Genomic DNA, 104,281 nt, shown 5'->3' on the forward strand with positions numbered 1-104,281 from the left:
GAAATGAGAGAGGGAGTCTGGAGAATTTTATGGAGTGTCTACTTTTCATTTTCTTTCATTGCAAACCAAACAAAAATAAACAAAGTTGCGACAAACGCTCCAACCAATCCAGGGTTGTGAGGAGAGGCTGCAGTTGAGCCCTGCTGTCACTGGAAGACGGGCGGTCAGTATCTAAAAATACAAAATTTGCTCCCAGTTTTTTGAGTTGTGAAATCCAGCTGTCCTGTTTGAGGCACAACTGTAGTTGGCTGCAGCACTCGTGTTGTTGTTGTAGCTGGATCTTCTCTAAACACAGTCTAAGAATATGCCGGTCATCCAGCAACAGCACCCTCACTCACTCAAGCTTATTTCAGTCAACATACTTCAGGCCTGATGGCGCACCCATAAACTGACACCAAGTTACAGACCTGTGTTGATATTTTAAGGCTTGAGGGGAAACTTGTGCGTATGATTCTTGAATAGTAATTATATTTATACCCTTTGAACTGTTTGTATTTGCACATATACAGGATGTTGGGTCTGGATTTACCACCTGTTAAATTATGTCACTACACTCTGATAGCATAGAAACTATTAATTAACCATTAATAGATACAAAAATTAGACTAGCTTTCCAAATCTCATTGTAAGTTCTGGGTTTACTCTAGAATGGTTTAACACATGCAGTCTCTGATTATCCAACACACCCTTGTGAATTCTCTCCACAATATTCTCCTTTTCAGTGTGTCAAATGCAAAGAGCGGAGATGACATCTCCATATATTTTGCCTACGTGCTGTAATGTGTGCACGAAATAAATCTCATTCAGAGGAAGCACTGGAGTGGGAATCCTGGAGGTGGACAGGTATTTTGATCCCGAGAGTATATTGTGGAAATAAGCTTCTGTCAAAATGATATCACAGCTAGAAAGAAGTCGAGCAGATGGCGGGAGTTGGTACGCCTTCAGGGGAGCTCAAAGACTGAGTGGAAGCTGTGGATCTTTGTTGCCACTGTTTTGGCTGTTATGGTCAGTGGTTGACCCCACAGCAGCTCAATGGCCATATAGCCTGGTTTCACAGCTACCAGGCACAGCAGGGATTTAGCACAGCATGGAAGAATGTGGAACTGACTCTGGTGGGAAAAGCAATGTTTCATTACTGCACTAAAGAAATGCTGTTATGAATTAAACAGCATTTAAAGGCACACAATACAAATGCAACTGTGGCATTGAAACTGATAGCAGGTACGGTCAGCATAATAATAAAACACCAGGGGAAGTAGCGGCTAAGTGCTGATAATCAAATACCCTTGGTAAACTGATCATCAGTATGTGTGATCACCTCTATAAAAACAGAGGTTTTGGCATTTTGCTGGTCCGTCACATTCAGGTGTTTATTAACAGAATTTTACAATCTTCCCAGGAGTGAACGTACCTGCAAATTCAACCGTTCAATGCTCACAAAAATGCAAGAAACTCAGCAATAGCTGCACTAGACTCTACAGGCCTCAGTTAGCATGTTGAATGCTAAGATTCATGACAGCACACACCAGGAGAAAGCCTCTTCTCTCTAAAAAGAACATGGCAGCATGCCTCAGGTTTGCAAAGTTGCATCTGGGCAAATCACAAGACTCAACGACAAACAAGATCTAAGTGGAGATGTTTGGTCATATTGCACAGCATGCCATCTGGTGAAAACCAAACACAGCACATCAGCACAAATGCCTCATAGTAACTGTGAAAGTTATGATGGAGGGGTGATGATTTGGGCTTGTTTTACAGCCACAGGACCCCGACCTCTGGCAGTCACTGAGTCAACCATGAACTCCTCTGTATACAAAAGTATTTTCGAGTCAAATGTGAGGCCGTCTGTCCGACAGCTAAAGCTTGGCCGAAAGTGGGTCATGCAACAGGAGAATGATCCAGAGCAGACCCGGTCCGGACCTCAACCAGACTGAGATGCTGTGGTGGGACCTTACAAGAATTCTTTCACAATTATGCGAGAGACTGATAAAGTCATACAGGAAAAAAACAGCTTCAAGTTATTACTTGACTCATGAGGTGTTCACAGGACTGCAGAGAGTCCTGTGAAAGAAATATCTCTGTCACAGGACTGCACGTGAGCATGAGGAAGAAATCGATTTGCAGTGAGAAGTAATTCCTCTACTTTCATGGCAGAAATGGAGAGCAGTAATGGCGGGTATGTAATTTCAGACGCCTTTTCCTTAAAGCATCGGCACATCAGAGGGACACATTTTATGCAGGATGTACCAAACGTAGGTGAGTTTTGGTGATATTCCCCTCAGGATATACATAAATTAAATAAAAGTTGTTTTTAAAAAATAGTTAAATTATTTCTTTGTTGTGGTGTTCAAAATATGGATGAGTTAAAGCAATATGTGAAGAATCTTTGGAAATTAGACACTAAATTAGCAACATTATTGAGTTTTGTGGAAAATTCTATTTTAGCAGATGAAGCAGTGCCTTCAGTCTGATGGGATGAGTGGGAGCATGAAGAGAAAGCCTGACAGAGAATATGATATGATAAGATAGTCCAGCCAACTCAATTTTTTTTATTATTAAGCTTCAAGTACATAATATATAAAACATGACAGATTCATGTGAGATATAGTCTCACACCATGGAAGGAGATTATTCTATACCCTACAGGGGTATAGAGTTACATGAGTTTTCAGCAGGTACTATCTACTAAGAGGGTTAATATGTTTAGGATAACAGTAAGACAGGAGTTCACAGCCATACCGGCAAAGCTGTGAGGCTGTATGCACATCTGCATGTCCAAGACAGCTGTAGGTGAACTAAAAGTGGCAGCCCAGCTCTATCCTTAATTCATGTGCGGTCACGAGCTGTGGGGAGCTCGCGCTTTATCGAGCACTGGAGAAAGTCATGACGAGTAAAACAGATAAAACTGAGACAATTGTGCACCAAAGAAGTTTTGCAGACTCCAAAATGAGCCAGAAGGTTTGTGGAAAGTATGGACTCAAGCCTAAACCTTTTATCCACATGAAGCTGCTTCAGTATTAACTTTAAGAGTAGCTGAGAAATAAAGGTGGTCTGCTTCAAAAAGACTTAAGGAAACCATTGTAAGCGCTGCTTGTTGTTGCTGCAGAAAAGGGAGTCACGTCACATTATTGTTGGATGTGGATGGACCTGTAGTCAGTTTTATGCATCACCAACATAGAACCAAAATAATAAATGTATCATCAGGTATGTAGACTTTTCTGCTTGTCACTGCATTTTGTTCAATTAAACTCGGGCCTATTTTTTGCATATCTTGCACTGCACTGCAACTACCAGCTAAATTTCATTATTTTATGGAGCTGATTGTATTTTCGCTTTCATTTTATTTTACTCTTAAAATAACCCAGCCCTGCCAGTTAGGATGTCTTTTATGTTGGCTCGCATCTCTTTCATCTCGCTGAAAAAGCCTTTGATGTCTCGGGGAAAGCTCGCTTTGAAGAACACAAATAAACCTGCCTTGTATTTTCTTCATAAAAATATGCGTTTCTGTATGTAACAGTCATGCTGCGGACGAGCACAAGAATGATCAAAGTTGTCTTATCAGCAGAGCATCTGATGCAGAAAACCGGTTTCATTTCTCTCCGTGAAGCGAGCATGAGGTGCTGCAAGTAGATGAAACTTGGAGCAAATCTCATCTATTAGTCATGAGGTTTAGGGAGTGTGTATCTGCAGAGCTCTGTGCATGCCCATGAGTGACTGTGCAGTGCTGCATTACTCCACATGTGCCCCTCTTTGCCTGCCTCCCTTTTCTCTGGATACTCTTGGCTTTGCCCAATGTGTTGAGTCACAAGGTAGGAAGGAGCGTCACCTCCCTCGCTCCTGGAGCTGCCACGCTTTCAACTCGCTTTTCGCTTTGAAGATGAAAGTCGGAGCTGATCACATTCATTTGTCCCATAAAATTATATCCTTCCCCCTCAAACGTATGGGGGTGGAGTAATTTTTAGTGCCGGTCAGAGAGTCATGTGGCTTTAAAGTTTCTTACTTTCAATAATGCTGACTTTAAACTCTGGTAAAATTTTCAGAATGCTGTCAGGAGTCCAAGAACCCACTTGGGAAAAGAAAAAGAAGCAGTACTTTTCAATTGCACACCGATCAACCACAAAATTAAAACAACTGACAAGTGAAGCGAATGACATTAATCTTCTCATTGCAATGCAAAGGTCTGCCACTGCTGGGAAAGCTTGCGTCCTTGCCCAAACCTTGCTCCATAATGGCAATGACACTCCCCCACAGCTGCAGTCCAAACTGCTCAAGACATCGATGGAGACCTACCGAGAAGTTCATATCTTCTATAATCAAATCTTATAATTAATTTTTTAGATAGGTTAATAAAAATACTGAAGTCCTGAATGTCATAGGCATTTTTTTTTCTTTTCTTACAGTCGTGTTTACAAATTGATTACAGGCTAGGCAGACAAACTACCCCTACCCTACATTCATCCTCCTAAACTTCTCCCTCCCTCTTCCTTCATTTTACCCCATCCCTAGCATCCTCCTCAGTCACACCAACTCTCTGCATGTCCTCCTTAACTACATCCACAAACCTCCTCTGTGACCTTCCTCTTTTCCTCTTGCCTGGCAGCTCCATAATAAGCATCCTTGGTCCAGTATCCACTGTCCCTCCTCACCTTGCCTCTCTAGCTTTGCCTCCAAATTGCTCAACCTGAGTTTTCCCTCTGATGCGCTCATTTTAATCTCGTCCATTCGGATCTCTCCCAAAGAAAATCTGAGCGTCTTTAGCTCGGCCACGTCCAGCAACACCTCGTCTCTTTCTGTCAGTGTCACCGTCTTCAAACCAAACAGCACAACAGCTCTCACTACCATCTTTAATATGTTCCCTTACTGCTCTCCTTCTTTCACAAATCATCCCTGACACTCATCTCCACCCACTACAACCCGCCCGCACTCTCTTCTTCACCTGTCTGTTACTTTGGGTAGCTGACCCCAGGTATTTAAACTCAACCTGTCCATCAAAGAAGAAGGGACTCAGAGTCAATCCTTGTTGTATTCTTGCTCCCAACTTGAACCCATCTGTCACTCCTGCCGTGCAACTCATCATTGTCTCTCTGTCCTCACATTTGTCCTGCACCACCCTCACACACTTCTCCGCCACTCCTGACCTCCCCATGCAATACCATAGTTCCTCTCTCGGGATGTTATCATCTGTTTCCTCTAGATCCACAAAGACACGGCAGAACTCTTCGATACTTCTGCATCAACACTCTCAAATCAAACATCACATCAGTAGTTCTTTTTCTCTGCATGAAGCCATACTGCTGCTCACTGATCGTCACCTCTCTGCTAGCCTAACCTAACTTCAGCAGCTCTTTCCCTCATCTTCATTTTCTTCTTTCTTGAAACACTGAAATCAGAAGAATCAAACTTAAGTAAAGTTGTGCGTAAGTGGGACTGCAAGCGGGCTTTTGTCCACCAAGACCTTCAAGGTCATCTTCATGATTTATTAGTCAAAAAGTGACACATGCACACCAAACTTCTTAAAGTACGTTTAAAAAGAACAAAGAAAAGGAATATATACAAAACACAGCACTATTCAATTAAAAGTGAATATTCCAGAGAGCGCTTCCTTATAATGCAACAACAGGCGCTGCTTTAAGAAAAACCATCCTTTCAAACTTATTTCATATTTTAAAGAACTTAAATTCACAAGCACTGATGTGACTGCGCATCACACAGTTGAAACGTTTCTTAAACAGCTGTCCGCAGTATATGAACATCATGATAATGAGCGCTGCACACACACACACACACACACACACACACGCAGAGTTGCGTAATGCAATGCGATTGTGCCGGTGGCAGTTATCAGCTGGTTGGCGCACAGATCAGCTGCTGCGCGCCGAGCTCTGGGTCTGATCTGCCTGACATCAGATAAACACAACGTCAGCGCTCACGTGTACAGTGAGAGTGGGAGCTTATGCTGCCGGGGAGAGAAAAGTCCTCTCACATGCTGGCAGATGAGAGTCGGGCACTGATGTTCCCCTGTTTGTCTGAGAGGCTGCGTTAAAAATAACTGATGGACAAAAAATGTTTCCCCATGTGGATATGCATAATTGTTTTTAAAAAAACAAACAAAAAAACCCATGCAAGTTTATTATATGCACACTTTCATCTACACCTTGGTCCAGTTACAGTTAAAAGACATCTACAGCAGCTGGCTTGTTATCCCCAGAGCTGATAAAGGTATGGGAACAGTAAACAGATGTTCATCATTAGCAGAGGGAAAAAAAAAGAGGGAATCCCTTCTTCAACTTGGCGACCAAGTAGCGCCCCCGGTAATTTAAACATCTGCCTCAATGAAAAGCCGACAGGGAATTGCACAGTGCTGTGGTTGGTTATTGCTAGATAATGAGGTAAATGAGAGAGCTTCAAATTTTTCTTTTTTCATCTGGAAAGATGCCAGTGCAAAAGTGTGTCATTTCAAAGGACGGTTGTTAAAAGTTTTTATGGGTAGGGTCATAAATCTAATAATTAAATGAAGGTAAAACTATCTGAAACCTTCTTTTGTGGTTCCATGTTGGTCCCAGAGTGGTTGGGCACAATCGCTGCCACATCAGTCATTTGTGAAACCTCATTGAAGCCTCGTTGGTACCATTTCGGCTGCTGCTGTGTTAATTTCTTAAGCGACCATCATCAGACTAATAACAAACTGGACCAAAACTGGATCACAGATTTCACAGGTGGTTTGTAAGTAGCACTAAGACAATCCCACAAAAACACCACAAACATCATGTGGAGGTTCACTTTAGTTACTTGATTGAAGGAGGTGAGTCCTGGTGGTCACTTCTCAGCTACAGCCGGCATTCACTAGCCAGTCAGTCACATCTCTTCTTTAAGCCTTAAGTTTAAATTGGTGGTTTATACTTTTTCCTACCCTGGCCTTATTGATATGAAGGGGTAAATTAGCTTTAGAGAACAGGTTTTTGTCCCAGGCTAAAAACATGTATTTTAAGCTGCAAAATTTGGCATTTTAACATGTTTGTCTATGCAGGTTTACTTGATGTTGGATCAAGGATTAAGTGGCAATTCAAGGAAATCCATTCTGGCTTCATGTCTTGTTTGCCTGTAGATGGGTTCTGAATCCGGCACTATCACTGTGATGTATGTGGGAAACAGTTACCTGCTTGTTTTGGAGACAATTTAGAAAAAGTAAGCCAACAAAGAAGTGCCAAACACTACAGCCACTACAGGCTGCCTCCAAAAGTGAGTCACTCCCCTTACACCCCAATGTTAAAATGCCAAACTTTAAGGAGTCGTACACTCGAAGCAGTAAGCAGTGACCATGAAAACTCAGTGACATTCAGCAACGACAAGGGAAATAACTGGCAAAGCAAACTGGGCGGGTCAAACTTTTCTGAAATTTGAGGTGAGCAATTGAAACGACTGCCAATGAGGGTGAAGAATATAAACAGCTGCAAATAAATTGCCATCCTGTAGCACCTATGTCACTATTTGTGGAGGAATTTCTGTTTAATGTGAATTTCTGAGTATAGAGCCTGTGATTTATCACAGTTAATTGCTATAAAATCACAAACAGACTGCATGTAATTGTCAGCCTGTACCGATTCAATTGCAAACTGCTAGCAGGCATGTTTCAGTCTCAATGACATTTCAAAGGAACCATTTTGAATGCAGCAGATTGTGAGTTCATTGTACATGGATGCAATAATTATTGGTTGTGTTGTGGTCTCCAACCACTCTTGTCCCTAGTGTATCTGTAGCATAAACAAAGATAAAAATAAAACCTTGACACTTCAAAATTGTAGAGTACAAAACCAGTGGGAGATGTCACAGTAGATATGTCCATTGCTGCAGCTCAAGCTCACAAGCTAAAGCTCCCGCAGTTTTGAGATCAGTGTCTTAAAATTCAGATTTGATCAAACGTGGCCCCTTGGTTTGGTCTACAAACTACATTTTTCACTTATCAACAGGAACAAAAGGTTAATTCTCTTTCTAAGGCAGATAAGCTGAACACAAACAGCTGTGATTTTGCCCTTATTATGACTCCAGAATGCTTTTGTTCCCTGGATCTGGCCTCACCTCAAAGTTTCTTTGAGTTTGATCGACTTTAACGGGAAGAAACGAGAGGAAGACGTTTTCACCGTTTAAAAGTTCTTTAATTGTTCAGTTGGTATAGGATTTGGAAGCATTGAGTCAAGACATGGTCAGCAGCCATACAAAACGAAACCAACTAATTAACATCGACTTGAGAGGGGGAAAAAAAACAAAACAAAGGCAACACACATACATTAAAAAAAGAAGACAATTTAGCCATCGTCAGGTGATCACAGTAAAAAGACGCACAGTCCTAGTCTCAACTCAACAGCATGCTGAAAGTTCAATGATTCGCACAAACTGACATTCACTCACAACTCGAATAAAAGGCTGCAGAACAACCCTGATAGGCAAAAAAGTACAGTAAGACACCTCAGAGAGAACAAAACAAAGAAAACAAATCAATGCATAGACAACAAAAAAAAAAAGTTTCAAAATAAAAGTCAACCTAAAGACAAATTTCTTGTGTTGGCCTTTTACATTGCGATGATTGAGGACATTCAAATAGAAGTTATTGCCAACAGGATATAACACTTGGATAACACTTACCCATAAAAAAGAGATCATCTTTTTAGTTGTTGTTGGTTTTTCTTTCTCCAGAAACATTTTTAAAAGAGCTAGTAGCTTCCACAAACATCAAGAATGTACAAACAATGGTCATTGTGGCAAGGCTTTGAAGATCCTCGGCTGAATGAACATTAAAAGCCACGAGGCAGACATGCTCGGCGTCGAAACATTACAGTTATTTTAAGTTATACAAGTTAACAAACTGTACTTAAACACATTTAATACTGAGCAGTTCACTAGAAAATAAAAGCATGTCCGGTGTTATCCGCTTAGCTATTCCAGTCGTGTCAATTAACAAGATTTATTTATTTATTTTTTTTAAACACTGACAGGATAAAAACGTGTTTACAAAGTTTTTTTTGTTCTCAAATCCACTGAACCAAACAGACTCTCTGTGCTAAATATCAAAATGTATTTTTTTTGCAAATATCCCACTGATAATAGTGCAATAGATACAGTACAGTCAGAAACATACTCCCGAGGATTTAGAAACGCACCGCTTTGCGTTACCTTTCTGAAAGTCGGCTGAAGCAAAAGGAAGCGGAAAGGTTTTTCAATTCTCAGAGTATCGCACGCACTCCTCGTGTTTGGCGCCATGTCTTTAGTTACAGGTAGTTAAAAATTAGAGTTTGTGACTTTAGTGTGAGCAAAGAGCCACTGATGGTTGATGACGTTACAGAGCGACTCGTGGTTCTCCCACCTTTAATGGTGTTTGAAGAGCCGGTTGTCGACTCGGTAAGCAATAAATTACAACTACAGCCTGTTTCCTTCCTAACTCTCAATTTCATCTTACAACTTAAAAAATAAAGAAATAAAAAAGTCAAACAATTGGCACACTTAATTCATGTTTCCTATTTCCCAACTATCTGTACAATTAAAAAAAAATTTTTTTTACATGTCACGTCTGGGGTGAACGTGCACACTTGTGTTTCATGATTGATGTGATTACGTCTGGTAGTGTTTTTAACTCTTCCCTCTCTCTTTTACAGCCTGCGGGTCGAAAACTAAGCGTCAGAAAGAACAAGCGGGGCCTCATTTATAAACCGATCCATGGATTTCACAAAGAAATAAAAGAAAAAGAGAAATGTGTCGATTTTCATTTACATAGACCCCGCTGGTCATGCCGTGAGCCTGCTAACCCATGTAGTCAAAGATGAATGATTAATGACGGGCCTGCTGAGAGTGTTACTACACACATCAATCAGCTGATCGTACTAGTATTCATGCAAGCCACACGGAAAATTCCAGAGATCTCAAGTCATACTTGTTTTTGAAAACATTCTGGGTTAATCTGATGAAGGAGAGCAGAGGTGGGTTAGATATCACTGTGGCTTACTTCTTTTAGCTGATGACATTTCCGTGTGGAGTATTAAGGGGCGAATTTAAAAATCCGCACCTCCAAATCTGGCGTGGTTGTCTGGCAGAAAAGGATGGGGTGCCAACTCTGGGATGGAAATGAGTTGATGTGTCTAGTGGAAGAGTTTCCAAAGGAAGGGAAGAAGGTAGCGGGAGATTAACACACGGGCTGGCGTGGTCTACACTGAATCTATGTTCCCAACTTCATGCACAGTTTTGGGTCATGAATGAGCCCACAGATACAAGCGGCTAAAACGAGCTTCCTGAGAAAGACGAGCAGAGTAACAGATAGTCTGAGGAGCTCAATCGCCCGGGAGGAGTTCACAGTAACCCTGCTATCACCTCCATCTAAAACTAGCTAGCTGAGGTGGTCCAGAGCACTTGGTTTCCTATAGGTGAGATGTTACGGGCATGTCCAGCTAGAAGAGATAACATCATCTCCGCTGGCTCGGCAAAGCCTCAGTGTCCCTGTAGGAGAGTTGGAGGCAGCTGCTATGGGGGAGGGAGGTTTGAGCATCTAAGCACAGAGTGCCTTCCCTTTGAGCTGGACGTGGATAAGTGGCAGAATGGATGGATGTTTACCAAATTACACGGAAACTCCACTAATGGGAATGTTTACGTCTCCGCAGAACTACAAAATAATATATGTCTTTTTTTGTCCTATTGATGGGGTTCAACGCATTTTACTTTATTTCCAGAATGCAGGGTCGAGTTAACATCTGTATCTGTAGGGGAGAGCATTTTGCATTTTTCATGTTTATAAATGAGGCCCCTGGTGGAAAGCAAACAAAAGCCTTTATAACACAACAGCTAAACCAAAAACAACTTTAGCCCAGCGGGGTAAGCAGAAATAATCAAAATCTCTCCTCTAACACTCATCAATCATCGCTCTCGCTGCTTGACCAAAACTATAATTCTCTTTGCTTCGGTCAGCCCGCTGGTCAATTCTACCAGCAACAGCAGATACAACATGTAACACTGCTAAAAAAAAGAAGAAGTCCCAATACAAACAGAACGATACACATCCAAACCCTCCTAAAAAAACAAAAAACCCAATGATAATCATCCACACGATCTGAGTGTTTTCACTGACTGCCTTGGTGCCAAAGCTTCAGCCCGCAGTGACCCACACTTGAGTGCATCTCAGGTAATGGTGCGCCGACTTGTACGAGGAGGAGTCGAGGGGTGGAAAAGGCCGGGTGGAGGGTGAGGCAGCCCCCGCCCCGTCTCTTCCCATCCTCTTCTGTCCCTCTCAGGCATCCTCCCTTCACCTCCTCTCCTGAGCTCAGCAGGGGTCGTGTTTGTGGAGATTAAAGGTGGTGTGGATCACGTGCAGGGAGGGATTGGGGGTGAGGTGGGTGGGACGAGGGGCGCGGGAGCCAGGGTCACTGTCGTCGATCCTCCGTCTCTGACCGTGAGAACGCCATCACCACATCCTCTGCACCTGAGAATCAACGTGAGACACAAATACAGACTTTTAATGTGACATGCTTTTTATCTAACACCAGCATCGATCGATAAAGTACGATAGAAAGGATAAAAAAGAAATAAAAAAACACTACTTGGGCTACTTGTGCGCTTACATTTGACTTATGCCGTGTCTCTACTGTTGCACTGTAACACTGCTGCTGCTGGGCCCTTGTGGCAATAGATACACACTTTGAATGAAGTAGTATGTCATCAGTGACAACAGCACATTGGAAAAGGATGGAAAATGCCCTTCATTTTGTTCGCACTAATAAATGCTGCCGCCTGCACAAGCTGCAAGCATCGATAAAAAGCTATTTAGAGTTTCTTTTTCAGACTGTCAGAAATATCATAATCGTAAATTTCCTTTATTCCGGGACATCGTTTTGAGGCTATATTTCCCACCTCTAGTAGCCACCCGGACAGGACATGATGGAAAACCAAAAAAGGTAAGGATTTTATTATCAACTGGGAAGGAAACTTTACTTCCAGCTTCAGAAGATAAGCTGTTAAAAGAAACTATTTACTTTTCTGACTAACAGGAAACGTGTTGTTGCCTTTTCTTAGAGTCGGTCTAAATATTGGACTAGGCACAGAAGCAGTAAGTGCAAACACAACCATACAGAAATACTAAGGAACTTTTGCGCCAGTCATGAAAGATTTGAGAAGAGGCCTCGGGCAGAGACTTATGAAAGTTACCTGATGCATTTACAACAAAGTCAAGTCTGCGAAACATTTGTTGGGCTGCATGCACAAAAAACAAGGCCGCTCTCTGCCGTGAGGGATCAAATTGCATTCTTCTAGCTACATGCATCTATCCCGGTTAGGGCTGCCACAAACGATTATTTTGATAGTCGACTAGTCACCGATTATTTTTGCGATTAGTCGACTAATCAGATCATCATCCATTGGAGGTACAGCGTACAGCTTATTGCACCAGCAGCATCTGGTCTTATATAACTATCATTAGCTTACAGCTTGAAGTGTTTGTGCTAACTAAAAATAAAGACAAGATGGTAGTTTATTAATTTTTAATGAAATTTGCAGATTGTTTCGGTGAAGTTTAATAAACTCCTTGCTTTCTAAAATATAACAGGACACCGGAGTATATTCTCCAGCTTCTGATAATCAGCTGTCTACTTGACAGTTTTAGCTGTGCAAAAACTATAACTTTAATCTCAGCCAAACCGATTTACTCAGGAACAAATAAAATACTAAAGAAAGCCAAACAATAACATTTTTAAGTTATCTAAGTGACTTATATATATGTTTAACCTGACTAGCGAAAGACGGCGGTGGGTTTGAAAACGATTTGCCGGTGTTGTGCCAAAAAGTGATTGTCTGCCAAAAACTGATTTCCGGTATTTGCCAAAAACTGATTGCTCGTATTTAAACTGCTATAAGTAACTTGTTGGCCTATAATATGTGAAACATATGTCAAATGCATCACTCATGGATGACACAAAGTCATATTGAGCCACAAACAACATTCGTGTAACAAGGTAGAAGCCGCAATCAGTTTTTGGCAGCAACTTTTATAGAACCTTTATTTATGCAGTTAAAAAAAATCTCATTAACATTAAAAATGTCTTTTGTAAGAGTAAGACAGCAGAAATGGCAGCAAATATTACAATAGTTCTGTAAAAATATTGTAAGTGGGGAAAAAGGACCGGATTGGTTATAATGTGAGTACAATAACACAGAGTTATAAAGATACTTGAAAAAACAGATAATCTTTTAATTCTATATATAACCCCTTTGTAAACGCTGTTCACCGAAGTCTATTTACCAACATACATAAAGATATTACACATAAAAAATACACGGAAACATTGGAAATCAGTTTTTGGCAGACAATCACTTTTTGGCACAACACCGGGAGTCCGGTGTTCTCACGGCTCTAGTTAGCCTTGCCCCCGCCTAGCTAACGAGCTAGTGGGTAACAGACGTCTCCGAAAACGTCGGAGCGCTTTTGAAAATATGTGGTGTCTTGATAAACTGAGCAGATATTTGAGGTTTACACAGCTACATTCTCGCCTGAAAATATGTTAAAGGTTTATTTTGTGACCCAGAAAGAATAATAAGAGTAAAGTTAAAACTAACTAGCTGCCGCCATTGTTGACAACTGCGCTGGGCTGCGCTATGAATTCTGGGACACAGCTTCTTCTTCTTCGGGGTTTAATGGCAGCTGGCATCCTTGTACATGCAGTGCTGCCATCTTCTGTTTCAGTCCGTTATTACACTCTTAAATCCTACTACTCATTCCTGCGTCCTTTGTGATCTTACAAAGCTTCAAACGATGCGTCGACTATTAAATTAGTCGTCGACGATTTTAATAGTCGACATAATCGTGACTAGTCGACTAATCGTGGCAGCCCTAATCCCGGTCAGTCTTCCACATGTTTTGTGCTATCGGAAAACCCAAAACACGTTTGAGTTCAAAGTGTGAAGCCAGACAAGTTTTCCACAGGTCCTAGGATCCCGTCGGTATCCTGTAAATCCTGTCAGCTGTGACTATAAAGCCGAAGGGGAATACCCTGCTGTGAAAATCCTTTTGGTGCATGCAGGTAATTTCGTGTATCGCCATATATGTATCACCTACTGTGGGAACCCACCCTCCTCAATCTGAAATCACAGCACTCTGACTGGAGATACTGCAACACCCTGAGTGGCTCACTGACCTCCTACATCCTGCTCTGCAATGATAACACTTAAATCTGAGGCTTCAGCACCAGTCAGTGTCCTCTGCTGTAGTACAAGTGTGTCTGCCAGTAAACTGTGTGAGAATCCAGCAGATTTCCAATTCGTGGAAAAAACTATCAGTGTTTACCATTTCCTTTATTCTTTCTGTGCTCGTTTCATTTTGCCACCTTAATGAGGACCAACCGATAATTACAGCCTCATTTGTGTTGAGTCAACTAATGAATCCTGCCAGCTACACAAAAAGGACTTTCTCAGCTGGCTTCTGCTTAACAAGAAATCATTCATTAGTCTGCTGCCAACTGTGATTTGTCAAGTGATTTGGACACACACCCACCGAGTGTGTTTTTTTACTCTCATAAGTGGATATACATTTTCCACTTCTGTTCACATAACATTAAATAAAATATACAAAGGTAATTCAGTGCCTCATATATTCAGCTGTTCTCTCATATTAAGCACTCCGGCATTCAGAGTTTAAACAAAGAAGAAAATATCTAGTTGTCAAAAAGGAAGTACTCTCCCTCTTTTAATTTTAAGGTTTTACATACAGGACAACACAACTTCTTCACATCATTGCTTCAGTTCATTGATGTGTGTTTGCATTCATTCATGCACAGCCCCCCCACAGCATTTCAATCAGGCTGAGGTCAGGACTTTGACTGCAAGATGTTAATTCTTTTCTTTTTCAGTTATTCTTACAGATGTTTTGCTTTGCTCGATTCATTGTCCTGCTGCATGAGGCAGTGTGGGCTTCAGCTGTCAGACAGCCTCACATTTGACTCTAAATACTTATACAGGCTGCAAAACAAGCGCAAATCATCATCCCCACCACTGCGGTGACAGTTGGTTTGACTTGTTTGTGCTGAAATGATGCGGGCAAATGGTTTTCTGCAAATGTGTTACTGTGTGTTATAACCAAACGTCTCCACTTTGGTCTTGCAACTCTGAAGGTTATTGTTCTCAATGTGCAACTTTGCAAACCCAAGAGAAGCGGTTTTCTCCTGACAAAGCTTCCAGACAAGCTATATTTACATTTAACATGCTAACTCAGGCCTGCAGAAGCTGAGATGAAACTTTATTTATTTTGTTGTTTTGTTTTTCTGACCTTGGGGTGAATTTGCTGGGATGCACACTGGCAATGATTGTTTGGCAATGGCCTCCTAACCCTCCCCAGATTGTTGGACCAGCAACTATTGCTTCTCTAAGATCACGACAGATGGCTTTCCTCCTTGGCATCATGCTAACACACACCTGAATGCTGCAGAAACAGCAAACTTCCAAACCCTCTGCTACTTCTCGAGGTGCAGATACCTGTTTATTCTTATTAGATTTTGTGTTTTTTAAGACGCTGTCTTTTCTTTGTCACATGACTATCAAGTACTTTTGCACCACTGCATAACTGTTGCTGGATAGGATGTCAATGGGCATTTCCTCCACCAGCTCTTCAAGTCAGAGTGATGCCGGAGAGGCTGATTTGCACCCATGTGATAATACAGTGGCTTAGCTAAATCACAACGAGTGACTGGGGGTCATGTGTCCTCCCTTATGCAAGCTCTAAGCAGGCAGCACCCTCATCTAAGCTAAATAGAGTATTTCAAGTCTACTGTTGCGTGTTACATGTGAAAAAGCCTAGCGGAAGATAATGTCCCAACCTGATTCATTTGAGAATGACGTGGGAGACCCCATTAATGTCTCCCAAAACCTTAAATTAAAAAAACTACCTCAACGATGAGAGGAGAAAAACGATAGCAAGGTGCAATAGTCTACATCCACAGTACGCATGAGCATGTGATGACATAAAAACCATCTAATAAGCAACATCTAAGAAATCTCATTAACACCGAGCTCCACACCTTTTCAAATGGTTAAGAAGAATCTCTATCAGCACCTCGTGTGTGCCTGCTATAAAAAGCCTTTCTTCTCTTCAGCCCTGAAGTGCGTGTTAGATTTAATTATTATGGAGATATGAAAGTAGGCCAGGGACTGTGAGCCTTCACATGTATTTGGCACAAAGGGCGGACCCTCCTCATCAGATGGCACAGACCCTCCAAAAAAGCAGAATTTTGTTTTTAATTTGCTATCGCTCTGGGAAAATAATTTGCATCTTTCTATAGCGCATTCAGGTCATCCTGGAGCTTGATGAGATCAAGATTTTTTTGAGGGGGGTGGAGGGTTAATGTGATCTTTCAAGCTCCCCCTCCCATGGGAGCTCCCTGGCTTACCCAAAAGAGACTACCGTACAAGAAAGAAAAAAACAGTATCAGAAACATGGTGCTTGACTTCAGCTCATAACACAAACCTCATCTGCTCTGAGACACCACGTGGGGATAAATGGTGCTTGAAAAAGAGACAATTATGTAATACCACACAATAGGAGAGTCGACCTGAATTACACCTCTGCTGAATAGCACGGATCATGTTTTGGTGCAGCAGCGTGTAATAACAGCCATTCATCAGAATAAACGCCTGCCTGAATTATTTTGTGTGATGGGAGTTCGTTATTGTGTAGCGGGCGGTTCACGCTCTGAGCAACTTGGGCAGAATAAAGCAGCCGATAGTTTCTCCAAATACTTCCACAGATGGATGGAAGGGCTTTATCTGAGCACTTTGCCCTGCCACACACACACACACACACACACACACACGCACACACTCTCGCCAACAAAATGGAAACGTCAGGTCCCTCAACACTGTTGCCTAGCGACAGATAAAAATCACGACTGCATCACTCCCGTTGCGGCCTATGAGCAAAAAGCTTTCGGTCTGTTTCGTTGCAGCTCTGCGTCCAGCCCCCTTTCTCCTTCCTGCTCCCCCACCCACCTCACACTGGCTCCTTCCTCGCCACACGAGAGCGGCACAACACGGGATGGTGGATTATATGAATACAGTGACAGTAAATGTGCTCAGCCCACCAAAAGAAAAAAAATAAGAACATTAATGCGTTCACATGAACATATTCATAAGCAAGCAGCCTTTCTTCGCTTCTCTGAGACTACAAATCAAAATGTGGTTGCCTGGGATTAACTGCAAAACACACAGGCCTGCAGAAAAACCTCAGAGGACAAGAAAACTGTGAATTAACCCAAAAAGAAGTTTGTTTGATGTCAAAGGCGCCAAGCTGCACTCCCGAGGGTGTCTCCAGCCTCTACATGATGACTCTAGTGTAGCAGCGAGGAAGCACCAGCAACACTTCAGGTCACAATCTGTGCAGGGTCAGGCCAGGGGATAAAGGCGTGGGACACCCATCATCCCCCCAAACTCAACAACAGCAGGGGCGAGTTAAGAAGCGTGACACACAGCGGGGAAGTGTGTGTGGTCCAGCTCAAAATATTTACCAAACACAGTGGGTCTGTCGGCTCAGAGCCCTGCACTTCTTCCTGCTTAGTAATTATTACAACAACATAATTTTAAACGGTCTTTTTAAACAAGATAATAAAGCTCAAAAACTTTGTGGTTTAAAAATAAAAAAAGACTATTTTAATGCTATCCTTTATAAACAAGGCTGTACAGATAGATTTGATCTGTTTGTAACAACATTTGTTTTTAGAGAAAAGAACTAAAAATCAGTTTTGGTTAAGGAGATCATAAAGCAGTTCTTTCAGACATACTCTAACACACCTTCTGGCAGATTTGGAATAGAGATATAAGGAGAAACTGAGGCAGACGTGGTACTTAATAAATCTGAGTGCTGGGCAGCAGACTCATGCTGCAGTGAGGAATCGGATAAAGCCAGGATCAATACGGCTATGGCCAAGCCAAGAAGCCAAACAAAGCGGGGGGAGGGGGTTTGCTCAGTGCTCTGACCTGGTCTGAATATATTGATCAAACATGGCTGCGGTGAATGAATGGATGAGACAGACAGAAAGAGACCCGAACATCACAGCCAGGCTGTGCAATTAGCACCCCAGCCTGGCCCTTTCATGACACCTGCTCCACTCCTACCAGTGTAGCACGTCACAACACCACCGAGGCCCAGAAGGGAAGGTCAGCTTTCCTGGGACATCTGAGGTTGCCATGGCAACCCCACTCCTCCTCCACCTCTATTGTTGAGGCCATGCAGCATCCTTCTGGGAGGAATAAACTTCCCTCGTCAAATCAGAAAGGATAACAAGCCCCGAGACTGCTGCCTTTATGAGCGTTTTGACAAACCGTATTGTTTAAAGTGACATGACGCCAATTACAGAAAGCTGTGGATAAAAGAGCTAAAGAGGAGGAATAAAAAGCCCTATTACAAAGACAACCACTGTATTACTGCGCGTCAACTAGTGTGTCAACGAGGTCTCTGCATCATAACGTGTTAATTCGCTTTAAATAGACACAGTTATTGTTCAGTATTAGTCAAAAAGTGGCAATTAACACTCAAAGGGAGTGCCAAAAAACACAATTTCAGGATTTCTCACTTCAATGCCAAACATGGTAACAGCATTTAAGCACAGCTTATTATCCTTCTATGCAGATTAAAAAAAATAACTTCATTAAGGCATTACAGTAAAAAGCTGTGTGGAAAAAAACCCCGTCTCAGCTACGGAGCCTTCGGCAGAGAATTCCTCTTTGGCCTGATTAAAATCGCAAAACAAAATTCTGTATTTGCATGTATGGTAATCAGCCAATTAAAACTATCTGAAATGCAAATCCAGTGACCCCTACTCTTACAAGAAATATGAGTGGCAGAAAGCTGATTTTCTATTGTTTTTTGTTTGGTTGTTTTTTTTCCCCCACAAGGAAGAACCAGTAAAAAAAAATCTGGCAGTTGAGCAGAGTCTGAGAAAATGAGTCTCATGTGAGCTACATTCCCACTCAGTCCACTCGACATGATGAAGACTGAACACTTCTCTGCTGCACATCATTTTTGCACCAGAACGTGCTAAGCAGACGGCAACCCTGATGGATCAGTCACATCAGTAGAGCTACACCTTAGGAGATGTCTTGCAGACAACCTAACCTTGATTTCGAATAACATCAGAGGACATTTTCACTACTCCACTGTGCACGCAGCGCCCTCTAAGCACCCCACCACCTGATCAATGACGCCATGTGTGACACTATCGCTCCATGCTGACACCCCTTGAGGGTGCTGGTATCAGAGCATCCTGCGTCAGCATGGTCAAACTACGCTGCGTTTCACATAATCACAAACCAGTATTGATGACCGTGTCACCCGTTCGCGACGCTGAGAACATGGGCAGACCAATTTTTCCCCAGACAGAAAAACTCAATAAGGAGATTGAAAAAAAAATGAGGCCTATAATTCAACATGATCATGATGCTGGTATTAATAAAACGTTATCAATATCAACCCCTTAAGTACTACGAAGCGAATAATAATTAAAGCTGTAGCTTCAGCATCTGCTGCAGAGATTAACCAGAAGTTTATGGAGATGCAACTGCCAGCTTGACCCACCCTCACTTATGGCAACATTTTAGTAACAGTGTTGACATCCTTGCCAATCTCATTTAGCAACCAAAGAAAACCCCAAACAACTGAAGATAACTCGCTGGTACAGACAGTTCTGCTGGTTCATCCGGCGGGATGGTACAGGTCTCCTGTCATTATAATGAAGTGTGAGCAGTGCAAACTAGATAGAGTACAGCATGAGTCAAACCTCTCGGTACAGGTGTTCAGAATTTGTCTAGCAGCAGAAATACACATTCAAATACATTCTAGTGCAAACGCCCTTTCCTCAAAGTGTATGAATAAAATTAGCATAATTACCTATGTTTATCAGCTTGCTGTGTGACTCACTACCAGGCAACAAATATACTTCCTTTCATCTTTTTTTACTCCCCAATTACCAAGTGTAAATGAGATCAAATACTGGACTTTCTCTTCACACCAACTGAAAAGATCCCATGTGTGCTGATCCCTACAAACCGCTGTCCTTCAGCACAGCGCTCAATATTTAAAACAGATTAACTCTCAGCAATCTGCACGATGCTTAATCACAATACCTCAGACATAGTGCAGACCACAAATTATCCACTGGCACACCGAGGAAGTGGCATGCTGCCAAATGACACTAAATGTGTCCGTTTCTGTGATGTATAATGCAGACTTGGAGCGCCATATTCCTCCATAATTGATGAGACTCTTCCTAGCTTTATTGACAAAGCGAAGACTTTGCATGGAGTGAGAGGCGGCGAGCACAGCAGCATAAACTGACAGCTAGACTGCAGTTAAAAAAAGAAAAATGTACATCATAAATTAATGACTTCAAACCAGTACTGATCTCCCATTCGGGTGCTGTAGTTTGAAATATATGACACGATCATACGTCCTGTCTGCTGCAGTTCTTTATATTCTGCTGCCTGATGAAGGAACGCAGTCTAATAATGAAATACACATCATCAGTGATGCAGTGACCCATATTAAAAATTCAATGTCGCGTCCCACACTGCACAGTGAGGGCGCGATTAACAAAATGTCAATGTACTTCGGCGGCACGGCGCGGCACAGCACGTCGTACCTTTTACCCGCACCTTACTCAACACCTTATATAATCACAGCCTAATCCCTTCGACGCAGAAAATGTGATGTTTCTAAATTCAAACATGATTGTTTCCCCACAGAGCAAGGACGCAGACAAGGACACCTAACACTTCCCTCTGGGTGAAGCATCAAAGCCAATTTTCCAAGCTGGAAGCTCCCCTGGGGAACCCAATATCATAAGGGGCAAAGCAAGACCGGAGCCCCAGCAGGTTCACCACAGGAGGACAGCGGGACTCCGAGCTCGCAGATGTGTTTTTGGACTGAGCTAAAGTCTACTCACAAATAAATAAATAAAATAACAATGCTGCTGCTTTTTTAGGTAACTGCAGTGCCTTTTCACATATAACATTTTGTTAAATATAGCGCCCTCAGGTGGATTAAGCTCAGGAGCACCACAGACAGGTTTAGAAAGCTCAACAGCATCCTCTGCTGTCTTGACAAGGCATGACCAGCATTTGTAAGGTTACATCTGTAATGAAGAGTGATTTACAGAGCAAACATCAAAATATTATCCATTAAGTAAAGCAGAGGAGAAACTAGTGATGTGCTTGAGCTGAGGATGAGTCAGTTGTTTCCAGCCAGTCATGCTGTTTGTGGCGTGAGTAATCTCGCAGCGCTGGTGGGCTGCTGAGTCGGCCTCCTGTGCACAGTCAGCGAACCAGTTCGGCCTGCTGGGGTGCAGACTGTAAAGGATGATGTGTGTTGAGGGATTTTCCCCTTGTTTTTGGTCGGGCATTTTTTCCTCTAAGGGTGGTGTCTGTGGGCTAATGTTTTATAAATGTTTAGCAATAGCACGCTGCCATAAACACCTTTGATTTGTACATATTTACAAAAAACTATGAAAATTAGAACTATACTGATATGCAAAATAGGAGTACAACAGGGTTTTTGAGCCTTTGGGGGTTGAATATGAGGCCTCATCTCATCTCTATGAATTTCGCTGCCATTTGATAAACAAAGATAGTTAAAAATTTGTCTTTTTACAATAACAGTGATTTTCTTTTCACCCTGGATAAAACTTACTGGGGCGTGCCAAAACCATCTTTCTGCAGTCCTATGAAAAACTAAGCACACCACATGGTTCAGTAGCTTGTAGAACCACCTTTAGCATCATTAACTTAAGTCATTATTTTCTGTATGACTTCAACAGTCTCTCACATCATTGTGGAGGGATTTTGGCCCACTCTTCTTTACACAGTTCCTTCAGTTCATTGAAGTTTGCCAGAGATCATTCATGTACAGCTCTCCTAAGGCCCTGGCACTACTTTTCAATGTGGGTGAAGTCTGGACTTCGTCTGGGTCATTGCAACACATTGTCCCGTTGAATGACCCGGTGGGGGCCAAGCTTCAGCTGTCAGGGATATGGCCTCGCATTTGACTCTAGAGTACCAACATCTGCACTTTGGTCTCATCTGTCCAAAGGACATTGTTCCTGAAGTCCTGTGGTTTCTTCAGATGCAGTGTTGCAAGCCTACACCATGCTGCCCAGCTCTTTTTAGAGAGAAGAGGCCTTCTGCTGGCAACCCTTCTAGCCATAATTGTTTAGTGTTATTCTAATTGTATTGCCATGAACATCAACATTTAGCATGCTAACCGAGACCTGCGGAGTCTGATGTGTAGCTCTTGGATATTTTGCAATTTCTCTCTGTATTGAACAGTCTGACCTTGGGGTGAATTTAGTGAGACATTCTTCCAGGGAAGAGTGTGGCAGTGTGTTAAACACCTAATGCTCCAGACCTAAATTAATGCCAACTGACAAACAGATCTGATTTTATAATCAATTAATAAAGTGCTTTTGTTTATCAGCACCTAGTGGCTACTTGCCCTGTTAATTTCTATGGAAGCAGTAAGGGCGTAGTTCATTTTTCACAGAACAGCATGAAGTGCTGAGAAAACTTTTTCACATGAATGTATTTTGCAACTACATGAACAAATATTTCCTAATAAAAAAATGCTTCAGCTAAAATGACTGCACCGTTAAACTGTGTGTGTGTGTGTGTGTGTGTGTGTGTGTCACAGCCTTACCCTGGTCTATGTTGTGCTGCGGTAGCTGGCTCATCTGACTGTGGACCACACCTGCGTAATTTCGGAGAAAAGCCTCTTCACTCGGCGTAAGCTGAAGAGGAGTGAACAAAGTCACTTTAAAAATCACAAAAAAGTAAAAACAAATTGAAATACTGACCTCAAAGACTAAGTCAAATACTTCTGTTCAACATGCTGATTAATGAAACATAGCAATTCTCCCAGAAACAGCCATGAGGCAATTTAGATCCAAAATATTTTGATTTTTAACATTAATTATTTCAAAGAAATTGATCTGTTTTTCTTCTCTCTGCTCCTTTAGCACACATTGCTTGAACAAACAAAATGTGTGCCAAATAAACTGAGGACTATCTTCTGTTGTTGTTTCACTCTAACAACATCATTATTAGGTGATGACCTGTGCAAACTGCATAGATCAGTTGAAGGTTTGGCTAGGGAATGGATTTCAGGTTATTATAATGTGTGTCTTTGCCAACTAAAGCAATAACCACAGTGTGCATGAGTTGTGCGTGCCTAAATCTGAAACTTCAAATGGCAAAGTTTTGCGGTAATCAATGTGTCTCCTTACATTTGATCCCATTTTCTTGAGCATGAGCAGGACCCGCACTTTCTGTTGGATGTACATGTCTTCAGGAGACTTTCCCGGGGCCTCCTCGCGGTTCATCCCCCCTGCTCCTGTGGCTCTGGACACACAAACACATCAGCATTACACAAGATCTGTGAAAATCAGTTACACAAACACAGTATTGATATGAGACAACTGGGTTGTTTCAGTGACACAGTGTGACAAGAGCCAAGCTCAAAGAGTGATTAGGCAATAAAGATTAGACCATTTCAACGAGTATCTTCAGCAGTTGTGTTATTCTGCATATTCAACCTGACCAAACTAAAGACACAAATTGACTGATCTACTGGAATTTCCCCACTTGATCCTCTCTCTTGAGTTTACAGAAAATGGTCAGTGAAAGAGAAAATATCCAGTTAGTGGCAGTTCTCTGGGCCTTTTTGATATCAGGGTTTTGAGGAGAATGGCCAGACTGCTTCAAACTAACAGGAAGACAACAGTAACTCAAACAACCACTTTTCAAAAGCTAAGGTCAAGGTATGTCAAAGGGCATCTTTGTTAGTGTAACACCTCCAATCTTGAAGCAGGTGAGAATAAACAGCAGCAGAAGACCACACCCCGTGTCACTCTTGTGAGCTAAAACAAGAAACTGAAGCTTCATTTCACCAAAATTGGACAACAGAAGGTTGGAAAAATGCTGCTTGATCTGATGAACCTCAATTTCTGCTGCAACATCTGGAAGGTAGAGTCATAAACTGTCACAAACAACACAAAAGCATGGATCCATCCTGCTTTCCAGGCGGGTGGTGCTGTAATGGTGCGGAGAATATTTTTGTGCCACACCTTGGCCTTCATTGTACTTATTGCATTGGTCGGTCTGGTTGGGTACGATTTATGTAAATTTCATCAGCATTGTCCATCAGGATCTTTCTACTGAGCATTTAGATTAAAATTTAGATAAAAAAAATGTACCAAATATATATCCACAACAGGCCGCAGATTTTAAAGTATAACAGGAATGACTACTGGGCAAACATATGTTCAGATGTCCGTGTCGAAACAGAATATAATCAAGGCTCTTAGGCTCAACAGCCTACCTGAGTTTTGTTCATGACAATGTCCAACTCTTAATGACCACAGTTCACAAAGCTTAAATAATTTCAAACTGGTTTCTTGAACGTGACAGTGAGTTCACTGTACTCAAATGGCCTCCACAGTCACCGTCACTGTGTCATCATATCAACATGAACCAAAAATCTTTGAGGAAACTTTCCAGCACCTTGTTTGCTTTGCCACAAAAAAATAAGGCAGTTCTGATATGTAGATATATCGGACAGCCACACCCACAGTCTTCCAGTACTTCCAGACTACTTCATATAGTTAAAGTGCAGGTTTGGCTCTTTGCAGCATCATTAATATTGCATGGCAGTTTTTACACAGAGCTCGCCCCTGCCTGTTTCCATCTCTTATTCTCCATCTAACTAATGACCTATTTTCACTGTCAGTCTGCAGAGATGCGAAAAACAGGCAAAGGGGGGAAAAAAAACCGGGAGCAAAAAGAAGGTGATAAAAGGAGCTGCCAAATCCAATGTGTGTGACAGGAAAAGGTTCTGCTGTGATATGACACACACACACACACGCCAAGGTCGGCTGCTGTCACATTAGATCTCTTTTATGCCGCACCAACCAGACAAGCATACAGCACGTCTTCATATCAACCCTGAATTTAACCGCAAAGGGTAAACACACAAGAGAAACAATTCACACAAAAGAGCAAAATAAATCATTAAAAAGGATAAATTATGTGAGGAAAAAAAGATTTAATAGAGAGAAAATATCAGCATGCATGGCAGGATTTGTTCTTCTGAGAATATTTCATAAGAGCCACAGTGACTATGATAGCACTTGCAATTTATTTTGGCCTCTTATCTATACAAAGGACCACTAATGCATGTTGACAGGCTGTTTGATGTAGGGTTATATTTAATTGAGGAGCTGGCTTGCTGTTCCCCCTTTCCAGAGCCCTGGGGAAAGAGGATGAATGGGGTACCGTAGGCCACTGGCTAGCGTTTGCCACTGTGAGCATGTGGATTCATCCAGATCAGAGCAGCTGGAGACCATGCTTCTGGCACTTTGTAATTATAGCAATCTTTGGTGACTGTTTACTGCAAGTAGCTAGTACTTGACGTCTCCTTGTCAGCTAAAGGAAGTAGCAGGACGCTGAACGAGGAGCAGTTAAATACATTAGTTATTCCCTTCAACCTGAGCATCAGCTGTAGCTTAATTGGAGAGCTGCTCCAGAAGACTCAAAGCAAGAAAGACATGAAAAGACTGAGACGAGCTTGCCAGCATCAGTTCAGTTGCTCAGTAAACCTTCAGGGGATTGGCGGTGATCTTGTGTGAATTTATTTGGATGGGGGTAGTGATGGAGGGAGGATGTTGGCAGAGGGTGCCGGGGAGGTGTCAGTGTCTTTAGATCAGCAGCAGCGACACGTTTGATCACTTCTCCGAGCACCTAACCTCAGACAAACACAAGAGCTAAGACTCCCGGAAAGAGACCTACCAGCACGTAGACGAGCAGCATGAAGAATGAATGAAACTCAGGAGCTCCGATCTGCCTGCACACTGGGAATATGACAGTCATTGAATATGACTAGACAAAGAGTAGAGGATGAGGAGAGCGTCTGAAGTGAAACATTAGACTAATTGCCAAAAAGTGTTGTCTTGAGATCTATGAAGGCTGAAATGATGATGGAACAAAGACCCATCAGTTGTCTGTCATATTTTGAGATGTGACAATGTAACCATTTTCCCCCTCCTGCTGCTGGACCGACATATTCAAAATTCACCATCTGTATAAATAGGCCTACTGCTTTCATGACTGAGGCATTTCAGGTCCTCTGATGTTTCCTTTTGAAGTTTAAAAACTGTCCATATTTAGCACCATGTCTACCCGGCCTCACTACTGTTTAGAGAGTTACAATTTGTATTTTTATCAGCCTGAAATGATTTTATTTTATCTCACATTCACAGCAATATCTGCTGTAAGAAGAACAAACATGCCGCATAGTCCCATAAGGACAATTTCGACAGAAATGAGAAACAATGTGGAAAATGTAAATCAGGACGATCAGAGATATTTTTTACATTATCATAATGTGTTTGAGAGTCACTTAAAAAAGAATCTTCTGTGGATTTCATCCTTGCTTCTCCTGGCTGGTAGAGAGCAGAAGGATTAATTCACAGATGACTATTTTGGGCAGCAGAGCAGCTACAGAGATAAAATAAAATAATTACAGCTGTGGTACAAACTGAACCGGATTACAAAATGTACAATGCTGTAATTAACGCTGTGAAGATGCTTATAGATCGAGTAGTTTCACACATGCAATCCTACTAAACAAACTGATTTTCCAGCCACGTTGATAATTACCCAACAATAATTCACATGTACTCTGTAGATGCTCTCAGTGAAGGCTAAACTAAGCTTAAATAACAAGTGACAGTGGGAGAGCAGAAAACAGAATATGTAGTTCTATATGTATATTGTCTAATTTTAAATTGATAAACACTAAGATATCAATGCCAAATTAATGTTTTTTCCCTTTTAATTTTACTGTGTACAATGTATTTTATTTTATTTACATGTTCAAAATAAAACAGACAACCAACCAAACAACCCACCAGCGTAGGGTAAAGTCCAGTTTGAGATGATTTTCAAACCATATAACAATGTGTGTCCAAACAATCATGTTTATTTCATGCAGGGTTTACTTTTACATATCTGACAAATAAAAAAGCCACATCAAACTTCAGTCAGTGACTTCATGCACAGTGCAAAACTTACATTATTGCTAAGTGAGATGTGACCACCTTATGCCTCTAACAGCATCAATCTTTGAAAGGTCCTTCGCACGAAGGTCATTAGGTGTTTCCTAGAGTGCCTGCTGCAGCTTTTCTGTGGATTTAGTCTGTCTTGCCTCTTTATGTTATCTCAGAATGACTCCTTGATGCTGGGGGCTCCATGGGGGCCATGCCATCTGTTGTTGGCTCTTCTCGTTGCCAAATCTTCACGAATCTGACTACATGCTCAGGATTGCTATCACACTGCACAAATTAATTTGGGGGTCAATAAAACCCATCAATCGTGATAGATAAAAACCTGCAGGTTGTTCTACTCTGGTTTTTCAGAACATGCACAGAAAACCACTAACAATATCATCCAGGAGGCATCTGGATCAGACTTATGAACAGTAGAACTGCATTTGCCACTAATTCTGATCAATTCTTTGCCAAAAAACCCCAGACCCAAACCTTCAAGAATCTATATTCTTCAGCGCTGCCTGTTGTAGTGCTCTTAGCTCTTCTTCTACCATAAATTTACAACCAAATATTTTAAACTTCTGACTCATCTGTCCAGAGTGTCTATCATTATTTTTTCCACATCCTGGTTTTTCTCGCATAGGCTTTGTTTCCAAGTTTCAGCAACGCCTCTTTGACCAGATTTTTCTATACTGTAAATACGTGCACCGGAGTCCAACCATCGCTAGCTGCTAGCTCACCTAAATCTTCTTATTTCGAAAGAAAGTCAACTGCTGTGATCTCAACATTAATTTTGTGATTCATGAGTAGACAACACATCTGGTGTCTACCACTAGATAACATGCCTTCAAAAGTTGATACTTTTAATCAGCACAATAAGGCATAAGATTTAAAACAGAAAACTTCATAATGATTGTATATGTATGTAAAAGATTCAGACATTAAAGATGCAATATAGGAGTAAAACTGTCTCCTGCTCTGCTGAAATGCTCCGAATATAAACATGGTTAGGCATAGTGATATTTGCTGCCTACTAGGATCATGCTAGCAATATTCTGGTGTGCTCTGCTGTGTAACGTCTCAAATCCTTTCAAGGACCACAATAAGGATCCTGTCAGACTCCTTTGTATGTTCCCGAGGTTAGGTTCTAGAGGTGGGCTGGCTCAAAGCTAATCCCTCGAGGGATACTCAGCCAGCCCCAGACACATACGGCTAATATTCCAGACATAATCAAAGGGTTTCTTTTGTGCTGATCTAGCTATAATCTCCCCCCTCTCTGCCTGTGTTGTGCTTTTGTCAGTGTTGTCTTGTTGGGCTGAGCTGAGACATCAGGCTCTCTGAGCCCCTCTAGGCAGTGGAGCTAAACTAAATCATCACTGAAACTAAACTAAAGAGTCTAAAAATGAGAATGCCTGGAATTTTATCGTGTTTTTGTCTCTATTTTATGGATTTTTAAGAGTTGTTTTGTCCATGACTGACCTATAAATGGACTAAAATTTCCAGTTGTACTGAGTGTGTATCCTTACAGTGCTCATTTTAACAATTTCAGTTCAACCCTCTATAATTTATGACTTTTAAACCTTCAAATAACAAGGGCAGTTATGCAGCATGGCGTGGGCATACACAACAGTTAGTCGCAGTCCAAGTTCTTTGATGTCTTTGATTAATGTGGCATTGCATCTGAAATCCCAAGCTATGTGCCATTGTTCAGCCTATCCTGTGAATTACTATTAGCATACATTTCTACGGATGCACTACTTAGTACATTCACATTACTACTTGAGAACTGGCTGGAGATATGTTACCATGGTAACCCAACCTCGTTTAAGATTAACCAAGTAAAGATTAGGAAAATTTTTAAAAGTATATTATGCCTAGCAAAGTGAAACCATATATTTAAACACTTCAAAGGAAGAGCTACTGACTTAGATCTCAGTTGCCTTAATCTCTGTCTAGCAATTTCTTTCATGTACTACTGCATTGCATTGTGGGATATTTATGCTGGTGTAATGATTGGCATACATCTGGCCCATTTATATGATGTACCTAAATGGTCATTAACAGTTAAAGTGCATTGTCCCTTTTCAATAAAATAAACAGATTTAATGGGTACTCCCCATTTACAGGTATCAGGGTGTAACATAAATGAGGTTTAGCTTAAACTGAAGATCGGCCTATACATGAACAAAAGTACTGAGATGCCCTGCCCTGATTGCATGTGGTAAGAGACTAAGTATCTCTGACTTCTGCAGTAAGTCATACTAGGGCTGTGCCACAACATACCATCCATGACAGTACAGGCAGAAAACTGACAAAACAGTGTCATGTTACATCAATCGATAATATATTAAACATGTAAAGTGTTTATGTTATCTAGTGCACGCAACAATCAGACAAGGCCAGATCCTGTTTTTGACAGCAGGAGCTGCACGCCAGCCTCCGATGACTATTTAGTACCCACAAAACTATTCGCGCTAAACGTGGAAACAACAAATTTGTTTCACCACTCACAGCAAAAGAAAAACACAGTCGTGTAAAACCAGGCTACGAAGGTGTGTGAAGAGATGCTAGCAGCTGCTGATGTGCAACCCAAAAGTAAACAAATGACTGAACCGAGCATCGCCGGAGTGCCGGCTAAGTGCACTCCATACAACAGGAAGAGCAAACATTGGAGGGAAATTACTGATGGGGTTGCATTGTGGAAAAGGAGGGCTTTAAGCAGCTGGTCAAACAGAGAAAAATATCAGGTAGGAAATATTTTTAATTTCAGCTTTAATATGTGACTATATTGTCCTTGCTGCCCTACTGGTGCACCATAATGCTACTGCTGGCACATTGTTTCAGCAGATTCGCACTTTGAATTACGTAGTCTGTCTCATTTCAAAAGAACGATTTTGTTTGCACTAATAAATGTTGTTGCCTGCAAGCTGTAAACATCAATAAAACTGTCCTCAGAAATATCATTATTGCAAATTTCCTTGAAAAATTATGATATAACTGTTGGGCTTTATCGCCCACCTCTGAGCTCATATTTGGTTGGATTAGTAAAAGGTCTCTATGAATACTTTTTCAGATTAAAATTTAAATCAAGTTATGATAAACGTGCAGGAAAATAAATCTCACGTTAAACTGTGTAGTTCAACGTGTTATGAAATATGTACTCAAATCATGCATTCCTTCAGTATTTTACACATTTTAAGCTTTTTATCTACCTCGCATCAACATTCAGCTCAGGATCACCAATTAACCTAATAGACATGTCTTTGGACTGTGGGAGGAAAACCTAACAGGCACAGAGTGAACATGCAAACTTGATTCGAGAACCAGAAACCTTCTTGCAGTGAGGCTGCAGTGCACCACTAACATTATATATACACTTTTTAAAAACATGGAGGCAATTATTGTTTCCACTAGTGTCTGCACGTAAAACAACCAGAATGACAGATCACATTGTACTGCTTTTTTCATCAGTGCGTTTTCTCCTGTTATCAGGGTGAAACATGGGACACGCGTGTCATGCTTGCCAAGATGGAAATAACAAGCAAAGGCCTTACTTTAAAATGACTACTGTCACCAATGTTTGCTAAAAGTGCACAGTTAAAGATTGCTCCCACTCCAGCAAATGGGATTATGCTTGATTCAAATGTCATTGCAGTGCCACATCTCTTAAAAGCCACTACACATTCAGTAATGCCACTTTAAAAATAGAGACAGGCCTATTGCTCGCATGCTGAATATTTTGTGTTGAATTGTGATTATGTGTGTGTTGGTACCCATTAGTGTCTCTGAGAAACATAAACTTCTCAAGACCATTTCAGGACTCTGGCCTGGCCTAACAGTGCAATGAGGGTCTGCTGCCAGGGATTACAGGATGCAATGTGATAGGTCTTCACATTTGCTGAGGGTCAAGCAGGGCGGAGGCTGCCACTGTTACTGGCTCTGCAATCAGCTGCTCACATGATGCATGACATCTGATTTACAAATCAAATTCCTCTGGCCAGCAGAACTCAACTGCATAGGGCTCTTGATAGGTCAACAGCTTAAACTGGGGGAGGAAAAGCCGAGACTGTAAAATAACTTGAATGGAGTCACGGGCTGCTGCAACATCCCGAGCAAATGTGTGAGAAACCTAAGTAAGCTTGGTGTGGCTGCCAGCTGAGCTGCCAACAACCTGGCCTGGTTCTGCACAGCAGCTGTGCTGCTGCAGGTACACACATTTACGAACACATGCTCTTTTCTACCAATGGGTCATTGCGTGTATTAAAACTAGCCGACTGGAATTAGGGCGGCACAATGTTGCCATTCAACACTGTAGTTTGGCAAATTTAGCCCAATCTTATCAGTTTTGTGAATTCTATACTAACACAACGGGGATGCAGCATGCACTGAGATGATTAAATATTAAATATCAACATAGTGTAATTTTCATTTTGTGGTTTATTGAGAGTTTTCGGGCCTTGTTAAGTGAAAATTTTAAATTGTCATAGCCAAACATCCCACATAAGGAAGTCTACTTGACACCCAGAGAATTGAATCCCTATTGAACGGGCAGATCGAGGTCCCGACACAACAAGCCGAAAGGCTCCGACTTGAACTTTGTGTCTGTCTGCATGCTGTCACCTCTTCATATGTACAATGTTCCCAACAATGGTGACAGTAAATGGGGGACAATGGCCGTGAACTAGTTTGTGGGAACATGATTGATAAGTAGGTCATGTCTTGTTGTCACCATGTGAGGCATGAACTCAACCCTGCCCAAGTGTTCAAGCTTTAGCAGGGCTTCTCCATGTATTCAACTATTCTTCAGCTAATTCTTTACGTCCATCCCGACTTCACTTTTTCCCCTCCTAGATGGTTCAGAATTTAATTGCAAATTTACATCTGTAATGTCACGGCTTTCCTTTGAATTTTTAAAAAAAAAAGTTTTTTGCAGAAACATTTTACATTAAAATTCACACGACTTGATTCTGCGGTTTTGTCTTCTTACGTCTAATTCGATAAAGCCACTTTTCCCACAGACTGTACCATATTACAAAATAAATAATTTTATTTATTTTTTTACGATCACAGAACTTGTCAAGCTTGTCAAGTTGAAACGGAAGCTGCTGCCTTAAGATGGCCCCTCGAGGGCACTGGCTGCAAGATTTTCAAAAGAACCAACGTTAAAGGCAGGGCACTAAATTCTGATTTATGAGATCTATGTGCTTGGAACAATAGAACAGACAGACATGAGCATCTCTCTTAACTTCCATAAAACAGTGTTTTTAAGTCCAATTCTTTAAAAAAAAATCTAATCTGGTGTTCACTGGGAATGAGATTGGGCGTGTAAGCCACGAGTAGACGCAAGCAGTTCTAGTGTTGCGGTTTCAATCCACAAAAGTCTACTACGTGGCCTGGTTAATGCTGACAGGATGACAAGTGCTGTGCCAAACACAGAGCAAGCAGTCATGAGATAAAACAGCATTGCCTCCCAAACTCTGCTGGCAGGCAGCTGATGAGGTCCCCTCGGGGCTCGAGGAGGCTGAAGAGCAGCGAGCACGAGGAGGCCAGTGGTCCTAATCTCTCTGAGAAATCCAGACAGCTAGGAGAATGTGCAAACTAAGGCAGGCTTTACATTACTGCGGTCCGTGACTGGTATTCGTCAGGAGATTTCAAGTGTGCTTGCCAATGTGGCAGAGCCCCAACACCCACACTCATCAATGCCCTGCTCCCAATAGGGTGCCAGCTTTGCCACTCTAGGAATTGTCAGCTTTCTGACATGTAGGAGGAGGAGGTGGTGGTGGTGTAAGCAGACATGGGTAACTGACGGTGTGGCACAATGCATCCATGGGTGAGACCATCCAAAAATAGAAAAGCAGGCTTGTGGGTTATGTGAAAAGCAAACTTGAACACAAGAAAGTGGCCAAAAACGCTTTGGTGGAGCTTCATGTTTAAATTTTAAACTCCAAGCCCAAGCATTGCCTTTGGGTGGGTGTTTGGGGACTGGGACAAATGTACTGTGCACCGCATGGAATTTCCAGCAGGAAACAGAAGGAGCCGTTATCTGAGACACGTTATGAACAATATTGTGAACATCGTGAGCGTGAGTGCAAGTGATTCAAACAGCTACGATATCGCAGGGTCATTTACAAGTCTTCTTAAATCTTCCCCAAATGTGAATAAAGCAACAGAAATGCCCGGAAACCCAGAGTGAAATAAAAACAGCTGTTTCTCTAAGAGGTGGGCACGCACGACCGTGGACTGGTTCCGTTGTCATGCTGCGGGACGCAGACTGTTCAAACTGTAGCAGCGCTCTCGCTAGCAAGCGGCGAGCCTCAGTCCGTTTTCGATGCGGGTCTTAAGCTATATCCTTCACGGGAAGGAAAAATGTACGGACCACACTCGTTTCTTTAACTTCCGAGTGGCTTTTGTTTTAACGTAAACACCCGCTTCATTTAGTCTCCACCAAAAGGGAAAACAACAACCAGGCGCTACACACTGGCAAAGCGGGCGATGCTAACCAAGCTAGCTCGCTAGCATGCCCCAGACAAAAGCCTGAATGAAGTTCCTATGGGTGCAAACACCATCCAGGTATCGCTGCTCCGCCAGAGGTGCAAACGCTGGGATTCGAGCACACGCATCGTTCCTAAACCCCCTGACAACGTTTCCCTCGTAAGAAAACTGGAGATTTGTGCTTACCCCTCCTGGTCCAGGTTTACTTTCTTCTGTGCTCTGTTTGAATGGTGTGTTGTTGTAGGAGGGCGTCCTGTTCCGGGGTCACATCCCTCCAGTCGGCAGAGCTACGGCGAACTGACTCAACGCAGCGACTCTCCTGCTGGCTCCCCGGTACCCCTGCCGGCCACCAGGGGCGCCACCGGCTCAGCCATCATTGCACACTCATCAGTGGAGTCTGAGCCGGGAAACGTGGTCTGGGTCCGACAGCCGGGTCACCAAAGGGTAAATTCGGATCTCTGTATGGCTGGTCTTTTTAAAGAAATAAATAAGGTGATGCCGGAATTAATACAAAGTAGTGAGAATGTACAGAAGGTATTTCTAGCTCTTCATAAGTTAAAGGAATCATAAATAGTAAAATAATATATTCGTTTAGGTCTATAAACTCAAGTTAAATTACATTCATGTGAGTTTGTGAGCATAAAATTATTTATTTATTGATTATTTCTTTTTAAAATTAGTTTGTTTAATTTTATTTATTTATTTATTTTTATTTTGGAGGTTAACTGTGGTGTAGACTCTTTATGCCTTTTTTTTTTCAATACTACACTAACAAAACAACAGGACAAATTAGGACAAGACAGACAAACTGTGCATTTAAATACAAATAACATACATTCAAATAAAAAAAACAACAACACAGGTTAATGTTGAAGGTGTATTTGATGTGCAGTGCGTAAAAGCTGAACACAGGCATTACTTTTGTTAGTTTTTGGCTCAAGAGAGAGAAGAAAAAATAAATTAAACGTAGTTAATAACAATAATTATAACCATTATAAAATAAAATAATAATACTAATAGCCATCATTATCATCATCATCCTATTTCCATTGTCATCGTCATCTTCTTTTTTGTTAGTATTATCATTCAACATATTATCATCATACATATGGCTATTAAAGTATAAATGAGTCTCTAACTACAAGTTAGAACCTTATAGCTTCATATAGCTATACTTATATCTACACAAGTATAGCTTTTATAGATTGTGATTATAATTAGTTAAAAAGTTAAAAAGAAAAATAATACTAATAAAAATAAAAGTAAAAAAAGGAGTCACTTGGGTCAAACAGGTAGGGATTATGTTGTAATATGTTTTTAAATGAGCCTCACCATCGCACATCTCTGAGCCACTTCCGTGTGTAATAGTTTTTCAATAAGATACCTCAGGCTGTTCATCACCTGTTTTGTGTCTGGATTGTTCATTACATGCAAAGGTTTTCGGCCATATATGCCCTATAAGCAAAACTGAATGTGACACTCCTGATTTAAGAGAAAGCTCACAAAATTCTTTTGCAAAGAACCACTCAGTTAGTTTTGCAGCACTTTTAATTAATGTCCAATGAAAAATATAATTTTCAAATTTTTTTGTTGAAAAAAAAAAACAAAAAAACAACCAACAATTCAGATTCTTACTTTTCAAAAAGACATTCCTGCAAGAAACTTATTAGCCAATTGAATAGAAAAGTTGATACTGCTTTACCACTCTCAAATATTTCGATGAAATATGATCAAGTAAGAGAGAAAAACACAAAAAAGCAGTCATGGTTTTACATAGCTTCCACAACATACTCATACTTAATACAGATAATCAGGCCAGACTGCAATATCTGTGACCAACATCTATACCAAAACAATAAACAGATGCGGACACATTTGTTGGACTTTATCACATCTGCAAAAACCACTGTACATTATCACAAATCACTTTATTGCCACTTCCTCAAATATGGAAGCTAAACTGCGAATGTTTCTAATAAACAAGGGGGCTACTGTGTATAAGGAGGTACTGAAACTAGTAATTTATTTTTGTAGTGGTGTTGCACACCAGACTGATATGACCTAAAGAATAGTTGGAGATAAGCAAGTCCCTCAGACTTGAAATGCTGATGAATATTTAGGGAGAAATGGAACATGGGGGTGACTTTGGTTGATTTGGCCTTTTTCCAATCAATCTGCCTATTTGAAGTTGCAAAAACGAGCGTAACATTCAGTTAACAAATGGCTTGGATTCTAGAAAGTTCTCCCTTTACACTCTGTTTACTGACATCATGTTTACCTCCTCATAACATCTGAAGCACAAGTAAAAACAGGATGCAGAGAAAAGTCTATACTGCATCTCATAATTTTTAGCTGCACGCATGTTAATCAGGGCAGAGCCCGAAACTGATTCAGCAATATACTTTACAATTTGCAAAATAAAAAAAACACACACACAACAAAGAGTAGCCCATTAATTTGTTTTTCCTGACTTAAACATGCAGTGCTTAGTGGAGCCCACATTGAAGGACACTGGCGAGCTGTATTTTAGGTCTGTTCCACAGTGAATCGCTCAGTAGTTTAAGGTACCTTAAATCCTCATGCTGTGTAATCTACACCTACACTTGCTCTAACTGTACAGAGACTTGTACAAAAAGTAGAGACCTTTTAAACCGTTTTGCAAAAATAAAAGAGGCTATAAATAGCACATTATTTTCTTTCATTCAAGTGGACCCTGCACGACTTACGGAATGACATACAGCATGTAAAGTAATGCGAATGCACCACAAAATGAAATGACACAGCATACGAGCTCACTTTAAATAAACGCCATATTTTACAGCATCAGATATGTCAAAGTGTGGTTGTGCTTGACACTGCAAGCATGAAATCGCCCTCATGGCACCTTGTACACCCATTAAAAAAATGCAATGGAGATCACAGTTTAAGTGCATATTTAAATATTAGAGAACACACACAGACACACACACACACACACACTCACAGATGCGTACTGCTCTTTCTAAGATCATAGACCTAGTCCAGGTTTACACTTTCAAAGAAGGCATGACATCAATACTGCATTTTGAGAAAAACATCCACAAGTCTATGGCTTACATGAGTCTACGGATTGTCTTATTCTGGGACCTGCTGAAGCTTTTTTTTTCTGTTCTTTTCACCAAACATATATGAGATCTTTGCCTTGCGCATAAAAAAAAAATCGTATATTTCTCCAGAAAAAGGGAATAGAAAAATAAAATAGAATTGTAACTTCAAAATCTAAAATAAAACTGATTACACTTTCATGGTGTCTTTTAAATATGACGCTGGAGTCAGCAGACAGTCTGCTTAGCTTAGCATAGTTAAAGCAAAACAGCTAGTCTTTCTAAAGGAAACAGTCACTTTTAAAGATCACCAATTAACATGGACTGTGCGCAGTGCTGCAGTGGTGAGCACTGTCATCTCAAAGAAATAAGGCTGGTCTGCAGTGGGGGCTGTGGTGGAGTTGGCATGGTCTCCTGTGCGTATCCCTGTGAGGTTTTTCCTCCCGCGGTCCAAAGATATGCTTGTTTGATTAACCAATCATCCAAAATGGTCCATAGATGTCCATGGATGCGAGGAGGGACATTACCCCGCCCCTTTCTCAATACCACATAATATAAGCTCCACCTTCCCTAGTACCCTAAAATGGATAGGATAAACCTAGTATACTTAAATCTCACTTAAGCTAAAAGGCAAGTAAGTGTATTTCTTAAAATAAGAGTAGTATCAGGGTACCTTTAGCTATAGGTACACACAGCCTGGTACACAGGCATGTTTTCAAAATAAAAGTCCTACATTTTCTTAGACTATACTATAAAATGCTTCATGTGTATTGGCACATATTCTTCTTCAAGGCAACATTAGACAACAATGTTAGAACGACAAAAAGCATCACCTCTTTTTGAAATATTCTTTGCGACCTAACAAGTACATCAGCACTCATTAAGTAGTTACCACAGTTAAATAAAAATACAATAATGATAATATATATATTTTTTAAAAAGACACGTTTTGCAAAGATACAGTTGAAATGAGAGGAAATAACCTCATAACAGCTATCGTGGGTTGTAAACCGTACGAAAGTCTTGAGGTGAAACTGCTGTTCCCTGCCGAACAGAGCCTCAAGTCATCATAAAGTTAGTTTGCAGCTTGCTCCCTGTTGAGTAATGCAGTCGATGAGATGAACTTTCTGTTTCGGTGATTCACGACACTTTGCATGAGCAGGTGGTTTTCAAGTAGCAATTTCAGCAAATCAAAAACAGGTTTATTCTCTGGGTTGAAATGCTCCTCGTGGCAAAGACATTCCACTGATATATGGGAGGAGGATGAGTGCGATGGATTTTCTTCACTGTGAAAATACTTGTGTGTGTGGAAGTGATGCTCCAGGATTATCTCATTATCTTTGGATGCCTCTGCTTAGTTGTTATTTACCACATACAGGCCACTGAGATGTAAACGTTTGCTAAAGAGCTTTTCAGAGTCTTTGAATTCCTTCTGTCAAGTAAAATATTAGACTGTGTTTATGTGTATAAGTTAAAAATCCATGTATTTGGCTGGGCCTCATGTTTCATTGGTTCAGTGTTCTTCATGGTCTATTATCTTTGGCCAGTGAGTGCATCATCCAGTTGACCTTGGTCTTCCAGCTTTCCCGCAAGGCTTCGTTGAACTTTACTTTGAAGTTCTTCAGCGCCTCGTCCTCTGTTTTGCCCAGCGCTAAAGAGTCCTTTTAAAAACAAGAAACCACTAATTATTAACATTGTTGTCATTCTCCTCATAATCATTAACTGCTACATCATAACTGTGGCATACCTTTAGATACTGTATGTCTTTGAAGGACGTGAGTTCAGGTAGCCCCGCTGCCTTCATCATGGCGAAGAGGTTGACAAACAGCGTCCCGTTCCGACACAGGATCTTATAGGCCCGCTCACAGTACTCCCTGAACCTGATGCAAAAGATGCAAAAACAAACACGTTTCATAAGTTAGCAGAACCCCAGAACAATCCATCCATCCTTTACTGCTTATTCAATTCAGGGTCACAAGGTGCCTGGTTCCTATGCCAGGGTACACGGTCTATTACAGGGCCAAGACAGACAACACAGACTCCACACAGAAAGGCTCCAACTGACAGGTGGATTTAAACCCAACTCCTTCTTGCTGTAAGAGGACAGCGCTTGCCACTGCACCACTGTGCCAAAGTCTATAACTATAACTACGTACGTGTGTTAGAGTTACATGTTTTTATTGTACCTCTCAAATTTCTCACTGTTGTTTGTTCGTCCTTGCTGGATCACGTGGACAAAGTCATACGTCAGGATAAAAGGCACGCGCTCCCTGTTGATCCCGAGTTTCCGCTTGAAGTTGCCCAGGAAGTGCCCAAAATCAATGTGGAACAGCTAAAAAGCAAAGTCTCACTTTAGTCACTACGTCTGAGTCTCCCAAACACTGACTGACCTAAACAATTTGACTCCAGCATGTTTCACCAAAAAATTATTAGAATATTACAAAGCACATTTTTTTTACCAACTCCAACCAAAAACATTACACATCAATCAACAACATAATTTTGCTGAGATTCAAACGTGCAGTAAATCTTACCTGTCCAGTTTCCCTGATCATGATGTTGTCATTGTGACGATCTCCGATGCCCAAGACGTAAGTAGCTACACAGTAGCCAGCGCAGGACAGTGTGAACTCCTCTATCGCTTGATCAAGTTTGTCCCTGGTGACATAAAAGGTCACAGAAACGAGGAAGCAGAACGTGAGCGAGTTGTGTTCTTACAGTGCTTTCACACTTCTCTTATATTTCCTATATCAGCCTGCATTACACAAACGCAGCCATGAAGCAGAGTGTCATCGGTGACAGAGCATATGAAATGTTCAAAGAGGAGTTCCTGTGGCTGATTAACGCCTGATCGTCACATCCTTTCGCAGCCTAGACGTGCGGAGGGTTCATTGTGTTTTTTATACTAATTTTCTCACGCTGCAGTGTCCGGGCTAATTATCTTTGTATTCTGTGGGGCCATCAGCCTGGACACACCAACGTGAAGTACAGAGGCTTATTCATTACTTCTTCAAGGAGCTTTTAGAATAGACAAGACCTTCAGACTGTCTGGCATCAAATAAAAATCTACTCTCATTTAATGCTGCTAAAGATGCTGCTCTACTTTGTGCTGCTCTATCCGGTTTTAAAATGCTACAAGGAAAAAAACACTTTTAAGAAAACAATTTAAGTAAAAAAAAGAAAAAGAAACTACAAGATGAAACAGTACTGTTTACTGCTCACAAGAAGTGAAATATTTATATCAAACTATGCAAGTTTTCCTGAATGGGACTGGGAATAGGATGAAGGCTTGTGTGCCTTAAACACCCTTTTTTTCATATTCTTAAATCTTATTTTCTGTCCTTCCCCTCCCCCTTCTTTTCCACATGAACAAAAATGGATAATTGATCGCAAACATATTATTGTTTTACTTAAAAAATATCAATACCCATCAATATACGCGGCTGCTTTGTGCTAAAATCAAGAGGAGTCGATGAAATGATGAGATGCCGCTTTGGAAAATTCACATGATGTTATCGCGAATTTCAAATTGAAAAACTTCTTTCTTGACACTTGACAAGTCAGCGCTGTCCTAGGAGGACTTGGGGAAGTCCCCACAACAACCTGAGGGAGGTTTATGGGGGGAAAAGGGTGCATATGCGGATTAGCTCACCCCACTCCTGCTCTGTGTCTTCTGTGTGGTTTTATGTCATGCTTGGCTGTGTGTATAATGCACCTAATTTGCTTTGCTTTTTGAGGTTAAATAGGGTCATCACCTCTACAGAGTGTCTACACCAAATAAGATGACAATCGGAGAGCTTCTGAGAGTTGCCATTGTGCCAGAGTTCATCGTACTCACTCGGGATTCTTCGATTTGAGCCAGTTAAGCAAGGCGTCCTTGTTGAAGGCAGCGGTAGCGGCGCTGTTGCTGCTGTTACGCTGGATGTTGGCAATTGTGTCAGAGTTCTTCACAACCTCGATGAGCCCCATTTTGTTCCCGGTCGACAGGCAGCCGTACGGGATCATCCTGTGTTTGCCAAGTCGAAAAATGAACAGCGTTAAGGCTGGTGGACAAGATTTCCCCGTGCACAAGAGGCAATTAGTGTAAGAACCAGCTCCTACCTGAGATCCAGACCTTCTTTCTTCCACAGATTCTCCATGAGCTGGATCATCTGCAGGGTCAGCATGTCTTGTCGAAGGTCTAAAGGTGACAAGGAGAAATTGATATATCTAATCCTAACTTTTCTCTCGCATGACTCGTTCCAAACCCACAGTTTTTATCTTCCCAGCAGATTTGAATGTGCAAACCAGCCCTTAAACTAAAACAGGCACCTTGAGAAAGGCATGTTCGACCTTCTTGTCTCTTACCATCTCCATTTTTGAAGATAATGCCCACCATGTCTCCTTCAACTGCGGGATTCTTGAACATCAGCCAGAGTGGCTTCATCTTGGAGTCCATAAATCTGCATCTATCAGTACTGTAACAGCAAAAATGCTCATGTTCATTTTCATCCTTGTACATATATTTTTGCTCAGTAACTGATATCCCTTGTGAGCTGTTGTATAAAAATGATTTTTTTTTGTCCATGACGACACTGACAATGCGCTCATATGTTTGTAGGAGGGAGAAATGAGAGTAAGTTGCTGTGATCCTGAATCAACTGAAGAGTTAATTTCTCCGTGTACCACTTAAATGTATTTTTTTTTATTCAGTAAAGCCAGAAAAGGAGCCAAAGTGGCCTTTGCAAAATCCAATAAGGAGGACAATAATGCATAAAACAATTATGCTCTCTTGTGTGCGTTTGCATTTGTGTGTTTTTCTGGGCCACTAACCAGATCTCAGAGAGGATGATGCTCGGGTTGAGTGGTGACAGAAGGTCTGACAGGGCCTCCAGGTAGGACTCTTGTCTGATACACTGCTTCAGGTCCTCTGCCGTCACCTTCTGGGAGCCCAACTTGACAAAGTCACTCAGAGCCTTCATTTTGCCCAGAGCCTCATTCTGAGTGTGTGAGAGTTAACACAGAGACTGAGAATCAGTTGAAAACACACAAGATCAAAGCGAAGGTGAGTAAGAATCAGGAGGTGATTACCTGTTTGGTTAAGAGCTTGATGTGATGGATATTTCCCCTGCAGTAGGCCTCAAGAATCAGGCCAAAGCGCAAACCCACAGATGCCACATGAGTCTCTGACCTACAATAGACACAAATCTCCAGTCAAACAAAAAGCTGACTCGATCTTGTTTTTCTTTCTGCTCCCTTTTTTCTAACTAGCTTGTATTTTTTAAAGCTAGCCCCTTCTCACTCACCTGAGATGCCAAAACAGAAAATGTCCGATCCTCCTGTTGGACAGTGCCCGTTCTAACAAGAAAGTGGTAAGGTCACAGTCCAGGTAGGACTCGTACTTCAGGACCTGGACCAGCTGGATCAGATAATGAAGCAGCTCATCATCACTGTGTGCAGAGAAATGTGGCTTATGCGGTTAACAGTCACAACACAGCATGCCTGGCACTGTAAGCTTCTGAAACAGATGTGTGTGTACCTGAGCTTTCTGAGGCATCTGATAGTGAAAGAACGAACCGCTGGGTCGGGAAAACTGTAGTCTAAGAGCTCCAAGGCGTGGATGGCAGGGAGGTCTGGCCAGTTCCTCAGTAAATTCACCATCTGAGGAGAATCCAAGAATTATTTTCTAACATGATGAGAAAAATCAAGGAGATTTTGACAATTTGAAGATTAAAGCAGGCTGCTGATGTTAATTCACAACTCGATATTTCTTTCTGCGGCAGTGACATTACTATAATTTTGCATGATTCACTGTTAAAACATTCCTTAGTTTTGAAGCTCCAAAAACCTGTAAAGTCACACATTTTCTTGCTCTTGTTACAACAAAGGTTTACTGCAAGACCTCTGTGGTTGGTAAATATTACCAACATAATATTATAAATAAATATTATATTACATAGATCAGAGCTCATGGTTGCCTGTTTTCTATAGATAGAACTTTATTTTGAAAATGTAAAAGAATGAAGTACAGCTGGCATTCATGGACGTTTGCTAAAACAAAATAAAACACCCAATATAAACTATTAGTTGTCTGTATATAAGAAACTAAGAATACATACTGATATGGATATGTGTAACTGTAAAGAATTATAGACCCTTCACTCACACACACAGATACACACTTATCTACACTACATAGTATTCATCCCAGTTTTAATAATCCTATATAGACTATCATTTCAGATGAAAAATTTGACTTCTTTGAGCTTTTTTCTGATTCGTTCACTCCTTGTTTGAAATTTTGGCCACTTTAACCCTTAAAGCTAAGCTAATCATCTGAAACAAAAGGTTTTACATCTCCAGATCGACTTACAGACATCAGTGAAAAATACAAAGAATAAATAACGCTTTACTCGTACCTGAACTACATCCTCACGCTTATTCCACTTGGTGATGAGGAGGAGCTTGGACAGACTTTCAGGATAATGATCGCGGACTTCGGTGCGGAGCTTCCACAGGAGCTCTTTCTCGTCCTCGAAAAACTCGGTGTAGTTTTTGTTGTCCATGAATTCTTTGAGCTTAAAGTACTACAGAGAGCACATGATCCACACACAAAGTTATTAAATTTTCTGCTTTAAAAACAAAACAAAAATTCTAACTATGTAAAATTTGTCACATGTGAGTCCTACCTCGTCTTTAGTGGCTAAACTTAGATCACCATTCCTCTCCATGTCACATATCTGAAAACACGTGAGGATTATTGCTTGGACTGACTGTCATCAAACAAAGATCCAAATATGTGCTTCAGCCTCAATAAACATGACACAATAATTCTGTGTAAAAATCATAAAATGACTTCATCATTAAGGAAAATGTTTTTTGGTATAAACTGAATGTATACAAATCCTATAAATTTCATTTAACTATATTCCATTAAATTTAATAAAATTTTACACTGTACTTCACGTTAGTTCACCTTTTTTTTTTAAATTGTAACTTTTTTTGTGTAGTCTTTTGGGAGATAGTACCTTTTCAAGTGGAGGGTAGTAGAGGGGGTGTGGCCGGATGTTGGGAAAATGAATGAGAAGTTCAGCGGCGCTGTCCACATTAGGGTTCTTCTCAACAGTTCCCATCGGGTTCAGCAGGTCACTTTTCTCATCTGTGATAAAAATATCATATATGAAATGATGAAATGTTCCATTTGGTGGAATCTTCTTCTCAGTTTTTAGTCTTTCGTCTAAGAAAACCACTCCCCCGCCTGGCAAACAGCTACTTCAGCATCTGCAAACAGGCTATCTTATTGCATCATAAAACACAAAATGTGTCACTATGTGTGATTTGGGCGGCAAGACGTGTCACTCTGGGCATTTCAGAAGCTCTCTGCGTGCTTCAAAGTGTTGTGGAGGAGGTGTTTTTTAAATTTTTTGAAGAGGATGAAAATGTAAGAAGAGGCAAGGCTGAAAAGTACCAGGAACACACGGCCATGTGGATAAGTGGAACTCCCCAGTCTTCAGCTGGTCCTTGTAGTCAAACACCATGGTGTTCACCCAGGCTATTGGACAATCCTGAAAAGACAAAGAGAGAAACTTTATTGTTTCACTTCACACACCATCTTCAAGCTTGAGGATCTTGGAAATGGTTTAAAACTGAGTCAGAGAATGTAAAAGATGTACAGAGGAAAACGAACCTGCATAGCTTGCAGCCTGAGCTGAATTATGTTTCCTCAGTTGTAATAAAATCATGTGCAATACTTGGGCAATACAAATCTTTTATATTTCAAGCTCTTTCCTCTCTGAAGATAAAAACGTTTGACTGAGAAATCTTTTTTTTTTTTTTTGCATCATAAAAAATTAAAATCAAGATTCTCTAAAGGCAAAGCTTTTTTATTCTTTAATCTAAAATGCTTTGAATAATTAACCATCTCCTGCCCAACATGTGCTTTATTTTAAAGGTTCACTTGAATTCAAAACTTTAATATTCTAATTGCAATAAACACTCTGAACCTTGATTGCGGTATATTTAATTTAATTCACCGTTAGACTTAGAACCGCCTCCAAAAACATGACAATAAAACGTTAGGAGAATGATTCGTTTGTATTTCTAACTTCTAAAGTTCTCTATAAAAAGAATTTGGGTTCCAAGAAATCAGTAGAAAAATGACTTCCATTATTTCAGTGTGTTAAAAACAACAAAAACACAGTTAACACATTCAAGTTAAAAAAAAAAAGAAGAAAAAAAGGCAGTGCACATAAACAAGAGCGGCTAAAATAGCTCAACTTCCGCCAGCCTTTCTGCCGTCTGGCTGCAGGACTTCTCTTCCAGGCAAACAAAGAGAGAAGTGGCTCAGAAAGCAGAAGTGGTCTTAATGGCTATAAAACACACCTGGGCTACATGTTTTGGAGGTCTGCACAAACTCGAGCGCACAGCTGCTGCGTCGCTTCAAAACAGAAGATACTGCGACTACAGTAAAAGGGGAATTTGTTGTTCTTGTTCACTGTACCTTTCATTGTATACAGGGGAGGTTTGTTGGGGCTCTTTCAAATGTGGTATTTGAGTGTACTGCCACCACTGTAGCAGCTGTGCACCGTCCTGAACAGGACATATTTTATATTCATTTATATGACATAAAAGGAGCTGCTGCAAGAAGCTGCTGAAGCCAATCAGCATCCAACTGAAACCAACTTGCTTATAGTTAAAGTAACATATTAAATTTTGCATGTATTAATAAAATGAGAGGTCATTTGTTTGCTAGTAACATGCCGAGTGGAGCTTTTTTAACAAACATTTGTCATTTCGACCATAAACAGAAATGTGTATGGCATTGGTGTCAATTAATTAATTTTATCAAAAGTATGTTTTTTCCCCTCAGGTTAAAAGTTTAAAAATCTCTCTATGCTGGAAACTTCTTGTTATATAGAAAAGAAAAGCATAAATTCTCTTAAATTACTAATAATTAGTAGCTGCTCATGAATTTCTGTCAGTTGAATGACTGATTCAGCAGTTAATGTAATAAATGTTTTAAAGATAATTGGTGCATTAATGTCAGATCAGGTGTTATTGTCATTAGTATCTACATTTTGTGCTTTTTTAAACTATATTTTTGGGCCTTCCTTGTGTCAGGACACAGGGGAAGACACACTGTAATTGGATTCTGGGCGGATCTGAACTTTTTGCATTAGCCAAACAAAATACAGGTGTCCTGCTGAACCCAGTCAGCTAAACCAGCGTTCAGTTACTGACTGGATTTTGGCAAACAAATTACTCTTTCTTGGAGTGTTTGCCTCGCAGACCTTCAGGTGTCCTGATCAGCCTTAATTTTTCAGTTTAACAATTACACTGAAGTGTCGCCCTGGTATCACATACTTCTTAGTCAATACTAATTATTTTCAGTGATGGAGCTGTAGCTAAACAATTATGTGCTTATCTTATTGTTAAACCACTAGTTTAAACCACAAATTATTATGATTTTTTTTGTTTAGAAATAAAACTTCATCATAAGCGGTAAAGCTTTGTGCAAACGATTACAATGCTTTTTATATTATCACCATTATTACTATGTGCTCCACTCTTCAAAATGTAATTTCACATCATTTTTGCATGCTTTGCCAGCCATGTATAAATGTATGCAAAGCTATATATAAAAGCTGTCTGTCATGCTTATTGTTGTAGGCGCACGTGTGCCTTTGTGTGCAGTGAGGTTTCTTTGTTTCATATATATACACACACACACACACATATATATATATATATATATACATATATATATATATATATATATATATACATATATATATATATATATATATATATATATATCCTGTGTTGTGTTTGTTTGCCTAAAACATCAGTGAGAAGTAGGTCTTTAATCCTCACTTTGATGTATATCTTTTATAAAAATGTAGCCGTTTGCGTGGCCCATTAGTGCACTCCTTCACTCATTCAATTTTTGTCGTAATGCGATATACTAGCAAAGAGTCAATCAAAGAGAGAGTTTGTCTTCTGCTGCAGCCCTTACAGCAGAATAAACCTTTGAAAATGCAGCTGAACAATTGTTAAAACAGCTAGAAGAGTTGCAGGTGTAAATCCAACTACATGGATTTAATGTGTGCACTTTTCTTGTGCCTTTCTCTTTGTTGGCTTTTCTGAATTCATGCTTGTTAATCAAAAAAATGTTGCAAAGCCCTGCTGTAGATAAAATTGCTTTGTAATGTCTTAATCCCCCTCCCCCTCTAAGCTGTCAGCGAGCATGTAAATTTAGAAGGTTCAGTGTATATATATGTGTGTGTGTGTGTGTGTGTGTGTGTGTGTGTGTGTGTGTGTGTGTGTGAGAGAGAGAGAGATGAGGGCTGTGAAGATGAATTTAGAATTCCTTGAAAATGTTAGCCAATTCCTTCCTTCCTTGGACCGATGTGCAGATAAAAGGGCTGAAGCGGATGAAGTGTTAACCGCAGCCTTGCCACTAAGCACACTTGCACAACCCGACGCAGCAGAAACAACAGACCCACACAGAAGCTACACGCACTACACACAAGAGAGGAAACAGATCTGTTTGTGCTTGCGAACAAATTCACACCACCAGCCCAAAACACTGGCCTACTCAATCGAACGAGTAGTACGCTGAGACCCCAAAAGCACCACGAGTTACTGACACACTCACCGCTTTCTTGTTCTTCTTTTTGGTGCCGCGGGGCTTCTTGGTCTTTTCAATGACGCCGTAGAGCGCGAAACACAGGCGGCTCATGCGGGGCAGGTCGGCCACGTTTATGTCAAACTCCAGCTTCTGATTCCACAGCGGCTCGGAGCTCACTGTCACCTCCGAGCTCGTCACCACCTTACAGAGCAGCTCGCTGCCATGGAACAGACCAGCCTGCACTACAAGCTGCAGGGGAACCACAGATACACAGTAGTGATTAGATGGAGGCAAGACATGTGGTTTGGAAGCCGAAGACTTTAGCACTTTAGTGTGAAGGTGATTGTTTGTGGAAGATTTACAGACTTCACGAGATGATTCAGAGTTTCCTGTGTAATTCGAGCTATGAGTCAAAGAGTTTACACATTCGTAAGCGCAAACAGGTCTCCATGCAGAGTCAGACACAAATGAAAAAACAACCGCCAGAGACGTAATTTAATACTGCACGACCATTAAGCTCCTGCCTTTCGCCAAATCAAGATAGTCCGAATTAACATTTACAAAATATATGAGCTGATTTCCCCCCTTCCCTCCAGGGGTTGTGTTTTCAAACCTCTGCTTGACATCCACAGACATGACTGATAATTATGCAGCAGGAAAAATTAGTCATGAGTCATGATGCTCTAAGGCAGCAGCACCCAGGAGTGCACTTGCACTTAATAACCCATCCAAACAGTAATGTAGTTAGTTATGAAACAGAATTACAAAGACAGACACACATTAACAGAGTTCCCACTCTTTCTTTCACTCTTTCTTCTGACACGGAAGGGTGAGCATGGAGTATCAGCGGATGTTTCCACATCCTTTGGCTGTTCTCGTACGCTCACTGACAGTTGTCAAATTTTGAGATAGGTCAGGAGCCCGTCTGCAATAGTAACATGCAACGCCTTCAAAAAAAGAAGTGCATTTGAAAGCGAAAGAGGGAGAGCATGTAGTCTGTCTTTTTTCTTAGAATCTAGGCCTCAGAATGAGACGTAAAAACCAGATAGACACTCCCCACTTCCTGTTTTGAAGTTTTAACCAACCGCCTTGATGAATTATGGGAAATGTGTGGTCTGTACCATGTGACCCCCCTTGTCATTTACATGTCAGCCCCGCTGTTCCTACAACTGAAATTGAGATATTGGTAAACAAGTGAATGCCACATTTCATTGAGCAGCAAAGTGAGAGAAAACCCACGCAAAACCACACCGACCTTCATTCCCTCGTCTGCGTTGACTCGTTTGCCTTGCACCAGGTGAATGTGGAAAGGCTCATTGATGGACCACAGAGAGGAGGTGTTTTGCTGTAGGAAGAAGTCAGAGGAAAAAAGGGAATTTAATTTCTCACTGCCTTGCATTCACACGGTTGCTCCAATTTCCTGTTTGGCCACAACTCAAAAAAACGAAAAGAGGGTAGACGCAAAGTAACATCTACTTTCAAAAGAAAGTTGGGGGGGGGGGGGACTTTCTAACTGAAGACAACTGCCAAAAGATTTTTAGCTGCTTATCTGACGAGCTTCAGATAAAAGTTTCAAAACATTATAAAACGATATTTTTTATTATGCTAAAGCAGTTCCAACGTATGCTGCATGCGCAACTACAGCAAATGAAAGACAAGCCGTCAGATGTAAATTATCTACACCGAGCTGCGTGGCTTATTTCAAGTGTGCCAAAGTCCGCAGGCTAGTCGAGTAACAACTGCAAGAAAAGAGAAAAGGGGGAAAAAAAGAGCATGTGCTCCTCTTTTAATGAACGACAGCTACCGCCTGACCTCTTACCTTCTTCAGTGGCAGAGGAGGAGGTCTGGATAAGGAGCGACTCTTGTACACCTGGTTGCACATTCTGCCCTGCTCCTCCTGACATTTGGTGACGGTGGAGTAGTGCACCATGGTGAGGTGGGGGTTCTGGCCATTTCTCAAGCACGAGAAGATGTACTGAGGAGAGAGACAACAGAAGATTTACTGGCACAGCCATCAGTCAGTTCACCCACAGATATTTCCCAGTGTTCTGATAGCGCTGGTTAGCTCCTGAAGGCTGTTCATTTGCTGTAGGTTAATGCAGCTCAAATCTCATTATGTGTGGATGGATGCAGTTCCTTTCTGCAGGGCTGCTATACAGATATGAGTCACCCCTGCAGGTAGTTGGAGTTTCAAAATCAACAGTGGAGTCTCCGGCCACCAAAATCTTGACTTAGCCTACTCCTAACCGACAGTCATTTCAGTTATTATGGACCCACCTGCACAGGCTGAACGCAGACAAACGACACTAAACAGAAACTCGCACACATTCACAGAGAAAACAACAGCTTGTCTAGAATATAGAGAATGCAATTCACAGTTTCAACAAAGATCAGCAGAGAAAGTCCAACTTTTCACAGTTCGTTTTTCAGTTTGTGAATAAATAGATAAACCTTCATCTTAAAGGCGCTGTGGGTTAATATGTCAAAGAGCATGTGTATTTTTTTTTAAAGACGGATGCTGATATGAAATCAATTAGGTAGAATAGTTCATACTGAGTCTAGCACATGCCCACAGGAACGAGGAGGATAAAGGCCCCCTAGGTGCCCTCTGAAACACTTCTTTGTGGCAAAACAGAAAGAAAAATGACATCTGTGCTGATTATTTGTTAGCACATTTTTATGTCTCTCTGCAACTCGTCTAGAAGCGAAATACAAAAGCTATCATGGCAGAAAATGAGCCTGAAAGAAAATTGGACTCTTGGGAATTATCATCCAACAAAAACACAAACCCAAAATAAAATTTGACAAACCTACACAGGATTTGCCTCAAAGCCACAATACGAACATCTAAAATTTCTAGTCCAGAATTTGGTTAAAAAACAAAAATGGGACTGAGTCATTAAACCAACAAAACCAACTGTGAAAAAAGAGAAATAATTAAAGTGATAAAGTTAAAAAAAAAATTCTATGCTGCATTTTCACACAATTTTCTGCTCCAAGAGTTTATTTTATTCGATTAACTCACTTTGAACTGACACAGTGGGTGTTTCCCATAGATGAAATCCCACCTCCCGTTGACCTGTAAGGTGTAGTCTTCAGGTTCCTGTCGCATTAAGCGGAAAACGGTAGCCTTCTTCTTCAGAGCGCTCTTCATCAGAACCAAGGGGAGGTCATGAGGGTCCTGCTGTAGCATGAAGCTTTCCTGTAAGAGCAACAGACAACATCATTCAAATAAAGAGTACGGCTTTACAGAAAATCTTAAAATTGCTGCTTGTTCCTGAGTGTTGTTTTGAAGGTAGTGTTTATGGTGTGGGAGGGGGCTTTCCAAAGGTGATCACATTTACTTAAAATCACCTCCACAATGTGTCTGCACAAGGTGGAACCACAGTTTTTCCAATCAAAGCTACTTTGCTTTTTGCGGGTTCCCTGCTGCCCCATCATACCAGAACATTAAATTTGATTAGTTTGAACAAACTGGACTGTATGACTCATGACAACTTAAAAAAACAACAACTGATGAACTCACGTCAGAAGCCTCAAACTTGACATTAATGAAGATCTTCTTGATGTTTTTTGTCTTGAGGCTCTGCGGCAGGGAGCAGCATGGCTCCAGTTCACATGGGAAGCTGTACTCCATCCACTTCTGCCAGGGCAGACTCTGTCGATCTTGAGCCTTTTCTTCGCAAAACGCCCTCATCTTGGTCCGAAACTCATTTACCTCGTCATTCTTCTGAGCTTCAAACTCATGCAGACCTGGAAAGTTGGTTAAAAAGTAAAAGGAGAACTTAGCTTATCATTTAATTAACTGAAACACGAAAAACGTTCAGATGAATAAAGAAAACATAGAAAAGAAATTATGCCATCAGAATAGCAAATTTTCCCTGACTAAATCTATAAGAAACATAGGCTAAAATGTAACAATGCTATTAGCCACGTTTAGCTTTAAGTCTGTATATTTGAAAACTTTATCCCTGAATTTTTCAAAAGTTAATTACACGTAAAATATGAGTGGAATCATATTATAACTATCTAAAGAATAATTATCATTCCACTCATAATATATTCAGAATACATGAGAATATGGGGGGGTTGCTAAACAAATAAATTAGCTTTAGCTAGTTAGCCTAGCCGAGCCCTACTTTTTCAGGTTAGCTACATTAGCTTATAGTATCTTTGGTTAATTCACAGAATCATTATTTTTAATTACTGTGAACCTACTGTAAAAACCAGAAATTCCTACAGCAGTGAAAAAACAAGAAAGCTTCTGTCATTTAATGATTACTTTTGTGTAATATGAACGGCAATGGCTGTAAAACCTATATCTCAAATTTAAACCTTCACATTTTTCAAAGCTGTGAAGCGGGCCAGATTGAAATCTCTGCTGGTCAGATTTTGGCCCCTAGGCTTTATATTTGACATTATTGGCTTATAGCTAGCCAGCAACCTGCTTTACTTGTAAAAAAAAAAAAGACGATTAGCATCGTGGATATACTGTAACTCAGAAAGAAAATGCTTTTTTGTTAATAGTTCCTTCTTTTGAGCAAAGTGTTATTCTGCTAACTTTATAGTCTCCGAAAAATAAGAATACTTTTGTTCCAATTAGCATTTTAACTCTGCCAAACCAAGGCTTCAAAACTACAACCACAGCAACTTTTCATCAGTTCTCATGCTGTAAGTGTGCTGTGGCACTTGTTGCAGGGGTCTGGATCAACAACTGAGCAAAAGAAGACATTTTTGTGGCACTAAGAACATAGCAGAGCCACAGTAATGGTGACAAGTGGATGAGATCAAAGCTGCTGTGCAAACATTAAGACGTTATCAGGATGAGTGTTGCAAGTCAGAAACTCTCATTTCATTTCTCTTTTTTAAATGCATACAGTCACTTGTTCTGTCTGACTCTGAGAAATCTAGTAGACTGGGCAGCAATTCAGGGGACTCGAGCCAGACTGGAATATCTCTATAGCTTAATGACAAGAACTCTTCTCTGTAATCATGACTGATTTAATCTCATAGAACAGTACCACAAACCCTTAAAAGCAAACAACAAAAAAACAAACAAAAAAACCCTCTATAGACACTGCAGAGGCCCACCTTTGCCAATTAACAGGCTGATTTGGGCGTTGGTGAGTTTCTCCACCCGGTCGCCCTCCCTCGCCACCAGCCTCAGAACACACATGAAGGGCCGCACATCACTTATGCGCCTCGATTCTTCCTCCAGCTCTTCCCTTTCCGCCGTCTCGTTGATGCAGGTGAAGACGTATCCATCAGGATCGCCGAGTCCACAGAACAGGGCCTCACTTCTCGCATTTTTCCAAACCATCTGAAATAAGAGACAAGAGGGATAAATGAACACAAGAGCCCCAGTTTTGATGAGCTGCCATGCCCAGTTTTCATGAGAAAAAAAAAACAAGACTGTCCAGTTACTGTTTTCAAAATTAAAACAAAAGCAAATGATCCTCTGATTAATCTAATGAGCTGAAATAAAGCAAGAAAATCATTGTTTCTAAAGCTTTCCTAAAATTCCTAGTGAATTAGCAATGACTGGAGGGCCATTTCATCTATTAATCATCCTAACAGCATCCATGAGTATCATTACCTAACGCAGCTAAATCAAACAGCCCGTAGTGGCAGAAGTGTTGGCCCGTTCAGCAGCACGTTCACATTTTAACAGCAGATCTGCTTCGGCAGAGTGCTGGCTGTGTTTCCCAGGGAGGAAAGCTGCAAGCTCCCTCTCTGTCGGAAGCATCAGAACCGGGGAGCATTGTCTGAGCGGGGGCTGCGTTTTAATTAGTTTAATGTCTGAAGAAAACATTAAGTCAACCAATTTGTTTAAAAGCGTATTATTGTGACTGACAACAAGATTTTGCAGTCTGAGCGTCTGAGCTGTTATGCTGCAGTCAATCAATTACAGTCTCCTGGAAATACAGTGCTCTCTAATAATAGACGCAACGTGTGATTACATTACACATCCACATATCAGTGAGGAGTTGAGGTTTCAGAGACCCTTTTAAAAGCAGATGCCGATGCATGTGAGCGTTGGGTTGGGGTGGGAGGGACACTGTACCTTTTTGATGCTTTTGATGGTGTCGTTTCGAGACACGGGGAATTTGAGGAAGATCCCAGTAGGCAGCAGGAAGTCCATGTTGATCGCCTGGTCCCCCTCCTTCTCCCACTCCTCCTGCATCCCATACTTCCCTGGGGGCATGGTGACGGCCTCTCATTTACTGCCAGCTCCTCTGCTGCTCACCAGAACACGAGCCGGCTGTCCACACACAGAGCAAGCACAGCCGGGGTTAATATGTCCACTATTAACAAGTGTCCCTGCATGAGCTGTCTGCTGTTTGTTCCCAAAACACTGGATAATGCATCTTTAAGAGGTTGTAGTTGAAAAAGGAAGAGGACGTGCAGGTTGTAAATAACGTGAATGAATGGTAGCTTATTGAAGGGCCTGGCCTGCACCTGATCCCCTTCCTCCTGATGGTGATATAAGAGCACACAGATATTTAAAAAAAAAAAAGAAGATTAAGACGACCTGAGTGCTTCTATCACGTTTACTACGTGCAGTTCTGCCTTTAATGATCAAAAGGAAATATTCAAGGGTCAAATCAGGTGAAACGGCGCTTAAAGAAACTTCAGCTTTCTGGTACATCTGCTGAATAAAATGCAAATCAGAAAAATGGAAATGTGCTTCTGCTTCCCGCAAATGTAACGAAGTGTGTGTGCAACGAGAACAAGTAGGGTTTGCAACGTAAAGTAATTCTACACTATTGATTTTCTTTGGTAAGAGGAAACTTGCGCTGTGTGCGCTGCATGTGAATAACAGATGTAGGCTGACTTGTGCCCACAGCCTAAACAATGATAAATAAATAAATGTTAAGCTTTTAAAATGAAGCTCACAGGACCGGATGGATGTCAGATACGCTGTGATATATCTGTATATTTTGAAATGAAAGGCTAGAATGGAAATAAAAAGATACGGCGCATCCAATCCAACACGCAAACGTGACGCTGCGCCGTTGTCAGTAAAACTTGTGTCATGGCGAAAGCCTTGCCAACCTGTTAGCGCACACACTTGCCTGTCAGCTCTACAACCCGGTCATCTCTTCATGGCTTTCCCCCCTTTTCCCCCCGTCTTCTTCTTTTTGTTGTTTTTTATCGCAGTGAAGATGGAAGACGGAACATCACGGAGACGTGGGTCGCTCAGATCCGGCGGCTGCAGGATCTATCCGTAAGGAGGAGATGAGCAGGGTGAGGTGCTGTAAATCCGAGCGCTCGTACGGCTCCTGTGAAGCAGTGGAGTGCCTCCCTGCCTCGGTGCTGTGCGCTGTCAATCAGTGGGGCGCTGATGTTGCGCTGACCCTGACGGATGAGCGGCTGCGCGCTGCCTCACCAGCTCTCTCGCTCTCTCTCTCTCTCTCTCTCTCTGCGCGCGGGCCAAGGGACCGTCCGCCAAAAGTTTGCGCGAAGTGAAAGTACACCGCTCTCTCCACCTCCCGCCCTCCTCCTGTCTTAGGTGATGTATGTAGGAGACTTTAAAAAAATATTTCAAGCTAAAGAATGAAACAATTAACTAAAACCAATTTATAAGAATTTAAGTAGAAGCCGAATTCGTCGCAAGCAGGTATGAGGGCATGTTTGGTGTCTGAAAAGTGAGTCACTTTCTGGAACTTTCACGCTATTAACGCTGATTTAATTTCCGTATACAGGCAGCAGGGGAGCACCTGCGTGAGTAAAAGCCTGTGATGAAAGAGATGTTTAATAATTCTGTCGATGTTAAATAAGAGGAGGACTCAGTGCGTCACCGAGTCGATGGGAAACTATTATTTCTTTCATTTTGGAGAATATATATATATATATATGTGTGTGTGTGTGTGTGTGTGTGTGTGTGTGTTACAACGCGTTGTCACACGTGACTACAAAGGCAACGTGGGATTTGGAAGGTAGCGGTAGTGGTGGAAATCTTTCAAAGTAGCAATACCACAATGTGGATACACAAAATGATCCCCCCCCCCTCCTGAGGGGAAATATTTGAAAATCTTGTGAGGGATGCAACATTTGGCTTGTTTCATTCATGAATGAGTGACATGAACGAGACATATTTTTGAGTAATAGGGACATAGTTTGTAAGCTGATGCTTTAATTTCAATGATGGTATAGAAGTTAAAGAGCAGTCCAATGCAACCTTTTTGGCTTTAAGGAGAAAAAAACAGTCTCACTTATTCTATAGGCAAACTAATTAACCAGTTATTCATGTAATAAATCTTTAGATTAATGAATGAAATCATCATTTTGCCTCTTGATTTGGCAACATCATCAAATTAGGAAAGTTTTGCCAACCTTTCAGTGAGGGTAATAAAACATAAGTAATTTATTAAATGAACAAAGATAAATTTAAGTAGGTTATTTCCTCTTTTGATTTCCTTCCACTTTTGCGAGTTTCACGAGCCAAAATAGATCAGACGAGGCTTTTAGTTTTTGGAATTCACACAGAGTTTAATTCAGTACATTCCCAGTTATTTATGTCTGAATTTATAGCTGCAAATAAATGTAAAGAAGCAGATATTTTGTGGGGGAGGAAAGACAGTAGATTCCAGCTGGCAGCCAGTCAAACATCTTAAATAACAAAATTAATCGTGTTTCTTCAGACAATTTTTTTCTTCTTCTTGAAATGTTGCCGTCTTCTGTCAAAGTGAAAATCTTGCTGGGAAGCCTGCCTTCCTGTTTTCTTATATCTGTTTAAGACTATTTGTACTTAAGCTTTACCACAATCAGTGAACAAAGACACCGCGCTCATCATGGAAGTGGCTCCCGAACCACGGTGGTTGTACTACCATAGAAAGGGGAAATGTAGGGGCCAACAACAACAGCAGCGTGACTTTACAACTGTTCACTAACTAACATTAGCAAACAGACAAAACAGGTTTTTCTTTTCTCTGAATTCTGTGCCAGACTTTTTCTTAGCAAGTCACATAACATGCAAATAAATAGATGATCTCAGTTGTGTTTGTTCAGTTTGGTTTGCAGGTGTTGATATTTCTGAGTTGTGGTCTAGTGCTGCTAGATACGTTAGCTTCCTGTTTAATGAGAGGCTACTGTCTTGAGCACTCAAGAGCTACAAGATTCTGATCAGTATTTAGAGAACACACACAAATATGTGTTTGTGAGTTCACCTCAGACCAGCTGGTAAAAAAACCCCAAAAAACAACAAAAAAAAAAACAGGAAGTGATTGTGCAGAAGAGAAACTGTTTGGCCAGATCGGCAGACTGAAAGCATGAATGCTTCCCACCCTTTGCCCCGAACGGAACTATTTTTCAACTACGAGCCAGAAAAACCCCTCGACAGTAAACAAGCTGCAGAGCTGAATCTCGTAAATGCGCTATTCATCTCGAATCTGATGGCAACTCAAGATTAAACTCAAATTAAGAAAACATTAGAGTTACAGTTTCGATAAAACTGAAAGCATAGCCATTAATCAGGCAGTCCAACACATGGCACAATAAAAAAATTAAAAAAAAAACACCAACAAAGTTTAGACAGGAAACTTTTACAGTCATCATATAAACACATGTAGTTTGATCACGTGATGTTCAGACGTGTGTGCCTTGTTTACCGTCTTTAAGCTTACCCACAGTTCTGTGGTGCATCAGGAAAAGGGTCTTGACTTCCTTTCTGTGCGTTCTTAAGAGCTCGTGCTTCTTTTTTTATTCATATGCTTTTTCTCTTATTGTCCCTCGACTTTCTTTCTTAATGGGTTGTGTAATATACGACAGAGCAAAGTGGCTTGTCAGTACTATCAGGTCCCCATTTCTGTGGTTCAGAGAAAGCCGCTGTTTAACATCGGTTTGGCTCATTTATGCGACAGAAATCCCCACCAGTTTCACATTCAGGTAGAAAATGAAAGTTTTCTTCTTTTTTTTTTCAATCCACTAGAGAAGTCTATCACCTAGATGTGATTAAAATGTAATAAAATGTGCTGAAAAGGAGTCGTGTTTTCCAGCTGGCATAATTTAGCACATTTGGTTTTGAGTTCACCCACGTTAAAGCACGTTGTTCGCCGTCTAGTCACGATACTCAGAGCTTCTTTGCATCACTTTGACTCATAAGATTCCCCAAATGGTTTTACAGTCTGGAGCCAAAACTCTGCTGCTGCCCTTAAAGATCATCTCACGTGAGGTCAGACACAGATGAAAAGAGATTTAAATGCTACCTGTGAGTTTCGTGACTTCTCCAGACACCCAATGTAGTTTTTGTGGAACTAAAATTGAGTAAGAGATGAGAAGAGATTTGAAGATGAGCCCAGTTTGGTTGCAATAGTTGAGTAAAACATTTTAAAAAGAAGCGGAAAGAAGAGGAAACCTTACATTAAGGGTGTTGTATTTTGTATATACATTTTAATTCAATTGATTTATTTAAAGGGAACAGTGCATATTAATGAACAACATGTCACTTTTCACCTGCCAGGTCAGAGCAAAAAAAAAATAAAAAAAATAGGAAAGTTAACACAACATCAGACAGTGTACAGCAGTATGGTTCAGACAGCAATATGTAAAATTACAACATGAAAATTCACAGTACAAGAAGAAAACACATAACAACAAATAAATATAAAAACATACAGCATCAAAGATGACACATAAAATTAATGGTAACAGATCTGATTCCTCTTTAGCCAATTCACTTGTTACAGCAGCACAAGAAGAAAAGGTCAATTAGAGATATATTAAAAAATAGAAGTAGAAAAAAAGACAGAAAAAAAGCCAAAATACTATATTATGTGCACATGGTTACTATAGCTAGTACATTTTTTTTATTACAGCTGGAATTTTATTCCAAATATTATAATAATAAACATTATTTGGGGGTAGGGGATAGAATCAGAATCAGAATCAGAATCAGAATACTTTATTGATCCCTGGGGGAAATTATTAGTTGAGATAGTTGAGAGATACTGATTAGTAAATAACTGGACATGAATACATGTACAAACAAAGGCAGCATAGCTCATGATAGCACTTTTTTTAGTTATCTAGAATAAAACAGGATCCAAATTGGATTGAATTAAATAAAGGTAAGCACAATAGCATCAGGAAACTCATCTTCTTGTTCTTTGGATGCAAACATATCTATTCGGTTTAGTTTAATTTAGTATTTTTCACTTGGTTAGCCCCACCTGCAGTTTCAAGGGGGCTTTTGATGCATGTATTTCACACCCTTTGCCGTGAAATTCATGCGGTGTGTCTGAATGATCTGAAAAAGAGGAAGCGTGCTGTGAAAGGATTGGACCTAAGATTAATCTTTGAGGGAGTGCACAGGGGATTCCAGCAAAGAGGATGAGAAACTGCTCTTGCTGACTGAAAATGTTCTGTCAGGCACTGTAGGGTAGACCCGCAGACCCCTACAGTCCAGTGCTTTGCAATTAATATAAGTCCAGAGAAGTGCTGTGTCACAGGAGAAAAACAGCAGCATTAGTAACTAAAATTAGATTTTAGTAATTTATAGAAGTTTCATTTCCTAAATCTACAAAATGTCTCAATATAATTGCAGTGACTCAAAGAAATGCATTTATTTCTAAAAGTGTCTGATCTAATGCAACCAGTCAGCTTCTACCACACTGCTCTAGATGGAAAAGCTAAACATCTTAGCTCCAAGTGGAAGAACTGGCAATGACACTGTTGTACAGACATTTGAGTCGTCTGTTTCCCAGATTATTAATCTTACTAACCGCAGGGATCACCCGATTCTTCATCTCAGCTGGTGAAAATATTTCACTCTTCCAAAAATATTCAAAAACTGCAAATGTAATGCGATTCTCATCACCTCCACCTTACTTAAACTGCAGTGCTGCTTCTCATTTTAAGCATCATATCTGCAGAATATCAGCACATAATTAGTGATGAAGTCAGCATAACAAACTTCCAGTGTTTCACAGTTTAAATATGTTGACTTGCTTCTGCATGTAGCTTTTGATTGGATTTAAAATGATGAAGTCAGCTCAATGAAAAACTATATTACTTTCATTCATGTTTTCCATGGGATTAAGAAAGCATAACTTACAAATGATGAATTGAAATAACAAAATGTTGTGGGTAGTTTTGTGTTTGTTTAAAAAAAAAGTGAACATAGACAGTGGTGCAGGGAGGTTAAACTCCTTTCATATCACGGGTCATATATGACCCACTTTGAGATATGTTATTTAGAAAATGAAGTGCTATTACAACACAAAGATTTTAAGTAGTAAATGTTTAAAATTACAGAAATCTATAACTTATTTATTTTGGTGTACTATAACTGGTCACTGGCGTCCAGACTGGAGTCTGGTCCCTGCTTAAGAGGTTTCATGTCGATTGCTTTCCTCTCACTCGTTCAGTAAGTAGAGTGAAAATGTACTTGTGAGTGATGCCAACTTCAATGCGAAATGGTTGAAGTTAATCAAAAAATATTGAATTTCTAAAATTCAAAAGGGAGAAAATATCACTTAAAAGATTTGAAACAAGTTTGCACAATTTAATTTGTTTGATTAATTCAGCATTCAGGTTTGTAGAGTCATGGTTGTTACAGAGGGTGCAATGAGCAATCTCGAACACGTTTGCCGTTTACATTTGCTGTATTTCACCATTTATTCTAAACAATGACTCAGTGTTAAGCTTAGGCTCCCTTCCTTAAGATGATAATGCGATTTATGAAGATTAAAGGTGAGATGATGTGCAGAGAGGAAAAAACAAAATAACTTATCTGACGTTAACGCAGAATGGGTCGTCCATTCTCTGGAAAAAGGAAGAACCAAAAATAACATCAAAACTTAACTTGCAATGAAAGTGGAGAAAACAAAAGTGGAGGAGTACAGCTCAGGGCTTAAAGGGAAGGAAATAAAGAATTACACAGATGATGAATAATGAGATATGAAGATGGCTATTTATGAACTTTGGACAAGAAAACAACACATTAAGATCAGAGCGCAAACATAATTCATGTTGTTATTATGTGCAAGTTATTTTAGAAAGAGTCATAAAGTTACCCATGATAGGTCAGAAAGATATAATGGCATGATTTATGGTATTATTTGGTCATAAATAATTATTTTTTATACCTAAAGCCTTTTTAGAACTAATAAAAAGAAAATGTTCTGATGAAAAGAAGTATATAGTGGCTCTATAATGTAAGGGTACACACACATTTACCTTAAAAACAAAAGATCCCAACCCATCATGGTTATAGTGGAGTGAATTTGTGGCTATAAAATCGAAGTTTCCCTCCTACAAGACTCTTTCCTTCACCCTTGACCGCTGCCTGCAGTCCACTTACAGTTAATCTCTCATCAGCTGTGTAAATTCAGCTTTTCATTGCCATAGCAACCCTTAAAGATAATCATATGTTTTAACACTTCAGTGCAAGCTCCAGTTTGCTGAGGCAGGCCAGAGATCAGAATATTTAAAGACTCAGACAATGCCTAACGGTGCCAGAAGGGGGCGAGCTTAAGGTAGGCTAAGGCACAACATTTGGAAGCACACTGAACACAAGTTTCAATCACTTTCATGGCCCCATGTGTATAAAATGGAGCAGCTAGGTATGCAGAATATTTTCTCAAACTGTGGAGAGGTTTGGAGATGCCCCTTCCTGTTCCAACATGACCGCCATCACTGCACAAAGCAAGGTCTATAAAGACACAGATGAGCAAGTCTGGCTTGACTGGCCTGACCCCAACCCGACACAACACCTTTGAGTTGAATTGACGTGAAGGCAGCGAGCCGGGTTTTCTCATCCAACGTCAAAAATCCCTATAACACACTCCTGAACTTTATGGAAAGCTTTTCCTATGGATTGAGAATGGCACTTCACTCAAGTTCATATGTGTGTGTGTGTGTGAAGGCAGATGAGCTAATATCTTTTGGCAATATTTTGTAACATCTGTTTTGATAGAGCAGGTGTAATTACACAGAGGTAATTAGGGAAAGAATTTTATTTATTTAAAAAAAAAAAAAAAAAAAGCACAGGTCCACATGAAACCACTGTTGTTCCACAATTACAGATCAAACGTGTTGCTTAGTACAAGGGAATAACAACTAGACAACCTCTGATTTTAAAAACTGATGACGTAGGCTGCGAAACAAAACAGTTAAGTTCAAATACATGTTCAAACAAACTGACTTTCAAGTGAATAAAAATAATGATAGCTTGTCCATTCCAGAGAAAATTAACTGGGATTTAAGAAAGCATCAAGATTTTAGCACATTTCATACTTTTTCAATGACTGAGTCAATTTAGAGTCAGGAAAAAAAAAAAAAAAAAAGTCAAGCACAAATATCTGCATACAACACTGAATGATTAAAATGAACACTACAAATCATTAGAAAGCCGTCCATTGATAGTTTTCTACAACTATTGCCAGACAAATGTAATAATTTATAACTTTGGTTCAAAGTAACTTTGCATAAACCAATAAGTAAACTTAATATTGCAACAAAGTCAAATTACTCACTTAATAATTCAATAATCACCTGAACAGAACAAAATCTTTCCAAATTTCATACGACTTTTGTTTTGCATCACATGCAAAAGAAACACAAACCTATTTAATTGCAGCTTGCGAGTCTAAAAATGCACAAGTTTTCTGAGAATCGGTTGATTAACATGCACACAAATAACAATCAAACATCCGTGCTCTCAATTTCAAACAATTTTTAAATCACGTAAAGTAGAACACGTCCGCCAATTCAGAAAAACAAGTGCAAAAATATTTCCAATCTGTAATAACGTACATGCTTGGCTATGAGTAATAACAAAAGTAACGTATAAATTAGTTCACAGCTGAGTTGGCAGGAAAACTTCCCTCTCTGCGGCTTGCTTGTGCAGACAGAGAGACAGCAAACATAATTTCTTCCATATACTGGAAATGTTTTATTTTTATTTTTAAACCACACTTGACCTTAGGAGCTGTCACACTTACAAACTTGCTTATGAACAGCTTTACAGTAAGAAAGAACCGAAACTGAATCGCTTTGGTGAGAACCCTTTTTGTAGTGAACTGCTGAGAAATGTTTATGAGATGGAAATGTTAGGAATTATTTTGACCCTAAATAGGCCGACAATAACGGAGCACCACTTTTTACTTTCCTCAGCTGACATGTAATGGCACCAGTACAAATACCAATAAAACAAAACCTAAACCACAAGAAAACATGTCGCTTAACATTTACCAGTTTCTGGCTGCTGTAGAGATCCAGCGATGTTCAGTTGAGGGAGGTAATGCACTCGGTCAGTGTAAGTAGGTAAGACGCGACTTTGTGCCCAAGCAGTGTCGACTGAACAGTACATGTTTATTGCACAATTCACAGCGCAGGTTTTAAAAAGCCATCAGTGCAATTTCATCTTTTTTTTGTTTTTTGCCCCTTCTTATCATTTGCACCTGTCTTTGTGTAAGAGGAGCAGTGATCAAAAGGCAAAAACAAAACCCATTTCACGTTTGAGCACTAATGACTCACAAATATAAGATCTGATTTTACTGCACAGTTCTTCTGACATCTGCAATTTGCATCGGCAAACAGTAGGTAAAGCACCAGAGAGGTGATATTTTCTTGCACTACTGTATGTCCTCTCGTTGCGCAGGAACAACAGGTTAGTCAAGGGGCCAGAGGCACACTTGCTCTGTACGGGGCAGCAGCAGCAGCTCTGTCGACACTCATCTCCAGTTGTTGTACATGTAGAGGCAGCCGAAGAACAGGTTGGCAGTCAGGCTTGCAAACAGAAGCCCCGGCCATATGAGACGCTTCGCAAAATCTGGAGAGAAAAGGCAAACGTGAGCCATGAGCCCTATCATCAAACCACCTCATCTGGTTTTACATTTTGTGTCTGCGTCACAAAATACTTTCCCCCCTCCTTTAAATCAGAACAAATAGAGAAGAAGTTACAGAAACTACAATCAAGTTCATTGAATTGATTTTAATGAAGCAAAGACCCACAGGTAGCTGTGTGGTAGCAGTGTTCTTAATATTCTGTCCCTCATACATGGGATGCTGCATTAGTTCCCGTCACTTAAACTGAAATTGCTTTAAGAGGAAATCTGTTTGCAGTCACTGTAGAGATCTACAGAGATCAAAAGCAGCTTCAAATGATACACACAGACATTCTCATGTATCAGCCCAAGCAGACTGAAGTCTTTTAAAACCCAGTTAGCCAACAGGCATGATACAAATATTAAATTTTCTGACATAGATACATCCATCTCCCTGCAGGGTTGAAATCAAACTGCTTACCTTTTGGAGAACGCCTGCCCTCTGGACACTGAGTTGTAGTACCGACCAGGCAAGCAGAAGAACCTGAGGAGTTGCTTCGCTTCTCTTCCTCTTCAATCACACTATCGTCTCTTAACAAGGAGCTCAAATCTGCAAGGCCAATCAGGTAAAATCATTAAACCACAAACCAAACCATCTAAACATGTTCACAAGTCGATTTGTTTCATTGTGTGGTGGATTTGCCCCCCCCCAAAAAAGTTTATATTGCCACCTGGTGGTAGTTTCAGGAATAACAGACAAACAAAATAAGAAATATTGCCAGAAGTCTTCCTATAACAGTCAGCCTTATGTATACTTGCCATTTTGACTTTGAAAGGGTGACACATCGGGTGAAAAGCAGCCGCTGTAAACCGAAGGGGTCGGCTCAGACAGGAGATGTGATGGAGACGCAGGTGGGAACATGAGCGTGGGTTCTGGCTCTGCTGAGAAAAGCCGGAGTCTCTGGCCACCAATGTTGAGACGAGCAGGGCTGATGAGGGGACGCCGTTGTCTGGCAGAACCTGAACTGGATGTAACAGAACCAGCTACCGAAGGAGCTGGGGAGGGACCCGGGGATGATGGGCGGCTCCCAGACTTGAGCGAAAAGTAGTCTGTGCCAAAAAAGAGAGCGGTGAAAAATGTTTTCACTAAGCAACGTCTTAGTGAAAAAAGCACCGAGCTGTTGCTTACAATGAAAAACTGAACAGAGGTCACAGAATCGCCAGGACTTTCAATACCTGAAGATTGTGAATCTTTGTACTGTGAGGCTGGTCTGCTTCCACTAAACAGGTAACCAGAATCTGAAAATTAAAAAATAAATAAATGAATAAAACTTTTCACCACAAACTGATGTTTTCACTTAAATCTGCATCAGCATTTCTCATAAACGTAAAACTACACAACTTCATGCTGAGACTCAGGTTTTAGTTTATCACATTCAAAGAAAAATTGATAGTCTTCACACTAAAAATCCACAATATTAGTAAATAATTAGTGACAAATCTGTCAGATTAAGCAGCTGCAAATGGGCCGCCTACTGTAGGACCACGACTGCTCCTAAAACATACGCTTTACACTGCAAACACACATTTTTTAATTTTTGCATTTGAAATAAAATAGAGAAATTTAAGCACAGGTGTGCCAGAGATTTCTGAAAAATCCTGTCTCCATTGCATAGTGTCTAAAAAAATAATGTATATTTATGCAAACACTTCAGCATAAATGACCTCTTAGTAAGAAATGCAAATACTGTAGATACGTTTGTGTAAACAGAGGCAATATTTCAGCTGATATTCCATAAAAACTGAGCTACGTAATTAGAAACCTCATGAGCATGCAAAGTGCTACAGTGTAACTGATTGTAAAAACAAACAATTCCAAATACTAAACCCAACCTACACCTGAAGCTACTTGATTAATTTGCACAGATGTGTCGGTTCCCTTTGCTGAAATGTTATTTTTTGAGCCGTTAGACCACAGATAAACGTCAACAAGCCATTAGAAGGATTACACAGAAATATCTGTCAGCACGAGCACAAACTGAAAGGGAAAACATCCCGCGCTACCTGTCCTGGTGAGGGAGGGCATGGTGCCGAGGCACAGGGCTCTGTTGAGACGCCCGGGCAGAGAGGAGGGGGAAGCCTTCCGCTCGTGACGACCGTGGTGGCGGTTGATGAGCTGGGAGAGGTTAGGGGGCGGAGTGGGGATGAAAGTGTCCGCCACATCGGTGGAGCTCAAAGGAGGGACTGTGGAGCTTCCTGCAAGGTATCTGCAACACAAGAGCAACGGAATGGTCTACTACCTGAAATTAAAGTTGTAACACAGCAGCAAAAACATACAAATACTTACATACAGAAAGTCTAACATAATACTTCTGAGGAGAGGAAATTGGGTACTGATAGAGCAAATAGTGTAAACACAATTAAGAATTTTACCTGCTTACCACAATTAAACATATGCTGATTTAAAGACCAAGTGCGAGAAGAAAACTGGGGACACACTTAGAAATGAGTTCTGACAACCCCTTAATGTCAGCACTAATGGAGGCAGGCTACGACAAGGCTGTCGCTGAAACGCTGCAGCAGCTGTGTGACAGCACGCAGCAGCTGACGGGGAGAGACGAGAGAAACGCTTCACACACTCATGGGTCCACACAGAGCAGCGACATAAAGCTTCTTTGTATAATCAGGTCACTTCTGATTATTTCCACTGCCTCCAAAGTTGAGTAATAAAGTTTTACAGACTGGAAAGAGACATGCAGAAGGAGACAGGATGCTGGTGGAAAAACAAGCAGAAGACAATTCCTTTTATCAGTCGTTTATTATATTCCATGTACAGCAAGCATTACCACAAAGCCTCCGAAATGGAGCACATCATTAAAAGCAAGATACCCAAATGAACCATTTAAGCACCCAAAACGCAAAGTGTTTCATCGAGCATGTTGCAGGAAACCTTTGAGCAGGGATGGAGCTCCTTTCTGAGGCTGTTACAGGATATATAAACACATCGTCGGTGATCAAACTGTGATAAACTGTAAAAAAGTATCAAGATTTCGCATAACAACGGGTCCTTTTTTAAAAAAGTACCAAGTGTTTCTCCAACAGACGCTACTAAAATATTTAGATAAACATACTTGGGATAAATAGTAACAGTAGTATAATAATGAAGTACAATAATTTGTCACATATAGTAGCTTAATTCTACAGTTAACACTTTGAACATAGTGCTTCTAGAGCTAGACACTTGACACAAAGAGGTCTACAGTCATACAGCTCATCAGGTAGAAACAGGAGTTCTCTAAAAAAAATAACACGCAGAAATAGAAACACTCAAACCAGACATTATGCAAATATCATTTAAAAAACATGCAAACCAAACGGTAAAAATACTTTCTTTCTTACCCTTAGTACACACAATGGTCCAAATACAGGGTGTAGCAAGACGAATCATTCAGTTTCAAAAGGATTTATTTATTTATCGTTTTAAATATTGGACATAAAAGCTTGTGGTAAATTTTAAACTACATGGCTGAATATAAAATTTTTTACATACAATGTTGTCCTTAATTTGGCCCCCCTCTGGACGCATGGCACATGTCCAAACGATAGTCAAACTCCCATATTTGTATGAGCATGTCTGGGGCCACTGCAGCTGCTGGTGCTACCAGCGACCGCATTAAAACCGACAAGCCCCGTCTTTTTAACGGTATGCGTTTCGGCCGCAGGATTAAAGCGCTTTGAATTCGTGATGGTTCTTTTTGATACACCCTGTACGTCACACAACTAACCAATACAGCTTGTTTTGTTCTGTGATGAACGTTACTTTTGAGTTTAAGATGCAGTTTGTCACATGCGGCAGTTCAAAAAACAAAACAAAAAAAGCCTTCAAGTCGTTAGCAATTAACGTCACAGTATAAACAGCCAGTATGACTTTTTTTTCCTTCTTTTTAAAAACTGCGGCACTATACAGCATTGCATTGTGCTTTTTTGATGTATATCAGGTGTGAAAAGTCACACAAGTTCATAACTTGATCAATCATCTACCATCTTAGACTCAAAGCATGTGAAGTCTACTACACCACAGGCGCTGGTTTGACAACATAAATCTCTCAACAGAACAGCGCAACACAGTTTAAACCCACAGTTACAACACTACAAAACTGATGAGCAATCACAATCTAAGCACCTTGTCTCCCATTATTTTGTAACACCTTCTCACATCAGAGTAAAATAAATACCCCCTACATCCAACACAAGTAAAACATAACTATGAAACTCAAACAAGTTAGATGAAATGTTAGCACGTGCACTTAAAACGGTCATTAGTGTTTATCACATATCAACTTGTTAAAATACTGGCAAAGGTAGCATTAGTTATAATGGAAGCTAATACGGTTGTGAGTGATGTAAGGTCGTCATTTTAGCTGTAAATCGCCTCATTTAGAGCTTGTGCAGGACAATTTAAGATTGATCCTGAGAAAAGACTCCAAGATGTTGCTGAGTGGAGCACCGATTAAAAATGAAAGAGGGGGGGGGGGCACCAGGAACTGATGCTTACACAAGATACCTCAAATGCTGAAACAAGCCAAGTACCTGTCAGGTAGTCACCTACAGGCTATTTTGAACTTGAGTTTTGAGCCCACAGCTAAAAGCATCAAAATATGACACAAAGAAGTACACATAAATACTCTCCAAAACCATTGAACACTTTGCATATGCAGCTCTTTATCATGCTGCACCATCAGAGGCCTCTGATGGGCTCTGATCATTCCTCGATGTCACAATGAGCCCAAACATACAGCCGGATACACACACACACACAAACCTGTTCAACGGTCTGGGTATTTCAGAAACTGCTAATATACTGGGATATTCCAATATAACCATTACAGAGAATGGTGTGAAAAAGAGAAAATGCCCAGTGAGTGCCAGGTCTCTGGGTGAAAAAGCTTTGTTGAACCCCAGAAATCAGAGATCAATGACCATAATTCTTCAAGCTGATAGGAAGGGAGCAGCGACCAAAACAACAATTTGTTAAAACCAAGGTATGTAGAAGAGCATCTCTAAATGCAAAACCCACTGAACCTTGAAGCAGATGGGCTACAGCATCTCTGATCTCCAACAGCTAAGAAACGTAAACTGAGGCTACGATTCGCATGGGCTCACTTTTTTGGTACCTACTTGACCAGTATTCCAAGCGACCAGGGTTCTGAGGCGATCTGAAAATGTGATTTAAACAGACTGCATACCACTGATCAGCTAGTCAGTGGTGTCACATGATGAGTCAGGAGAGAATCTCCTTCACGGAATTGAAAACCGCCATTTTTGTAACCTGGAAACAAGGGAAACGACAGAGAAACAACACCACGGTCCCAGAGCCTGACAAAAAAGCCACAGGCCGAGCAGCAGGTATCACATCGCCTCGACATCCACCTTTGTTATGTCGCATATAAATGATGTCATGGGATGTTCCACCGCGTTGCTATAACGACCTCAACCATATTAGCTGGTACTCTTTAGTAATGAAGAACGAGTCGTGCCAAGTCGAGTAGGAAGTAATGGAAAAAGGCCTAATACTAAATGTATTCATGATCTGCATGTTTGATTTGGCCAAGATTTTATGCTGGATGTCAATCCCTTTATGGCCAGTGTCGCCATCTTAACAGACCACGTCAAAAAGTTCAAATAATCTCAAACTTGTTTCTTGAACATGACGGCGAGTTCACTGCACTCAAATGACTTCCATAGTCACCAGAGCTCAATCCAATAGAGTACCTTTGGGATGAGGTGAAACGGGAGATTGTGTGAGGTTATCATATCAATATGGACCAAAATCTCTGAGGAAAGTTTCCAGCACCTCTTAAATCTGTTTTGAAGAATTAACATGGATCTGAAGGCAAAAGGGGGTCCAACTGGTACTAGCAATCAGTAAGTAACGAAGCGACCAGTAAGAGTATCTAAAACTCAAGACAACGCAAGGAGCCCTGCTGATGAATGAATAACCACCGGAGAGAACCGATTTTAATACTGGACTCAGTGTTAAGTGAGACAAGTAACAAAGGCAATCTACAGAAGAACTGATAAGTTCTCAAAGAAGCTTTAAGAAACAAACAACCGATCTGCCAAGTACACTGAGAAACTTCATGCTACTGTCTCAAGGTGAACTAATGCCACTGCAAGGCCAAATATTGGCCAATTCTGCATGATACAGTTCAAAGAAAATGTGTATTTGCAAAAATTGCTTAAAGTCAAGATCATGCAACTTCAGACGAATACTGAATGTTCTAAAAGTAAATCAAAAGGGTACAAGGTCACAACAATAATGGAGACAGGAGAAAAACTGCAGAATTTGGGAATAACAAACTCGGGCAGCTAAATACTTAAACCATTGTAAAATAAATAAATGAATAAATAAACAAACTACAATAGTAAATGTCGATTAAAATTCGCAGATTTTGCAGGCATGCAAATTTTCTGTCAGCTAACATCACTACACATCATGCTCCACGTCACCTCCTGGTGCTGCCAAAGACATGAGGTAAAAACACCAGAACAGGCTGCATTAGAAAATATCCAACGCCAATAAAAATTGTAGGTGATGTGAAGCGATAGAGAAAGAGTGTGATTACGCAAATACCACATCTTATGTGTGGTATAAAGTGTTTACACAAATTAGTATTTCATGCAGTGAGTTGTAGTTAGAAGCCCCACAGCTTTAACAGTGTTAAACGAGTACATTCAAAACAATCTAGTAAAGTGTAAAGCAGTTAATAGTAGCTAAAACCAAAAATGTTAATAACCCAATATACTGGTTGCAAAAATGAGCTTATTTAAACATCATTTTTTTCACATATATGGTGCAGTAATAATGATGCTAAATACATAATCAGTCATTTGAATAGAGAACACCAATAGGTTGAAATGTCAGAAGGTCCTGTAAAGTTTACTTGTTAACCTTCTTAGGACTTTATAACTGATAATAATTAGAGTAAGCTTATAAATAATACCTTTATGATATTATGATTACTGAAATGTTTCCTCATTGCTTCTCTCAGTGAATAGATAAAAAACAATGACAATAACAATTATTCAAAGCAGAAGGACAAAGCACTACCATGAGGTAACAATATTATCTGATGCAAAATTGTTTTAACTGCCAAAAATTGATGCATCAAGCACCTGCTCAGCACGTGGCTGTGTGGCTGAAGGTGGGATTTGGTAAGGAGAAGGGACTAGCTTCAGGTCGTGTGCCATATCTGGAGATTATCATTCACATGTCAGAACATCACAGTCATTCTCACACAGAGCTGGAAGATTGAAGGTTTAAAAACAGACAGTGACAGAAATGAAAAGAAATGACAACATTAAAAATACACCAATAACACTTGTTAGATTGATGCTTTTTGATCCGATGCTTATGAATGCGAAGCATTCATGGAAAGACGGCATGTTTTTGTATAATCCACGGTTTCAAATACAATGTGAACATTACTGCTCAGGTTCTGACCTTCGGTATCTGGCTCTCCGTGCGCCCAGCGGTTTACGAGTTGCCACGGCAGCAGCAAAGCTGACGAGGCAACAGAGGGAGACGCCAACAAGCTTCGTTGTGTACATCCAGCTCAAGGCATCAGTCATGTAGCTCTCGGCCATGTAGAGGCACAGGATGAAGAACCACAGGACAGAGGCTACAGCATCAATTCTCCTCAACCTGAAATGCAGCAAGATTAGTTTTTTTGTTTTAATTAAACTGGGAACTATGAACAGTCCATCCAAAGGCAAATAAAATGGTGGCTGCTTACCTTGCAGGTCCAGCTAAGAAGATACCAGTGAGACAAGTTAAGAGGCCAACAGAGACTACAGCCAGCTGGTTGTCCTTCCCATGCTGCCACGCAAGCTCGGCATTTTCTATGGCCTTGTCTGGGATCAGCTCCAGGAGACTCTGCCACACAGGCGACACTCTGCTGCTGTTATCAGTGTGGGTAGACTCATTGTGGACTTGAGGCTTTGGAGGAACAACCCCACCACTTAATGTCTGCGAGCCATCAGGTGACGAAGGCTGGTCTGGCAATTCACAGAAAATTGTGGCAGCAAGGAAAGCACATATTAGGAAGGCAAGGGCCCGCAAGAGTACGACTCCCATGGGAGAGGACAGGGACTGGGCACTCTGCAGGAGGACAAAAACAAACCAAACAAAGAAAACAAAAAAAAAAAAAAAAACAGGCTCTTATTGTGACATTTTCACAGCATACTGAAATTAATAGCATACAATGTCAACATAGTGTTAATAAAGTCTACAACAGGGGTCTGAATGCCAATTAAACGAACTGAAAGCACTGTTAGTTATAGTTCAGTGCTTTACCAAGAAACGGGTAACAGGACTGCACCACATTAATGAATCACTAGTGTGAATAAGAAAGTCAAAGTTTAATGCACTCCATTAAAGCCACAGCAGTGGTTAAATATCGTTCACTCGTATCCTCACACAACCTGAAATTAGACATGACGCCTAACGTCACAGATCACACTGGAGCAGAAGCGGTAACAATTGATTAATCACTTTAAACGCTGAAAAGCAGGACTTGACTGTGTCAAAGCGCTAATCCTTATCAGCAGACCCATGAAAACAAGAAACCTGTTGATCGCTTCACTGTTTGAACACTTGCCTATTTTGTTTGAGTAGGTCAAAGAGGATCCGAATGCACACTAAATAGCTACTGATAAGGCATTATGTCATTAGGTGTAACAACAAAGAGCAAAAGGATGAAAGTTTCCCTCTTACATTTCAAGATGAACAAATTATGTTAAACATGAAAAAGCAACAAGATGGTATCACAGAAAAAAAAAGTTAAAATTAAGGCAGTTTCCTGCTCGTCTCAGCTAAAATAATCATGTTATTTAGTATCTGGCTAAAGGTCAAACACCCTGCATGCTACAGCATTTGGTCATTTAGTGTCTTTTATGTGTGATTTTTTTTTTATTAAATAATTCACAATATTGCCTGATTGGGTGAGATTGGGTTGCACTGACCTTTACAAAGCCCATGTCTGACTCCCGGGTGCGCCGCAGCTGATTATTAAGAAGCACCGTACGAAGCTGGCGGTTCTGATATTTAATGTAGTACTCCACTGCTGTCTGACATGGCCTGCATAACTTATAAGTCTGCTCCAGGTGATGCTTGTAGGCTTCAATTTCCTCATCGTAGTTCTCCTACGGGAGAAAGAAACGGCATTTGGTGTTATTCTTCAGAACAGCATGTTGGGCAATACTATGATGTGACAGAAACAAAGTGCATACATCATCCCTCGGGATATATGAGGCCAACTGTTTGATCTTTGCAGACTGGTTGTTATTACACTTCCGACAAAGCAGCATCTGACAGTTGACCCACTGCAGAGTCTTAGGTGTCTCCGATGAAGGAAGGCTTCCAGATATGCCATGATTTAGATGCTCCATGTACTGAGCAGGAATGGGCTTGTTGTAGTCCCCATTCTGAAAACACAGACAGTTTTAAAAAAATGTATATGCGTTAGAGAAAAAGAATTACCACACTTAAGAAACAAGTTACATAGTGTATAACACTTACCTCCTGGAAGCCATTGTACTGGTCACAATTGGGGCAATCCCAGCAGTTCCTGTTCCCATAGGGCACAACTGTGTTCTGATTACAGAACCAGCAGTTAACACTTGCATGGGTGGGCTTCTTTCTGTAAGCAACAAGGTAAATCCAGCGTGTTATTCAGTGGCAACCGCTGCTGTTCAGTTATGCAAAAATACTTAACCTAGCCTGAGACATCTGAATATGCCCATTGTATTGATGTCACGTGACATAAATACTAACTGTAAACATCAAACGGGGTTAGCTAAAGTTGGACTCACAAAACTGCAAAGCATCAAGTTAGTTAGCGGCACAGCTGCTCTTAAAGTGAGCGCCCGGGCTAGCGTAAATACACAGATCTCTCCAGAGGAGCAATAGGAGCAGGACAGGAAGCACTATTTCTTTAATGTCACAATTAAAAAAAATCAACTGGTGTGTTTCTTTTATTCCACACACATTAACTTGTGCTAGCGTGAATGTAGCGTTAGCTACAAACACACCGCCGCGGTGCCAGAAGTCGGAGAAGTTACCTGGTGGCAATTTTATATATGAGCGCTCCGCCGGCGACAAACGCCGTAGCTCCGACTCCGCTGTACATTAATTCGGGGTATTCCAGCAGAAGCTTGCTAAGCGTCTCCATCTTTTTTCGCAAAAACATTACACGTAGTGTTTTAAGATTGCAAAACACGGCGCGAGCGCGCACGCGGCAAACGATTCCTTTTGTTCACGCCCCTGTAACGGAAACGGAAAGTACGTCAATACCTGGACGCATTCCAATAGGGTTCATTAAATCCTTGCTGTCCACTCTAACGCTTACGATGCTGCTTTTCATTTGCGCCCAATAACACATTTTGGTGGCGGTGTTTATTAAAGTAAAACAAATTAAAAATGAAAGAAACTAAGCATGTTTTTCCTCGACGGTAAGTAAATAGCTGTGCAGAGGATACATGCTATGATCTTGTTGGAATGCGGGACAGGGTATTAACCCAGATTAAAAAGCGTGTTCGGGACAAAAAACTTTATTAACTGTTATTGTTATTGGCTTCCGAACTTTTCTTAGAAATATCAGGTTTTCCTATATTTCCTCAGTATCAAAGTACTTCCGCTTGAAAAAGTTTCCATCACTTTACACAAGTAAAAACCTTCAATACTTAGAAACAGTTTAAACAAAGCATACAGGTCTGTGAAATATTACAGCTAATATCCATTTTAAAACCTGCATTTTCAGGTAGCCTCGCTTAAAATGTATCAAGTCTTCTACAATAATCATCATCATCATCATTAATAAATGAATAATAATGATAACAAATTGGAGAGGGTGAAGTTTCTGATGCAAAAATAACTTTATTTGAACAAACGTGATGTATTTTACATCAAACAAACATTCACAATCGAATGAGAAAACGGGTCAGTGCTTGAATGTCATTCATCTTTTATAGCAGCTCACACATTTGGATAAATCCGGAGAAAACAAATAAATAACGTTACAGCAAACGTACAGGCCTATTCAAAATTATATACCAATATAAAAAAACAGAGAAAAAGAACAAAAGTTTGCTTATTTGTAAGCCTATAACCCGCAGTAAAAAAAAAAATTACAAAATAAAAATGCAAACCTCAAACCTCAGACCCTTAGATCAGCTGTCTTCCTGCCGTTCACACTTGATGGGGGCAAGTTTGAAATAAAATGACATGGTATATGGTAGACCTGCCGTCTGTAATTCTTACAAAAACCCAAACTTTATAAAAACTGTACAAAATCTATACAAACAAAATCATCAACAGCATTATTTATAACAGACATATGAAACTGCCAAACTAAACCAAGTACCTGACAAACCAGTGACAGCCGAACTGAAATGGTGAGAGGCGAACTCAGATGTGAACTTGCCATCAAAGCACAAAATAACTCAAAAGTCCTACTGGTCCATTAAATAAGCCAGGGCTGGGTCCGCTGGCCTGCCGTAGGAGGTGAACTGCTGGTAGCTGCAAGCCACGGAAACGGTGCCTCCATCCGGGCTCATCGGTTGGGTCACCCCGCCGTAAGGATACCCGTTGTGGGGGACCAGCACGGGCGGGTGGCGGCGGTAAGCGCCGTAGTGAGGATGGTGAAAGTGGGGAGGAGGGGTGCAGTAGGAGGTCATGGAGGTGCCCGGGGACACGCTGCGGCTGTGTCCCGTGCTGACCGTAGCTGACGCATATCCCGTCGGTGGGGTCGAGCCGGGCTGGCACATGCTCCAGGAGCTGCTCACGTAAGGCTGCAGGTAGAGCGACTCAGAGTACTCCACGGGATTCCCGCCCAGGTAAGGCACACTCGGGGGTCTGTAGGGTCTCCGCACCCTCCTCCGCCGTCGGTAGTTTCCCTTCTCAAACATGTCCTGAAATGCGGGGTCCAGCATCCAGTAGTTGCCCTTTCTGTCCCCTCCGCTGTCCCTGGGCACCTTGACGAAGCACTCGTTGAGAGACAAATTGTGTCTTATGCTGTTTTGCCAACCTTTCTTGTTCCTCTCGTAGTAGGGGAACTTGGACACTATATACTGATAGATCCCGCTCAGAGTCTGTCTCTTGTTCTCGCTGTCCTTGATGGCCATGGCGATGAGAGCCACGTATGAATACGGCGGCTTCTCCAGCTGTCCGGTCTCCTGCGCACCTTTAGGCTCACAAGGGGGCGAGTTTGAGCCGATGTCCAGAATCTGCGCACCTTGGGGGGACTTCTCTGCATCCATGACTCAGGTAAGCTATCGGTTTGTTTGTGGGTCCGGCTGCGACTGCTATCTGCCCGGTAAGCAAGGCAGCTCTATGATTGTGTCTGCAGGTGCACACGGACACATACACACACTCCTCCCACAGGTACCGCGCAGCTGTTGTTGCCAGCTTTGATCTCACCGGGTTTCTCACACTGTTTATGCCATTGTGTGTGAAACCGTGGAGGCTGTTTAGGTTGAAGCAGGGGTCAAGAGGCTGTGTTTTAACTTCAGTCAAAAATATTCCCCCTTTTGAAGCGGGGCGATCAAAGACTTATTTAGGTGTACTGAGTTTACGTGAGTGACAAGTAATGTTCTAACACACAGCAATCCTAAAATCTTATCTACATCTGATCTCCACGACCTTAGGAAAGGCAACAGGTGGGAAAACATATGTAATATTAAACTGTAGATTTGATCTTCCCTAAACTAACAACTCAAGAAAGCTGTTTATATATGACATTTTGCTAAAAGCAATGCTCTTCACATAGTTTTACTATTTTATTTGAACTTGTCGAAGACGTTAAAGCATGCTGCACAATAATGACAAAATGTACTATTAAAATAAGTCTTAACAGCAGCACAAACGTGCACACATTTGCATTGATCTGTGATCTGTTACAGTCAGCTGCCTTTTTACAGTTTTACACATTGTTTCAGCTCTGAGACACGTGGTGGTTGGGGCTTTCCAGCTCCTAATGTTGCTACAAGCACAGAGGTACTAGCAGCACAGGTATCAGAGCTCAGCATACCACCCACATACAGTGAGGCATGAACAGCAGGCCTGTCTGTCCGCTGAGGACAGTAGATAATGATCACCTACTCTCACCAGACAGTCTGTCTCCCCTGAACTGATAGGGAAACACTGATCTCAATAGGAGAGCAACCAGTGGAAAGAAAACTAGTATGTGTTTGCAGAGGATTTGAGGGTATTTCAGTTGGCTTCTGTTGTTACTGTAAATCTATTAATATTTAATGAATGGTGCTTTCACCATTATATTTGTTTAATAAAGTTAAGTACACTCATATAATATTTTGATTATTTATACTGTCTAAAATGTGCTTTTAACTCTCATAGTGCATATAAACACAACACATCTGAAGTTTTCTATTAAAAGTTATGAAAATATGTATTACACTGAGCAAGTCTGCAGGTCAGGGCACCATATACTGTAAACGACATTTTGCACCAGATAGTTTGCATGTATGTGATCGAATATGAGTGCAATCGATTGTTTTCTGTGCAATGGTCCACACTTATTTTTTAATAGTTTACTTGGAAAATGTTAAAAAGGTGCAGTGATTTATTTAATCATGTGAAAACATACATGGAAATACAGTTTCAAAGGGGGAAAAACAGAGTTTGTATATATTTCTAAAAAGCATTCAACAAAGTCTGAACTCTCTTAGGAAAGATTTCTTGTAATTTCTTGATGTACTCTAAATAAGTAGTTCTCCAAGTTTCTTAAGGGATATTTCATTAGTTCTCTTCTTTGTTCTGTTCTCTGTTGGGATGATTCCACATTGCTTTAATAATTTTGAGGTTTGATAGACTTCTGTTGTGTTTTTGAACCAGGTTTGCTTTAACTGCAGTGGCAATGACTTTGGGGTAATTTCGGGGCTGAAATATGAGGTCGATATCGATCAGAGGCTTTTGAGATAGTACTGCATGGTGCATCAAAATCTGACTTTTCTTCATTTATATTTTCATCAGTTTTGACACGACTCCAAAACCACTGACAGAGCCTCCACCCTGTTTTAAAGACGCCTTTAGACACTTGCTGTTGTGTTTCTCTCCTGACCTCCTCAGTACACGTTGATGATAATTTGAGCCAGAAGTTTTAAATTTAGATTAATCACAAGACATGTTGCTACTGATTTTTAGTCCAGTTCTTGTGTAATTTGGCATACCAAAGCCCTTTGCCTTCTTGACAGCCACCCTTCCACTGAGACTATTTCTGATGAGTTTTTAGTGAACAGTAGAGGGATTAAATGAAGGGTCAGATGTAGGTCATGTATCAGGTCTTTGCTAGACCTATTTTTAGCTGTTAAGGACATGACTTTCAGATACTGTTAATCTGCTGTAGATAGTTTTTTTAGGCCTGCCACTGGAAAACTATTGCTTAAAGAATGACAACAGTCTGGATCCCCAGAAGCAAAATAGTAAAACTACTACCATTGATAATAATAATAATAATAATAATAATAATAATAATAATAATAATAATAATAATAATAATAATAATAATAATAATAATAATAATAATATTCAGGAAAAATGAGCTTAGAATATTCTACACCGTTATCAGTTTTTCTCACACCTGGAAGTAATGTTTTTCAGATGCATTCTCAGTGTTGGAAATACTCCTTGTAGTTTAGGCAAGGTAGCTGCATGGATATATTGCGGAGGAGATAACAGGCATGACTCACAAGCAGTGAATAAACCAGAATGTTAGCTGCTCGCTACTCAGTTTGACCGTAGCTTTAATCTGACATCATACAGACTTTCATTATTGCATATGCGGTCTTCAGAAATGTGTAGAAAAATTCAAAATTCAGGGCTCTGTGAAAGTAGCTTAATCATATATTTTTTGACAAAATTAAAGAAATCCCCTCAAGGCAATTTTGAGGTGTCGACAGAATGGAGTAATGGAAAACTAATAATTATTGTGCCCTGGGCAGAGATGTAAAAACGTCAAAGGGAAATTAGATTGCCTACTGTGCATTTTCTCAGAGAAAAAGATAGATTTACTTCCTGATGTTACATGAGTGAAGACAGGCGCCAGGCTAAACACAATCTGTGTACCTGAAACTATCTGAGATTAAAGAAGAATGCAACAAAACTGCCAAAAACAAAGATCATGAACACTACTCTCAGTTCTGACCCAGAACAATAACAGAGGCAAAAATGGTTTAAGGCTGCACCAGAGAACTGCAACCATGTTTGCAAGTGTTAAACAGCCTTCAGATTTAAAGTAATATGCTGAAGTTGACTTTAAAATGAGATTGTTGCAGTCTGTTCCAACCATACTTCTTCATTTAAAGTGTTGGTGTTTCACAATAGATTATGATTCCTGTGCAGAGTACTTTCACTTTTTCACAATTCAGCTCTCTTGAAGATACAAATAGATATTAAGAGTTTATTGGGGTATTAGATAACGTCTTCCTGTAAGCCAATTCAGCAACTTTTACTATGACTTTCTAATAAACAATAAATACATGCATCAGTCAACAAAGTAGTAACAGCTATAAAAAAAATTTAAATAAATAATACCATCATTAATGTACCATTCACGTATGGGTGCAGAAGCATTACTTTAGGATGGAAAGCAACTAAGCAGATTTAATGAAGTCCAAAAGAAATTTTTTTATTATTATGTTTTCCTACGGTCTATTTCATTCTCATGAGCCTGATATTTCATCTAACCCACGACAGAGTTTCTTTAAATATGTGAGAAATTAAATCGAGGATGAACTGGTTTGAATTCGGTGGTAATAGATGAAGGTTACTGTGACCACCATGAAACACATTTCCATGCTACGTGCAGCAGTTAGCACTGTTGCCCAAACGCAAGAAGGTCCTGAGTTCAAATCTACTAACAGTCTGGGGTTTTTCTGTGTGGAATTTCCATGTTCTCTCCAGGAACTTGTTTCCACAGTTAGCGTGAGTTAAATTCTAAATTGACTCCAGATATGAACGTGTGCAATGGTGGCACTTAGTACTCTTGCCCTGTGGGATTGGTTCAAGCTACGCGCTGCTAGTTATGTCAAAGTTCCACACAAATGTCTAATAGGATAAAGTGACCAGTATATCCCAAAGGCAAATTTAATTGTGACATAATGATTTGAGGAACAGAAGGACAGACTGATCATATTTCTAATTTCGTTGGATGTATGGCCCTTCCCAAAGCCTCAGTGTCACTTCTGTCTAAAATTTGCCTAAAAGCAGAGTCCATGCCAACAAACCAACTAATTTAAATCAACTCTACCAATTATTCCAAGAAGAATAGTCAAATATCAAGCGAGTGTTATACAAGAAGCTTGTTGATGGGTGCCAAATGTGTCAGAGTCCATGTGTAACTTACTAAGGAACATTTAACCCAGTATTAGTATACTTTTCATCCTGTGTGGATTAGAGAAAATCCAAAATAAATTCAAAACCTTTTCACCCAGTTGTTGTTTTCTAAAGTCACTAAAGTTGTATTATGTACAGTCTTTCCACTCTCATAAAAGAAGAGTTCAATTAAGTTATTAAAACCTACAAATCACTATAAAATTCATGCCCATGATGACTGTCTGAAAACTTCTGACCACGACTGTATATGAGTCCAGACCAATATGGATGTAAACTGTAATTTGATTGATTAGTCTGTAAGCTCACTGAGAGGAGTTAAAGTTTTGTAATATAAATAAGATGCATATTTTAATAATCTAAGAAAAGCTAGTCTTTCTCATTTGTGCTTGAAATTTCTTTCCTGGAGATCAGCAATGCAACAATAAAGAAAAGTCAAAGTCAAAGCAGTAAAGTGTTCGGAGCACTTTTACATCGAAGCATTGCTCAGTAGAATGCTTCTGCCACACCGGTTTTTGGCAAGCTACTGTACCAGTTGCCAGGACAGGTACTTGAAAGAAAAACAGAGACTTTTCACCTTGCTACAATCAGGAACTCCCCTGCAGTCATACCATGAATACCTTTTATGCATAGACAGTGGCTACAGAACTGTACTAGTCCAGAAAACCAAACTCTCGTAACAGATCAGGTGGCTCAACACCTTTCCTCCTGTTCTTCCTGCATGCTGACATGGGTATAAAGATTGATTGACACATGGTACAATGCTGTATCTGCTAAGAGGCTAAAAAAGGTCTGAACCTGCTCAGGTTTGTGAAACACGATACTCAGACGTTTATAAGTGAGATGAGTGATGTTCAGTTACCCACGTTTTCCCACCACTACACTTCTCATGCTGCCATCACTATTCATTCATTTTTACATACTTTAACCATCAATGCACAATAACGAATTTGCTTTGGGCTATGCACTGTCTAGATAACCCTGCACACCAGACCGCTTTTTCACACCTGATGTTTTTGGTTTGCAATAGTAGGAAAAACACAGATGTTACTCGCATTAACGATCGCTCTGGGTGTCTGCTGACAGAGTGACAGTGAGCCAGGTGAAGACCATGCCCCGAAACGAATTAATTAGTTAGTTTTCATTACAAAAATGAGAATAGCTTTAGTTTCCATTAATAACTGACTTGTGAGTAATTCATAACCATAACACAGCACAAGGGGCTGACCACTAAACTGTGTGGAGAAAATAATGAGTGTTACGCATGTCTATATTTGAGTACAGTGGGAAGAGCAGTTTGGAAGTGACTTGTCATTGGGGCACCTGCAAAGGTGCATCAGTGATGAAAGGAAATAACTGCATGTGTTGAGGCTTCTGTCTGAACACAAGCACATATGGTAAACTGCAGCCTGCTCCTTTAGTAGTCATTTCAGGCACCACTCCCAGACCTTCCTAATCCGCGGATTACAAGATGCCTGACTTTGCTCTGGTAGTGACAGACCAGACAATGTTGGCTCTCAAACAAACCAAAAAGTCAACATTTTTTCAAAACTAATCAGATTCAACAGTGCTAAATCAAATGCTAAATCACAAATGTAATACCACGTGAAACACTGATAATCCTCTGTGTTTACAGAATGGCTGTATGTGTCACATGACAGGTGATAATTACCATCATGTCTTTTGCTTGTCTGCTATTGCTTTTTGGCTACATTCTCACACCAGGAGTGGCGTGCTCTCAGACGGGTTACACCACTTCCCCGTTCAGTTCACGCTACCACTGACCTGTACCACCTCCCAGAGTACATTGCTCTGTGGGGTTCTACATGACTGCCCGACAGCCAGCCCTGTGCCAGTCTGGTCCTGCAGCCCACATCTCCAGCAAACCACTCCCAACTCGAACCAACACTACTGAGGTATAAGTGAATGCCAGTGTTCTTGGTTGTTAAACATATACATATATTTAAATCCATGATTTACTCTGGCAGGTAATCTGGCAAATTTCTTTCACATTTTCTTTGTCGTTTGTATCCCTTGGCTTCAGGTCTACAGCTAAATTAACCTTCTCCAAAAGTTGATTCTGTTCATCTGGACGTAGCGTTTTGTGGGAGAAACGTTTCGTCACTCATCCAAGTGACTTCTTCAGTCTTAGCTGACTGCAGGTTTCTGACCTCCCAGCCCATTGTACCCTCAGTGGGCTGGTTTCAGTCATTATGCAAATGTACTGTTTATAAGATTCGGGGAAACCTGCAGTCAGCTGAGACTGAAGAAGTCACTTGGATGAGTGACGAAACGTTTCTCCCACAAAAAGCTACGTCCAGATGAACAGAACTTTTGGAGATTTACTTTCCTGGATGATTGAGAATGCATCAAGACTAACCTTGTTGAACTCTCATGTCAGATATTACAATAAGAACTCTGCCAAGACAAAGTCAACATGAATACCTCAATGACAGATTGAAAGTGGAAACTCCTTTGTCACTGGGATGAGGCTAAAAGCCTCAGTGTAGCATTAAATAGTCTTACAGTCGCATAGTTAGTGTTCAGCTTGCACAATCAGGGATGGAATCAGTCATCTACAGGAACTTGTTAGTATCGGACCTAAAAAGTACTGGACTAAATCAAACTGACAACTGTCCTGTTTGACTTGTTTTCTTTCTTGTTTTCTAGATTAGCCTGCTGCCACATGTGCGCTCTTGGTTTGAAGCTGTTTTTGCTACACTACACTCACCTTTTCTTCCCTTTTTCCCCCCCTTTCCACAGAAGAGCTACGACTACATAAGACCACAAAATAAAAGCAAAGATCATGACATCTCAATGATAAATGATTTCTGCCTGACTCAGTGCCCTTCCTCATTGGCATGAGATGAGTGATTCAAGTTAGATCTCACTTATGTGATAAGGACACTGCCAAATTCTAGCCATGGTTGAATGATCACTAAGCATGTTCCCACATGAGAATGCGTTGTCATTTTTCCTTGTGCTTTAGTCCTCTTAGCGCTCTTGTGCATTACCTTAGTTGTCCTTTTTTGCAATTAAAATGTGTTCTCTTCTTCTTCTTCTTCTTTTTTGCTCAATTTCACTGCAAAAATCATTTAAGTATATGAAGAAAAATGAAAATGCTCTGAAATGTTAGTTATAAACATGCAATATGCTACCGTAAGTCTCCCAAGATGCAAACATCCATGAAAAAAAAGCAGCATATGTATACACAGTCAACAATAACAAAAACATTTAGATCTCTACCTGCTGTATTAGATCAACTTAAGATAGTACATTCCTAAACAATTAACACACATTCTTAAAGACAGGATTGCAGCACGTACAGGAAATGTAATACAAATGACCATTTCACCTTTTTTTTAACATACATTTTAAACACATGAAAAAGAAAGAAGAATAATTCTCCATATGTCTCAGTTCGGTTGGATGTGCACATGATCCACGTTTTCTGCTTTAAAAACCTTTAAAAACCTGGTCCTGGCACACACCAACAGGCATTCGTTATCCTTTTTTTACTCTCCTTCGCCATCGTGTGGACAGATTACTGTGAGCAAGCTGAGGCAGATTGTTTTTTTCCAATTTTGGGTTATTTTGCTTTTTGTCTTTTGCTTTGATTGCTTGTACAGTATAAAATAGAAATAAAAACAAGGGAGTAAACTATTATTGAAGTGTCAGGCAAGACTTAACTCTTGAAGGATGCATTTATGTGGCATACCATGTAACCAGTTGACTACCAAACAGCTGACTTCTCATTTGTCTGTAAAATTGCAGAATGGAAATGTAAGGACTAAACACAGCTTAAACCAGCATTTAATTTGGGTGAACTAAAGAGGAAATGGCATGATCAAAGTAATATGTAGAACTACTTACCCCAGAACCTACCTCAGAATCTAGAAGCCATCAGTGACGCAATATTTAAACCACAATTATCCCTTACAAATGAATATCTTATGTAGTTTTTTTTCTTTCTGAAAACAATCTTTTAATTTATTTTAAAAACGTTTAGTATTAGCTATTGAATTTAAAATAAGAAAAGAAAGGAAAAGGTGGACCTTTGTTCCAGTTTGGCCTTATAGGCTGAACTGGTTCCAGTTAAAGGTAAAGTAACTAAAACACACTCTCTTTTATACATATTGGCAGTGAATACAGATGTGTAGGTCTTCTCAAGACACAGTGCTTGTTATAACAAAGGCCAGACTGCACGCCAGCCTGTCCTCAACCCTCATCCAGGACAGTGTCAAATGGAAAGTGAGATTGACACCTCTGTTTCAAGTGAGCTGGATCTTTGATCTTTTTAAGGTCTTTTTTTTTGAAGCACTAAACCAAATCAGGAATCGACTCTTTAATGGTACTCTCTGTTTATAGAAAATAAGCACACCTTGTAGTGTAAATGCCTCAACTTATAGTATCTAGATCAAACTCTTGGTGTGTGCAGAAACCCAGTCAACCACAAAAATGTTCATGGACTGGCTGAATTTTGGACCAGAGATATTGCTAACCCTATAACCCTGTCACGGTTATCACATGAGCTGATTGCTTCTAAAGTTCACACTTGTAGCTTGGAGTTAAAATACAAATATAGTACCTGTATGGATCAATACATTGCACACATGACACCAAAACAGATGTGGACTCTAAAATCCCTTGTCTTAGACATAACCATTACAGCTGCTTTCACTGATGAGTGCAGCTTTTTCACTGGACGGCTGAAAGGGAGAAGACAAATATGCATGCAGAATTATACCAAATTACAGTAGAGGTGGCACAAACGTGCTTGCCCTAACATAAATGAGTAGGAAAAATTTCTATCATCATCACCCAAAATTCACCATACTCGGTGTTTTGGGTCACTTTACAGAAGAGTAATAACCACGATCTAATAAACAATAAAGTTTACACAAAAAAAGTTATTTCCATCTTTAAAAAGCGTTTACCGATCCACAGGATGAAAATAATAAAATTAGAACCCCAATTCCAAGAAAGTTGGGACTGTAGAAAAGTAAATTGTCTTAAAAAGAGATAACTGGGGGGAAAATGTGCAAATATTTAGGCTAACTGGCAACAGGTCAGTAACATGACTGGATAAAGGACTTCTGAGCTTCCCAGAAGTAAATATGGGCAGAGCTTCATCATTCTGCAAAAAGCCGTCTCCACAAATTATGAAACTATTTCAGAATAATGTTCAAATAATGTAAAATTATTAAGATCTGTCTCTGTCTGCTGTGCATAGTGTCATCAAAAGAAATTCATCAAAAGAGATTCAGAAAATCTGGAGACATTTCTGCGCAAAGGGTCACGTCCGAAAATCAATATTTTATGCCTGTGATCTTCAGGCCCTCAGGCAACTCTGCATTATAAATGGTCATGATTCTGTCATAGAGATCACTATACAGGCCCAGGAAGACTTCCAGAAATAGTTCTGTGAACACGGTTCACTGTGACATCCGCAGCTTCTGGGCCAAAGCTCATTTAAAATAGATTCAGGCAAAGTGAAAAACTGTTCTGTGTTCAAACCAATTGAAACTTGGAAATCTTAAAGCGGGGAGGAACATCCAGATGTGTCATTTAGACAGTGTCGTGCTTATTTCAGCACGCTAATGTTAAAACACATACTCCTTCATGAAAGAGTCTGGGTAATGAACTGACCTGCTTGCACTCATGAAAATCAAATTAAAAATCATGAAACAAAACATGCATCAAAGAAAACCCAGGACTTATGAACAGCTAGGATTTTGTATCAGACAAAACTGGGACAACATTCCTCTCCCAGACGTCCAGCAGCTGGTCTCCTCAGTTCCTGGATGTTTATGGGCTGCTGTTAGAAGAGAGGATGTTACACAGTGGTAAACATGGCACTGCCCCATCAATCATCTAAAAATGTTACATTATCTCATTTTAAATACTTAATAAGCTTTTAATGTTCTTTCTGAAGAAAATATGGGTTTATAAGATATGCAAATAATTGCATTTAGTTTCTTTTTTACATTTTTGCTAGAGTCCCAGCATTTTTTGAGTTATGGTTGTAAATAACCAAATAAATAAGTTGCAAACCAAAAAAAAAGGAAAACCTAAGAATAAAAAAGGTAAGCGTGCAATTTATTCAGAAGATTGCAGATGTATACGTGTATATCAGTCACAAAAAAAGCCTGTAATGTAGATACTGATACATGACATCAAAAAAATATACGCCTCCACGGTTCTTCTAAGTTCTGACAGCAGGGGGCAGCAGAGTGACGCGTTCAAGCCTGCAACGTGAAATTGGGTGACACCTCCCGGTACTTAAGGATAATGAATGTGCGGATACCTTTACACTGTGAAGTGATTTATACATATTAAACTGAGCCAAGAATCACTAATGCTATATAATATCTTAAGCTTATCTACACAGCCTCTTAAAATAAAATGAGATAATATTATGTTAAATAGCAGACTAACATAAACAGAGAAATAATGCTGGAATATATCTTCACAGGCTTCAAACAAGTGACTGCGGCATAAGCTGATGCATTTTCAGGTTTATGAAAATACTAACTTCAGTCATCAAAAATAAAGATGTAGACAGGATGGAGCTTTATGCATGGATTGCCTGTAGGTGTAACCCGTCAGAAAGTTCATTAAAACAAAATGTCAAAGTCTGATTGCTTGAAATTTGTTTAGCTTAGTTTGCAGTCAGTTTAAATGCTCTTTGACACGGTGAGAAGTTTGGTAAGCAGCATCGAGCGTTTGGACCTGTTGACCTCTCAGTTTCTTCATTCCATCACGTCCCGTTCCAAATAACTTTGAAGGCAAAGACAAAAAGAGGAAAATGTATCCCTGGGGTTTTTGGAATTCATGTGTGGAACCACAAAAACAACACTTCATCAGGGGCACCATTCAGACTGGTGATCAGCAATATATGGGGAAATTCAAATGAGAACCATTGTGTGGAGGGAAAGCCAAAGAGATTTGTCTCGTCCCTGGCCCCCTACTCCTTTTCTTTCTTTTATTTTTTTTTAACCATCTTCTCACGACTGACTTTGATGTAGATGTAGACAAGATGCCTGAGAAACAAAGCAGCTCAATTCCACTTCGAGAATCGGTCAGATGAGTGGGTGGGAAGGCGAAGCAAACAGAAGAACGCAGTTTCATATGAGACACACAAGAAAATTACATTTCAGCCAGTGTATCAATCTGCTGAGGAACGGGAGGGAGGAGACACGGAGCAGGGCAAAGTGAGCTGGGTGTGAGAAAAGGAGCTCCAGTTGATCTCTCTTTAGAAACCCCCCCAACTCTCCTGCTGGGTAGTGCTCAGCTCTTGTCCTCATGGTACAATGCTGGTGGAACGGCAGCCCCCCCGACCACCACACACAACCTCACAACACCCCCAACAGCCCTCCATGTGCTGGAGCTACGCTGACAGCCTGGACCCCAGACCCTAGCATATGGAGGCCAGACCAAGCGTCCTGCTCTCCAATGCGCTCCACAGCTGGGTCTCTGCTGGAGTGGGCAGCAGTCTAGTGCGACTACACGCTCTATAGTGAAGTTTAACCTGAAGAGTTAAACTTTTGGATGAACACAGACAAGTTGCTCATAAGGTCAGTTCATCCAGATTATTCCAAAACAAAAACAAACCATCAAAAAAGAAAGCTTTTTGTTTTATTTACTTCTAACGATATCAGGCCATACTTTTACTTTCTGTTAGATTTCGGTCACATCTCCAATACAGAAGGTCTTTCTTAGAGCTCTTACTTTAGGATAAAGCACAGAAGGGAGACCACAGGGTGTATTTATAATAATAACGACTGCACTGTTGTATTCACGTGTATGTAAAAAAATCTGAAAGTAAGTAGGATAAATTCATTACCTGTTTGATTTACAACTTTTCTTCTATTCTATGACATATTAAATGTGGAAATGTCCATCAGGGAAGAGTTATTTAATATAACACCAACATCATTTGGACCCAAAGAGCTACAAGCAGTGGTCAAGAAGCTCTAAATGTTTCTAGAGACACCAATTTGTGTGCTATCGAGGGCAACGTTTGAAATCAGAACTTCATCCATTCATTTTCTTTGGCTCGTCCAGTTCGGGGCTGCATGGAGCTGGAGTTCATCCCAGCTGTCACAGAGTGAGAGGCAGGATACACCCAGCAGAGAAAAAGCCAGGAAACCCCTCACATTCATACCTATGGCAGATTTAGCATTGCCAATTAGTCTAACATATCTTTTGATTGTGGTTGGGCAGCCGGAGTACCCAGAGTGGACGGGGTAGGGGGCCAGCTGGTAGACTCAAACCCAGGACTATTCACCACACCATCGTGCTGTCCTTTTTAAAAGCCTTTTGGGGCAATTCTTTGTAAGCAAAATTAAAGACAAAACTATTTCATCCAAAAAGAGCTGGTATGTGGTATGCGTATTGGATGGCGGTGCAGTCTATTCTAGATCTTTCCCCCATAAAGACGACATTTGAAGACCTCCCCTGTACTCTTAAGGACAAGTTTTGACAGTATGTAGCAATAAATACTTGGTTTGATGACCATTAGAATAGTTTCTGGATTCTTCCAAGAGTAAAGCACACTCAGTCATTTTGTTCTATAAGCAGGCCTGAGATATTACAGAAATTGCTCAGTCCAGAAAAGGATTTCAAGGGTTGCTCCTGGTCGGCTTTCAAGCAGTAAAGAGCTGGAGAAGCATGGATGCCTTGCTTGCCTTTGGCATTTTCCGTTAGAGTGTGTTTTACTTGGCTGAAGCTACTCAACAGGCCTTCATGTTGAATGCTTAACCTGTAAAATATTTAGAAAATTAAAAGTGCGTGCAAGAGGTCAGATATGAACAAATATTATCAGGTCATAATCGCCTGAAGTGTCCTAGTCACTACCCCCCACAACCAACCCAAAAACCTGAGCAACAGTAACATCCTCATTTACACTTTCACACATTTACAAATCATCTAAGCCCCATGAATCAAACTATGAACAAAGTACCCTTGTCAGTGAGAGTCGCTGGCCTGTCCTCAACCCCTCAATTCTGACACAAACTAATGTTGACTCATGGCAGAATATGTGGTCATTCTGATGCTAATGGCAGCTTTAACCACCTACTTAACCACATAGCTCTCACTCTCTATACAGCTCCACTCAACTTGATCCCTGTGTGTGTGTGTGTGTGTGTGTGTGTGTGTGTGTGTGTGTGTGTGTGTGTGTGTGAGAGAGAGAGAGAGAGACAGAGAGAGACAGAGAGTGTGTGTATGCAGGAGAATCTAACTTTTGCTGAGTTGCATTGCAGTAAGTTGGTGTCTCATACAATGATGACTGATTAAGGCCAGCTAAAGACACCTTATTTGATATTTTGCACCTTTCATTTCATTCATTTTCATTTATTTATTCATTTTCAGGCACAACAAATACCTATATTGAACATAAAATACACAAAACAAAAAACAAAACTTGCCTGAAAAAGGAGTGGGACGAAGAAAACTTATTAAATCCCACCCCTATACTCACTCATCAACAAAAAAAAACAATAAACTTCCCGCAGCTACGCCCATCATTGCATACAGACCCATCAACAGCCCCGGGCAGATACAAGCATCTAAGCGGCAGCTCGCAACCAACAATTAGAGCCTTCATAACTGAATACAGAATATATAAATTATAAATTGCATTACCACAGGTAACAGGCAGTAATAACTACAAGTAACAGACACACATACATATACATACATATATATCTACACACACAAGTACATATATGTACATACATACGCACACTTTATTTTTTATTTTTTATTTTGGAATCCATACCAGCAATGGTAAGAGGACAGACATTACAGAGCACACTAAAACCCATCATTGAGTATACTGTGACCAGACCAACTGTTTGTAGAGAAATTTAAATCTATGAATATTTTTGCATTGTTTAAGTTGTAAACTCAGACTGTTCCAGATTTTCACACCACATACAGACACACAAAAGCCTTTACGGGTTGTTCGAGTTCTGGGTAATTTGAATTCTCCAAAGCCTCTCACATTATAAACCTTTTCTCGAATTTCAAATCTAGTTTGTAAATTTGCCGGTAAAAGTTTAGTAAAAGCTTTATACAAAATTATGGATGTATTGTAATTAACCAGATCCTGGAATTTAAGTAACTTTGCCTGAAGAAAGAATTTGTGAGTATGATCTAGATAACCAGCCTTGTGAATAATACGCAGTGCTCGTTTCTGTACTGTGACTAATGGATTAGTTGTATTTTTATATGTATTTCCCCACACTTCCACACAATATGTAAGATATGGAAGAACCAGGGTACAGTACAGAGTACGAAGTGCATCTTTATCAAGGAATTGTTTCACTTTGTTCAAAACTGCGAGGCTTCTTTGAGTTTTGCGTTTCCCGCACACTTGTTTGTGGGTATCTTTGAGATAAGAAATGCTGAGAGTTGTTAGCCGTCTGGCTGGCTTTCACTGTCAGGCTTGTGTTAGTGGAGACAGGGGTCACCAGTTAGCACCGTGACCCTTTAATACTGGAGGGGTGCTTGCTTCTTGGCCTGGCATGCCACAACACAGTGCTGCAGTGAGAACAGGTGGTGATTAAAACTGCTGTAATCCCCTCCATGAATATCTCATGGGCAAGGCTATGGAAGAAAGAAAGCAAAAGTGAGAGATGGGGAAAGAAAGACAAAAGGAAAGAGACAGATGTGGTAAAGGGGACAGGGAGAAAGAGTTAAAGGTGGGGAGGGTTTGATGCTTGGACCGTGGGGCTCTTCAGCACAGTCTGCGGGCCGTGCTTCAGAGCGGATGTGTTAACAGTTTCAGGCTCAATGGAGGGAGAAATCCCCACAAAGGGAGGTGTACAAATATTGTGGGAAATCCGTCCGCTCTTTAATATTTCATGAAGGCCCACAATCTATTCATGGGACTCCATTCCTTTGGAGGGGCCCACATTCAGGCTCACTCCGCAGTCTCAATGGGCAGCCCTTAATTGAGTGCCCGCTCATTCTTCGTCTCCCTGGCAGATTGTTCCCCATGAAAGCCCCTGCCTCTTCATCCTCCTCTTCTTCTCCCTAAGAGTGGTCAAAGAAAAGGGGGCATGCCTTGCTGGTGGTGTATATTGGAGGGTGAAATAAGTAAAGCGGGGTGAGTGTGGATCAAATATGATAATAGGGCAAGTGGGGATGGTAGTGCACAGGGAGGTGGGGGCAGGGGGCTAATCCTCATGGTGGGTGACAGAGGGGAGGGGGTTGCATTCCCCTAGGTGGCAGGAGAGTGTATCGTGGTCGCCTGTCTGTGTGTGTGTGTCCATAGCATAGTTTTCTAATGTCCAGTGTAGTCAAATTGGGCATTAAATGGTCTTTAACCTGCCAGCTCCCCATTGCAGAGTCAGCGTGATGTCCGATTGTGCTTGTGAGAACAGAGGAGGTAATAGTCCCGTGAATTCAGAACAAGCAAATTGTCCCTGCGTGTTGCTTTCTGCACGCCTCCCACTGAGGCAGCTCCCAGACAAAAATTTCCAGTAGTGAGGCCGTTTTAGAAGCAGAGAATCTCCTGTTGTGTTTTGCACGTAAGAAAGGCCATCTGCAGACAGGGTGTCGACCTGATTCTTTCGACATTGTCTGGAGTTCATGTGTGAAACCAGCTATTCCCATGCTCCCAGTGGGCAAGTGCATGTTAATCTTTGTATCTTTGTCTTGAATAATATAATAATTGTATAATAAAATAATATAATAAGTATGGAAACCAAAGAGTAAAAGTAGACTGTGGAGACATAGGACAAATTATAAAATTTTTCTTTCTGATAATGAGCAAAAATCCATTAAATTTGTGGACAACACCAATTCCAAAAATGTTGGGACACTGTTTAAAGTGTAAATAAAAACACAATGCAGTGATTTGCAACTCTCATAAACACGTATCTTATTCACAACAGAACATAGAAAACAGGCATAGAAAACTTCATGAAAAATATTAGCTGATTTTGAATTTCATGTCAGTAACATAGCACAAAAAAAATGTTGGACCTGGAGGAGCAGTTTGCAAATTAGGTAAACTGGAAACAGGTCAGTAGGATGATCAGCTATTAGTCAATTCAAGTCAGTCAAGTGGCTTTATTGTCATTCCAACCATGTGCAGTGTTACAGTACACAGTAAAGCGAGACAACGTTCCTCCAAGGCCATGGTGCAACATATAACAGACAATCAACACAAGATTATGTAAGTGCAAGTGTGCAAAAATTGCATAAATTGCAAAAAAACAAAGACAGTGCAAAACCAGACAGTGCAGACACAAGAGTGCAACAATGACAGTGGGTTGTGCAAAAACATTGAGCATTGTGCAAAAAGTAACTCGATGTATGAAGGTGTGTGGGTGTGTGTGTGTATGAAATTGTGCAGATAAGTGTTTGAGGTAGTGACTTATACAAAGGTATGTGTGTGTATGTCAGTCCAGTCACTGGGTGTTCAGGAAGAAGGTTTTGCAGTCTGGCAGTGAGGGCCAGAATGTTCTGGTAGCTCTCGCCAGAAGGCAGCAGGGTGAAGAGGGGTGCGTGGGGTCCTTCACAATGCTGGTGGCTTTACAGATGCAGCTGGTGCAATAGGTGTCTGTGATGGAGGGAAGAGATGCTCCAATGATCTTCTCAGCTGTTCTCACTATCCATTGTAGGGTATTGTGATCCAATACGGTGTAGTTACCATACCAGACAGTGATGCAGCTGCTCAGGATGCTTTCAATAGTCCCTCTGTAGAAGGTAGCGAGAATGGGTGTTGGGAGATGGGCTTTTCTCAGCTTCCGCAGGAAGTAGAGACGCTGTTGGCAATTCTTAGTTATGGAGCTGGTGTTAAGGGATCAGGAGAGGTTCTCCACCAGGTGAATACCAAGGAATTTGGGGCTCTTGACGACCCCTACAGAGGATCCATCGATGTTAAGTGATCTCTCCGTTAAAAGAGCATCTTAGAGAAAGTTTTTCAGTAGTGAAGATGGGATTATTTCAGAGCAGTGTTTCTCAACATTAAAATTGGAAAGACTTTGAATATCTTATCAGTACATAACAGGAAGCACAGCATTTAAAACAGGCATGATTTTGTCATGTAAATCAGTGCATTGGGTCAGGAACACTTCCAAAAATAATCCTGTGAACGGTATATCTGATATCACTATGTCGGTGTTGTTCCTGCAGTGTCATGTTGGTCAGGGATCATCATTGCAACTGACTTTTCGCAGTGTTGTGATGTCATAGCTTTGCAACGTGGGGAAAAGAGTTCATACAAAACTCTCTTCTGGATCAACTGGTGATACTTCTTTGTCAATTTATGCAATATAAAAAAGAAATAGATATATTATAAAGTTTGGCTCACTGTCAAATTACATGCACAACACCAACACAGTGATATCAGGCTGTACGTCTTCTCTCGGTTAAGGCTCATTTAAAATAGACTGAGGAAAAGTGGAAAACGGTTCTGTGTTCAGACCAACTGAAATTTAAAATTCATATTTGGACGCGTGCATGGCTCCTCCTCTAAACTAAAGCGGAGAGGGTGCATCTGGCTTGTTAGCATCACTCAGTCCTAAAGTCTGCATCTCTAATGGTATGGGGGACTATGGATTAGTCCCTGTGGAAATGGCAGCTTGCACATTTAGAAGGATACCAATCAATGCTGACAGGTGTATACAGGTTTTAAAGCAACATATGCTCCCATCCAGATGATGCATTTTGCAGGGAAGGCCTTGCATATTTCAACAAGACAATGCTAAACTGCAACCAGCATCTATTACAACAGCATGACTTTGTCACAGAAGCGTCCCAGTGCCTGCAGTCCAGACTTTTCACTAACCAAAAGAATTTGGCACATCATGAAATGTAAAATGCAACAAAGAAACCCAGCAGTGTTTAGCAGCTACAATCCAATATCAGAAAAGAATGGGACAACTTTCCTCCAGCAGCTGGTCTCCTCAGTTCCCAGATGTTTTGCAGACCGTTGTTAAAAGAAGTGAGGATGCCACACCGTGTTAAACATGGCCATGTCCCAATTTTTTTAAGACTTGTTGCTGTCATCAAATTCAAAATTAGCTTATGAATGCATTTTTTAAAAATATGATTAAAAGCAACTTCTACATATGACCAAAACTTTTTCACTGCACTTTATGTGACTTTATGTTTAAGAGGGCTTAATTGTTAATTGATTAATTTTCCGCTTAAAGATCAGTTGAAAGGGTGATTCATTTTTTGTCCTTTTCCTCTGAACAACAGTTTAACATCTTGTGAAATCCTGGAAGAAGCTTTCCAGAGAAAACTGGGCATTTAGGAAGATTAACATGGAAAATGTATGATCTTTTTTCAGGGTTATGTGATAAAAAAAAAAGAGTTTAAAACTGTCATCTGCACATTTGATTTGGATCATTCTTTGTTGCATGAATCTAATATTTTTATTAAATATAAATATGGTAAAGACGTCCAGTGTTAAACAAATGGAGTACCCCTTTCAGTGCACTGAGTCCTTGAGAATTCAGTGTTGGCAAATGCACTGACCCCAAGCAGAGAAGCTTTCAGCATTTAACGTCATTCAGTTTGACATCTCATCATTCCATCTTGGCACTACCTTCAGTAGCGATAACAATGAAAGCAAGTTCACCCAAAAGTTTTCCACCAGTCACTGCCAGAACACTTGACTTATTGTTTTTGAAACTTAAGTTTCAGATGTGAGGGGTCAAAAAGGCAAACAAGAAGATAAAAAGGAGATTTAGGTGGAAGCGAGTGAGACTGCTGGTACAACATGCTGCTGATGTCGTTCAGACTATGCAGATGAAGACTTTGCAGATGAATGTTAAGACTCTGTAATAAAAGTACACCTCATGCCTGCACTGAGCACTTCATCCGGCCTAAGTCTGCCTCAGTGAAGTGGCTCAAGGTGGACAGCCCAGCTGGTAGTATGACCTGGGGGCCTCGGCCATAGTCAGTGCTCCTGTGGGCTTCCAGCTGCAGCTCGGACTCCTGATCCCTGATTATAGGTCATCCCACTCCTTCTAAGGGCCTGTAAGACCCTGGGAGCCAGGCTCACTCCCAGTAACTCCCCTTCACTGCTCCGATGTGTGTCCAACAAGCTTATGCTGGCTCATGAGGGATGGAGAGGACCTGCAGTGCGGAGACTCAGAGGGGGGAAAATCCTCTACATTCACGACACAAACCCACAGTCACACACACAGAAAACACAAGCGAGGAATTACACACACAAACACTGGATGCATAATTTATCCTAGCAGTACCACGCCTGGTATCCAGCCGAAGCACCCCCCTGTGAGTGTGGCAAAGCCATGCTAAATGGATTCTGCAGAGGAAGGGATTTAAAGCTTTCATAGTTCTCAGTGTGTTCCAGGTGGCCGCATCTCAGGCCTTTGATGGATTGTTCTCAGGTTCATTCTCTATCCTCTAGAGATTTTGCAAAATCAGACGTAAACTACCCAGCACTGCCAGGGCATCCGGGCATTTGTATGACCACAGATTCAATTCTGCTTTCTAATGAATGTCCTGTATTTAATTGAATCAATAAAGGGTTCAGTCACAGAGCTCAAATATTGCTTTTCATTCTCTATCAGCGCATACGTCACTGTACTTAATCTGTATTTATCTAAAGAATAGCAAAATTTGTTCAAAGTAGCTGATCTTTCTGTCACTCTCACAAAACGTACTGTTTTCAGGTTTAAGGAAGTATAAAAAAGAAATTACAGAAAGGTGCTTGAATACATTTTATGACTGTACCGTGCTTGTTAACCTAACAAATGTAAATGAAAAAACTCACAGACTTAATCCACGGCGGCCCACAGGTTCTCAAACACTCTAATCCAGTCATCTCCGGATATGGGGCGCTCTCACCGTGCTGCTCCACTGGGCCTTTGTATCAGCAGGTATTAACACCACAAGTGCCGCCTGAGACTGAGATGGGCACATGATTAGGAGAACTATTGACTGGGTTGACTGAGTGCTCGACGAAGGGGAGGGGTGGGATGGCTTTTTCATTAATGTGCCCCCTTTTTCTATTTTCCGCGGTTAAATCTCAGCATATATTATGCTCTGTTACTTATCAGCCGAATATCCTCATTCTTGGCATTCCTCGCTTAAAATTTCCTCTTGAATATTTTTACTCATGTTGTCTGTGAAAGAGTTGCAAGAGCCTTTCCATGAATTGCTCCACAGTGCGGCCAAGTGTTGCCACAAAGTACTGGACTATAAATTAATTCTGCTAAGTGGCAGCGCACATCACCCCTCACCACCCTGATTATTTATGCTTTTACCATCGGTCAGGGTGTCACTTAGATAAACACAGTGGAGGTTCATCTCATCTGGTCCACAAAACACCAGAGTGTGCCTCTGCCAATGGCTCGGCTGAACTTTGACCCCGATGGGTCGCGAAGAGCATTTGTCCCTCGGTAATTGGACAGAAGGGCCCTTTCGCTCTTCATTTAACCTTTGGGGTCCGAATCTTTCTTCCTCATCTACCATAAAGTCCCTGGTCCTGACCCAGTGTTTTCAGGCCTATCTTTCCACCCCCATCATGGGTCTTTCAAAGCTGGAGAAAAGCTGGAGTGTGCTTGCCCTGTCAGACACAATGGTGGAGTTAGTGACCCCTGACCCCGCAGACTGAAGCCTTTCTTCCTGGATCAGGCACTGCCTTTCGCTACGGTAGGTTATTGCTCCACAGCCTGGCAACAGAAAGAGGGTAAACACTTGTTAAGATTCTTCTTCTCCAGGCTCGCCCCCAACTTCTTTTCTCTTGTGGTCGTTCTGCTTATATTTTTCTCCTTTGGAGGGGGTTTTGTGGGTCTGTTTAAGGGTGGACAGGAGTTAAGGCAGGCTCCTTGTTTGAATTTCAGGCAGCAGCTTCATAATCTATCATTCTGACAGCTCTTTGTCACCAATCCAAAGGAGACAGGAGTCACAGTTGCTTTGGGCATGAAGGAAAATACACTAGCTAAAGTAATGTAAATGGTTTAGACATGCATCTGCTTTTGTTTAGAAGCAATTGGATTTTTCCTTGAAAAAAACACTTCTTTTTTTTTGTTTGGACAAAAGCTTTGGTGCGAGTGGTCCTTTTATAAACTGTCCAACTGTGACACTGATGCAAATAAATGTGTTACAAACACGTGTGAAGGAGTACCCTGAAAAAACTAAGAAATCAGAGATGATGTCCAAGGGTTTTGCAATTAGGAACTTTGTTATCCACACTCTGATGCCTTTCATCTGCAGCGCCTTAGAAAACTTTATTACACGTGTTTTGTCACTGTGTAGGCGACGTTCTTTTTTTAATAAGCCGAGCTTGTTGTTGCCATGGGATTCGTTCGTGTTTGGTGTTTGCGCTGTGATTTTTCTGGCTCTAAATCCAATACAATCGGACTAGAAGTACTTCCTTTCCTTAATCTCTCGAGTGCTGCCCTGAATCCTTGTGTATCACTACTATGTTACCGGGGAAACCCTGCTGCCCTCCCCAGCGCTGCACTGGTCACTGCAGAGAGACGGTGGACCTTATGTGTCCAGATGCTGAGCATGCGGCCATGGCAGGAGGAGCATCCTGTGAGGCACCCACAGACATATGGGTTGAAAAGGAGGACTCCTCTGGAGCGGCTGGCCTTCTCCTCGGGGACAGAAGCCCATTGTCCCAGCCCTGCCCTCCATGCCACTTAATGGTGCAGAACAGCATTGTACAGTATTGTAAATTGCTTTTTGCTCCTTTTTGCCCTGTCGGGTCCTCAATAGCCGGGCCCTCTCCCTCTCTCCCTCTCACTCCCTCTCACTCAGTGGGTGTTTTAGAGCCCTCTTCTTTCATCCCTTTCTTCAGTCCCCTCCTCCTTTTTGCTACTTTTGCTGGGTTTCTCAGTGTTCTCTTGAGTGATGGCCTAATTGTCAAGGAACAATTAAGCCATCTGATTTCTCCCCCTCTCCTCTGGTCATGTCTGCTTTGTTTCAGAACGGGGCTGCCTGAGTACAGGAAAGGGCTCGAGGTCACTTCAATATCTGTCTGGGCTTTTAATGTATCACCGTGTGCTCATAAATATCTTAAAACTCTCTGGGTAGAGGTTCATCCAAATGTCGAGTTTTTTTTCCTTAACATTAATTTGCTTACAAATCTGTTAATGGCTAATACTTATATGCATTCTGCCCCAATAGAATACTTGATATGTATGCAAAATGAAAAGTTTATTGGCTCCTGTCTAACAATCAAACAGCTATAAAAGCCTCCCCCACCCACCCACCGACCCTTTAGGGCTAATAAATATGTTTCTCCCTGCAAAGAAGGGAAGAAATATGTTCCCTTTTAATAGACAGGTAAAGCAAGCAGCTGCGAGACAGCTTTGCTTGTCTGCACACTTTCACCCCTGCCATTCCTATTGTTAATGTAATGTCACATCTGTGACCCTGTCTGCTCCCTTCTCCCATTTTTCCTTTCATCCTCTTCTCTGCTCATGCTTTCCGCTCAATTTCATACTGTCTGGGTTCCTCCCAGCGCGTGGAGGCAAGGCCCTGCGCAGCGGTGTTGCAAAGATGACCCTCCTCCGCAGGCATCCACCCTTACAGCATCGCTTTAATGTCACCTACTGCTGCTCCGATCACTTACTTTCAAAAAGCCTTTTGTAAACTTTATGTTTGTGGTGCATGTCTGCATGCTATAAGATATTTCTGAAGAATATCAACATGCTCAGTTAAGATACATATTTCCACGGCAGTCATGGAATTATTAAAATGCTGGAATTGTCTCTTGGTTTTTTAATGAAAAGACAATTTTCATTACATACTTTTAACGAATTAAACCTTGATTTGATATATTTCAGTTGCCTTCTACTCAAAGTTATTGCTTCATCTTTGAGTGTGAAGATATTTTTAAGTGTATATGCAGATTTGTGATTTCCTCATTTGCATGATGCAGTTTTGCAAAAAAAAGATGACATTTTAATCACTCACTTTCTTCAACTGTCAGCAACTACCATTTTCCAGATTTCCACATTATTGATTAATGATGCCTCACTTTCACTTCAAAGCATATATCTGACTCAGATGTCCCTTTTAATGAAATGGCACAAGGGTAATGCGCACAGAAAGCATTGAAGTAACTGCAGCAGTCTTGAAACAGTGCCTGTGATTACTTAGATCCAAATTTTATTGTTGCATCGCTGGCTTCTGTGCATAATATGTTCAATACAGCACATAGGCTTGCAGAAAGAACCACAAACCAAACCATAAAACCTCTGGTGCTCAGTAGATGAGAACACTCTGTTTTTCCCCCTTTTTTTAAAAAAATTCTCAGTCTATGTAAGATTCACATTCAAACTAGTGGTTAATGATCTGCCTGTGAGGGCTCACCGTGTGACAGCAGTGCAGGGCACTGAGGTGCTAATGAGAGAAGAGGACGGCCAGGCCTGCCCTCCCACGCATACAGCCCTTTGTCTCTGCCTCTGCCCCCCATCATTAGCTTAATGTGGCCCTCTCCCTCAGCTAAAAAGACCACTGCCAGTTTGGCAATGGGTTCACAGATGCAAATCCCAGCCCAGTGCTAATGGAGGTAAATGAAAATTAATTGATTCTCTTTCAAAGGTCTTTTCAGATGCCTGTTCTCGCTCCGTGTTTTCTTAATATGCAGACCTCACCTCCTCAACAATCCTCGCTCGCCCACATCGACAGTTCAAACATATTGCAATTTACTTCTCATTGCTATGCAGAGGAGAGCACAAAAAGAGTAAAGGGAGGGTTACACCATCCTGACACCTGGGTATGTAAGAGATGACTATCTTTACTCTCTGACCCAGACCATAGCCTGGGGTGGGGCCTGCTTGTTAAACAAATGAAAGGCAACCATTACATATCACTCATAGATCCTGGGACTGTATCTCAAACTTAAGTTTTTCTTTTATACAAACGGGCTTTTAACTAATTTAATTAATTTTAACTTGTATGTCTGATCTTACTGTAAAGCACTTTGTGATTTTTATCTGTGAAATGTGCTATATAAATAAATTTTACTACTTACTTACTTACTTTTAGCTGCCAGCGTAGATGTTATTAGTAGCTTTTGCACAACCAACGCCTAACAGTGTCAGAGCTGTTCAATCACAGATGTTCCTTTACTGCTTTCAGACGTGCTTTTGCACACGCACATTGTCAAGTTGATCATCCAGGCATCTGTATTTGATGAAGCCAGAGCTTGGCTCCAGTGTTACAAGAGAATGTGCAATATGTGTCTATTTACCCGCCATGCTTTTGACGTGTGCTATTTTCACTAACTTTGATCATTCATATAAATATGGAACATTATAACAATGTGAAAATGTTACACAATTCTTAGTCAAGTTCAGCAGATCTTTAGCCCGGAGCTGGTTGTAATTCCACTTTATAAACACCTTTTATCATCTAAGTTATATATAGTTACTGGGGCCAAGACACTATGAGACATTCTCAGTCACATGTGAAGTTTAGGTTACTCGTGTTACACCTATAAAAAAAAAAAAAGAGTGATTCTGCGGTGATTGATTTACAAAAAATAAAATAAAATAAAAAATAACCACGGAGATCTAATTTTGACCCACATTTTGTTTTTATTAAATACACATGTTCCATATGAGCTGCTCATCAGTGACTCTCGTGGTCCTTGGATGTGGTCCTGGAGGTTTTCATCTTTTTCTTTTTTGGATTATAAAATAATATATTTGAGTCTTGGCTTATGTTTGGTGTTCTTTGTCATAGTGAGGTTTAATTCTTGTATTTGGTGAACTTTGGATCCCTTTATTATTCTATAGAATATGAGATTTAGTTTGACATTATCATTATTAAGAAGAGTTTTGCTTTTACCTTATGGTTATCAGTTTGGGTTCTAGTCTTGTGGTAGTTTTGTTCCTTCAGTGTTTCCTTGTCTGTCTGATTCCTCCCTTCGTGTTACTGGTCCTCCTGTGTTTCCTACTCCCTTGTTAAGGGTTAATAATCAAGCCTGTGACAAATGACCACAACAAATTTCCCACGTGTGGGACTAATAAAGGTTATCTTATCTTATCTTATTATGCAGCTATCGGCTACAGTCACTGCAGGATTTGGTAGACCACCTTTTTTTCTTTAAATTTATCAAACAATTCATGTTAATAGTGAGGATCAGTAGGGGATTACTAGGGATTGTCAGTATTGACGCTTACATGTCACCTGACCATGGCTAACTGTCTTGGTGTGTTTCACCTCATTTTTGACAGGTGACTCCCTGCTGCCACTACCTTTGATTGAACGAGTGTAGAACAAGTCTAATGACAATTCAGTCTCACAGAAAGTCAGCAGCAGCAGGATCTGCACCAGAAACCACTGCAAACGAATCAACAGACAAGTCTGTGGTAAATGTTTTGTGAAACCCAAAATATCCAGAGTGTGACTGCTGATGGACCTGTAGAGATCAAAAGGTCCCTCACTGATGTATTTGTTTGAAGTGGACATGATCCAGTAGGTTATCAGCAGGGATGAGTTGCATATCCACAGCTTTACAGCCTGGAAAAAAAGTAAAAATAAATAAATAATGAATAACTATCATTTCTGCACATTTATTTCACATCTGCAAGTGTGCAATGTGAAATCAATTTTTTTCAAGGCTAGGAAGATGATTTCTTTAAAAAAAGAAACAAAAGAAGAAACAGACTCAGTTTTACACGTGACAGATTTAAACATTGTTACTTGATTTTCTCAGTTCGCTACATTCATTCCCAAAGATTAGTGGGCTGTACTTACAGCATTTTAACTAAAAAGTCGGTGACAATCAAATTTACAAAACCTATTTGGCTAACAAAATAAACAGTTTTCTTTGATTAAAAAAAAGTGTTTCTTGTGCACTGGACTGAATTACGAAGCCAATGAAACACAAAAGGGAAAAATAAAATTTGCTGACACACACTGTTCCCTACAGTCACATCCTGCTGTGTGGATTTCCCCAAAACATGTACCGATCACAATTATGGACTATCTAGTTTTATATGTAGCTTTTCCTTTGTGCAGCCCGTTCAGCTTCATATTGCTGTTCAGCAGCAACATGAAGACTCGTTGATAGCAAAAGTGTCCAGTAGGAGTCACGGTGAAGATGGGTTTCAGATTATTATGAAACTTCTATACAGCTCGAGCGCAGCTACTTCTGCTGCTGATGAACTACATGTGGTTCAATACATTTGGCTCGGGGTGTTTCCTAGCTTCTCAGAATAACTTTGCGTATTATATGTGTCTCTCCCAGAAGCTTTAAACTGGGTTCAGACCACCAGGGACATGCTTACCTGAACACCGTGGAAAGGACACAAGGCAAAACAGGTGAGTGAGTGCCACACCATGATTCCTCTTGGAATAAAATCAGCACTCTTATTCACAATAATCGCAAAAACACATTTACCCACACCTTTCTCCCCAAACACATAGTAATCCATTACATTTCTTGCTAGTGCTGCCTTTTTATCTTGCAGCATCTGTCTACTGTACACTGAAGAGCTGTTCAACCTTCTTGAAGACAAACTGATTTAAAAGCTCAATAAATACATGCAATAAATATCAATAAAAATCAATAATTATTAAAGAGTTCTCATGTGTAGCTTTATGCTTTGTAATATGCAGAGTGCTGATTAAAGTCCCCCCAAAATTGTTATTGCTATTAATATTATTTATTACTTATCTCCTCATTAGGTCTCGTGCCTCATTCTGGATTTAACTCCTGTCTCTTGTGATACTCTTTGCATTTCCGTCATGGCACTTTTTTGTGAACTTTTATTTTTGTAGGGTTATTTTTTGTTTTTCCTTGCATTTACATATGTGGGTCCTCATTCCACCCTCATTATGACAATATTAATGACCCTCATTAGCATGAAGCAATAACTTTGATTAAACTGCAGATGAAATATTTAAAATAAAAACTTTATTCATTTAACAGAAATCATTAAGGAAAATATGCTTTATTTAAACAGCATGTTTGCCAATCAAGTAATTTTTATTTGATCAGATTCCATTACATTTATTATTTTACTTATGTATCAAATTAGATGGGAATTTTACATGTAATCCAGTGACTTAAGTCAGCATTTTGGGCATAAATATTCTTTTGAGTGCACACAAAGAAGCAGGAAAAAAATATTTTCTACTAAGAAATTATTTTCCATTCTATGTTTGAGGAAGTTTAAAAGTTTGTCCTTATGTTTGCAATGTCTTAAGGTTTGAAAGCAGGCATTTAAGTAGTGGTAATCATCCCCATCAAGCCTCTCGACCCAGCTCTGATAATAAGGTATGACGGATGGAGATGCCACATGTGGAAGATAAGCAGGCCCGGGCTCCCAGGGCCTGTTTGTTTACCAATCAATCGATCAACCTTTGTTTTCCTTTTGTGAATTACCAAGCATCCTGTGCTGCCGGTTCATCTCCCCCTCTCCTGCAAGCTGAGTAGCAAAAGAAAAAAAAATTAAAAATGGAGGACTAGTGAAACATTAACCAGACAGAGGAGAAGTGACAGTGATGAAATGAGCCTGGAGGGATGATGCCGATGTTATCTGCCAATGGGACAATTGTTCCTGAGCCTGTAAACCGCTACCCAGGGTCAGCCGAGGGGTCACACTTTCAGTCGGGCTTTATCTGCTGATGAGACAGGCGCGCATTATGCTGATATAGGAGACCATAACAGACAAATATATGACTTTAGAGCTGAAGAGACAAAAGTAAATGCACTGCATTGTGGGCTCTTTCTGAACAAACAGGATGCTACTTGCAGAAGAACCGATGCAAAGATTCTCAAGCGGGAGCCGAGCTGACAAGAAAGGATGTATTGTTATAACTGTGTGAAAGTCTCATCACTGTGTATCTGAATTTATGGTAAGCTGTGAAAATTGCACACATGGTGTTTACCTCGCTGAGTGAAAAAAAAAAGAAAGAAAAATCCTACCGACCTCCCAGGAAGTGCCATTCATATAAAACTGAATCACACTGAATGGTTTGGGCCAGTGACAGATAGCTTTACATCATTTCACGGCCCCTGTCGTGAGACCACGGCACCCATCAATTTAACAAGCAAAAATGTACAAAAATGCACCCCCCCACCCACCCTCCTCGGCCGAACACCACCAACACACCCATATACACAGATACCACTCCGCCCTGCTCCATAGTTCACACATACAAAATCACACAAAAACCAACACGTTTCAGAATCCCAAACCAATCAAACCCAATAAAACTAACAAAGCTGGGCAAGGGTTTTTTTTGAGTAGGGTATGAAAGAAAACGAGAGATGGCCCTACAATGAAAGCCAGTGAAAGGAGGGCCATTTGCTAAGCTATCATTCATGAGGTATGGGTCCCATGCCTGTACAAGCTTGCTCCCAGCTCTGCACACTTGTTGCCATTGTGACACGCTGGCAGAGAGAAGCCTCTGTAGTCCCGGGGATCAATTCAAACCCTGACAACACCACACTAAACCAGGGTGCCATTTGTTCAGAGGAACCCCCCGAAACCCCTCACCCCATCTGTCAGGGGGCCCTCCGAGGCATTTTGTGTCCGTGTGTATGTGTGAATGTGAGTGGGTGGGAAAGGAGGAGTGAGAGAGGAGGTTAATCAAGATTTGGATGTGGATGGGTGTGGAGGAGGAGGGCCTGCGTGGACAGAGAGTGTGTATGCAGTGTGAGAGAGTGAATGTGTGGCAGGAGAACACGGTCATTATGCTGATTTTCCTTTTTCTTTTTTGCTTTCAAGATGTTGGAAGAATACTTTCTTTTACTTTCCTTTTTCCTTCAGCCAGCCTGTCTTCTGCCACCTATGCTGCCCACTTTTATGCTACGGCAAGGGTGGTCAGAGGAACAGAAATCTGGGAAT

General features: G+C 40.7%; 4 protein-coding genes and 1 long non-coding RNA gene across 5 annotated transcripts; 1 reads left to right on the top strand and 4 right to left on the bottom strand.

Moving 5' to 3' along the window:
- Positions 1 to 8,131: 8,131 nt before the first annotated feature.
- Positions 8,132 to 33,926, bottom strand: ctnnbip1 (catenin, beta interacting protein 1). Its single transcript, XM_026153131.2, has 4 exons — positions 33,780 to 33,926; positions 23,283 to 23,397; positions 22,697 to 22,787; positions 8,132 to 11,458 (listed from the first exon to the last, which is right to left on the bottom strand). The coding sequence occupies exons 2-4, from the start codon at positions 23,376 to 23,378 to the stop codon at positions 11,400 to 11,402; spliced, it is 246 nt and encodes an 81-aa protein (XP_026008916.1). The 5' UTR covers positions 23,379 to 23,397; positions 33,780 to 33,926; the 3' UTR covers positions 8,132 to 11,399.
- LOC145423253 (uncharacterized) lies at positions 32,432 to 64,030 on the top strand. The gene is made up of 4 exons (XR_013904342.1): positions 32,432 to 33,752; positions 33,838 to 34,037; positions 63,516 to 63,681; positions 63,892 to 64,030. It is a non-coding gene; the product is annotated as an uncharacterized LOC145423253 (long non-coding RNA).
- Positions 35,124 to 54,887, bottom strand: pik3cd (phosphatidylinositol-4,5-bisphosphate 3-kinase, catalytic subunit delta). Its single transcript, XM_026153128.2, has 23 exons — positions 54,362 to 54,887; positions 53,350 to 53,547; positions 52,377 to 52,605; positions 50,812 to 51,038; positions 50,311 to 50,487; positions 49,105 to 49,260; positions 48,541 to 48,630; positions 47,313 to 47,534; positions 44,124 to 44,220; positions 43,684 to 43,814; positions 43,345 to 43,395; positions 43,075 to 43,242; positions 42,195 to 42,316; positions 41,962 to 42,105; positions 41,747 to 41,846; positions 41,489 to 41,655; positions 41,024 to 41,133; positions 40,778 to 40,856; positions 40,515 to 40,682; positions 39,211 to 39,334; positions 38,863 to 39,008; positions 38,424 to 38,556; positions 35,124 to 38,337 (listed from the first exon to the last, which is right to left on the bottom strand). The coding sequence occupies exons 2-23, from the start codon at positions 53,488 to 53,490 to the stop codon at positions 38,200 to 38,202; spliced, it is 3,120 nt and encodes a 1,039-aa protein (XP_026008913.1). The 5' UTR covers positions 53,491 to 53,547; positions 54,362 to 54,887; the 3' UTR covers positions 35,124 to 38,199.
- Positions 61,226 to 73,542, bottom strand: tmem201 (transmembrane protein 201). Its single transcript, XM_026153129.2, has 11 exons — positions 73,178 to 73,542; positions 72,636 to 72,756; positions 72,347 to 72,541; positions 72,080 to 72,259; positions 70,852 to 71,216; positions 70,560 to 70,760; positions 65,120 to 65,322; positions 64,292 to 64,354; positions 63,875 to 64,165; positions 63,537 to 63,665; positions 61,226 to 63,060 (listed from the first exon to the last, which is right to left on the bottom strand). The coding sequence occupies exons 1-11, from the start codon at positions 73,303 to 73,305 to the stop codon at positions 62,963 to 62,965; spliced, it is 1,974 nt and encodes a 657-aa protein (XP_026008914.1). The 5' UTR covers positions 73,306 to 73,542; the 3' UTR covers positions 61,226 to 62,962.
- A 429-nt stretch (positions 73,543 to 73,971) lies between these two features.
- foxl2l (forkhead box L2-like) lies at positions 73,972 to 75,482 on the bottom strand. The gene has a single exon (XM_026153130.2). The coding sequence runs from the start codon at positions 75,371 to 75,373 to the stop codon at positions 74,567 to 74,569; it is 807 nt and encodes a 268-aa protein (XP_026008915.1). The 5' UTR covers positions 75,374 to 75,482; the 3' UTR covers positions 73,972 to 74,566.
- Positions 75,483 to 104,281: the final 28,799 nt, after the last annotated feature.

This window comes from Astatotilapia calliptera, chromosome 20 (genome assembly GCF_964374335.1).
Source record: "Astatotilapia calliptera chromosome 20, fAstCal68.1, whole genome shotgun sequence".
NCBI classification, from domain to species: Eukaryota; Metazoa; Chordata; class Actinopteri; order Cichliformes; family Cichlidae; genus Astatotilapia; species Astatotilapia calliptera.

What these genes read in the sequence shown, in the direction of transcription:
- ctnnbip1 (XM_026153131.2), bottom strand. Translation starts at nt 23,378, where the DNA reads ATGAACCGCGAGGAGGCCCCGGGAAAGTCTCCTGAAGACATGTACATC. An exon ending in TCAAGAAAATGGGATCAAAT is followed by an intron (nt 22,788 to 23,282) that starts GTAAGGAGACAC and finishes ACTCCTCTTCAG; the next exon opens with CTTACGCCGAGTGAAGAGGC. An exon ending in GCAGCACAACATAGACCAGG is followed by an intron (nt 11,459 to 22,696) that starts GTAAGGCTGTGA and finishes GTTGATTCTCAG; the next exon opens with GTGCAGAGGATGTGGTGATG.
- pik3cd (XM_026153128.2), bottom strand. Translation starts at nt 53,490, where the DNA reads ATGCCCCCAGGGAAGTATGGGATGCAGGAGGAGTGGGAGAAGGAGGGG. An exon ending in AGATGCCTCAGAAAGCTCAG is followed by an intron (nt 42,106 to 42,194) that starts GTACACACACAT and finishes CTCTGCACACAG; the next exon opens with TGATGATGAGCTGCTTCATT. An exon ending in CTCAAATCGAAGAATCCCGA is followed by an intron (nt 39,335 to 40,514) that starts GTGAGTACGATG and finishes TTATGTCACCAG; the next exon opens with GGACAAACTTGATCAAGCGA.
- tmem201 (XM_026153129.2), bottom strand. Translation starts at nt 73,305, where the DNA reads ATGTTTTTGCGAAAAAAGATGGAGACGCTTAGCAAGCTTCTGCTGGAA. An exon ending in CGGAGAGCCAGATACCGAAG is followed by an intron (nt 65,323 to 70,559) that starts GTCAGAACCTGA and finishes CTTGTGTTGCAG; the next exon opens with ATACCTTGCAGGAAGCTCCA. An exon ending in GGGCAGGCGTTCTCCAAAAG is followed by an intron (nt 63,061 to 63,536) that starts GTAAGCAGTTTG and finishes TTTTCTCTCCAG; the next exon opens with ATTTTGCGAAGCGTCTCATA.
- foxl2l (XM_026153130.2), bottom strand. Translation starts at nt 75,373, where the DNA reads ATGGATGCAGAGAAGTCCCCCCAAGGTGCGCAGATTCTGGACATCGGC.